The 142,555-nt window shown below is 45.9% G+C and overlaps 3 protein-coding genes and 1 long non-coding RNA gene across 4 annotated transcripts; 1 reads left to right on the top strand and 3 right to left on the bottom strand.

Moving 5' to 3' along the window:
- Positions 1-25,586: 25,586 nt before the first annotated feature.
- Positions 25,587-64,472, top strand: LOC149333123 (arylsulfatase B-like). Its single transcript, XM_089557649.1, has 10 exons — positions 25,587-25,600; positions 26,546-26,654; positions 28,721-28,880; positions 35,254-35,366; positions 51,144-51,254; positions 55,003-55,128; positions 55,273-55,399; positions 56,335-56,628; positions 62,068-62,501; positions 64,308-64,472. The coding sequence occupies exons 1-10, from the start codon at positions 25,587-25,589 to the stop codon at positions 64,470-64,472; spliced, it is 1,653 nt and encodes a 550-aa protein (XP_089413775.1).
- Positions 64,473-76,544: 12,072 nt separating this feature from the next.
- LOC149333122 (uncharacterized) lies at positions 76,545-89,342 on the bottom strand. Its single transcript, XM_089556190.1, has 4 exons — positions 89,305-89,342; positions 81,672-81,754; positions 80,549-80,638; positions 76,545-76,690 (listed from the first exon to the last, which is right to left on the bottom strand). Exons 1-4 carry the CDS (start codon positions 89,340-89,342, stop codon positions 76,545-76,547), a joined length of 357 nt encoding a protein of 118 aa, XP_089412316.1.
- A 19,173-nt stretch (positions 89,343-108,515) lies between these two features.
- LOC149333121 (BPTI/Kunitz domain-containing protein-like) lies at positions 108,516-127,670 on the bottom strand. The gene is made up of 4 exons (XM_089557648.1): positions 127,628-127,670; positions 121,162-121,212; positions 119,134-119,307; positions 108,516-108,718 (listed from the first exon to the last, which is right to left on the bottom strand). The coding sequence occupies exons 1-4, from the start codon at positions 127,668-127,670 to the stop codon at positions 108,516-108,518; spliced, it is 471 nt and encodes a 156-aa protein (XP_089413774.1).
- A 12,163-nt stretch (positions 127,671-139,833) lies between these two features.
- LOC149333120 (uncharacterized) lies at positions 139,834-142,085 on the bottom strand. Its single transcript, XR_016285288.1, has 3 exons — positions 142,037-142,085; positions 141,157-141,330; positions 139,834-139,866 (listed from the first exon to the last, which is right to left on the bottom strand). It is a non-coding gene; the product is annotated as an uncharacterized LOC149333120 (long non-coding RNA).
- Between the last annotated feature and the right edge of the window lie 470 nt (positions 142,086-142,555).

Below are 142,555 nucleotides of genomic sequence, written 5' to 3'. Positions count from 1 at the left end.
AAAATCTTGATCATATGAATATCAAATTATTTAACCAATCGCTACCAATTGGTCGCACTAATGAGCAGCAATCAGGTTGCCTTCCAGTCGGCTCAGGCGTGCCCCAAGGAAGTGTGCTGGGGCCATTATTATTTTTATTTTATATCAATAACATTACCACTGAACTTGATCCGAATGTACAAATCAGGCTGTTTGCGGATGATTGTGTGCTATTTCATGAAATAACTTCAATTGACGACCAAATCTATCTTAACTCCTCTCTTGCTAAGATTTTTGAATGGTGTGAAACGTGGGACATGAAACTTAACACTGACAAGACCGTCTTTCTTCGCTTCTCTCGCAAAAAAGCTCCGCTTTCTTTTAACTACAGGCTAGGTTCGTCGCCTTTGCTGGAAGAGACTAAATATAAGTATTTGGGTGTCACTCTTACTAACACTTTATCATGGAATTTACATATAGATAACATCTGATCTTCCGCACTCCGCAAACTATACTTCTTAAGACACAAGCTTAAAACTTCTCCCCCTAGTGTAAAATTACTTGCTTACAATTCACTAATTAGACTGAAACTCGAATACGCGTGCGTTGTCTGGGACCCGTTTACTAAACACAATGTCACACGCCTAGAAAAGGTACAGAGAAAAGCTGTAAGGTTTATTTACTCTAAATATTTCCCGTATGACTCACCCTCTGAAATAATGCAGGTTAATGGTATTCTATGTCTTGCACAACGAAGAAAAAATTTACGTTTGGAATTTCTTTACTTGCTTTTGAAACAAGAATTAGCTATTAATCCTGTCCCATATCTGTCGCTTTCAACGTCGAGGTATACACGCGACCATCATCCTAATTCTCTGACGCCGTATTTTGCACTAACAGATTTATTCAAGTTTTCATTTTTTCCTCGCACAGTAACCGACTGGAATGAATCTTTATTGACTTTCGCCACGCTTTGGTGTTTACTTTGTTATTATTGTTTTGTTTGCCATTACCCACCCTGCTTGGACCTGTATAAGGTATGCAGTATTGAATAAAGAAAGAAAGAAAATAAGAAAGAAAGGAACAAAGAATGAAAGAAGGAAAGAAAGAAAGAAAGAAAGAAAGAAAGAAAGGAAGAAGGAAAGAAATAAAGGAAGAAGGAAAGAAAGGAAGACAGAAAGAATGAAAGAAAGAAAGAAGGAAAGAAAGAAACGAAAGAAAAAAAAAGTGTTTAACTGTTGGTTTTGACCTAGTAGTGTTGAGAGCCAAAAGAAATGATAGGCGGCGAGAGCGATAAGGACGCACATGCGGGAAGCGTAATCATGACAGCAGATGGCGCCGTGGTAGTTGTCGCCGCTCTCGTGCAGCACGGCAGCTCGTGTAATCCATTTTATTTTCTGGTTGGTGATGCAATCCTTTCAAGTTCCTTTTAAAGGCTCCTCCGCTGTTAAGGGAACTCGACAAGCTGACTTTAAGAACGATGATTACCTAGGTTCGAAAACGTAGTAACAGGATGGTTTCAGGCAACCAAGCTCCTAGCAAGAAATCCTTCACAGTACCGCATTAGCAGCGTATGTTGACATTTATTTACAACATGGTGAACCGTCCCCTCTCGGCACTAGCGTCTAGTCCTAGCATGCGTTCGCGACACTCATTTGCAGCACAAAATTTTGTAGTTGTCTTAGCACGCTGGCAGAGAGTTCCTGCCCAAATGTAAAAAAAGGGGTTTATTATACCGCATCTACGCGCCCGCAGCACTGAGATTCTTGTGGGCATGCTGTTAACTTGCTTTCTCAGGTGCCCTTAGTATTTACCTCAGATTTCTTGTCCGCGATGCTTAAGAGATTGCAAATAATAAAAGTGCCTGTCATTTCATCTATCTGCCGCAAATTGCATGAGAGAGAGATTGGAGAAGATGCACAGGGCAGCTTGAAATACCCCCCACCCCCGGGTACGCAACATGGCATTGGCAAACAGACATACACTATTTCCGGGCAGAAAGTATTTAACACAAAAAATATTCACAGAATAAAACCATAACAAATTTCACAAGGCACAAAAAAGACGAAAAAGCTAACGAAAATGTGCTGAAATACATAAACGATATTATGCAATGGAAGTAACGAAAGAGTTACAAAGAAAAACACTGCAGACAGCAATCTCTCAAAAATAATATAATCATTGACAGAAAAGGATAACTAATGATGCAACCACAATTTTTTTTTTCAGAAAATTTTTTTTAACGTACATTATAGATAATCGTGATACGTCAATATTTTCTGCGTCAAGTTGTTCAGAGGGCATGGTGATGTATTCGATATGCATCGTAAGCCATACTTTTTGTTCTGAACGTTCGAAAGTTTCATAGTTCAGGTTTTCGATTACAGTAGACTAGTGCGTTGTGTACGAAATTGCGCTAGCTTTAGCAGCTTTTTTTGGAAACGTAAACTTTCTACACCAATCTTCTAAGAAAACAAACTAATTATACTAAGCCTTCGCGGCACTTTTTTCAGTCATGCTGACGATCTCAATTTTGCCACTTGTTGGTTAATAAGCTATTAGTTGGTTATAATAAGATATCACAAATAAGTCAGTAGGCCTGCTGATAGATTTTATTTTTTGCTAAGCAAACATGTTAGATTCGAAAACACTATTTTTAGACTTTCGATAGACCATTGCTTATTGCACCTTTGCTAAACTAACATGGAACTGTTCCCTCACAAATTGTGTCGCGTTGAATATCAATCATATATGCTAATCATAGGAAATGCGTAGTGCGTCTGGGCATAACCAAAGTCGCTTCTATTTGTTATAATTTTTAGTTATAACTTTTGGCAACCAGTTTTTCGGGTGCACGCTCGAAAACAGGCCGGCCTATGCAATAAGGTGCAGGGAAGGCACAAGGTACACGGCAGTATGAAGCACGCAGACACACTCGTCCCGTGCATCAGTGAGGTTATTTACCGAATACCGAATACCCCTCTCATGTGGCAAAAGCTACATTGGACAAACTGGACGTTGTAAAAACGTCTAACTTCAGAAGCACCAAGGAGGAGTAGGCGCATTGGCGGGGTTCGGCGGCCGACCATCGTCGCCACTGTCGTGGTTGCACGCCTTGGTTCCGCGAAGCTGCAATCTTAAAAAATTTCGCGTCTAAACTAAGTAGAGATGTGTACGAAGGTTAATGCATTAAGAAGGAATCGGGCTCTCTTGTCAGCAAAACCTCGGTTAACTTATCTGATAAAGAGTTCGCACATCCGGATAATATGCTGTCCCACGCACGTCAGCGCACCAGTGTTATATGATGGTCGTTTGTTAGGTTAGTGTGTGATTGCGTTGAGTGTATAAATATGACGCACCTGTGTAATAAACTCAGTTTAGTTTCACGCTTTCTCTTGTTGGTTTCTTCTTCGTCCCTTGTCTTTTTGCGCGGTTTCAAGATGCATTCTTCGGTTCCTGCGTGAAAACACCTTACGCGATTTCCTTAAGTGTACAAAGAACCCAAATGATGCGTTCATGGCAAGTCTGCGAAAAAAAATATGGTGCAACACCGCCTCAAGCCAAGCGCATGAACGACACGGCAGGAACAGCGCCCGTCTATTGCCGCCGCGGGTTGCTCGCATGGTTCTGACGCCGATGGCTCTCACGCGTCGGGAGCGGAACGGCGGACCGCGCCGGCTACGCGGTGTGGACGGGAATATCAGCCAAGAAGAGGCACTAGGAGTGTAAACTATGTTGTGCGATGGCAGCACCGTTGACAGTGATGGCAAAAACCAAGCAACATCGAAAGACCTTGCTGGGGATTTTCACATCATTATAGTGTTCTCGCTTTATATGTCACTACCAGAGGGTATCTATAAATCAACAAACAACCTTGTAGCAATTCAGACGGCTCAGTAAACAATAGACCTACGCGATGTCATTAAATATCGACCAATGCTGCGGCAGAAAACGAAGCAAATGAAAACTGGAAAATAACTGGCAAGCATGCACTTTCTAGTCGTAATTCACTCAAATGAATGAACCTAATTGTTTGCAACCAAGAAAGGGGATGCTGTGCCTATAATTGCTTTTTTACAACATGACGAAACAAGGATCAAAGGTTTCTTTCCAGTTGACCGCCAGCCTGTGCCAACAACTTCACTTGTTTCAAAAAGCGCACAGGAGAATCAATCATTGCTTTGAATCGGCCACGTGAGGCCAGGTGTTACGTGAGGCCCACGGTGTTAAAGGTGCACTGAAGAGGAATCTGAACTCGTCTTTCTACCGCCGGAACTCTGTCTACACGTTCTGAGCGTTCTTAGAAACTTAGGAGCGTTCTTAGGAGGAATTTGCCCTGTGCTGCCGATTTCCATAATTTATATCGGATTAAAAGTCCCAGCTCCCGCCTTTTTTTGAACTCAACTACAGATGGTAGGAGGAGTCAGCCAACTTTTCAACCTGTCCCGCGGCGGCTTGCCGCTCGCACATCGGCGGAGTGATACGTAGAGATCAGTGAAAGCAGAGTTCACGCGTATTGTTGCCACAGCAACACTCCGACAGCCAAAGCGAGACCTCTGGTGGCCGCCGTCGCGCCGTAGCTACCCTGACCTTGAGCCGCCGCCGCGGTAGAGTGTACAGTCAGGGACAAAAGTCTCCGGACCACGTGTTCCTCTAAAGAAGCCGATAGCTCTGCTATTAGTCGGCGGCTGGAGACCACACTTGTGGAGGTAAAAGTTAAATTTTTGTTCTTTCATCTCCATAAGTGCGGTCTCCAGCCGCTGTCTGATAGTAGAGCTATAAGCTTAGTTTGAGGAACACGTGGTACGGAGACTTTTGTCCCCAACTGTACTAGAAAGGTCTAGCCGCGGATAGCAGATGGCGCGCCGTTGCCCAGCAACGCGACAGCGCCCCCTCGCTAATTCCCTTCGCCGTCGTCTAGCAGCGCGATAGAGGGCGCTAGCTCCTTCCTCTCGCCTGCGCTCGCTCCGGGAGAGGAGGTGCTGCCTCGGGTATGTACCGGTGCGCTTCGGCTCGGCTGAACAGTCTCGTTATTAGAGAGTTTTAGACTTGGGGACCCAAGACTCTGGGCCCCCAAGCCGCGTTGCGTTGTTGCTTTTGGGTTTAGAGCAGCAGCAGAGTTTGAGAATTGGGTCATACGCAGACAGCATTGGGTCCCGCGCTCGTTACGCTGCAGTGGGGAAAATAAAAAAGCGCGTAAAAGCAACAAAAAGAAAAGCTTTTCTTGCACGTGAAAATGAACAGAATGCAGTTTTGAGCAAGAAGAGCGAGCAATTAAATCTCATATACGTAATCGTTTTGTTAGTACTACGAATTAAGTGAAGTTTTTTAGGTCAAGCAAGGCCAATCGCAGCCACGTGCTCTTAAATTGTGTTTTTTTTTTTGGGGGGGGGGGCGATTCGCTCCAAAACTGCGAGTTCACCTGCGTAATCTACAGTAGAAAGTGCCGATTGTACACCTAGAGCCACCGAAAAGCGGCAATTTGGAACAGGCAGCGCTAAACCTTGCAAACCACGAGGGGCAGCGGGAACGCCGTCGACTCTGTACGGTCCACATCATCAGAGCAGATCGGCTGAGTGAGAGCGATCGATGTTCAGATGTGTCAGAATTTTTTTTGTGTGTGTAATAAAGTTGTTTCCATCTATCCAACCACCTGCGTAAAATGGCAAAAAGCAGTCGAAGGACAGCAAGTTTGATCTGCGATTATCCGCTTTGCACTGATTTGAGTTGGGCTGACATCGAAGATCTATTCCTGCCGCTGCCAGAAGCGATTTACCGACGACATGGCCGGTGGCAGTATACGTCTCGCAAAGGATGGCTCAACGTCGGAAGCATTGAAGACGACGTCTTTCGGAGAATGTTCCGTTTTGAGAAGGAAAACACTGATGAATTGTCATCTGCTCACTTAATTCTCTCTCCTGGTTATCTCCGGATTTCTCGTCACTCGCGAGGGTGACCCAAGACGGCTTGGGGGCCCACGCTAGTTTTCGATTTTTGGGTCTTGGGTTAACGCGAACGCAAGAGCCCAAGACTGGCTGGGTTCTGCGCATGCGCACTTGCGGCCGGCAATTCTCTTGGGGCCCCAAGCCGCTTGGGCCCCCAATTATAAAACTCTCTATTGATAAAGCTGAGGAGAGAGCAAGACAGACGGCGGCGAGGAAGAAGCATCGTGGTTTCGCATTCCTTTAGGTGAACCATAGTTAAACCACAAGCAATTTTTTTTATTTCCGTGGGCCTAATTTGCAGCTATGTAGCCTTTGACTGGATCGTTTTGTTCATGGAAACCTAAAAAAAAAATAAAAGTGCAAGCGACGCTGCCACGCGACTGCCTGAAAGGCACTCCACGCGTTGGATGACTCCTCCTGCAGTCTCCTGCGCGTTCAACAATGGCGGGAGCCGGGACGTTTAATCCGATTTATATAAAAATCGGCCGCACCGGACAATAGTTTGAAGATTCTAAGAACGCTCGCAACGTGTAGATCTATTTCCCGCGGTAGAAACACGAGTTCATCTCCTCTTCAGTACACCTTTAAGAGAGGCCCAGGGTTTCCCAGAGGCCACCAGATGGGACAGATTGTAAGCACCAGGTTGGAAAGCCGGCGCCGTAGCTTTGTTGGTAGAGCACCGGACGTGAAATTTGGAGGTTATGGTTCGTATTGCACCTGCGGCATGTGGCAGTTTTTTTTCCTGCTTTTATTAATCACCCATTGATGGAAAACTACAAATAAAAAAACACATCCCGTACGCTCCTCGGTTTCGTTGGCTGTTTGCTTCCGTAGTGTTGGCAAAGTTACGCGCGAAGTGTTTCACGCATTGTATAGCCTCAGAGCATGTTTAAGCGATTGAAAGGCGTTGTGCCCTTGTCGGATACATCCGAAAGGGACGTCCTGCTCCCAGCTACCCTCCAAAGTGGCTGTCGAATTCGAAACACCTGCGTGGGCAAGGGGCAACCTATCAAGAAGTAAACGACTTAAGTCGGTTTTAGCGCAGGTAAGCGCGGCAGGTCAAGGAAGCGCCTGCGGTTAAGCGCAGGCAACGGTTTTACAGATTTCGCTAGGGATTTTCTGAACAGCTATGGGGAGCACCTTTTGTGACCTCTTTCCCCGCCCTCCAAATAAACAACAAAGATAAAATATGGCGCATTCCACCAGACGGGGCGCATTTTGTTGCCGGGCCGACAGGACGCCCAGAAGACAGTCGCTGCGTCCAATATATTTACACGCCCCTTTGCGATAACATATATGCACAATCAAGTTGTTGGGTACACTTAGGCACCGTCTTAAGGATATTACACTGTAGCGTTAAAGGTGCACTGAAGAGGAATCTGAACTCGTCTTTTTGCCGCGAGAACTCAATCTGCACGTTCTGAGCATTCTTAGAAACTTCGATTTATTGCCCTGTGTGGCTGATTTTCCTAATTAAATCGAATTAAGGTCCGGCTCCCGCCTTCATTTTTTTTTAATTCTCCCTCGTACGGTGGGCGGAGTCGACCAACGCGTGGAGTGCCTTGCAGCCAGCTCCGTGGAGGCTTTGCTTTCGCTTTATTTTGTTTTTTAGGTTTCCGTGAATAAATAGTTTCATTCGCAGATAATATAGCCGCAAAATAAGCCCGCAGAAATAAAAAATCTCTGCCTCTCCCGTAAACGAGAGTAGAGTAAGCATGAAATGTTTACGGGCCTAATGTCATCTCGGTGGACACCCGAACCGCACCGTACAGGAAGGGAGGAACGCCACCACCCGTTCAGCGCGATGCCTTGCCATTTGAACGCAAGGTTTTTTGAGGAAAGGAAATGGCGCAGTAATTCTCTGCCATCTCGGTGGACACCCGAACCGCACCGTAAAGGAAGGGAGGAACGCCACCACCCGTTCGGCGCGATGCCTTGCCCTTTGAACGCAGCGCTTCTCCCCCGGGCCCCTGTGCGCCTGCGCGGCTTTGCTTCAATGCGCGAAGCCCCTAAGAGATCACGTATGAGAACGAAGTGTAACGTGGCACTTATGTGCTTTCTGCACGCGTTATTCTGAAATCGGAAATTATAATTCCGTGCATTATCAAACCCCCAGCTCCACTGATATCTTGATAAACATTGAGAAGGCACTGGCAGCAGTTATTTTTTGCCTCGTTTGGAGACCAACCGGCGCTTGCATGCCGGTCGCGTAGGAGGGCTTAGAGAGTCTCGTTAAATCTCGTTAAGTCTCGTACGGTGCCCGGATGTTCTCGTTTCAGAGCCCGGATGAGTGGATTTCAGTGCCCGGATGAGTGGATTTCAGTGCCCGGATGACTGGAATTCTGTGCCCGGATGAGTGGATTTCAGTGCCCGGATGATGGCTCTCGGTCTCGGCGTGACGTCACCACACTGCCGACAACGGGGGCTAAAAGCATTCCATGCTTAAAAATACGTGCGGACTATTTGCTTCTACGGACTACTACGTATTACTCCGCCGATGGCAGAGCGGCAAGCCGCCGCGGGACTGGCTGAAAGGCACTCTACGCGTAGGTCGACACCGCCCACCGTTCGAGGGAGAATTAAAAAAAAGAAAAGGCTGGAGCTTACGTTAATTCGATTTAATTAGGAAAATCAGTCACACAGGGCCATAAATCGAAGTTTCTAAGAATGCTCGGAACGTGCAGATTGAGTTCCCGCGCCAAAAAGACGAGTTCAGATTCCTCCTCAGTGCACCTTTAATGAGTGGATGCTCGTATATACGTAATTAGACAGTGTCGAGTTTACAGCCAATGTGCCCGGGAGTCTTTATATCACTCCTTGCACAGTGCTGCAGCATTTAAAGATGCACTAAACAGGAATCTAAGCTCGCCTTTTACCGCAGAAAATAGATCTACAATCTACGAGCATTCTTAGAAGCTTAAAAATTATTTTGCTACGCGGCCGATTTCTGTATTAAATTGGATTAAACGTTCAGGCCCCAGACTTTATTTTTTAACTCCCATCAGAGAATAGGTGGAGTCAACCGGCGCGTGGAGTTCCTTTAAGTCAGTGGCGTGCGGTTTCGCTTGCGCTTTTATTTTGTTTTTAGGTTTCCCTGAATAAACAGTTTCAGTCTCAGAAAACATATCCGCGAATTAGGTGCACGGAAATAAAAGTAGGCCTGGACTCTTTGCTGTATGCATCACACCGCCGATGACAGACAGGCACGCTGCCACGCGACTGGCTGAAAGGCACTCCACGGGTTGGCTGACTCCTACTACTCTCGAATCTCAGTTAAAACAAAAAGCCTAGAGCTGAGACGTTTTAAGGCAAAATTTTAAATGCCTCATTGTTGTCGACAGAAGATTGTCAGCAGAGGTGTCGCGCTTTTTCTAGTATGACCGAAAAAAAAAACATTGCGCAGGATGGGATTCAAACCACCATCCTTCCGTTCCGCAGCCAATCGTGCTCATGGTTACGCTACCTTATTTTTTTCTTTCTTTCATGGTATTTATTTACATGGTTTTGTACAGAAAGGATGTATATACATATGTGTGTGTGTGTATACACACACAAAAAAATTTTAACTCATGGTCACGATGTTTTGAAGCGAGTGCGTAAAATACCAATTTCTCCTTGCACCAAAACATTTTTCTGTAAATTACACACCGAAACTCTACCGGTCAACACGTGCCTTGATAGGAAAAACATTTCTGTGTCTTCTGTAAACTATCGCTTGTGCAATGTGCCTTAAACAATTGAACACTGTTTTATAGACTGCAAAGAGGCGATTTTGTATTGGGATGTGTTGCAGAGGATACTACAGAAAGATTTTCTCCTAAATTTCTACAGTGTGCGCTACCTTGTTGTTGCCCAACCTGACTCTAAACCCTATGATATCATTTTTCTGATTGGTTTGGTTTGGTTTTATGGGGTTTAACGTCTCAAAGCGACTAAGGCTATGAGAGACGCCGTAGTGGAGGGCTCCGGAAATTTCGACCACCTGGGGTTCTTTAACGTGCACTGACATCGCACAGTACACGGGCCTCTAGAATTTCTCCTCCAAAGAAATTCAACCGCCGCAGCCGAGATCGAACCCGCGTCTTTTGGGTCAGCAGCCGAGCACCATAACCACTGAGCCACCGCGGCGGCTTCTTCTGATTGGCTACGCTACTTCATGCCAACGCATATGTAGTTCTCCTTGTCTAGGACGCTGGAGAGAGTTTGCAGAAAGGCGTCGAATCAGACGGATGCCTTCAAAACGCCCTCCAACATTTAGGGTTCACAAATAATTGTGTGCCTAATTAACATCTTAACCACACATCAGTGAGACAAGCAGCAACATCACGCTAAACGCTTTCGCCTCACCGCACTTTTGGTCAAGAAAGTGCCCCCTGAATTTTTATTCGGTTTAATAGCTAAATTGGCCACACTGGACAATAATTCTTCGTTTCTGAGAATGCTCGGAGCGTGTAGATAGAGTTCCCGAAGTAAAAAGACGAGCTCAGAATCCTCTTTAGTGCACCCCGCGATGGCAGCTGCTGCCACTGGTAGGTCTTGTGCGACCAAAGTTGCCATTCCCGAGCAACCTCTTGTGCTCAAACATTAATTTAAATGCCACCTGCTGCGGTGCTTAGTTTGGTTTGGTTTATTGGGGTTCAACGTCCCAAAGCAACTCGGGCTATGAGGGACGCCGTAGTGAAGGGCTCCGGAAATTTCGGCCACCTGGGGTTCTTTAACGTGCACTGTTTGCTCACAGTCCGGTGGATAGGTTTGAAGACCCCAGAAGGTCACGTGACCTAGCTTGCCACCTACGTTGCTCCTCCGGGGGTGACTGCCTAAGCTACACTACGCCACTCTATTTATCGCTCACAACGCCAATAACGACGATGCCGCCAACGCCGGCACCGGACTTTCTGCGGAACGGGGTCTGCGTAACTCCATAGTCTTAAAACAACGCCCAAGTAAGCATCCTGTCGGCACTGCTACCTGCTAGCTTACTATAGAGAGGCCTTTTCTGTCCATGCCAAACTACGTCACCCAGCAGCAGCTCTTGAAGATAGGTTCATTGGAACAATGAGGCAGCCAATAGCGTTGTAGGGGGATGAACATTATGTCAACGAACGGAACACAGCTTTACAAACTAGCCACCGCGGTGGCACTATGGTTATGGCGCTCGACTGCTGACCAGAAAGACGCGGGTTCGATCCGGGCCGCGGAGGTGGAATTTCGATGGAGGCGAAATTCTAGAGGCCCGTGTACTGTGCGATGTCAGTGCACGTTAAAGAACCTCAGGTGGTCGAAATTTCCGGAGTCCTTCACTAGGGCGTCCCTCATAGCCTGAGTCGCTTTGGGACGTTACACCGCACAAACCAAACCAAACCAAACCAAACCAAACGAAACAGCTGTGACAAACGAGAGCGACAGAGCAGTACTGCGGACGTACAGTGGCGGTGAACTGCATAGCAGTTCTTGAATGAAATCAGATGGCCCCACTGAGTCGCAACGACCGTAATGAGCTGGCTATAACGGAATACTTCAGTAGTAGCTTTGGAAACGGCCAAGACTGAAGGCGGCGAAGAAACTGCATCACGAGTAAGCGTTATGCGTCCATGCGTCTTGTGTCATGCGCCCCAGCATTCAAGTTGTCGATTTAGTATGCGTCCAAGGCTAAAAAAAAAAAAACACCGGCTAAGAAAAAGCCGAAGAATACAAACCGCAGGGTTCATAGCATCCATTTTAGGTACACGTCTTGTTGCTCTCAGTTCCTTCTCTTTATCGGGCTAGCAGTTATACTAAATTCAAACTTTCCATCCTTCTGTACTCCTGCTAGCACCTCGCGCTCTGGAACTGCTCGCTAACGAGGAATGCCTTGTCGGTGGATTTTACCGATAGGTTAAAGTATGTTATTTCAGTAAGGTACACTGTCTCTTTTACACTATATAATATGCCAGATTTGTTTTGGCGTTTGCTTTTATAACTCCTGATGTACACTGTGAAGAAAAATTTTCAGGATGCGAGTTCACAGAAAGTTCCGTTCCTCGCAGTCACGCAAGCCACATTTGTTACCAGACTCTAAACTTGGTATCACGTTCATGCCCTAATCGCAGTAGCGAATACCCGCTCAGAGGTCAGTGAGTCATTGAAGTATTACTTTTTCTCATCGAATCCTTATCCACACCGTGTTTCTCCCTGACTCTAGTTGCCAGTGATGAGCGCTGCTCTCTCTTGTTTATGAATTCACTGTTCCCTTAGTTGCTTCGGATATTAGAATATATTAGAGATTAGTCGTTCAGGGTAGACATATTTGGAGAATGAGATCAAACATTAGCGTTCGGTAAACATTTACGATAGCTACGCAGACCGCAACTGACTAACTGGACATTTTGAAAGCTTATTTGAAATTCTTCTGTCCCGCGAAAACGAACCAGTTAATAAAACTTGAAGTTCTCATACTGGCGAAGAAGAAATGAACGGCGGCGCAACAAGGACACTAACAAGAAAGGGACACCACATGCGCACTTAGTGTCCTTGTTGCGCCGCCATTCATTTCATCATGCGCCAACTCGACCCTCAGACAATTCTTCTCATTATGGCCTCGGTGGAATATGGACCGAAAATTTTTGCGGTCATGGTGCGTCGAATGTGGCGAAGTTTCCAAGAGTAATTAATTGGGAACAGTGTTCAGATACTACGATGGTAGTTATATAGATGAAAATAACTCAGTGTAAGGTAACAAAAGTGCAGATCAGGTAAAGGAAGCATTAGAATAAATTTTATAACCGGCATTCCTAACAAATCGATAATCGGCAAAAGCAATAATGTTCTCAAGACAATTGCAACACACCTAGAACGACTGTCAAAGTTCTTTTCTTCCCACTCGATCAACTGAGTACGTCATAGTACATACCTGAAATTTCTGGAAAAACCACCTTTAAACCAGAAATAATTTATGAACGCGTTTTTTATATATTGAGACATTTCGCTACAACAATCAGTATATCTCGAGATATCATGTCGATAGGCTTGCATTTTTTAGCTATTAGCATTCTTGCTACTGTTGTAAACGCTTCCCTTTGGTGTCCTATGGCAGGTTAAACTACTTCATGCGAGCGACTGAAAAACAAAAAGTAGATATGCTTGGCACCAGAAGAATAGAGTGTTATCAACAATATCTTTTCATAACTGTACCTTATAATGTTCCAATATTCAAAGTTTTTGCCAAGGATGTTGGACATGGCCGCCGCGGTGGTTCAGCTGTTATGCTGCTCGGCTGCTGACCCGAAAGACGCGGGTTCGATCCCGGCCGCGGCGGCTGGAATTTCTTTGGAGGAGAAGTTCTATAGGCCCGCGTACTGTGCGATGTCAGTGCACGTTAAAGAACCCCAGGTGGTCGAAATTTCCGGAGCCCTTCACTACGGCGTCTCTCATAGCATTAGTCGCTTTGGGACGTTAAACCCCATAAACCAAACCATGTTGGACATGAACAATGACTATCTGCGGGAAAGCAAAGGCTTAATAAGACCTACATTTGTTTCATCGCTTACAGAATTGTAAAAGACGTTTGGGGCCACAATTATCTTTTTGTCGCTGGAGAAAAACACGATCACTTCTTTATTTAATTTAGGTTTGCGTGCTTAGAACAGTTCGAGATTCATGTTTCTGGCATTACTTGGAGAAAATGGTTTAAGTAAACCTCGGCCATGAACTTTAGTACTTAACTCAGATATCAAAATCTCGTACAGAACGTCGTAAAAATTCGAAGACTGAAGGCGAGAGTTCAGTCAAAATTTAGGAGCTGTAAATGTGTAACTTTGACAAGTGCCTAAGAAGACATCTATTGGCTCTGTAGTTTTTAACATGGGATTAAAGAACACGCTTACCGTGAAAGAAATTCCTCACTCAAGCTCTTAGAACCCCATCAATGTCCTTACTCGCATCAATGTCCTTACAGCCCTGGGATTACACAACACCTTTGAGGAGCTACGAGAGGCGCAGTTTGAGTCGCAAAAACTCAGGTTGTTGCAAACAACGACAGGAAGAGCGCTCCTGCAGAGGCTCGGATACCGCGAGCAGATGCGAGAAATGTCGAGGACGGCAACAATCCCCGACGAGCTTCGCAAGACCCTCAAGGTAGCGCCAATACCAAAAAACATGGATCCCAACCTCCATCGAGGCAGAAGAGAAGCGAGGGCCGAATTCATCGAGAAAACATACGCTCCTCAAGCCACGACCGTGTATACAGACGCGTCTTGGAGAGGAGGAGATACCAAAATCGCTGTAGCGGCGGAGGTCGATTCGTCTTTACGCGAAATGACCAGCGCGTCTCTCCGAGGCTGCACAGCTGCAGAGTCCGAGGAAGTAGCTGTTGCTCTATCGTTGGCGGAGGGCTATAGAACCGGGCGGTCACTAACAATACTTACGGACTCTCAAACAGCCTGCCGAAATTACATGAATGACAGGATAGGTCGTCACGCGCTCCGTATACTCCTCGCAGCGAGTGACAGAATTAAAAACCGGGAAGAACAAAAGGACAAGATCCGACACAAAATTGTGTGGGTACCGGGGCACACGGGGGTGGCAGGGAACCGAGAGGCCGACAGGATAGCTCGAGGATACATTACTTTCCGAGCTTCCGACGAGACCGCGGAACTTGCGCCAGCACCCAGGGAATACTCGGCCATACTACAAAACTATAGAGGCAGAAGAATGCGATATCCCCCACCGCTCAAATCTCTCAGCAGAGAGGAAGCTGTCACTTGGAGACAATTACAAACAGGCTCTTTCCCAAACCTACATATACTAAACAAAATGCACCCTACGATATACACGAACAAATGTCCCTGGTGCGACGAAAAACCTACACTATACCACATCACATGGGCCTGCCAAAACATAGACGTGGTCCCCAAAATACAAAACCCGAGTGCGGAGCAGTGGGAGACTCTGCTGTCCAGCGACCGCTGCGAAGACCAACAAGGTCTGGTACAGCGAGCTCAACGGGCGGCAGTGGCCAGCGGAGCCCTGGACTGAGGGCAACCGACCACTGATTAGAGGCGGACGACTTCGACAGAGAAGGCTCCGGGGGGTAGAACCAAGACGTCTCTGAAGATGCCCCCAAACCGCAGGAAAAACCATTAGTGTAAATAAAGTTTTCCCTTCCTTCCTATCTGCGGTGCGTTGCATCATTAGCGCAAATAGACAATTTTTTCACTTTTTATACAAGCCTGGCGTAGATTATTTGTAGAATCAGTAGCTGTTTTCCAGACGTTTGAGATTATATACAGGGAGATATCTTTTAATCAATGCAGATTTTCACTGTACGAACTGTGTATGCACGTGGCGTATGCACCGAAACAGAAAATGTACTGCAAATAGTTAAAAAAAGTTGAATGCTTAACTCTTTTGGAGTTTTTACTTTTAGGGCAGGAGAACATTCTGCAAAATTCAAGGTGGTAAACTTCAAAGGCAAATCTATTTTTTAATGTTCTGAATCGGCATGGTCATTCTAAGTATCGACGGCGACAAATGCGCCTCTCTCAAGGACGTTAAATTGGCTCCCCCGAGATCTCCAGTCAATAAAAAGAGTTGCTCGAATTTGGGGCGCAGCAAACATTGACGCACTTTTAAGTATTTTATGATTTGTAAGTCTTTACGGTGATTTCGGTTGTGATACCACGCGCAGCGACGCGGAAAAACAAAGAAGTAACGCCAAAAAGAGCTCGACTAGCTTTCAAGATTGTTTATTTGAAGCATATTTTTCTAACCACAGTGAATAACAACAAATTTTAAACCTGGGCTCGTCTTCGATGTCGACGAGCTTGAACTTAGCGATATAATTTCAAGCTTTAAGATCAAAATGAAAAGTTGTTGACTTATTGTCATTTAAAAAATCATGTTTTAATGAAGTCCATGATGTACTTAGAGAACGTCCGCCCTGCAGTGCAGTACACCTGCCCAAACCGTACCGGCGCACATCTTACAGTTTTCAAACAAAAATTTGCACAGATCAGCAGATATTATTAGGTATATCAAACTAGTAATTCCTTTCAGAAGCCATGTTCGCGGTACTTACGACCTGATATATTTAATAACTATCATATCAAATGGTTCTAAGAGCTCGAGAAAGCATCAGTCTCGAGTTTGAGCTTAATTTGCAGCTGGTTACTATCAATCGAAATTACCTTCTCGCTCATCAACCATTTTCATTCGAGGACGCTGACTGACTGGCCACCTCGTTGTGCTGGCCATGAAAAGCGCGCCCACAGGATATTTCATTGTGAATTTCGAGAGCGATTATTTGCATCTTTCAGCTGTTAAGTGCACCGAGGCTCACGTAACAGTCACTGACCCAAGAATAAATGAAGGTTCGGTCCAATGTAGGATAACTGTGTTTAATTTTTAGGTTGTTGACGCCTGGCAGGAACAGACTACGAAGCAGTTTCGATACATTTGCATACTGGTGTTCTTACTAAGAACCAAACTCGCTCATTTCATTTTTTTTTATACGGTACACCAGTCTTGCATATGTGTATAGAGAACAAAGCTTTGCGTTTACTTTAAGCCACTAGTATAGAACTGTTTGAGCTGGTAGGCTGAGCAAAACTTCTGCGACTGAAACGGGCTTTCCATAGATGTACATGAAAAAGGTGACGTCACTGAGGAAACTGCAGCCACTTGCCCCAAAAATATTTTGCATATGCTGCCACTCTGCGTAGCGCATACGGTAAATGCCAGTGCAATTGCGAAATTTGTCCCTCTCAAGCATCTTTTTACTAATTGTGGTCGGGCCGAAGAGTCAATCAAGTTCCTGCTATCTCTGTGGTTGAACTTTAGCTGCCCGGCAGGTGCACTGAACTAAGTGCAACGTAAAAAGGACGCAATGAACTACAAACTGCAATTATCTGCACAGTTTCTTTGACTCTTCAGAAAACATCCGCAATAAAAACCTCTGCCGTTGACTGCAATGTTGTCGCTATCAATGCAATTCCCTATACGGACAAATTTTACAATACTCATCAGGAAAGCATTGTTGACTCTCTGCGAACAATGGTGTTCGCTCTTTACGACACTGGTCAAAGTGTTAATAATTATAGTATCTTTTAGAACCACTTTCTGACTCCTATTCCGAATGGCTTATTGCTTATTGCTTGCAGCAGAAATCTGTTTGCGTTCCCGAATGCTCCTTCATTCGTGTGTAAATCGTGTGCTCCTTCATTCGTGTGAAAATTGTAAAGCAAAAACAGATTTGTTCCCCCAAAGGAAGAAAAGACGATGCCTATATTAAACGCAAGCAGTCATAAATACGATAATAAGCGGTTAAGCAAACCATCAAGACTTTTTTGTAGGTCCCGTGACAGTCGCTTGACTTTGGGACACTCGCCTGTATACTGAATTTATGTAACCGATTTGTACACAATAAATACGTATCTTATCTTAAAAAAATTTACGAGAACTTTAGCGGCTAAACTGGTGAAAGGCGAAAGCCTGAGTGCTGCATTCTGCTACGCGGTTGGTCACTTCCCATTTTGTTGGTGCATTAATTAACTGCTCATTAATGACGCTTAAGCTTCGCCTTTAGGAGTGGAACGCGACAGAGTGTTGCAGCGCTGCCGGAGTCCACAGAACGCCACCATTCGTTCGACGCGATGCCTTGCCCTTTGATCGCAACGCTTTTTGAGGAAAGGAAATGGCGCTGTACTTCTCTCTCATCTCGGTGGACACCTGAGCCGCACCATACAAGAAGGGAGGAAGTGTGAGTGAAAGTAGAAAGAGGGGCCGTAGTGAAGAAAATGAAAATTGTGTTTGAGGAAAGGAAATTACGCATTAACTGTCTCACATATCTCAGTGGACACTAGTCGAAAATTGTATTTGAGGAAAGGAAGTTGTGCAGTAACTGTCTCACATATTTCGATGGACACCCGTCAAAATTCGCGCGTGGTGACGTCACGACAATTTGGACCAATCTGAAAAGCGGACAAATACGCCTTGCTCGTCGGTAAATTGGTTTTTGAGGAAAGGAAATGTATCTGTCTCGCATATCTCGGTGGACACCTAAACCTCGCCGTAACGGGAAGGGAGGAAGATGGGAGTGAACGAAGACACCGTATTCACTAGACGCACCTTTGTTCATTCCAAACCATCGAGCTGGCATGGCGGAGTGGTAGCGTGCTCGACTCGCATTCCGGAGACCGGGGTTCGAGTCCCAAGCTCGGCCAGTTTCTTACTTGGTTTTATTTATTTATCTGGTCTGACTAGAAAGGTTAGTTGGACTGATTGGTTAAGTAAGCAATTAACTAAACTCAGTCAAACTTACTTGGAGCATCACTATACGATCCTTTTAATTGGTTGCATTGTTAGTAGCCAAAGTACAATTGGCCCCGTTTGAAATTCGCGCACTGTGCTGTCACGACCGTTTCGACCAATTGAAAAGCGTGACATTTCTGTCGACAACTCCTGCTTACAACGATAAGGCATTAAAGGCTTCCGCCTTAAAAACAGTACGCCCGCACTGTCACAACAAATGCATTCAAAGGCCCTGCTGCGTGTCTTGATTGAAGCAACGCTGTTTCGCTGAATTGCTGTCCTTTCTGCTTACTGACGCTTATTTTCCTTTCTCGCCTGTGTTCGTTGTATTTCCCCCGCTACAAAAGAAAAAGAACGGCACTCAAGCTCCGCTTTGAAGATATGACGTAACGCGATAGAGCTAATCAATTAATGCTCATATATGCGGAATGATCGCACGATGCAAGAACGTTCCCGCTCTGGTTCGGGTTATGAGACCGCCTGTTGGGATTATGAGACCAAGTTTGTTCTTTCCGAACAATCTCACATGATCAATCATTATTTTAACTGCCAGCGGCCGCGGTGGGCAGTTTCCAATAATCACTTTGGCAGGTTCACACCTGCCACAGTGGCACGTTATGATGATATCACAAGGTCACATGTCAGGTGGCAGGTGAACCACCTGCTTTTAACTCACAACGCTGCCAGCGAGGTCAGATCTGTGCAGAACTGGAGCCACCACCCCTTCAGGTTGGGATATCATCACGCGGTTTTAACGTGATAACATTCAAGTCCCCGTTCCCAAGAAAATCGGATGTCGGCGTTGCCGTTGTCAGCGTCGGCGTTACGAAGAGAAAATCATGGGCGTGGTCCTGGCAGGCGGTCCCTAGAAAGCAACCGAGGAGGCAGGTGGATCATCTAAGAGCAGTGACCTTGCGGCGTGATCACAGCCTGGCCACCGGATAGTGAGCAAACTGCCTGCGACGACAATTGGCAGTTACATTAATGATTGGTTGCTCGCGAAGAGCAACCTGGGCAAGGCACACCGCTAGGAGCACCTGCAACCGCTGGGCAGTGGAGCACTGCTAAACCGTTGCACCACTGCGCCAGAAGGAGTACGAGGACTCGCAGGGGTGTATTAATGTAAAGCATCGAATTACCTTCTGCATATGTGGCGTCTAACCCATTACGCTATAGCCCCATACCCTTAAGGCGGAGCTTAAATGACCCCTGCAATTTTTCTTTCCTGCCTCAAGCCTTTGGCTTCGTATATCATCACGTCAATTTTGTCATTTGTTTTTTGGGGGTTGGGGAGGGGGGACATTAAGCTTTAGGAGCTAACAAAACATGATAACACTGACCGGGGGCTTCATCTTCATCATCATCAGCCTGACTACGCCCACTGCAGGGCAAAGGCCCCTCCCATGTCTCTCAAATTAACCCTGTCCTTCGCCAGCTGAGGCCACCATATTGCCGCAATGGACTTACACGGTCTAAAATCACGTTTATGGCAGATTGCCGATCAACACGTAAATGACTGCGTAGACGATAACTGTGCTGCTTCTGTCGAGCGTATGCGCATGAATACTGAAGCTTCAAACCCTGGGACCACTATAGATGCGATGGGATACACGTAGAGGCGGACAAATTGGGGATAAAAAAAAATCAGAAGTCATGTTTTCCTACTCTCAGAGCATGAAGCTAATGTCAAGAATGAATTTCCCTGTTAAAATACCTGACTCCCTGATGTACACCTCCAGGCTTCTAAGAACTCTCGTCGACAGCGCAGCATTAGCGACTATCGTCCCATTGAAGCAGAAAGAGGCCGTTTGACGCAGCCACAGGCCTTCTAACGTACGGATACTGCTCTCGCGGCAGCCAACTGTTGACAGTGCGAGTTGATAGTTTGGGAGAACAGCTGAAAGGTTTTGAGAAAGAGATCACATGCGGTGGCGCATGGGCAGAGCTGTTACGAGCATGCTTCAGGGGGAAACATCAAACAAAGTGGGAAGAATTGGTAATCGTGAAAGCAGTCCATATTTTCAACGGACAAAGCTAGAGCCCTGTTTTGAATAAGTTTCCAGATGGCAGGCACATGACGCGGAGCAGCAATTTTGTTCGCATGACCGTTCTTTTTTTCATTTTTACCTACTTTTGCAGTTTTTATTTGTCTCCTCTAAGCAGCCGAGCCGGGTAAGTGGTTTTAATGATGAAGCACTGCTAGTCCCATTACGAGAAAAGCCGGATGTGTGCGGGTGCTTGCTTGTGTGGGCACGTGTGTGTCTGTGAGCGCGCGTGCGTGCGTGCGCGCACGCGCGCATGTGTGTGTGTGTACGCGTTCGTGCGAGCGTGAGCGTGCGGAACTGATCTTTCACTCACAGTCGAAGACCTCAGCCTGAAACAAACTTAGTACGCAAACCGGCACCAAATGTCGACGTGCTGCGTCCATGACATGCAATCTCGGCCATGCTCATCACCGTGCAGCGAGAGGGTCCGAACGTTGGCGGTCTGGTACAAAAACACAAAACTCGTAGAAAAAAACTTTACTGGACGTACCAATATTACGAGTAACCAATGTACTCAGGGACAGAAATGCTTTCGCGTTCTCTAACGCAAACAGTCTTAAGTGCCTCCACCGAATTTTTTTCTGTCGACAATGCCTTCCCTTCGTTTTGCTTTTATTCCTCCAATAGGCTGTTATTTCGTGCTATCTGAACAGTCGGTCCACCTCGTATTCGAATTTTCTTTTTCCGTTAGTCACTGTTTCAAGAATAAGAAGACCGTGGACTCTTCCTTTACCGCGGCTGCTTAAATCGTTCAGTTACAGTGATGCAGCAAAATGCCCAATTCTGGGCAAATCAGGCCACCTGGGGACAAGCAACGGCATTCAGTATGTTCCAAACGAGCAGTATTTTGATTTCGTAATCGATTTTTTTACAGCCGCATGGTAAGGGGGGGGGGGGTTATTTTTGAAATTTTCACGAATCCTGTCAACACGGAGTGACGGCGCAACCAAAGCGACCATACTAACGTCTTCTTTCCGCATTCACCATCCTTTGCAGCGACGGTGGTCTTGCGACTATGCAGCATCGACACTTGACATTGCATGTGCAAGCGACAGCTTTGAGCATAAGGCGACGTTTAATCGTGTTATTATAGTTCGGATAAATTTGATTGCGTCTGCCAGCCAGGTTTATTAATAGGCGACAGTTTGAATTTTTTTTTCTGGAAACGAATTGAAGCAGTAATTATATCACACCTCGGCGGACACCAGAACCGCGCCGTAAGGAAGGGGAGGGGGATGCCAGGAGTCAAAGCACAAAGTCAGCAATAGGTGCCGTAGTGGAGGGCTCCGGAATAATTTCAACACCTGGGCATCTTTAACGTTAACTGAGATAGCACCGCACACGGACGCCTTTGCGTTTAGTTTCCATCGAAATGCGACCGCCGCGGCCGGGTTTGCACACTGGAACTCCGGCTCAGTGTCCGAGCGCCCCTTCCACTGAGGCACCGCGGCGGGTCATTTCCAACTTCGTTTTGCTCTTTTGCCTAGGTGATTCGCTGCTTTCAGGGCCCTTCTGAAGATACCGTCAGTGTTCGCAATTATTCCGTACCGCCAGCAGGGTAGCTATCTGGAAGACGGCCCTGGGGTTCCCCTTTGCACTGCACTGCGGAACAGCCGAACGCGCTGCGCGCTATCAGATTATTTTTGCTTGCTGAGTTCTGTAACTTAGCGGAGTAATTTTTCTCAGTGTAAGGCAAAAGTCGTATGTACTAGACAATTTAACCTGCTGTTATCCGACTGACTTTTTTTTATTCTTTTGACTTTTTCTGGGAGTCACGAATATTGCCAATCTATTTCCTTCTTTCGTAAGCAACCTATACACTGTTTTTTTTTTCTTTGCATAACTGAAAATATCTATTAGCTACACTATAATGCGCTGCCATGAAGGAAAAAAACTTTTAATTAATGGCGGAAAAAATTTATGCATACCGCCTCAAAATTGCCAGTTTTCCTTCTGTAATTAAGGCACAAGTTAATCGCGCCAAGGAAGAGCAGGCGAGAGAGATTAATTTTAGGAAAGAAGTAGAACCCGTAGACTTTCATTTGTGTGCATACAGAGCTCTGATAATATTCCGATCCAATCTTGATCGAATAATAATTTTTTTAATAGTATTTATCGCAACTATTTCCAGGTTATTGTTTCGCTTTCTTTCAAACACGAGCTGCACTTTGTGTTGCGTACGGACCGGGTATATGCACGGTAGGAGAGAGTATTAGTCGCGTATTAACGTGTACGCCACTTTTGATAAGCAAACGCGACCACAAAGCCAGCCATGTGAGGAACAAGGCATGAGTAGTTTTTCTTGAAATACAGTGTATGCTTTCACCCCGCTTCCGTTGTCATGCGCCGGACCATTCCCACTTTCTACGGCTCCGTATAGCCTTTGGAAAAAAATGAAGTTTATTCGATAGATTTTATAGCTGGGGCTGTATCATTTCCGTTAGCGGGTCAAAAACCGAACATACTCAAGCTTAGCAAGTGCAGAAGTAATGACGCAGAGAGCGGTTTAAAAGCAATTCTGGTCTTGAGCCAGAACATGGAAGCAGAAATTTCCTGCCAATTTAAAACATCTGGAAAAATATATCGAAGTAATAAATATCGCGTCATTTTCCACAAGGGTTTAGCTAGCTTTTACTCACACTGCCGTAGTCGTTCATGCGCCCAAGAGCTCAACGTAGTCAAGCCGAAAGGCACGTATCGCTGCTAGCACATGTTCAGGTGAGTTCAGAACTAGGTTAGGCGATGCACATAGTTAAGATGCATCTGTGCACATTCTATTGTCACACTGAGTCGCGCAAACATATTGTTCCTTCAGTGATTTCCTAAAGGACAGCCGGCTCGTAGTCTGTGTAGTTGAATTATTGCATATTTGCAACGACTCTGAAATCAAAGTGGTCCGCTGTAGCTTGAAGCAAAAAATGCGATTATGCTTGTCAAAACGTTATTTTTCATTTTCATGTGTCGAAGAACAATAAATTCTTTCTTTGCCTTGCCAGCTAGACTATGAGAAAAAGCGCTGAACACTTATCTGTAACAGTACTGGAAAGAGGATCATGATATTCATTCGTGCAGACCGGACTAAGGATCTAGTGATAGGGTAAAACGAAATTTCGCTAAAGTGAAATGAGGGATAATCGAAGTCGAGTGGTTGGCTGTCGGAAAATCATCCTTAACGCAGAGAAAAGTCATTTTACTAACCCGCTAGTGATCACCGACATTTTGCATTCCTGATCAGTACTATGATACGTTACGTTAGGTGTTCCACAGGGGTACATATCGGGCTGGTTGTAATTGTTTTGCGTTCCAATGATGCTATAAACGTGCTAATAACGACGTACGTATTCATACAGGACGATGATATAACAAATTTTTTTCCAGCTGAAAAGTTTTGTTTTTCACCAAAAAGTTGTTTATTGTTCAATTAACGTAAACCAATCCCTTCAAATACATTATAAACACTAAGAAGACGAAATAGCATTTTTGCCTCCTGAACAGCGTATTAATTGTAATAAAATACTAAAAATTCTAGCTGATTTCTTGCAATGTGGAACTTAAGGAAATACATTTTTTCGGTGTTTCCTGTCAAGCAAACTTAATCTGGCGCAGTCAAGTTCACGATGAGATAAATAAAAACTACACAAGATTCATCGGGATTACTGCTGTTTTAGGACATCTATTGCCTCCTCGATAAAAGAAATAGTTCCAATATATAGTCGAATATATCTACATATTCAGTGCTGTTTATCTATTAGGGCAACAGTGCTGCAAATATATTACCAATAGAAGCTAATAAACGGATTAAGAACAATAGCTTTAAAACAGCACATCGAGCTTAACGAACGCGCCTTTCTGGCAAAATACATTCCGAAAGAACACAGATACCACGCAGTGTAGTGAAGTTATCAGAATTCAAGAGACGACTATAGTGTGGCGTACAAGAACAATAATTATATATTGCCCATTTCTAAAAGGCCAACGTGCCATATTTGTTATCGTAAACGAAGCGCCATGGTTGCGAATCTTTAAAATAAAAGTGACGTACTTGGTTGAAAGAGACGTACTACGCCCGCCGCTATTGAAGATGGTGGCTCTGGAACGCACGCTTAAGCTTAGGTTATACGGAACAAAAAAGCCACCGAAAGTCTAAGATTGGAGAGCCGCCACCGTATCTGTGTTGGCAGAATACTAGATGTGAAATTCGAAGGCCATTTGTTGGTTCCCACCAGTGTTATGTGGTTTTCTTATACTTCCTAATCAATTATCTTCTTATATTATTTACAAAAAGAATGTTTTTTTTTTTGGAAAAGAAATGGCACAGTAACTATCTCACATATCTCGGTGGACACCTTAACCGCACCGTAAGGGAAAGAATGAAGGAGGGACTGAAAGAAAGTGGTGCGGTTGTGGAGGGCTCCAGAATAATTTCGACCACCTGGGGATCTTAAACGTGCACTCACATCGCACAGCACACGGGCGCCTTTTGCGTTTCGCCTCCATCTAAATGCTGCCGGGGCAGTCGGGTTCAAACTCGCGTACCCCAGCTCAGTACAATTATCCTATTATTATTAGATCACTCCGATCATGAATGTTTTGCTGGCACTGCATTTTGATTTGATTAGAGATGCTAAAGAAGCGCCCACGTAGTGCATTGCTCGCTGCTAGCTCCTTTCTTATAACTAGAAAGTATGCATTGCTACTTGATTTATGGTCATGACCACCCCACATCAAATTCTAATAAGTTATAAATACTTTGCAAACGGCCGCATGCATTCTTCATCTTCAAGTGCACGTCGTGCGACGAGACGCTTTAGTTTAACATCGGTATTGTCAAAGCCTAGTTCCTGTGCCCCCTGAGAGATTAAAAAACGTAAATTTGTACTTCAGTTGAGATCTTCCCAGTGAAATGCAGTGCTTTATCAGTTCGTGCAATGCTGGTTAAAATGTTCTACTGCTCCAAGCTGATATTAGCGACAACATAGGCAACGGCTCTGGATTTTTTTTTATGTTTAATGCTCTATGTTCTTCAACATTCACTCACATCGCACGACATGAGCCTTGGTGTTTCACTTGGATTTGAATGCGCCCTCCACAGCTTGCATTCGAACCAGCATTGCTCGCCAGGTTTCTTGAGTGCCTTATTTAATAAGCCATAAGAAAGTATCCACATGTCCTGGAAACTTCTATCCCCTTGGGCATATGTGCTACCTTTTAGGCTAGTTCTATATGGCAAATACCTTTTCGCTTGACCACTGGAAGCAGGGGAAGGCAGTGCAAATAGCATACCAACTATTATAATGTGCATACCGTCAGGCCTACACGTTCGTCCCGCACAATGTCGTACACATGGTGAGGAGGAGGAGGTAGAAGAGGAAAGGCAGGGAGGTTAACCGGAAAAATAATCGGTTTGCTACCCTACACGGGGGGAAAGGAGTGAGGGGATAAAAAAAGAAAGAGGAAGGAGAGGAGCAGAAAATTGACGTCTCTCTAAAAAGTCACTGTTCGTTGAAGTCACAGCCGATCATGCAGACCAGAAGTTCGCAAGAAGCGGAGCAGTGTCTTGGAGGCCTTCACCGCCGATGATCGCCGCGGCCAGTGGCCGAGAATCTTCACTTCCTTCAGTGGGCGTCGATCTAAACGCGCCAGCGCACGGCTGAGAGAGTGCCTTTCGGCGCTGTAGGCAGGGCAGTCACAAACAATGTGGGTTATAGTCTCGTCATGCCCGCAGGTGGCACATGCAGGGCCATCAGCCATACCGATTAAGAATCAGTATTGGCTGGTGAAAGCTACACCGAGGCAGAGGCGACACAGCAAAGTTTCTTCACGTCGTGGTAGGCCTGATGGAAGCCGGAGCTTCAGATCTGGGTCCAAGGATTTTAGACTTGGACTTGGTGCCTTGGTGAACTACATCAAAGCTACGGGCTGGAACCGGCACGTGGACGATGCAATGTTTGTTACATGTACACTGCAGTCAGTAATATAATGGACAACACACGGTACGTTGCAGTGGTTTGTGGCATAAATAAATAAATAATATTTTATTTATTGCATAAGTTGAATTCGGGCTCTTGCTGATGTCCTTCCTGATAATCTAAGGCCTCGGAGGTAGGTCTGCGCAAACGGCGTAACTGAAGAAATACACATTTTTTTTCTATACAGCAGTGTGCTAATTATTTTTATTGCCTCAAAGTACTTTTAAGAAGGGGATAAAAACACGCTGGGCTGTACTGAAGGTTGAAATCATGAATAGCGCTGTAGTTCTAAAACATTTGTGCATTTCCTTTCTTTTTTCAGGTACCCAGAAATCGCCAGTTATTTCCTGACCGTCCTCTATTTATTTACTCTGGCTGTTACGTGCACCAAAGCGCCGCCTAACATAATATTCTTGCTCGCCGACGACTTGGTACGTACTCCCTCCTTTTTATGCACCCTTATTATTGTTCTCTCTCTTGGCACAAGCGAACGCCTAACATGATAAATTTTGTGTATCGAAGTTAAAGGTCAATCCCGGAGGCACACGTCGCAAAAGGCCTGTTACATGTCTTCAAAATAACAGCCTAACATGATAAATTTTGTGTATCAAAGTTAAAGGTGAATCCCGGAGGCACACGTTGCAAAAGGCCTGTTACATGTCTTGAAAAATCCCAGCCCTGAGGAGGGTAGCGCCAGCAATTATTCTTACACAGTGCAACGAACCCCACATCGGAAACACAATACTGTCCGGTAGTGTAACCGTGAGCGCCAAATACTGCGTTGCAGTTCAAAACGTGCTGCAGTATTTTCATCTGCTGGCATATGCATGGTTCTTCAAATGCTTCATTTCTCAGACGCGTCGTCCGAGGACAAAGTTTTTAACATTTCCTCGTACATGTTATAACCGCTCGTTTCCACTACTTTTAATTTTAGTTATTAAATACCTGCAAGTTATTTTAATCGACAAAACAAAGTGAAAATAAACAACCAATTGGCTAAACTAAGCAGCGGCTTAAGTAAACAATCGACGTGACCGACGAGGTGGTACAAGAGGCTGGACAAGACGTTGTCAGGATCGGCTCCGCAATGGTTTCCATTTTGGCGATATTTTTAACACGCAACGAATTATCAATCACCTGTGTGCTGTTAAAAAGCACACCATTAGCCCACCTCTCGATGTTAACTGTGTTACTTTCAAGTTGAATGTGCCCTGTTTCACCTACATTTCTTTTCAACTTGTATTGCCTGTTTCTGTGAGCTTGTGTCCATGGTTGCGTTTCTGGCTTGCACTATGTATTTTAGTGCGAGTGGCCACCTAAATAGTCTTCCGGAGTTACTACATTATACGTCCTCTGGCCTTCTGACTCATTAAACCTTGGTCCTCCGCGGCAGTTGAAACTCGCTACGTCGTGGTGAGCTGCGGCAATCCAAAAGCATTTAGCCGCAGCTGGAGAGGAAGAGACCAGATGCGAATGAACTACCTTTTTATTGAGTGAGCACTATTCCCAAGGGTGCCATCCCCCGAGCAAAATCATCCGTTGTCTGTTCCCTTGTCTGTTCGCAGCTGCCGTAGCGCAAGCGCTCCGTCCCGCGGCTCTGCCCGCTCATTACCGTCTTCTACGTGTCACTAATCCGGTCGCTCTTATCAGAACAAAATAGTCTCTTAGTGACCGCAGCTGGCCTTGTTCGAGAGCTCCATCTCGTGGAGCAGGCGTCACTCATATTCACAGACTCTCAAGCTATCTGTAGAGCGTACACAAGAGGTCGTGTCCGACGACAGGCTCTATGCATCCTGGTACACACTATCCATGAAGAACGCGTAATAACCTGGGTCCCCGGCCCGGACGGTCGCGACGGCACTGTCATACTCATCATTCTCTTCGAGCGGAGTCATGCCCTCGTGCCGTATACCCCCATCCTCATACTTTGCCACCCGGCTCGAAACTGAACGCCGTAATACAAGCCTTTACCCTCTTCCTCATCCCTCACTCTCCTCTTAAGACTCCTGCCTGCTACGGCGTCTTCGAACAAACACCTATACGAACCTGCACCACTTATATCGCCTACACGAAACAATATGTCACGAGAAATGTCCGTGGTGCCGTGACTCGCCAACCCTAGCACATATCACATGGGCCTGTCACCAGAAACCCCACCATCTAAAGCCGCGTAATGCGGCCTCGGAGCGTTGAGAGGTGGAGCATACCAGCCTACGCCTCGACGACCAGTCAGTGCTCCTTCTCATCGCAGAAGGTTGGAAGATGCTTCCGGAGACTTGAAGTGAGGGCCCACCCACAGAGTTCCAGCTACGTCCTCTTCAAAAAGCGTTTACTCACTCACTCAATCTCTCCGTCCCATTGGACTGCCTGCTCATCTTCGTCTTCTACGCAGCACAAATCCCTGCTTTCGTACTGGTTCAAATGCAGTGAACATTCTCTTTACTTTCTCTCCCGACACATCGACTACGTCTTTTTGTCTTGTTTTCGTGATGCGCAGGGATGGTACGACGTGAGTTTTCACGGCTCCTCTCAGATCCCCACGCCCAACTTGGATGCTCTGGCGGCAGATGGCATAATCCTAAACAGTCATTACGTACAGTCCTCATGCGTGCCTTCGAGAGCAGCACTTTTAACAGGCCTGTATCCAATACGCACAGGTAAGCACAACGTCCATTCAAGCAGAAGCCTATGCGTGGGCGCAGAATGTGCTAGTAAGGCAGGCGTTTACATGTTAACTGTTGATTTTGACAATAACAAATTTAGTTAAAAGGATATTAAACCCGTTTCTCCTGCATTCGGCGGGCTAAATACGCCGAAATACCTTTCTGGCTTCCGCTTTCTGATTTTGGGTTTGAATCGAGTTAGGCCAAACATATTTGGTAGCTGGGTGAAGTGTACATCTTTTTTGCGGTAACAGTCCGGCTAAACCAGCAAGTATAGGCACTGAAATCCGTAGAAGCAAGAAATGCTGTAACACTAATAAGACTGTGGATGGAATAAGGTTTGAAAATAAGCACTCTCGAAATATAGCTATTGCTTACCTCGCAGCGTACAACATAAATAAGAGTTCTATATTGTGCAAGTTGTCCCAGCCAAAGGGGACCAAACTTTAAAAATACGGAAAGCCCGAGCAGATTGATGTCAACTTATGGCATTTAGAGCCTTATGGCCTAATCTGCAAAATTGTTTCGTTTTCCGAGCCTATTACTAGCAGATGCTAATTATATATTCTTAATTATTTGTATCAGGAATGGATTGGGATTTCAGAAGTTCTAGATCGTGTTGAAAATAGCTCGCTGAAATGATTGCGTGCAGGTACCGTTGACCCAACTTTATTTTTCGGACGATCAGACAGCTGATGCCACGGCTCTGCCTAAGCTGTTGGATTTACGTTCGGTGACACTTTGGTGCTTTTAATCTAACCCAACGCTTCACTCGTAGACAGAATTGTTCTGAAGGGGGAAGTTGGCCAATGGCAGGTGGCTGGGTGGTGTGTGCACTTCTGGATGGAGGACATGGTTTGGAGAAGGGGGTCGAGGGATGCGGTGAGTGGGTGGGGAGCCCTGAATTTAGGGACGCGTGTTGACGAGGTGCCTGCTGCATCTGAAGGGCAGTTGGCATCCCCACTACGTTGCTGAATTGGATTTCGCCATGCTTTTTGCGTTCCGCTGCTTTGTGGACTTCAAGCGTGTGGAGACATTGTGAAGGTTGGAGGTAGATGGGTTGGTGGCGGGAAGCGCACTAAGAGGGTAGAGCTGGTTAAGCAGTGGATTGTGCCTCCTTATGTGAAAATGGGGGGACATGTAAATATTCTTCGCACAATTTGTTTATGGTTTATTGGCATTCAACGCCCCCAAGCGACTCAGGCTGCGAGGGACGCCGTAGTAAAGGGTTCCGGAAATTTCGACCACCTCGGGTTCCTTAACGTGCACTAACACCGCGCAGTGCACGGGCCTCTATAACTTCGCCTCCATCGAAATTCGACCACCGCGGCCAGGATGGAATGAGAAAATTTGTGTGCGCCCTAGTACTCATCGCACCCAGTATCCTGGCCGCTTTTTCTCGATGTCATATGAATACTAAAGTGTAAGCGGCCGAGGATAAAAGTTGAATGTTAACAACAAAACGCACAATATCATTTAAATAAATTAAAAATGAGAGTCGCGAAAACTCTTCCTTGGGGGACTCATGGTCTGTTGTTTTGTACTGAAGAAAATGTAATTTTAAAATCATTAGTGAGAGAAGAAACATTACAGAAGCTGTTGAGCTTTTGCGCGGACACCATACTTTTATAATTGGTGTGCCAGAATACTGTTATTTCTCATATAAAAAAAAACCTTCCCAAAATCAATGTATATGCCTGCAACCATCTCAATCTTTTCAAAGTTCTCTATTATCACTCTTTTTTATTGAATACTGTTGTTTCTGTGGGCCGATTCTTTTCAAAACTGGGCTGAAAGTAATGAAGCAGATTAGGTTTGTTAAAAAATCATTATACTAAAGCATGCTTTGTATTTCTCTGTACCTTTTCAGAACACCATTCAAATAGATATTGGGCTCTAGTTATTAATCAGTTTTCTGTCGCCCCTTTTGAATAACAGTAACCCTCAAGCAAATCGCAATGCCTTTCGACCTATAGAAGCAGATGATGTCGAGTTTATATCTGGCAATTATAAGGAATATTAAGTGAAAAACGTGTTTATTAGCCACTTTTTGAAGACCACTTGCATTTACTGACTTGCTATTTTTAATAGTGTCAATGCGTGAGAAAACTTATGCACAGTTGATGGGAGGAAAGAAGAGTGATGATGGGCTGGTTCTTCCCTGCAAGAATTCAGTGTAATTTCGGCTACTGTTTGCATGTCTTTAACAAGCCTGTCCAGCGAAAGAGTTCTTATAGGCATCTGATGCTTATAACAACGTAAATATCGCTCTATCTCATTTTCAAAGTCAGCAATAACATCAAGGATACTTCATCAGAGTAACGAAATCCATTCCTGCCCAGTATTACCAGATCGCTATTTATTGCGACTCCATAAACATATGCAAAGCTTGAGCTGTGTTCAATTTTAATGTATGACTATTTCTGTACTTTTTGAACTGACGAAGCAATTTTTCCCCTCTTCATTTTCGAAACTGTCCGTACAAGCCAATTTTATCCTTAATGATTTTGAGCAAATGAGACGCCATTTATGCCTTCCCCGCCGCAGGTGGCGTGGCCACATTTTTGGCTTACCGCACCTCAAAAGAATTCAAGATTTTGTTAGCATTAGCATGTGTTTATATTACGCGCCTCTTATTCTTAACATGTCCAGGCTAATCAAATAACTGAACAATTTCCAAATGATCACTAATTTTGGTTGCTGCAATATCTGTGGTTATTTCTTTGTTGTCAACATTTGTTATGAATACATCTAGAAAGGATGCGCTTTTTGATTTCACTTCCGTTAGCTCTAACATTGCGCTGAAGCAGTCATTCGCGCCAAATGGCTGTCAATTTTTTTATATTTTGTATCCGAATGCATATTTATGAAGATATCGCCGCCTAGAATCATGTCAAAAAATTGCTCAGATGCTTTGCTAAAATATTTTTAAGAAATGCGAAAAAGCGACTAATGTTACCCGATGAACACAGAAATGTTTCTTAGAACTCCATTGGTTGAGTACTTCGTAATCAGCATTTGTTGGAATGTAATCTGCAACCACTGCACAAGAATTCCTTTCCAACTTTCTTTCAACATTCTTTCAAAAGCGAGACGCTGTCTCATTGTTTACTTTTGCGGTTTTGATAAAAAAACACTTATAACCAGGATGTGAAACTCAATATATTCCAGTGTGTACAACCGCCCACAGACTTAACACGAATGACGAAACGCGTGGCTGCCGTCCGCGCCATGAAGCGATAGTCATCGGGTGCGAGATAATCCTCTTGGTGGCTGACGATAGCTGGTGTGCAGCTTACCAGCGGCAGCTTAGCGCGCAATTCCTGGTTCCCGCGATAAGAAAACTGCAAAGAGCGTTGCCGGGGCCGTGGAGGCCGATTGGCGAGCAAAAAGCGCAGAAACGCCCCTGCGACGAACGCGCTGTGCACGCTGCGATCAGGCACAAGCGGAAAAGCAGTCAAAGCGAGCTGCGCACCAGCTATTGTCAACCGCCGTAAACATACAGAGAGCACTATCTCGCACCGATGAATATCGCTTCGTGGCGCTGACGGCAGTCCAGACCACGCTTTCCGTCATTCGTGTTAAGTCTGTGGGCGGCTGTACCATGTTTTGGTTAACATTACTGCTTTAGGTGACACTTTGGAAGTATCAGGTACAGGTGCTAATCCATCGCCTTTATTTGTTACGAACTGCATGGGCAAATTTTTTCGGTTCCATTACATAACCCATACCACGAAAAGAAAACAGCCTAGATGCTTGCAGGTACAACCACAGAAATTTATGCAAATAATTAAGTCGGGTGATTGCAACTACTGTTGAGGTTTCTGATTGGCGCACATGTTTCTCCCATTTCGAGTAGATGCATATCTTTCCGCTCATAGTCTTTAATTTTCGATTTTGTCGCTGCAAGGCGTTGGCGAGGGCTCCTGTGCTCATTATTAAAAAATTCTCTGCCTCTCCCGTAACCGAGAGTAGAGTAAGCATGAAATGTTTGCGGGCCTAATGTCATCTCGGTGGACACCCGAACCGCACCGTACAGGAAGGGAGGAACGCCACCACCCGTTCAGCGCGATGCCTTGTCATATGAACGCAAGGTTTTTTGAGGAAAGGAAATGGCGCAGTAATTCTCTGCCATCTCGGTGGACACCCGAACCGCACCGTAAAGGAAGGGAGGAACGCCACCACCCGTTCGGCACGATGCCTTGCCCTTTGAACGCAGCGCTTCTCCCCCGGATCACGTACGACAACGAAGTGCAACATGCAATTTATGTGGTTTTTGCACGCGTTATTAGAAATCGGAAATTATAATTCCGCGCGTTATCAAACCCACAGCTCCACTGATATCTTGATAAACATTGAGAAGGCACTGGCAGCAGTTATTTTTTGTCTCGTTTGGAGACCAACCAGCGCTTGCATGCCGGTCGCGTAGGAGGGCTTACGGAGTCTCGTTAAATCTCGCTAAGTCTCGTACGGTGCCCGGATGTTCTCGTTTCAGAGCCCGGATGACTGGAATTCAGTGCCCGGATGACTCGATTTCAGTGCCCGGATGACTCGATTTCAGTGCCCGGATGACTCGATTTCAGTGCCCGGATGACTCGATTTCAGTGCCCGGATGACTCGATTTCAGTGCCCGGATGAGTGGATTTCAATGCCCGGATGAGTGGATTTCAATGCCCGGATGAGTGGATCTCGGTCTCGGCGTGACGTCACCACACTGCCGACAACGGGGGCTAAAAGCATTTCATGCTTAATATTGTTGCCTTCGGTTCAAGTTCATGGGTCATCTGACTTTATGCTCCGCTTTCGAGCCTTCTTGAAGAAGGCATCGCGAACTTGTCTGTTAGAAAGCTTTACCATTATATTTGGGACGTTTCTCCTTCCTGTTGGAATTAGTGACAAACTCCGATGTGTTATGTGACCAAGGGAATCTGGATGGCCTTCACTGTCTTATTTGTAACCTCCATGATAACCTAATCTTGTGTCTTCGGAACATCCTTCACTTCGACGTTGTAACATTGCTTAGGTTGTTCGTTTTGTAGAATTCTTATTTCCTGTTCTTTAAGCTACGCTCGCAAATCGTGCCGCCTCTTCTCCAGTTTGAGTGCGAAAGTACAACTTCACGTGGTCAAACCCAACCAATCTTCTTGTGGAGTTTTCTCAGATACCTGCCGAGATAGAATTAATATTGCCGCGTCTAGAGTTCCGAATCAGTGCAGACGCGAAAATTCCAGCTTCGCTGGCCACTGCACGAGTGCCCTATGCTATCGCTGCAGCCGATCACGCCTCGTGTTGATCTGGCACTCTCTCGTTGTTGTTGTTGTTGTAGCCTACGACAGAATGGCACATACCCACTCTGGGGGATCGGCCAAGAATCGGGTGGTAAAGGTTGGTATTCACCTGTACGTAGTAAAGGCAAAAGGAAAGCACACGGGAGAGGAACACCGGGGAAGTCTACCACAAGAAGGGCACGGAGAGGAACACTCTCTCGCTGTGCATTGCACGTCGTCGTCTTCTTCAACTTCCATTTGTGCGCAAAAGTAAGGAAAGGAAACGCGCGTAGCTGGCTACAAGGGTCAATTACGACATAGTACGCCTCTTTTGAACTATATTTTATTCTTGATAATGCTAAACCGACAGAAACGTTTCTCCACGGAAGGCCTCAGCTCCCCATTCTCCAATTCAGCTGGCGTGTTCATTTCTTCATAGCTCTCATTTATGAACGCTAGTCTGTTTTTTTACCTCGAGGATATCCTTTCTGACTTCCTCTTCTAAACTTTGACGTACTACATTGAACTGTTCATTAACTTCTCGTTTCCGTTCGTGAAACTGTTCAACAATCTCCTTTGACGTTGACCAATGCTGCCAAGGGAAAAGACGACGCTTTCTACGTGGTGCCGCTGCGGTAGCTCAGTGGTTATGGTACTGCGCTGCTGACCCGAAAGACGCGGGTTCGGCCGTTACGGTTGAATTCCTTTGGAGGAGAAATTCTAGAGGCCCGTGTGCTGTGCGATGTCAGTGCACGTTAAAGAACCCCAGGTGGTCGAAATTTCCGGAGCCCTTCACTACGGCGTCTCTCATAACCTCAGTCGAATTGGGACGTTAAACCCCATAAAACAAACCAAACCTTACTTCGTGGTCTTTTAAGCTGTGAGCTAGGGATCCGCGCAACGCAGTGAGCGGTGCCTAAAAAGCACGTGGTTCGTTGACGCTGTCCTTGTCCTGCGGCCGCCGAGATTACGGTGGTCGCTGATATGTGCTGGCCCCGTAAACTGAATGTATAACAAGGTGCTTATAAAATCCTGCGATTGCCGTGTCCACTGCTGACAAGTATAATTTTCAATGTTCATTTTTTTTCGCATGTCTCAAGGAATGCAAGGAATCCTGGATGGATATACTGGTCATTGGGGATTGCCACTCGACGTGCCTATTCTGCCTCAATACCTTAAGAAACTTGGCTACGAGACTCACTTGGTTGGAAAGGTATGTTTTGCTCGATGGGGTTCCCTTATTTCGCTGAAGGATACAAAATTTCTTACTTCACCGAAGCACGTTCTTTATGCCACAAATGAGGGCCGTCTTAAGTTATTTTAGCCATCGTCCTGTACGCTTTCCAATCAAAAGAGTAACAGGTGAGTGCAAGTTGATCAGATTAAAACACCCACGAGCGGAACGGCATTCACATAACCCTAAAGTGATGCTTCTGCAGCCGACAAAACAAATATTCAGTGGAACTGGTTTAGTTTGGTTTATTGGGTTTTAACGTCCCAAAGCAAATAAGGCTATGAGGGACGCCGTAGTGATGGGCTCCAGAAATTTCGACCACCTGGGGTTCTTTAACGTGCACTGACATCGCACAGCACACGGGCCTCTAGAATTTCGCCTCCATCGAAATTCAGCCGCCGCGGCCAGGATCGAACCCGCGTCTTTCGGGCCAGCAGCCGAGCGCAGTAACCACTGAGCCACTGCGGCGGGTTCAGTGGAACTGCTACAGCTAGGCGGCATTGCAATTCTAAAAAAAAACTAATAAATTGAACGCGTTTGTCACGAGCTTTTGTGATTTCGAAATGCGTTTATAAACAGCATGTCCAAACACAACTTGAAGCTGCCGGGCGGCCGGTTGAAAAAATGCGCGGATAATCGTATTATTGGAGTTTGAGCAGTAGGATTGATTTGCACTTTATTGCCTAGTCAAGCTGAAAGCCTACAACGCAAGTTTGGATACGTAACTCGGAGCTTTCGCTCAGTCACTATGCGTCTGGATACTGAGCCCGAGCACACAGGCTCGAATTCGAGCCATGGTTTCTACATTGCGAAGAAGGTGATATGCAATAACGTCCATGTGCTGTTCACTGGGAGTACGCCTGGTGGTCTGAATTATTGCGGAGCTTACCCCTACGCCGTTTCTCAGGCTATGTGCCACTTTTGAAAGTTGAAATGCACAAAGAGAATTGAAATGTGCACCCGCAAGAAGCGCGCTGAAGTGGATTTTGAGAAGCGAAGTACACAGGTGTCGTTTGCTGAGCACTCCACAACACTGAAGGCAGTGTTTGGTTTCACCATCGTCATAAAAGTGGTAGTTGATTAAAAAAAGCTATAAGTTTTAGCCTGTTCAAAAATCCAGGTGTGTTCGCCTGTAACATTCGACGAAAGCTGCCATTACCCACAGTTATATGCGCTTCCTGTAGTCGCCAGGTAATAAATCGGTTCTTGGATACTTGGACACTGCGTCTGTTACAGCTGCTTCGTTCACGATTTCTCTCAATAGCCAAGTTCTCCTGTCTTGTGCCTTTTGCTTGGCGAAAACCACATGTAGACGTCGCCATTGATTATTGACATGTTCGTGAGGATGCAATTTTCGACTCACACAAAGGCATAAAGTAGATCAGCCTCTCCGCTTTCCAGGTTCAAAATAAAGCGTCTTGAACCATGTATCACCTGCAAAAGCCGCGGTCTGCGCATGGCAGCAGCGAAATACTCCTCACAAGAAAATGTGCGTCAAAGTTTTCGTAAGTACGGTGAACCGTCTGCAATGCTTGCAACGCACTCTGTTGGTCTTCGGAAGTGTCACGGATTCGGTGACTACGCGACATCATCACCGAGTCCGGACAATGAGGGGGTGGCCGTTTTATGCCCGGCGTAGCCGGTAAGCAAACGTAGTGACTGAGACCGAGGCGTGTTAAGAGGTGACAACAGCAAAATAACGTTTACAGTTTCGATTGAACAGTGCGGCAGCTTTCACAGATACATAATTTACATTATATAAAACAATTGCGGAAAGAACATAGCAGTAAACACACTGAATTAAGTTATACATTGAATATTTCTACACAGGTCAAAACACAAGTGAGAGGCCAAATAGATACATTCGATCAAAAGTCGGATGGTGAACAAACATACAGTCAACCGGGAAGCGCGGCTGCAGTCCACCCACAAACACGCAGTCAGTGCGGCCCCCGAAGGCGACGTCCGTCCAGGGCAGCTTGCGGTTTCGAGGATGCGGTGCGGCGGCTCGGAGACCCGGGAGTTCGCGGCGGCAGCGTTTCCACCGACGAGCGGACTGAAGTTCGTTTCCATACGGCCCCCTGTTAAAGCCCTCGAGCGCTAGCGGGCGAGCACTCGCGGCGCCACAGCGTCGGCGTCGAAAAAAACAAAACACCAAAAAGCGCAACAAGCGCACGTAGGCACCTACACTTTGACTCTGCATGGCCGCCATCTTGGAGGAGGAAAAAATTAACGCACAACTAAAAAGAAGCCCTAGGCTTCGACTCTCGATTCGGTGACCTTGGAAACGCAAAATGTAAAACCCAACCAAAAAGGCAATCACCTACGCCGCAACTTCTTTCCTGCTAATGGTCAGCTCAAGACATCGGCAGTATCGGGGTCGACCTTGAGTCGCGTCCGCATTCGAAATGCGAAGGGGTTGTCTAAATAACTGGAAGAAGCGTGCATGCATTCTTGCCCTTCCCGAGACACATACAAAGAAACGCGGACGCATCAGTTTTATACGAACAAAAGTCATTTAAAGGCTGCCGCCACTTCTGTGACAGGAAGTTACCATCATGATATGTGCGATGCTAGCTTAACTGCCACTTCGAGCCATGTTACTCACCGGAGGTTCACAAGGAGAAAGAAATCTCATACTATACGTTTGTAGGCTGAGCACAGCATAGTCATATGCTATAGTAAGCTGTGCTATGCATCGCCTAGCGTAAAGTTTCATAACATAATCCTTTACCCATTTCCTGGGAGCCCTCCAGCTGAAGGGTTTATTTTAAACTAGTTATGTGAGTTTCTTAACGCTCACTGACATCGCATCACACAAGAGAGCCTTTCTAGCGAACCCGTTGAGAAATGAAGGCGCCTCCTTTCGGCATTCGCAGCCACTACCATGAGCTTAGCAAGCGGGAGTAAAAAATAACAGGTTATCGCGGCAGAAAAAATGTGCCCAATGAACACATGCTACGTGAAAACAAGAAGAGCCATCTGAAGAAACTCTACTTGCAGTGATCTTCCAACTCAGTCAACTAAATAGATAGGGACGATCAGTTTGGATTAATGAGGACGAGCTGACATAGCATTCTTCTTTCACCTGCCAACCAGTTTTGATTCTCTTCGAATTCTGGCTACACAAAATGTGTCACATTATTAGGTCGCGGCAAGTCTTCATGCCACTACCGACACAGAGGCGCAGTGGTTAAGCGACCAGTTAGTGGAACGGCAGGTGGCTATTCTATACACAGCCACCGGTAGGGCTTGTGAGATCAAGGTTGCTATTCGCGACCAATGCAAGAAGGAATAGCACACGCAAGCATAATTTTTGGTGACAGAGGTTTTCGGGAGACTGTATATTTTGCACGCAGACCTGCAGTCGCCTGAGTCAATTGTTCTGAGTCATTATTGTTTTTGTTAAATCATTCTTCGCCCGTGTCTTTGTCATAATATTGTTGGCGGCTTGGTGATGGGTTGGCGCCGAAATTATAATTAATCCGGCCAACCTGTACACCGCTACACTCTCCATAAGTTTGGAGGGGGTGGAGCGACAAATGTCTCCACCCCGCGTGAAAAGCAGGAGATTAGGAATGCTGAACGGCTATACGAGCCATGCCTGGTTAGCCATTGACCGGAAGCATAAGCAGTGGACAGATTCAGTGAAAAACCCTTTACTTCAGGAAAGAACCAGCAGCAAAATATCATAGAAACACAGAGCCTAACAAAATACTCTCAGTTGGTCAGGCGTGACACAATCTACAACACAACAATGCCAACAAACGCATTTATATCAGGAAAGAAGCACAATGGTAATAACTATGAAACAATGCTACGGAATTTAAAAGAATATTATACAGAAGGTTTCAACGAGAAGCAGAGCGAGCGATTAGATGTATAAAAGAGTTGTAGAGAGTGGCGAGAAATGATGGCTTTGCTGCGGAGTCGCAAAATTCGATCGCAGGAAGCGTCGTGCTGTGGATGCTTATTGCGGGCCTAATGATGTGTCGCGGATACAGATCAGCTTGGGCCACGCGTCTTCGTAGCCGTCGTCATCCAGCTGTATGTGTGAGACCCCCGCCTAGGCTCACTTGCCGACTCCCTGGCTGACCTCGCGCACATCCGCACGACCCGATATCTCCAACTCAACTCCTCGGTTCACGGTTTTTCCGCCGCCGCGTCTGCGTGGCAAACGAAAACTCTTGAGGCGCCGCGCACAGACTAGACGCAGATATTGAAAGAAAAAACACAAAGAAACGGCGAAGGAACGCGGGAAAAAGCCCCGGTCCTAACGAGGAGCGTATGCGAAGGTGCCCTCGCACACAATCCGAATCGCCCATTACTTGAACGAGCCGCCATTGTTGGGCCGCATGTGGGGCCACTTCAAACCGCGTGAAGCTGTACCAGCCACAAGGCAATAATACGAAGAGGGGCGGAATGGGCGTGAGTGACCTCTAACTCCTACCATCCACGTGTGAGGTAGAAATAGTCGCCGCCGCGCCCAGGCGTGTCGAAAAATTCAGGGGGCACTTTGACTGTCTAAAGTGGGTAGAGGCGGAAGCGTTTTCCGCACCACCTTCGCTGTTTCTGTGGCACCGGTGGCGTCACATATAATTGAGTACTAATTACTAAGTTATGACAAATCACTAATTAATTGTTAATTACTGATTAACGCCTGAATACTAATTAACTGCTAATTAATGACGCTTAAGCTCTGCCTTTAGGAGTGGAACGCGACAGTGCGTTGTAGCGCTGCCAGGGAGTCCACGGAACGCCACCACCCATTCGGCGCGATGCCTTGCCCTTTCAACGCAACGCTTTTTGAGGAAAGGAAATGGCGCAGTAATTCTCTGTCATCTCGGTGGACACCTGAACCGCACCGTAGAGGAAGGGAGGAAGTGGGAGTGAAAGAAGATAGATAAAGAGGAGCCGTAATGAAGAAAATGGAAATTGTATTTGAGGAAAGGAAATTACGCAGTAACTGTCTCACATATCTCGGTGGACACCCGTCAAAATTCAGGGGGGCACTTTTTTGGCCTAAAGTGTGGTCACTGATGTGTGGTTAAGATGTTAAGCTTCGCCCCTAAGAGTGGAACGCGACAGCGTCTTGCAACGCTGCCAAGGAGTCTATAGAACGCCATCGCCCATTCGGTTCTACGCCTCGCTCGTCGGTAAATTGGTTTTTGAGGAAAGGAAATGTATCTGTCTCTCATTTGTCGGTGGACACCTAAACCTCGCCGGAAGGGAATGAAGGAGGATGAGAGTGAGTGAAGACACCGTATTCACTAGACGCGCCTTTGTTCATTCCAAACCATCGAGCTGGCATGGCGGAGTGGATAGCATGCTCGTCTCTCACGCCGAAGACCGGGGTTCGATTCCTGAGCCCGACCAATTTCTTAATCGGTTTTATTTATTTATATGGCCTGACTAGTAAAGCTAATTAGGCTAATTGGGTAGTTAAGCAATTAACTAAGCTCAGTCCCACTTACTTGGAGCATCGCTATACCATCCCTTTAATTTTTGCATGGTTACTAGCCAAAGTGCAATTGGCCCCGTTTGAAATTAGCGCACTTTGACGTCACGACCGTTTCCACCAATTGAAAAGCGTGACATTTTCTGTCGACAACTGCTGCTTACAACGATGAGACATTAAAGGCTTCCGCCTTAATACCTCTGTTACCTCGGCCACGAAAGTGAACAGAAGGTCAGGGTGGGAACGAACTTTGTGACAGTCTCCTTCCTCTTCCCTAGAAGTGGAGAGAACGATGGGGGCCGGAGGAGAACGAGACGGTTGACAGGTAGCAGGTGGTGACAAGCAAAACCCTCAAACACCACTTAGCAGTTCGAAGCTTTGCACAGACGCCAACATTACCAACGCCGCTGGACAGTTTTCGCCTTTATGGCCTTCCCAGTGCTGCCGCTTAAACAGGAAACTGATTTCGGCGTGTATACAAAAAATCCACCATGCGGGCTGGAGAAAAAAGGAAAACAAGAAGAAGTTATCATTAAATACACCCGTGAACACAAACTTCACATGAAAAATTTGGCAATTCTAGGGATAAAGGGTGTAAAAGTGCCTCCGATATACCTGTTTAGGCTATAAACGATTTCGATGCGCTAGCACGTTCGCCCTCGTTCAGCTCTTTATAAGCTTGGAAGTGAGTGAGTTGTACCCAAATGCTGTCGCAGTCGTTCCTCGACTTTCCTCTTGCCATAGGCTAAATGAGCTGCTCATGGCGATTCGAGTCCCCGTTCCTTCTGCTCGGTCGTTGCAGAAGCTACTACTTGTACACGCCGATCGACTGCAGGTTACACCGGTTACTTCATCACTCGCCTCTTCTTTCTCACTGTTCATCACGTTCCTTGCTCTTCACCCATTCCCTCAGCCGTTTAGAGAGGTTATGCTGCCTTCGCCACTCGGCTTCTGCTTGCTACCTCGCTACATATCCACTGAATCGGTTGACTCACATTGGCGCTCTTTTCTTTTACGTTGCTTCTCAACTCGGCGTGCACGTCGTTCGGCTTCATCCATCAATGACCATTTGCTGCCCCTCCAAGTTCTTCGTCGACATCACCCTTTGCCCATTCTTTTTGTTGTTGTCCTCAATTGCCCCCTTTTTTTTGTTGAATCTGATGTGCGTGCGACCGCATTTCTCGCCATTCAACCTCTTCGTAGAGCGAGATGTAGCAGGCAGAAAGCCTAGCTCCTCGCATTGGCTGCAACTGGCGTGATGCTACCCCGAGCTTATCGAGTTACAGCGAGGCTGCACGCCCCAGACAGTACGGCGTTTTCTCTAGCGAGCCATTGCACAAGTAACCAATTACTAATGACCTGCGTAGAAAAGGCGGAACAACGAAAATTCCATCGTAAGCTTGTCCCTGACGGGCAGCTCTCGCAGCCGCTGCTAACAAACACTGTCTTTTTCTAGTGGTGGCGACCTGGAACTCAATCACATGCAGTTTTCTGATTCTCGCCCTGCTCTGTTTGCTTGAGCACGGGCAGGACTTATTCAGAAGGATTGAAAAGAGAATCGTGGTGCATTTTTCCCGGCACACATAAAGTCAGTATCCTAGGTCGGCGTTGTTCAACAGCCTGATGGTGTCCTGTGCCACCGGCCATGTAAGATCGTAACGTATATTGCATGGCGCAAAACGAACGAATGTGGCCTGAGTGCTTAGGGAAATAAGGTCTTTAGAAGGATCCATGGACTCATTTCTTGCGATTATAAAACGAAATTCATTGCTGCTGTGACCCCTGAATCCTTGCAACACTAGGCCTGCTCTCCTATGTTCTCAGCTGCTAACCCCTCTGAGAATAAGAGTTTCTTGTAAACACGGCCTCGGTTTTTGTGAACCACACTCCATCGCGTTTACCATAGGAAATCACAGTAAAGGTAGAAACTTGTCACGTTCTGACTTTGGAGGCTACCGACACGTGACCAACAAAAGATCCGTTTTGTATATGAGCTCGCCACCAGTATTCAGCTGGCCGTACTGAAAGGCGCGTTGCAACTCCGTCTCGCGCTACGTCAGTGTTCGACGAAGTTTCTGGACGATTTCTGTAGCAACTTGCAGAAGATAATGCAAGGTGCGAGTGTATCGGCGGACTGCCTTCAGGACAGCAATATGCATTGTTGTTCAACCGAAACGCAACCCCTGAGCCTAAATGCGTTCTCGAGTGTGTTACAGTTTTTATAGCGCAAGCGAATAGCAAAACCTCGAGAAATGGCACGGAAAAAAAACATTGGTAGATATTCGTGAGGTCGCTCCTATGGGGTACAAGAGAATAAGTGGAAGCGAAGCGTGATTCAAGCTACCAATCCTAGCCCCCGCGTTGCACAACTAGACTTTACTAGGCGTGATGTACAATGTTGATATAAAAAGGGGTTCAATGTCCTTATTGCTACCCTGCTTGCATCGCAGAGAGGTGGATTTCAGCTTTCTGGCATTTTCAAGTGCTTGAATTTCGGTCTGGAGTGCAGTAAAGACAAGCAATTGTTGAAAACCTTGCGAGCGTTTGCAAACATTGCAAATTTTTCTGCAAACATCATCAGATACGTACTGAACATCGCACGAGTCGATGAATATCGTATTCCTCTGCAAGAAGGCTGTTCACAAAAAGCACCTTAGATGCATGGTTTCAATTTAGAGAGGGCTAGTTTGACGCCTGCATCGAAGTGGCGAGCTGCTGCACGTGGAAGTAATTTATCCGAGCAAAAGCTATTTCCTTTATAAAGCGCTTTGTCTTGCGAAGAAACGGGGCGGTCTGATGATGTGCATTGACAATCGTTGCCTTACTAATATTACTAAAGATGAAGCGGGGGGGGGGGGGGGGGATTAGCCCACGGAGCACCCCTGGAGCTCTATTTTACGTTTCGACGCTCGAAGGTTCCTTTGTTCCACTTAAATGGCGGCTACTGGAAGACTGTGTTGAAAAAATTATAGGTGGTCAATACGACTGATGCGGAAGAGCAACAGGAAAATTGGTATTTTTCCGGACGGATGACCCCCTGGCGCTGACCGTTTCAGACCATGCGAGCGGGTGGCGTGATCCAGTTCGTCAATAGCCGTGTGATTGTCGTCGTATGAAACGCTGTACCCCCGCTCCTGTCCAGCATTCTCCACGTGGCATGCCGTACCCCCAACCGCACTGCCTGCTACCGTCTCTTCGTCTTCTCTCTTCTATTTTCGTTCTTCCTCTTCTCTCCATGACCGGCATGCAACCGGCTGACCGCGACTTCAGACGGATGCACGAATTTTTACAACATTGTGGTTCTAATGCTTACACATTAAAAAGAAAAGTGGCATACTAGATGGCCAGTTAGATTGGAAGATACTGCCTTTCGGAAGCGAAAATGTGGCGGCCACTTTGTACACTGTCATTAATACTCAGCAGATGTAAGGTGAGTTGGGCGAACACAAATATTCTCTCCGCATTCGCAGAGCGCATCGTTGCACTGCTCTGTTCTGATGGTGCGGGATGACTTTCTGCAACATGTAAACACCGTTGTGCCGCAGCTTTATGAGACGGGCATGGCGGTATCGTCGGGCAATTAGGTTGTTGTGGCTTGGATAATGTTCAGAGCGAAACGCTTCCGCAGACTGTGTGATGCGGGAAAGCAAGGCGAAATTGCGTTCCAGGCCTCAAAGGATGCTAAATGCGAAGCTTAGTCTCTCGCCTAGCCATGTCCTGACATACAATGCTGGTCATCTAGGGAAGGCTTGCGAGACACCGGTAGGAACTTCCCTGCCGCAAATCACTGAGTGAGTTGAGTTCGCCAGGGATTATTTCACGGCAGTGGATGACGTTTAAAGGAAGAGAGAGGGGGTGTAGTTGCCAGGGCCTTAGTGCGCTGTGAATATGGGCTTTAAGGCTCTAAAGAGTCAGTTACCAAATCAGCACGGATTATTGTCCATTACCAACTTGTTTATCTGACCGGCGCCACACCGAACGCTGCACAGCTCACTCAATGGGCACTCACGCTCCAATGCTATTATTCTCGCCTGTCGCATAAAAATACAGGGGGTTACACACGTGCCCGCAGGCACGTCTTTTTGTGCGACTGAGGAGATCCCAGTTTTAGTTCATTAGCGTTTACGAGTTCAGTGTCCCGAAGTGCACATGTGTGTTGGACAGACAGCGGCCAAGCAGCGGGGAGAGGGAACTCATGTTGTCATCCACCTGTGGGCATTATATCCGCTGCGTAGCCAAGGGCTCCCATTGAGTTTTCAGGTTCATACATATCAGGGGTGAGCCCACAGGAATGTGCAAAGAGGCATAAAAAATAATTGCTTTACTGAAGAGCCACGTTATAAAGGGGGGCGTGCACTTTTTTTTCGTTTCTTGCAGCAAACATAATTTCGCGGATTCTGCGCATAATGGCGCTAACTCGCAGCAGCTTTCCTGCGTGAGCCTCTCTTTTGGAACAAGAGCGAAGCTGCCGTTAGAGGCAGTAATAGAGGGGGGGGGGGGGGGTACTAGAGAATCGCTAGCCGGCACTTGGACCTCTGAGGAGCCGCCTGCGGCTCGCGAGCAGCACTTTGGCCACGCTTGAAATTATATCTTTGTGTGCCGCTGGCGTGTGAATTATATTAAGGCGGAAGCTTTTAATGTCTCATCGTTGTAAGCAGCAGTTGTCGACAGAAAATGTCACGCTTTTCAATTGGTGGAAACGTTCGTGACGTCACAGTGCGCGAATTTCAAACGGGGCCAATTGCACTTTGGCTAGTAACCATACAACCAATAGAAGGGATCGTATAGTGATGCTCCAAGTAAGTGGTACTGAGCTTAGTTAATTGCTTAATTACCCAATTAACCTAATTAGCTTTACTAGTCAGGCCATATAAATAAATAAAACCGATTAAGAAATTGGTCGAGCTCAGGAATCGAACCCCGGTCTTCGGCGTTAGAGACGAGCACGCTATCCACTCCGCCATGCCAGCTCGACGGCTTGGTATGAACAAAGGCGCGTCTAGTGAATACGGTGTCTTCACTCACTCTCATCCTCCTCCATTCCCTTCCGGCGAGGTTTAGGTGTCCACCGACAAATGAGAGAAAGATACATTTCCTTTCCTCAAAAACCAATTTACCGACGAGCGAGGCGTAGAACCGAATGGGCGATGGCGTTCTATGGACTCCTTGGCAGCGTTGCAAGACGCTGTCGCGTTCCACTCTTAGGGGCGAAGCTTAACATCTTAACCACACATCAGTGACACAAGCAGACAACTAATGGACGCGTCATTCGCTGGCAGCACTTCAAGCATCATTCACAACCACATTCGTGGCAGAATGCTGTACTCAGGCTTTCGCCTTGCACCACTTTAGTCGCCAAAGTGTCTCCTAATTTTTTTTTAAGCATGAAATGCTTTTAGCTCCCGTTGTCGGCAGTGTGGTGACGTCACGCCGAGTCCGAGAGCCATCATCCGGGCACTGAAATCCACTCATCCGGGCACTGAATTCCCGTCATCCGGGCACTGAATTCCAGTCATCCGGGCTCTAAAACGAGAACATCCGGGCACCGTACGAGACTTAACGAGATTTAACGACTCTCTAAGCCCTCCTACGCGACCGGCATGCAATCGCCGGTTGGTCTCCAAACGAGACAAAAAATAACTGCTGCCAGTGCCTTCTCAATGTTTATCAAGATATCAGTGGAGCTGTGGGTTTGATAATGCACGGAATTATAATTTCCGATTTCTAATAAGGCGTGCAAAAAGCACATAAATGCCACGTTACACTTCGTTGTCATACGTGATCCGGAGGAGAAGCGCTGCGTTCAAAGGGCAAGGCATCGCGCCGAACGGGTGGTGGCGTTCCTCCCTTCCTTTACGGTGCGGTTCGGGTGTCCACCGAGATGGCAGAGAATTACTGCGCCATTTCCTTTCCTCAAAAAACCTTGCGTTCAAATGGCAAGGCATCTCGCTGAACGGGTGGTGGCGTTCCTCCCTTCCTGTACGGTGCGGTTCGGGTGTCCACCGAGATGACATTAGGCCCGTAAACATTTCATGCTTACTCTACTCTCGGTTACGGGAGAGACAGAGATTTTTTTCATTCACCTGTCCATCATTCCCCTATTTTTACGATATCAGGCGCTCTTCAGGTTGTGGATGTCGTTGAACGTAAACGTCGCTGCAAGTTCAAGCAACGCGTTATTGTCAGCAGGCAGCTGGAGTGTAGGTACGGGATTGATCGCGTACGCGCGTACGCGAGATAATGGAGGCGTACCGTATTAGGAAATGTCGGAATCTTTGTATCAGTGAGCCCTGTGTTAACTTGGCAGACTGTGAAATCGATTTCTTAGCCTCAGCGTTGCACTGACTTCCTTTTTTGATAAAGGTTGTTTAACTCAGCTTCCACAGCGATGAGTGGCGCCTGATGGTTCAATTCCATTTTGTTTTCCCTTTGACTTGGTCTTTAGAGGAGGGACTGGTTATGGTTGTTTTTGTTTTTATCTTTTTAAAGTGACTACCTTATATTGCGTGTGTCAGCAATAAACCTCAGTTGCGAGTTAACACTTGTCTGCGTAGGTTCCTTGCCGTCCCTTGTGTTCCTTGTGCGCTGTTTTTACATAACCCCGCCATATCACCTCGCGTCCCATAGTGCGTCAGAAACGATGAAACGATTGCTGCTAAAGCAGGTCATGGACCGCGATCGCACTCGCGTGCGTTCGCTTTAGGAGTGCAATGATAGATTTCTTGTCGCCTGCAAAAATACACCAAGTAGTGTGACGGTACAAAGATCTGCGCAGTTGTTTAAAGCGTCAACCGCGTACAAAGCTTTTATTGATCAAACCCATCATTGTCGGTGATATGCAACAAAAAGAAGTTGACATGAAAGAAAAGCGTGATATTCGCGTGGTGCTGAGCGGGCGTCTCGCGAAGGTGATCACGTGTATGTGAAGACAGTGCGCGGTGAACATGCCTCTTGAAGGTGTGGTGCAGCAAGTTGTGAGTGCTGTGTCGTACAGGCGCGGCCATAAGTAAACGGAGCACGCTTTTGCGTTCGAAGTGCAATCACGCTTTCTCCATTGGTAATGAAGAAGCGTTGTTTGTCTACAAGAAAGCCCACCAACCACCGCTACCAGCATTCACGCACCACTGCTGAAAATTTCAATTAGGTGACGCGTGAAAAATATTCGAAGACAGTTGCGTGCTCCATTTACTTTTGTCCGCGCCTGTACGTTGTGATAGTGCAGGGGCGTCTTCGATTCACCCACGCTGACATCTGCAGCCACAGTACGCTGATCCTGCGGGAACCTCACCGCCACCATGTGCAAGAGAAGCACCAAATGGACTGTCTTCACTAAGCGGTACCCTGCGTAATGAGGGGGCCCAATCAGCGCAGGTGTCAGAAGAAAGGAATCTGACAACCCCTCAACCTCCGCTAGTGGATGGAGAAATGCCAACTAGTGCACTGCACGGGCTCGGGCCGGCCCAAAAGCCCGGGCCCGGCCCGGCCCGCGGGCCGGGCCGGGCCGGAACATGATTTGTTTTGCCGGGCCTGGGCCGGGCCCGGGCCTGAAGTTGCGGGCCCGGGCCGGGCTCGGGCTTAAAGCTGCGGAGGCGAGTGGGGCTTGGGTCCGTACAGAAACGGCTGGTGTCCGACTATTCATTCACTATTGCAGAGTGAAGTACACAACTGCGACATTGGAGCAGCGACACGGATGAGCTATGGGTTAGAGTACGCGCTGAGAAAAAAACTAAACTTTATTCATTGACTTATTTATTTCCTTATTTCCCCGCCGTGGTGGCTTAGTGGTCAAGGCGCTTGATTACTGAGCCGGGGAACTAGGGATTGCTTCTATCCTCAGCGGCTGCATTTCTTTTTAGGCTGCAAGCATGACAGCCATGTACTTTGTAGTATCATTGCTCGTTGAGGAAACCCAGGTGGTCGAAATGATCCGGAGCCCTTTGCTTCGGTATCTCTCACAGCCTGACTCCCCTTGGGCCCTTATGCCCCAAAAACATAGCTTTAATTTTATAGCTGTATTTTTCTCATGTGAGAAAATTCGCAAACTAAAGCTGGTTTGGTTTTCTTTTTGATGAGCTGACCGGCACGTCTCGTAAATGAAATAGACACAAAAGCTCGCGAGAGTTTGTAAATCTCATCGAATAAGCACATCTATCTCTCCTCGCTTCTTCAGCCTGGTTGTCATGACAAGGGTTTTGCCCTGTTATGACGTCGTTCGCACGTCATCTTCTGCTCCACCAGTAAGAGAAAAATTCAACCGTTCTTAATTGGCCATTGATCATTCGTCATCCCAAAGTTTAGGACGCTTATAGTCTTCAAAACACACACCATGAATACTCAGGTCTTTTAGCTTTTCGTTTCTGCTGAAAGGCGACCAGTTCGGCTACGATTTCAACCTGTGAGATCGCGTTCACTAAAAAAATGTCATCCCACTGCTTGCTAAGCAGCTTTAATGTTTATTCTTCCGGGCGGCAAAATATAACTGATTAAAATCATGGGGAAAAGCAAAGTAGTCTATTACGCGCGTATGCAGCCCTTTTTATTTCGCTTTCGGAACTTCCGAGTTTATCTTTGCGCACCTACACGAGATCACTGTCCGAAAGAGGGCCTGGCGAGCACTACTCTTAATCACTTCCTTCTGGGTCAAAAAGAAACAATTTTCTGCAAGCCAAACTGTGGTTTCAGAACCTTTGTCGTCCAGTTCCTCATCGGTCTAGTAGCAGTCTACTTGCTCAGAGTGAGCAGTGTACCTCAAGCGTTACTGTGAAACTTGCCGGGCCGGGCCCGGGCTGGGCTTCGCTGCGGGATTCACGGGCCGGGCCGAGCTCGCTGGAGCGATAATTTAGCGGGCCTGGGCCGGGCCCGGGCTTGAAGCTGCGGGCCTGGGCCGGGCTCGGGCTTCAGGTCTTGGGCCCGGGCCGGGCTCGGGCCCCAGATTGAGGCCCGTGCAGGGCTCTAATGCCAACCTCTGCTACTGCCGACTTGTCACAGCAGCAAAGGCCAGGGCAGCTGCCAGCACCGGAGCCGATGCCACCTACTGCGGGGGAAGAACCACCGCTTCGTAGGAGCGCTCGTTTGCCCAGGAAACCGGACTGGTTCAGGCACGAGAAGTTTAAGCAGACCCCGTGGGGGAAAAGAAAATGCAATAGCACGACGCTGGTTGTGACGTCATGGCGTTTTTGCCGACCATGATTCCGTGCGGCGTTCTCCCGACGCTCGAGCCTATATGTTGCTGCGCGCTTTTCAATAAACGCTCTTCGTTCGTAGTCCACGTCTGGCGTCATATCACATACGATGAGTTCGAAGGGACTGACTGCAACACTTTTAGCTCATCTCGATCAATTTTTTATTGTGCCTGCTTTTAATATGTACAGATAAGCATGCTTCGTTTCTGAGATTGTGGCGTCCGTTTTCTTTCGTTCTCAGTGCGAGGGAAGACACTCATGGGAGGATGGCTGGAAGCTAGCTAGTCATTTCGCCTTCCTTTTGACCACTCCCGAGTGTATTTTTAGTTGTTATTATTTCGCGCGGAAGAAAGAAAAGGCCGCTTCACTGATAAACCATTTGAGTGGCTGCTTCAGACTCCTTACAGACACCGGGCCTCATGGATGCCCGAGCTTGGTGGCCGGCTCAGAACCTCGGAGCAGCCTGCGTAAACTACGAAGATACAATTATCAGGGCAAGAGAGCGCCAATGCAAGACAAAGACGTACTGTCCGGGACAAAAGTTTCCGGGAGGCGTCATCGCGAACCGAAGCTTATAGCCCTTTATTAGCCGCTGGCTGGAGAAAAACCCTCGTCGAGGTGGAAAGTAGGACTAATATGTTATCATGTGTGCTGGTGACAGCAGGTGATTGCTGACAAACATAGCAGATATCATCCACAATCGTTTGTAGAGCGTCCTTGAGAATTTTCTCCCCCATAATACATGCTGCGGACATCGAGGCAGAGTAGTGCGTTGTGTAAAATAGATGTAAGGTCCGTTCCCTGTGCAGACGCTGAGGTCAATGCGGTGTCAACAGTGACCAAACGATGAAGGCGTAAGCGGAAGCGTGAGAGGAAAGCAAACTCCAACGGAGCAACGGAGGTGTTTACTAGGATATCCAGGGAGGAGTCATTTAGGTACAGTTGTTCAATGCGATGGCACTAGAATTAAGGTTACAGGCGGTGACCGTACTGTGAGAAATTTTTTTTATATATTGCCTCATATCTCTAAATGTATATAAATGCCGTATTAATTGTTAATTTTAATGTCCCGCCTGTTTTCAGAGTACTAATCGGGGAATTATTTCCTACACACAGTGGGACCTTGGATATTACATGAAGAACTTCACTCCAACTTTTCGGGGCTTCGACAGCTTTTACGGGTTCTACAATCCCGATGAGGACTACTACAGCCACACCATCCCATTAGTGAGTAAAGCTATCCGATTCAGCGTCGCTGCATTGGTCCTCTGCACAGTGCATTTTGTTCATGTTTTAAATATGCACAGGCAATGCACAAAATAAGAAATGCGTTCTTTCAGCGCCACTTAAAGGAACAATGGGCACAAACTGAAGTTTGCCTCTGTTGAAAGACTACGGCTTTTTAACAACTCAGCCACTCTGGCCTAGAGCGGACCGTTTATTAGCTAGGGAAGACGAAAACGCGCAATGAAGCCGCGGCCATCGCTGGCAGTTTTGACCAGTGAATTTCGCTAGCCATCAGCGCTTTTATTTATTTATTTATCTATCTATTTATTTAAAAATATCGTTATCCTCAATTTGGATTGTGGCAGGAGGGCTTAGTAAGGTTAACAGAACCCGGTCAAGCGTAATCGAAACATTTATCTGGTACGCATGTTAAGAAAAACAACAAACGATAGAGCGAAAATACAACAGAGCTCTGACGGAAACAATCAAGTAGCACATAAAATAAGGCGAATGTCGGTAGTATCATACAAAGAATAACAAAATGTGGAAACAATGCTAGTTATAATATGCAGACAACAAGTGAACAGTAAATATTATAAGCGTACACTCGAAAGGCATTAACATCGTGTGGGTATTTAGTTTATGTAACGCTGCATAGTTTGACTGAATGGCTTCAACATAAAAAAAAACAAATAACCATGGGAATAGTAATAAGAGAAAAGAAGCAACCAGGAATGACTAGCTAACAACATGACATATTCTCAAGTGCAAGATTAAATTTTGTCAATGATGAACTGTTAGTAATGGATGGATCAAGGCTGTTCTTTTCTCGAATTGCTAGTAGGAAAAAGGAATACTTGAAGCAGTCACTATAGAAATACTACTCACTTCACGTATATGAATGTTTATGACGCGTTGATCTTGCTTCGAAAAGGGAAATATATTGAGCAGTGTCCAGTTCTAGATGTCGATTATATCTTGATTAGTATAAGGAAACCAAACAACGTTAGCATATTCGAGATCAGATCTAACCAAAACATTGAAGGCTAAAAGCTTAGTTTGAAAAAGGGGTAATTCGAGGCGTCGTCTAAGAAAAAAGAGCCGTTTCAAAGCTGTTGCGGTGATTTTGTCCACGTGAGCGTTCCACCTTAGGTCATGGGTTATTAGTACGCCAAGATACTTATGATTCGTTCCTGCAGTAAGTGGTGTGTCATTTACAGTATACCGAAAGTTGGACTTATGTTTCTTCCTAGAAATTGTCATAACAGCAGATTTAGTTGCGTCAAGTGTCATCTGCAAGTCAGTGCACCATTTTGCTATAGAATGTAATGCATTGTTAAGAGCTTCATGATCCTCTATTCTATTAATTTCGCGATAAATTACACAGTCATCGGCGAACAGTCGTATATTAACGTTGAGATTAGTCGCCAGATCGTTTCCAAAAATCAAGAAACGAACAGGTGACGCGGATCTCACAGGGTATACTAATAAGAACGGTAAACTGGGCTAGTTGGTAGTAATTCATACTGGAAACTGCGCAAAAAACGAAGACAGAACGAGAAGGCACGACACGGCCGCAGACTATCAACTGAATTTTTATTCACATGAAGAGGCCTATATAAGTATCTTCTACCCACAGTGAGACAAGCACAAAAACACAAGAACCGCGATAATCAACCCAAAGCACAATCACCCACTATCCCTTCGCGTGCATCGTGATGCAACCGTCAATTACACTTCCATAAAACTGCGCACAAACAAAATCACGACAACCTTAACGGTCACGCTGATATCACGCTAAAGGCCCATATCGCCTGCTCGCCTTAAGAAATCTGGCCAAAAAGGTTATATCCCTGTCAAGCAAGGCCACAGATGGTGATGCCACACAGGAATCCGAGTCTTTCTTGATTAGGTAAGGCTCCACCATCTCCCTGCATACCTGATCGCTATCTTTGAACAAGACGCTGGTCCTGTTCAAATGAGGGTAGCATTTTTCGCAACCCTTGCAATGCACGGCGAGATTGAAGGAAGCCGCGCCCTTCAACGACCTACGATGCTCCGCCATCCGCTCGTTTACACAACGACCCGTCTGGCCGATGTACTTTTTTCCGCACGAGAGCGGCACTTCGTAAACAACTCCAGTGTTACACTCTGTGAACCTAGTTTCCTTCCTGTGCGCTACGAAACAACCAGTTCCAGCACGACTTCCCTCAGACTTTAGCTTTTTACGCACAGCACTACAAATCCGCGAAAGCTTATTTTTGGCCGTGAAAATCACGTCCACTCCGTACCTCGCCCCCACTTTCTTGAGCCGGTGTGAAATTCCATGTACCTACGGAATTCCCACCACACGTCTGGCCAAGAAGGGGAGTAGTGGTTCCAAAAACAAGCAGGACGAGGGACGGAGACGTGTGGTGGGACTGCCCCTGCTGCTGCCACGAATTAGCGCTTCACCATATGATATAGGAGCGCCCAGAAATCACAGCCCTCCCACCCATACAAAACGCGATCGCAGAGCAGTGGGAAGCAGCGCTGCCGAGCCCGCCTCTTCACACCTAGCTTCAGTTCGTGCCTTGAGCGGAGACATAATCTTTTTTTTTATGTGGGTAGGGGGGAGGGGGTGGCTAGTAAACAGCCTCATTCTCTCTCACTCACTAGGTCCAGTAAAAAATCCTCCTTTTTATTCACTTACACCGTCAGCAATAGTTCTTTCAAGCATATTTATCAATGAACCTTACAGCTAAGGAGGTAATATGAACGTATTTTGGCAAGCGAGACAACGGCGCATGAGTCTAGCGATGGTTGGAGTTGCATTAAAGTTCTTCAGGTTAAAAGAGGCGTAGAAAATCTATTAACGTCTCATTAGCCAGGGTTGCAAATCTGGACGCTGAAGGTAATTTATTTATTGCCCTTCAAAATACACCCACCGTCGAAATCTGTTTTCGCATTGTAAGATGATTTTGGAAAATTTCGGGACTCATAATTCGGGAATAATAATTAGCGGCTGAATCGAAGGTGATATACTCGTGGCAAATGAACATAAGCTATGCCTTGTCAGAACCGAGTGTTTGTGGATTCAGTTCGCAGGAAAAAAAATATTGAAATCAACAGAACAGAACTAAGGTAATGACAAATAGATGTCGATTGTTTAAACGAAAAGTAGAGAAGTATAGCCTCTGTGTCTTTTACCGGTAGTGAGTTTAATGCAATTTTTCTGAAGCAAGGGCGGGTTGCTGCTGTGCAATTCATAAACAGGCTATACTCCTATCTCAGAGTTCTGCATCACACTGGCTGGAGTAAACGCAGTCCCATTCTGTCAACCAGATGTGTGGGCACAGGCTTGCGGATGTTACCGGGTAGCGCGTAGGTAGAGACTTCTCAAACACATGTTAACGTAGTTGGACCATTGCTGGACCCGCCACATGGCTCCGGTCTCTGACCTCCAGGCTACGGGGGCACTTTAGAGGTGTTTCGAAGCGTCTGGGGCATCTCACAACCACGCGACCGACCCGACAACCGCAAATATTGTATGATGCGAAAGACGGGGTGCATCATGCAGGTTATGGTCACGTACACAAGGTCCTACCCCCAATTTCTTTGCGTACTTCAAGACATTTATTAGCATACTACTGGAGATGTTCTCTAGATGGAATACTGGCTTCGGATATGGCTCCGCATACTAAAAAATTCCTTTTTGCTATGTGCGATAACAGCTTCGGTTTGTGGGCCCAAATTTTTCTCTTTGCAGGGAAACAGCAGTTGTCTCGATTTTTGGTTTAACACAGATCCTGTGCGTTCGGAAAATGGATCCTATTCTACTACACTTTTTAACCAAAGGGCCCAAGATGTTATTCGGCACAGAGATAAGTCCAAGGTAATGACACTATTTTATTTATTAGAGTTTTTTACATTAGAACACATTCAAACAAAAGAAATCAAAGGCAGTGTCCTGTGATGTTTCCGTACCATTGATCACAATTTGTGTCGGATGAGATTATGACCTTCTCCCAACTTGCAGCCGTTATTTCTTTTGCTGAGCTACCAAGCAGTACACGGAGCACCCGGTACACCTCAGCTTGAGGCGCCCCTGAAAAATATCGTCAAGTTTCCTTACATCCAAGAAAAAGAACGAACAATATTTGCGGGTAAGTGGCACGTGGGAGTAGAACGAATTTCCGCAGGATATATTTGATGCTCGCCACGGTGACCAGCTTGTTTTTGTCGAGCAGCATTCAAGGCACTTCCGGAAATGTTCCATGCCTAAGAGACAACAACTGATGCAGGCGTGCTTATCACGAAAGCACGGAATTGTTTTTTCTATGCATGTGATGTTGCACGGGGAAATTTCTTCGTACCTTACTGCTGGGAGCGAAACACTCAATTAAGAGAATTTGTGATTTCTCTATAATTTGTTGACGACACGTATCGACCGAATAAGGTTGTGGCATTACAAAATAACAATGACGCTGAGACTGAGCTGAATAACAAAAAGGACACATTGACGCGCGATCAAACCTTCCTTTCTCAATGCACCTACGCTTGCCGAAGGTTGATTTCCCGAGTACAAATATTGCACTTCCTTGTAAGCCTTCTGTACTATGATGACTGAGAGGGGCACAATTTTATACCCAAAATTCCAGTCGTCAACGCATAGCATCAGTGAGAGCTTGAACAATATTTCTTTCCTCCACAACCGAGCACCAACAAAACCATCAATAAAAGTAAAAACAAAACTTGTCCCGAAAAGAAGCGACAGATCTGTTGTGGCGTTACCAGCAATTATAAATTTAACATCGGTCCTCAGCTCGGAATCATTTTTTTAACCGTTCTGTATTCTTTTCACTTTGCATAACAAGCAAACACTGCGTACCACGTTTTTGAAGTACGCCGTTCATGCGCCAGTGAAATAAAAGAACAACTGGAATTAGAATCTTTTGATGGTATTTTAGACATATAATTAGAGTGAGGATGTCTTTCGAACTTGTGGTTCAGTCAGTACTAATAATATGTACTGAGAACACTGTACAGTGTACGATATACACAGAGTACAGTACCTGCCATTACACACTGTCTTCTGCAGGAATGCTGGATTCGATGGACCAGTCTGTAGGCCACGTGTTTCAGACCCTGCACGAAAACAGGATGCTAGAGAACACAGTGATTGTGTTCACCAGCGACAATGGCGGCATCCCGGGGGGCCCGCACGGTTCCCGTAGCATCAACTGGCCACTGCGTGGGGCTAAAAGTACACTCTGGGAAGGCAGCACGCGGTCAGCCGCTTTCATCTGGAGTCCCCTCCTCGCCCGCAAACGCACCGTCTCCAACCAACTAATGCACATCACTGATTGGGTGCCCACGCTCTACTCACTAGCAGGTGGGTCTCGTCTTTTCTGCCAAGTGCACTTGTAAGGTAAATGATGAACTCACGAGGTGGCCGCTTTCTTTGATAGCTAAGGCAAGAGGCGTGTCGTAGATTTTTGTTGCTGTCAGTTGATTTAACGCCGCCAAGGGGCACAATTTATGTTTTTAGCTTTAGAGAGCTGCTCTTTGGTGCCCGGTTCTGGGTTGGGCGTTTCTCGCCGTCGGCGTAACCAAGCGCGGGGGGCTGCGGAGCGAAGAGAGCTCGAAGTAGAAAGCGGAAGAGGAGGGCACGGTGGTAGCGTGAAGGAAGGTTGCGTGGCGGCGCCCGGGGCGCCACAGTAGCGCGCATAGTCTTCAGCTCAACGATGACGTCATCGGTAAGGGATGCGTCGCTCGCCAAAGCTGCGCGCACTGTAAGCGTGTTGGCCGTTCACCTCATGCGAAGCTGATCGGATACAGAATGCTGTGCGCGCTGCATCGCGAGGTCAAATACCACTCATATCATCTGAGTGAGCGAGTGAGTGAAAACTTTATTAGCTCTAGATTCGGTTGTATTCGGCGGTTTTGAGATGGCTTCGTCCATCTTGCTCAAAGGTCGGTTGCCCTTAGTCCAGGGCTCCGCTGGATGCTGCTGCCAGTTTTGCTCGCCGAATCAGACCTTCTTGGTCGACCCGGCGATCGCTGGAGAGCACTCCCTCCCATTGTTCCGCACTCGGGTTTGTTATCACTGGTACCACGCTTATTCTCTGGCATGCCCACGTTATGTGGTACAGCGTGGGGGGTTCTTGGCACCAAGGGCAATTGTCATTGTATTGTGTTGGATACATTTTGTTGAGTACGTGTAGGTTCGGGTACGAGCCCGTCTGCAGCTGCCTCCACGCGACAGAGTCCTCTCTGCTAAGGGAGTTGTCCGGTGGTGGATCCCGCTTTCTGCAGCCCTTGTAATCTGAGTCCTGGGCCCGCATTCTAAGGAATGCCCACCTTAGACCCAAGTTGCTGAGCCGAAGAGCCACATTGGTTGCATGGCTAGAGGTGGCATTCTGTGTAACGCCCATCTTGTGGTCCTATATGTTGCAAACGACTGTGGCACATTTGCATAGCCTAACGGCTGCTGGCGCATTTTAAGGCGGAAGCCTTTAATGCCTCATCGTTGTAAGCAGGAGCTGTCGACAGCAATGTCATGCTTTTCAGTTGGTCGAAACGGTCGTGACGTCACAGTGCGCGAATTTCAAACGGGGCCAATTGTACTTTGGCTACTAACCATGCAACCAATTCAAGGGATCGTATACTGATGCTCCAAGTGCGACTGAGTTTAATTAATTGCTTAATTATCCAATTAGCCCAATTAACTTTTCTAGTCAGGCCATATAAATAAATAAAACCGAGTAGGAAATTGGTCGAACTTGGGAATCGAAACCCGGTCTCCGGAGTACGAGTCGAGCACGCCACCACTCCGCCATGCCAGCTCGATGGTTTGGAATGAACAAAGGTGCGTCTAGTGAATACGGTGTCTTCGTTCACTCCCATCTTCCTCCCTTCCCGTTACGGCGAGGTTTAGGTGTCCACCGAGATATAAGAGACAGATACATTTCCTTTCCTCAAAAACCAATTTACCGACGAGCAAGGCGTATTTGTCCGCGTTTCAGATTGGTCAAAATTGTCGTGACGTCACCACGCGCGAATTTTGACGGGCGTCCACCGATATATGTGAGACAGTTACTGCGCAACTTCCTTTCCTCAAATACAATTTTCGACTAGTGTCTACTGAGATATGTGAGACAGTTAATGCCTAATTTCCTTTCCTCAAATACAATTTTCATTTTCTTCACTACGGCCTCTCTTTCTTCTTTCACTCACACTTCCTCCCTTCCTGTACAGTGCGGCTCAGGTGTCCACCGAGCCGACAGAGAATTACAGCGCCATTTCCTTTCCTCAAAAAGCGTCGCGTTCAAAGGGCTAAGATCGCGCCGAACGGGTGGTGGCGTTCCGTGGACTGCCTGGCAGCGCTACAACACGCTGTCGCGTTCCACACCTGAAGGCGAAGCTTAAGCGTCATTAATTGGCAGTTAATTAATGCACCAACAAAAATAGCTGAGGCTTAGCTTAGGTTAAGCCTAGTCAGATGCGAAGCATATTGTCGCCGAGTTGCATATCGAGCACGCCGCTTGGCTAGACGTTCTTCACGCTCTTCATCAGTCTCTGTAGCACGCCGCAACTTTTGCTTCTCATTGCAACGAGCAGCCCTGTGTCCAGGAGGCATCTCTATCCCGTGTACGCCTAGCAGAGGCAGGCGCACCCCCGTGTATACCGCCGCTCCAGCATCACGTGTTCACTACAGCGCACCTAGCGGCAGAAGCAGGAAACACATTGGTCGCGACGCCTCGCGCGACGGCGCCAGCTGGGCCCCCTTTTCTCATCTGCTGTGACGTCACGCACCACGTGGTCATCCTTGGTCACGACGCCTCGCTCGACGGCGCGAGTTGGGCCCCGTTTTTCATCTGCTGTGACGTCACGCATCACGTGGTATGACATGGAGGTCACGAAAGGTCAATGGTAACGACACCGCCGTGCTCGAGGAGCTGGGTTGGGCTATTTTAGTATGCTTCGCATAAAATGTGGTGGTGGTGGTGGTGAAACTTTATTTCCAGCGGATGTAGAGGAGCGACACGAAGTCGCCCCCCGCTTAAACGGCGGCCGCTATCCCTTGGGCAGCGGCGGCCTCTTCAGCCAGCTGGAGAAGCTTGATCTGTGTCCCCGGGTCCGGGCTGAGCAATAAAGCCTCCCAATGAGCAGAGTCGGTAATGAACTGACTCGCGGGTAGGGACTGAGGGCAGTTCCAGATCATATGATTTAGATCGGCTTTGCTATCACAATTTTTGCATTTGTCTGAGTAGAGTCCTTCCGAATAGAAGCTACACAATTGGGGATTTGGATAGGTTTTAGTTTGAAGTTTACGCCAGGCTTTGGCCTGTTGCTTGGAAAGCGTTTTATCTGCTGGGGGAAATCTGAGTCTTGCAAGCCTGTAGTGCTGCAGGATTTCTCTGTAAGAAAACAACCTGTCCTTGCCGGAGTATAGGGCGGGTGGACTGCACGACCCAGCTCGGCGGGACAGTTCTCGAGCTAGGTTATGAGCCGCCTCATTACCAGCAAGGGAGGCATGAGCAGGTGTCCAGATTAGGCGAATGCGCCGCGTGGGCTGATAATTTAGCAGAATCCGTGCTGCTTGTGGAGAGATTCTTCCAAACGTGTAGTTACGTATTGCCAATTTTGAGTCGCTGATAATGGTTTCTGCCGAGGATCCCGCAATGGCTAGAGCAATGGCTGTTTCTTCTCCAACATGTGTGTGCTGAGTGCGTATAGTGCCCCCAGTTACGAATGTACCACATTCCGTGATGACCACAGCTACCATCTTGTCAGCCGAAGAATAATATACCACAGAGGTATCATTAAGGAAGCGTTTGCCTAATGATTTGGCTCTCTCTGCACGACGTTCAGCGTGGAAATCGGGGTGCATGTGAAGTGAACAATCGCGTAGCAGAATGCAGCACTCAGGCTTTCGCCTTTCCCCACTTTTGCCGCTAAAGTTCCTCGTAATTTTTTGACCGCCCACTTGCTCTCTATCATGGGTAATGCTTACATTGAACGCAACGGTGCACGAGGCACATTCTAAGCAATCGCCACATTTTGGTGCACATCTCAAAACACTAAGGACCCCATGGCTTGGATATCTAAATAATGCATGTTCTAAGCAACAACCACGTTTCTGTCCACGTGGCTAACGGCTAAGGCCCTCTTGGATTGTAAACTAGAGGTCGGGCATTCAAAAAAACGACCCCCTTGAGGTCCTTTAGACTAAAAGCTACGTGTACGGAAGGACTTGAGGTGTTATATGGGATGTAACACGGAGTTTTCGGTCGGTGTGTCCCTAAAGGCTAAGCTATTCCTGGATAGCATCTTTCTTGGCCAGCAGGCATATGGGACAGTTCCCGCTCGAAGTGTACTTCGCCTAGGCTTTTTCTTTTAGAGGAAATTCTGCGTCTATGTGCAGCTGCAAATTATTTCTCCGTTCAAAGCGGGAGGCGGTTAGTGCTAACCAAATACAGTACACGACAACAGACAATTGAGAAAACAACTATGCTGAACCGCTGATTCGAATTCTTCGGTTAAACTGAGGGTTTACATTAATTAATATATGAGAAAGCTAAGGATTTATCCGGATGCGTCCGGGTGTCCAAGAAGAATGGGCCCGAGAATTTTTCTGTAGCTCTGTCTTGCTCTAGCGACGACTGGGTATTTCTATAGGTAGCAGTAGGTTCGTGTTCATAAATTGAGGATACCTGCCAATACACTCCAGCCGTTTCGTATTAACGTCATTGGTGCCGTCCCTTGATATGTGTCTGCATAACCTACTTCACCTGAATAGAATTTTATCTGAGAATTTAGAATACCTCACTACCTGTTCAGGATTCTCATTTCTGATCAAGAAATTTAGACGTCAGTGCTTTACTGCATGAGTGGTATAGTTCTATTTCGCCAACCTGTTGTCTGTTTAAAGCCTCCACTTTCCGCGAACGCTATGGTGTTCATAGATCCGGGCAACCACCGGCAAAAACACGTATCACACCGACAATTTTTAACCGGCCACCCACCTACCTTCACCTTCCAGCAGGCCTTCACGTACCTTCCGCTAACACAACTCCAATGTCCACAACAATCTACCTATATCAAGTCAAGAAAAAAGCAAAATAAAATGACGCAGTTGGAGCGCAATCAATATAAAAGCGAAACTTACAAACCAATAGTCCTACTCACATTTGTTGCATCACATGGTCGGATAACCTCTGAATTTTTTCCTTGAACTTATAGCGTCTCTGTGTACCGTATGTTTGGGACCTCAATGTACGACTACATTTCGTTACTCAACGACAAAATGAATTGTTTTCAGGCAGTTACAGCTTTTAAAGAGTTTCTATCTATTCGTACACTGTAATGAAATCCATTTGTTTAAAAGAAGCTCATAAGAATGATGATAATTACAGCGGAGATCTGTGTCAAGTCGTTAGCGGGTCTACCTGGACCGGTTTCCTCTAATCCACATTTTCTTGTAGACGTCTCAACTATATTTTTTTTGAGCGGGTGATTAACACGTCATTTATTCTACAGGAGCAGGGTTGTGTGCACTTAACCCTCCTGGTTCATTCGTTGACTGCTCGTACTAAACATGTTCTTTAAAGGGCTTATTTCATCAAGCTTGAACACAAAAGTGAACTTCATAAATTAATCACAGACACTTTTCTCGCTTCAAAAGCAAACCTTTCTGACTTTTATGTAGGCACGTTTTCAGTGTGGCATCATTTCAGGCATCGCGTTCGAGCCCGTGAAGCTGCTTATTTAGAAGCGGTGCTGCTTGTCTCCTTTCTTCTCAACACTGATGCCCGTCGTCCGCTTTCAGGAGGCAATGCATCTGAGCTCGACGCACTGGACGGGATTGATATGTGGCCACACTTGAAGCAGGGATTCCCGTCACCTCGCGTGGAGTTCCTATACGATATTGACCAGCTGATAACGTACGCCCGCGGAGTACGCTACAGAAGATTCAAGCTGGTTCTGGACGATTCCGGGTTATATAATGATCGGTACCAACCCCCGCCGGGCCGGGCTCCGTACCAAGCCCTGGATGATCTTCTCTGGAAGTCCATGGTCGCGAATGTTCTGAAGAATTTGTACGGAGAGGATGATCTGAAGCTACCAAAGAACTGGAGGCGAAAAGCAACACTGCGATGCAAAAATAACAGAGAAAACTTTTCCACGAACCAGACGCTCTACCTTTTTGACATCGAGGCTGACCCGTGTGAGCTGCACAACATAGCGAGCTCGCGGCCAGACGTAAGTGCTGATAAAAATTTTTCTTTCTGAAACCATGGCAGGGCCACGTCACAGAAAGTAGGCTCTTTAGTTGTCATGCGGTTCACCTGGTAAATGCGTTGGGAAAGGCATTTACCCGGGTTTGAATTCCGACAAACCTTGACAAACCTTGACCCAGGTTTGAATTCCGAGTCAAGAGCTCGCAGTTCGATGGATGCACGCTGCAAATTTTCCCGTCTGTTCTGTGCGTCACTGCAGGTTAATATGGCACTCTTCGAGAATAAATTTTTCAACACAGATAAAGCAGAAAACAAATTGACTGTTTCAAGTAGGACGTTTTATCCTAATCAAAATCTCACAGGAAAGTACAAAAATTCATAGTATTTTCAATTTTTCAAGCTGCTCAATATTCATCTGACGGCAGCAGTCAAAACTTTAACTTTGCTCATCTCAACAGAAACTGCTTTCGCGGTTGCACACACATAGGCAGGAGATGTGAAATCAATGAAAATTATTATGATACCATTGGTTGTAAATTCGAAGCAGAAATGCATCATAAAAACAAAACAATTTGCGCGATTTTATTTTTTCTTGCCAGTAAAAATATTGTAAAAAAAATGTAAAGTGGATAATGAGCTTTACAGGTTGCGCTGAACAGTCACAGCTACAAACTAGTCACGAACACTGAGGTGTGAGTATAAAAAACGGCACACGCACCGCTCATCACATTCTTTGTATCTTCTTGCTTCACCCCGTGTAAACTGTTCCCAGTGCATCAATGCTGATGGAATGCACAAATGAAGCTTTTCTCGTGAATAGAAGCTGCTTTTAATTTATATCAGCCCAAATTATGCCTGGTCAGCCGCTTCTGGATGTCCGTCGCATAATAGTGCAATCAGTGACTAGTATAAATTTACCTGAGGCTCCAGTAATATGTGCATACGTAAACAACCAGGAGGAAGGGGAGATTTTTATGAATACACGAGAGTTCTGTCTGGTTGTTACCCTGGCGTGCTAGTCTAGGTTAACAATCAGAGTACAGTAGCGGATTACTGAGAATTCAGCAAGAATTCTATAGTTATTTATTTTAAGAAAAAAGATTTACTTTCGGCGCCTGAGTCCAAAATTTGTAAATTTTTACCCTTCTTGCATTCCCTTCATCACTTAAACTCTAAGAATAATCAAAAGAAAATTCAGCGCGCGCAATATAGGAACCTCTCATGGCCCCATTAAGCCACGGCAGCCTCGTTCATTTGAGAACGATCTCGTAATGTTCTTATACTCGATGAGATTAAGCAAAAAAATCTAGTTGAGCGGAATGCTCACAGCAAACTGGGAACACCATCTGAGTATCTGCGGTAAAGTAACTCGTCGCCATGCCATGTCAGCAGATTTTGATGCGACAAATGTTATTACGATATTTGCTGGCATGCGAATCCCCTAGCAACGCAGATCTCCATTACTTCTAAATAAGTGGAATAAATTTCATTAGGGATTTGAACAAAGCGGGATGATCGCGACGATGAAAAGGATCGGCGGTAGGCGGCTGCAAAATCAAACCAACGGATGTATGCCAAAATATTTGCAAATATATAGAGTGTTTTTGAACACATCTTAAAAACATTTACTCAGACAATGATTGCTGCACCAGCCGAAGTCTTTACATGTCTTGTTCAAGTGGTTTCGGTTAACATGCTTTGTCAGCAAGTTTTGAGGGCAGTACAAATGACTTACATGCATTCCAATCGTGATGTAGAACATTATTCTTTTTATCATGACAAGAAATCATTTGTTTTGACCTTTTGACCTCTTCTCAATTTTTCATAGGTTGTGGCGTTTATGAAGAAGCGTCTAAGCGCTTACGAAGCCGCTGCTGCAACCCCGCTTAACCAGCGCAACCATACAACCGTTCCTTTTACAATACAAGACGGGCTTTGTGCGCCTTGGGTTACCCAAGACGAACTCGAACACTCGTCTTTTACTACATCTTAAATAGTAACTGCTCTACCAAGGCCTTGATTACGTGGCTATGTTGTTTCTTGTGTGAGTGCAATAAAGGGTGCGACTTCCCTCCCATGAACGTGGGCTCTCTGCTATGATAAAGTCTACGCTAGACAGTTAACAATGTCGTGCAACTTAAGCTTCTGTGATCGGCTGCTGCGAAGAAAACGTCAAGTTTAAACGGTGCGGCGCAATTAGGCCCTCGGACTACACCCATTTATCCATATATTCCAGAGAGGCTATTCTGGGGAGTAAGAAAGAACTGTGAGAGGTTGGTTCGGATGATTCTGTTCTTTGATGCGCGGTCGTGCGTTGAAGCGATAACACCTTTCACACCACATTATCCCATTATGCGTGTAGATCATGTACTACAGATGTCATATTTCTCAGATGTTCTGGCCGGCCCCGCCCTGTCCGCACGAAATCGTAGGAGCATAATCCGTGTTATGTTTGACTACCCCACTGCAGGAATGCATGCGTGCTGTTCAGTGTTTTCATCCGCCGCTATTGCTTAGTGGTTAAGGCGCACTTTCGAGGCAGAATACGAACGTGTTCTGAAACACAACACAGACATTCACAAGGGTAGAAGTTAGTGCGAATTGGTTGTTCATGGTAACTGGAGTCACAACGCATTCAGAAGAGCACGAACATAAGAAATGGGCACTAACAGTGATATGTGTGGGCGGTTCTTCTGTTCATGCTGTCCATTTTCCACTGTGACTACCCTTATCATGAACAAGAGAGAACGCATCCCAAAGAAACATGCATCGTATGTCAACATCGTGAAAAGATCTGAGGGTTTCAAGAAGTCTTTTCTTGGCCATTTCGAAATGATAATTAGCATTCACAGGTGCATAGCATTTATTTCTTCTGGGCTGTGCTTATGTAAATTTTGGCTTTCCTTTCTCTTCTTCGTTGCGTGCGAAATTAGAGACTGTTTTAGCAGTGCTCTTGTTGTCAGTAGCGCACTAAATGCGAGCTAAATATTACTTGAGCAAGAGCACTTTGCAAGCGCTTTTACGGCCTGCATGCCAGTTCACAGGGAGCGGTTATATGGGCCATCTATTGCTGTGGCTGGTGCGAAGAGCTTATTGTTTCACTGCTTCCTTTCCCGTCTATTTATTCCAGCTTAATTCTTCATTCAGATAGTTATTTCCTCGCAGTTTTTGTGCTGTGGATGGACAAAAATCGACAAAGTCAGGTGGAAACATCGTCCTTGCATTACAATAATGTGGGAACTCTCATTCGTAACATGAGAAGTGGTCGTGCTGGGTCTACTGTTCTGAAGACCTAAAGGTGGCTCGTGTGGCGGTCTGCTTTTTAAAGAATAGTTAGTTTAAAAATTCTGCAAGTATCGTAACTCTTAGCTCCAAGCTTAGTGCCCCCTAGGTGTCTCTCACAAGCCATGATGGGTCTATTCATCCAAAAGGCACCCTTCGCATCTTGTCTGTTTTTCTTACTTTGAGGTTCTCGAATGCCAGTCTGCTTTGAAGAACGGGTACAATTGTGCCTCCGCTCAATGTCCTCCTTATGTCTATCATCTCTCAAATATCACTGAGTAGCAAAGCTGATGCATGGTGTGCCCATCGACAGGTTAGCCATGAACTGTTTGACGGCGAAACCTGTTGCCGGGGCCGAAGTTTCTTAAGGACAGTTATGGGTCTGTCAGCCCGACTAGTATGAGTGATGGAAAGTATTCTTCGGGGTTACCATGAAACGTTTAGCCGTGGACGAGGGAATGCCACTGTATTGTATCCTAGGAGATTAAATGTTTGTAATATAGCAACGCTAAATACATTTGTGTTATTTTCTCTTTGATCACATTTCTCTCGAGTTTGCGGCCTGCTCATGTTAGGCTTTCGGGCGAAATTCCATTCGCCGCGAGCAAGGGGTAAGGATTTAGAATGGTGATGTCAATAGGGTGATCAGGTTAGAGTACCTACCTTCTGTAGATACCACTGAGGAGGTATTGTAAGCATGAACATTAAGCCTTCGCTTTTCTGTTCACACGTTGGGTCAGGTCTATAACGTGTGTTACAATGAATGACAGCGTGTATAGTGACGTACCCATTGGGCTAATTGTTTATTAACAGCGCTTTGCACGCTGTAGATGTGTTGCACCAGATCAGCGATAAGTATGTTGGCGGAGGGATATTCTGCGGTTGCTAGCAGATGATCCACCAGATCAGAAAAGAAGTGATAACTTCGCCCGCACTTCTTAACTCAAATATTAACTGAAATATGCATAGCATTCACCGTCATGATTACAATGACGTTTCCTGCTGATTGAGCAAGTTGCTAGCTCTTTTTCAAACACGCAATAATATTCTCATCGTATCAAATGCACCATGCCTTTTTGTTGATTACAAGAAATACGGCTCTTTAAACTTTTTTCAAAGTCCCTGAAAAAGCCATGCCCTCTACTGAATGTGCTTAGTTTCCAACTGTAAAATTTATTATTTTCCATATCACGGTCTTGTAGCAATGAGAACAACGTGAAGGCATGAAATAATGAAGGCGTTCTGTGGACAACATCGTGACCAACGTGAAGGTTACCAACGGTATCTGTTCTGATACTGTTTTCAGCGGCAGTGCCAATCTAAGCCAGAATGGTGCCGTCCTCGATTCCTTTCACGGTGTTCCTGATTTCTTTGCTTTCGCTCATGGACGGGTTTTACGCCTTCAGAGGTCCACGATCCCTTGAGTGTGGCTGGTGAAACTTAATCCTACGTTGTGCGCCTAACAGCGTAATCCTTACCTGGTGCGAAGCTTGCGAACTGCTAGGACTAACCACTGCGATGACGCTGGTTTTGAGAGCCACCAATGTGGAGCTGTCGACTTCGTGGTTGTGATAAAAAAGGTTAACGACGCTGAAGTAGAAGGTGATATTCATGAACTTCACCATAGAGTCCATATGTTGTACGTGTCGACACACTAACAAGATGACAGCCAACCCTCCACATCAGGGCCGTTTTCGGAGCGAAGTTGGCTATATCACGCTGGCGCTCACTGTAGGAGCCCATGACCGCAAAGGGAAGCTGTGTGCAAGGCTTGGAAGCTGTTTCACTCACTGCGAGCTGTTTCACTACATCGCATGTAGTAATGATTACCCAGCTGGGCGCCCCGTTACTGTTGTTGGTATAAGGTTGGTACCGGTGGTGGCTCAGGTCACCAAAGCATGCATGAGCGTCGTGCCAGTTGTCATTAACCTGATCCTTTAGCGCTGACCGCTTGTTCTTCCACGCTGACTGAGTTCCGTAGAATTATCCCATATCGTAAACTCTTCGTGTTGAAACATAGGCGTTTGCTGACCGTCTTCTGGTGAAGGGAGTAGAAAACCAAAAGAGAGCAGCAAGAGTCCATAAACAGACTATCAAGAGAGAGGAGAGGCTGATTTGAGGTGGTGTTGATAGTATACTTTTATAAGGTGTATGGGGGTATGGAGTGTTTATTTTCGGAGACATGTTCGTTGCCTGCGTCACCTTAAACGATATACTCTGGTGAGACCACACGTTAATTATAATTCACGTCTGCTCATCGCGGAGTTATGCTTTTCTGTTTGCCTCAGTGGCACTAGGAATCAGCAGCCTGAGTGGTTCAGTGGCTATGGTGCTCGGCTGCGAATCCGAAAAACGAGGGTTCCATTTAGTCAGCGGAGGTCGCATTTCGATGAAGTCGAAATGCTAGAGGCCCATGCACTGTCCTCCGATTACAGTGCACGTTAAATAGAGCCCCTGCTGGGGAAATTATCCGGACCCTTGCGAACATAGAGAGCACAGAGCACAAAAAAATGTCAATCGGGAGGGAACGGTTGAACCTGCGGTGGTAATAAAATTTTTCGGACTTTCATAGCAACACCGTGGCTTGAAAAATATACTGATGCGTGTGGACGACGACGACAAAGAGCGATGGCACGAGTGGGAAGAGTAGAAGACGACAACGAAGTTCGGACTGTGTTCTCAGTGCCGCTCGCAGCTGTTCTTGTCTATTTGTAAATATCTGTAAATATATTCTTTCCCGCAACATATTTGGTGGAGGTGCGGATTTCCCCTACGTCTACCGACGACGGAGCTCCGCAACGGCCGCCAGTTGCCTTCACTCATCATGACCCAAGACGCCGCCCAGCACACCTCAGCCCCGGCCATGACATCACTCGTTCTTTCTCCCCCTCGTGACCCTGGGACATTTTCTGGTACCGACAACACTGACGTCGACGACTGGATCAACATGTACGAGCAAGTGAGTACCTACAACCGCTGGGAACCGACCCTCATGCTCGCAAATGTAATATTCTATATAAAAGACACCGCCCGGGTCTGGTGTGAGACGCACGAAGACCATCTGACCAGCTGGGACGTGTGCAAAGAGAAACTCCGCGAATTGTTTGGACGGCCGCTCGGCCGAACGCTTGCCGCTAAGAAGGGCCTCGCCTCCCGAGCTCAAACATCTACGGAGTCCTATGTGTCGAACATTCAAGATGTGCTGGCCCTCTGTCACAAAGTTGACGCCAACATGCCCGAGTCTGACAAAGTCGGCCACGTGTTAAAGGGAATCGCCGACGATGCCTTCAACTTGCTCGTATACAAGAACTGCACTACAGTCGACGGAATTATTAAGGAATGTCGACGCTTCGAGGAAGCCAAAAGCAGGCGTATTAGCCAGCCGTACGCACGCCTCCCCAACACGGCTGCAACTTCTTCATGTGAAGACCTGCGACACCGGGAAACTCCAGCGCCCCCAGAAAATGTGACCCGCATCATCCGACGCGAGCTCGAAGCTATGTCCCCAGCCCCCCTGCATCTACATGATGGCGACAACCGCTTGCCTACCATCTCTCTGGTACAAGCTGTCGTCCGCCAAGAGCTTGCAAACCTTGGTTTCCAGCCCGTCAGCCCTGTACGGTCTTCACCACCACCCGAAATCACTGCGATTGCTCCTGGACGACCTTCGTACTTCTCTCCACGTCGCCGAAACCCCAACGATTGCCGGACAACCGACGACAGGCCATTTGTTTCCATTGCCACCGCACTGGCCACATCTCCCGCCACTGTCGAAATTATTGGTCCCGTTGCAGCACATACCGTCCTCTCAGCTCCCACCGCGACGACGAACAGCCCAGCCACTACACGCCCCCTCCAGCCCAGCACAGTGCTACAGTCGACGGCCAGATTCCCCGCTCCAGCCGCTCCCCGTCCCCCCTGCGTCGACAGTCTCGTTCGCCCCAACGCCGTCGCTCCTCTCCTGGCCCCTACGGACGCTCGCAAGCGGAAAACTAGATGCTGCAGTGTCTGGAGGTGATGCTGCAGTACAGCCCCAGTCCCAAAATCCTCGATTAGCCCATCGCGCACACCATAATTTGCTCGCCATTCATTTCGATGAAGTGCCTGTGCGAGCCCTGATCGATACAGGCGCGCACGTATCCGTCATGAGTTCAGCCCTACGACGCCGCCTCCGAAAAGTACTGACCCCTGCACCCAAAGCCGTTCTCCGCGTTGCCGACGGCGGAACGCCTCATGTTGTTGGACTATGCACAGCCCGTGTGACCATATCCGGCCGCCATACATCCGTTCTGTTCTCTGTTCTGGACCAGTGCCCTCATGAAGTCATTCTTGGCCTCGACTTCCTGTCTGAGGATTCAGCCCTCATTGACTGCGCCACTAATGTTGTTCAGCTTGACCTTCCTCTTTCTGCTGAGTCGCCGTCCCCAGTTATACACCGTCTTTGTGCTGTCGACTTTGTCCGTCTAGCGCCCCAAGCCGCAACTTACATTTCTTTCTCATCTGTTCCCCCTGTACCTGATGGTCACTACGTAGTCACTCCGGAACTTGACGTCGCCCTGACACGCAGCATTGCGCTTCCACACAATGTATTTACAATGTCGGCCAACCGAGCGTACCTTCCGGTCCTGAACTTTGGTTCATCCATCCAACCGCTCCCGCAAGGCATCTCACTCGCCACGCTGTGCCCTGCTGCCGAATGTGTGATATCAGTGGTGGACAGCTGCTTACCTTCCACTCAGCAATGCCGGCTGCCTGCGGCCCCATCAACAGTGAACCCAACGGACGACTACGCCGACATGATCGCTTCTCACCTACCGCCGATGCAAGCTCGCGATCTTAGGTGCCTCTTATCATCTTTCCGCGACATCTTCGACTTTGATAGCCGTGTTTTGGCTCGGACCTCTGTGGTGACGCATCACATAAACACCGGTGATTCCGCTCCTCTCCGCAGACATCCGTACCGAGTGTCCAGCGCCGAACGCACCGTCATAAATCAAGAGGTGGACAAGATGCTCGCAAAAGACATCATCGAGCTCTCGTCAAGTCCTTGGGCTTCACCAGTCGTCCTGCAGGTGAAAAAGAAGGACGGCAGCTGGCGCTTCTGCGTTGATTATCGGCACCTCAACCGCATCACAAAAAAGACGTATATCCACTCCCAAGGATCTATGATGCATTAGATTGCCTCCATGGCGCCAAATATTTCTCTTCAATTGATCTTCGATCGGGGTACTGGCAAATTGCCGTTGATGAAAAGGACCGCGAGAAGACCGCCTTCGTGACGCCTGATGGCTTATACCAGTTTAAAGTCATGCCGTTCGGCCTCTGTAACGCCCCGGCTACCTTCGAACGAATGATGGGCTCCCTTCTTCGTGGCTTTAAATAGTCCACTTGCCTCTGTTACCTAGACGATGTTGTGGTTTTGTCGCCTACTTTTGCCACGCACCTCGAGCGCCTCTCCAATATTCTGACAGTGTTTCGTAACGCCGGACTTCAGCTGAACTCATCAAAATGCAAGTTCAGTCGTCGCCAACTCACTATTCTCGGACACCTCGTTGACGCTTCTGGTGTACGCCCAGATCCCATCAAAATTCAAGCTGTGAAGGACTTTCCTCTTCCAAGGTCGTCGAAAGATGTGCGCAGCTTTGTCGGCTTGTGTTCGTATTTTCGCCGTTTTATCAAAGATTTCGCCGGCATCGCTCGTCCCCTCACCGATCTTCTGAAGAACGACACCCCCTTTACCTGGGGCCCTGCTCAAGAGAACTCATTTTCATCCCTCGTCCATTTGCTGACCACTCCGCCCATCTTAGCACATTTTGACCCGTCGTCTCCCACAGAGGTTCGCACGGACGCCTCCGGATATGGCATCGGCGCCGTCCTAGCCCAACGTCAACAGGGTCAAGATCTAGTCATCGCTTATGCCAGCCGCCTACTTTCAGCCGCAGAGTAAAATTACACCATTACTGAGCGCGAGTGTCTTGCCCTCGTCTGGGCAGTAGCTAAATTCAGACCCTACCTGTTCGGCCGTTCATCCGCTGTTGTCACTGATCACCACGCTCTCTGTTGGCTGTCTTCACTAAAAGATCCCACCGGTCGCCTTGGTTGCTGGGCATTGCGCCTCCAAGAATACTCATACTCCGTCGTGTACAAGTCAGGGCGCCATCACCAGGACGCTGACTGTTTATCCCGATACCCTCTGGAACCACCTGACCTAGAGGACGCTGAGACCCTGCCCTGCCTCTTAGCTATCTCCGATCTTGCCGATATTTCCAACGAACAGCGCCACGACTCATCTTTACGTCCTATCTTTGATGGCATCCGTTCTGCAAACCGATCTCCGTCTCTGAACATTTATGTGCTCCAGAACAGCATTTTGTATCGCCGAAACCTACGCTCCGATGGCCCTCCGCTCCTGCTCGTGATACCCCAACGTCTACGCTCTTCTGTCCTTGAAGAACTGCACGATCTGCCGACAGCCGGTCACCTTGGTATGTCCCGCACGTACGCTCGGGTGCGGCATCGCTTCTTTTGGCCTGGTCTCTATCGTTCCGTCAAGCGTTACGTGGCCGCTTGCGACCTGTGTCAACGTCGGAAAAGGCCCTCCACTTTGCCTGCCGGTCTTCTGCAACCCATCGACATCCCTCCGGAACCTTTTCACCGTGTTGGCCTCGACCTTCTTGGTCCTTTTCCGACGTCCCTCTCCGGCAACAAGTGGATCGCTGTCGCAACTGATTATACGACTCGGTACGCCATCACGCGTGCTTTGCCGTCCAGCTGCGCTACCGATGTTGCCGATTTTCTTCTGCAAGACGTCATCCTTCACCACAGCGCCCCTCGTCAACTGCTCACCGACCGCGGTCGTTATTTTCTATCCAGAGTAGTTCACGACATTCTTCGTTCGTGTGACACGCAGCACCAGCTCGCGACAGCTTACCACCCACAAACCAATGGGCTTACGGAAAGTTTCAACCGCACGCTCACCGACATGTTAGCCATGTACGTATCGGCAGACCACCGAGATAGGGACGCAGCCTTGCCTTATGTGACATTTGCATATAACTCTTCCCTTCATGACAGAACAGGCTATTCTCCTTTCTACCTTTTGTTTGGTAGGCATCCCACCTTGCCTTTGGACGCACTCTTGCCGCCTTCTTCAGCCCCCACCACTGCTTACGCTCGGGACGCCATCTCCCAGGCCGCGCTGGTGCGCCAAATAGAACGTAGTAGGCTCCAAGCCTCTCAAGTTTCCCAGAAGTCAGCCTACGACCGCCGTCACCAGGCCGTCGAATTTACCCCAGGATCACTCGTCCTTCTCTGGACGCCCTCTCGCAGCGTCGGTCTCTCCGAGAAGCTCCTTTCGCACTACCGTGGCCCTTACCGTGTCGTGCGCCGTGTTACCGACGTGAACTATGAAATTGCTCCCCTTGAAACCTCGCCATCGCCCTCTGGCGCCACCACCGACATCGTCCACGTCTGTCGCCTTAAACCTTATCACGACGCTCATACGTCGCCGCCCTAACGCCGAGACGGCGTTTCAGCAGCCGGGGGTCCTGATGCGGGTGGACGACGACGACAAAGAGCGATGGCACGAGTGGGAAGAGTAGAAGACGACAACGAAGTTCGGACTGTGTTCTCGGTGCCGCTCGCAGCTGTTCTTGTCTATTTATAAATGTCTGTAAATATATTCTTTCCCGCAACAATACTTTCAGTAAAACTGACAAACGAAACTATTTGCTCCTCTCTGAAGAAAAAGTTAAAATAAGGTAAGATTCAAGTAAACAACTCAGATGGTTCAGGTTTCGATATTCAAACCGGAACGTCGTTAGCGGTCGTTTAGTGCGTAGATGTTTATGCTTATTTCGTATTTAACAGCATGAGTAGCTGTGAACAGCTGATTGAAATTCGTGAGGTTTTATAAACACGCGCAATGCAGCCAAAGTTAGGTGAGATTCATGGCAAGATTAAATCGGCCTTTCGAAATACTACTATTCATATTGTCACGTTGTAGTGACGGCAGTCCAGCGGTCAGGAAGACACCAACCAGTCTTGGAAACGAAGCTCTTTATTTGGGCTGACTTGCGCCCTCAAAAGAACTGAATCACTCGGCGGCGGCGTAAGCAACAAACGTGCTCCTCGGTCGTCGAACTACGAATGTCCGCCGCTCGCGGCATCGCTCAATTTAAAGGCGGCAAGGAAACTTCCAGATAACAGGACAAGATCATCTACAGTAATCTAGAAAAACCTAGATGCAGCCTTTCATGGCTGCGATCAATCGAGATTAGTCTGGTCGCTTTTTGGCGTCACGAACAAAAGTGATAACAACCCTTTCCTACAGCCTTGAGCGTGAACGAACAAACACTACAATGATACGTGGCATTACCCCCCCTTCCAAAGAAGCATCGTCTCGATGCTTTATAATGAAATTAAACACGGAGAATGCTTCGAGAACTTAGAGTCCTTTAGCGTTCCTAATAAGGTGTAAGGGCAGCGGTAAAAGCTTCAAGTCTGGTCGTGTCGTCGTCGTCGTCGTCGGTGTTGTCGTCGGTGTTGTCGTCGTATTTGTCTTCGTAGTAGTCGTCGTCGACGTAGGGATCGTCGTCGTCGTAGGGATCGTCGTCGTAGGGGTCGTCGTCGTCTTCGTAGGGGTCGTCGTCGTCTTCGTAGGGGTCGTCGTCGTCTTCGTAGGGGTCGTCGTCGTCTTCGTAGGGGTCGTCGTCGTCTTCGTAGGGGTCGTCGTCGTCTTCGTAGGGGTCGTCGTCGTCTTCGTAGGGGTCGTCGTCGTCTTCGTAGGGGTCGTCGTTGTCGTAGGGTTCGTCGTCGTCGTAGGGTTCGTCGTCGTCGTAGGGTTCGTCGTCGTCGTAGGGGGCATGGTCTTCTGTTTTCGTCGATGGAGGATCTTAGTTCTTGCGCTCAGAAGCAACCTCACCTCCAGAGGCTGCTTTATTCAGTTTAACCTTCGGGGGCTGGGGAAGCGTCCACGCACTGCGTAGCCTCGGCTAGGAGATACTCAGCGCGGTGACGATGGCGACGGAGAATGCGATAGGCGGCTCGGCGACGGCGATGAGTATCCTTCCCGACGCAAAAAATCCTCGATTTCGGCTGGTCGCTGGCCGGGTCGGGGTCGTGGGGCGTCGTAAGGGAACCCTCGGATGCCCATTCTCCTGTATGGGCAGTACCGGAGAATGTGACCGGCTTCTCCGCAGTGGAAGCATTGTGGGCGGCGCTGGTCGGGTGTTCTCCACTAGACGCATTTCCTCGGCCGTGTACGACGCTCGTAGGACGGGCGAGTTGGGGCGAGAGGGCGGCGCTCCAGCGCAGCTGGCTAAGGGCGATAGGGGCTTGGGTCCCGTCGTCGAGGTACAGGACGGCGCACTGCTGCGGAGTAAGTCATGGCTGGAGGCTCCCGAGGCTGCGTGGTAAACTGGAGTCAGGTCTTCCGGCGAATAACTCAAAGGGCGGGCGTCACGACTTGCAGGGGTTGTCCGGTACCTGGAAGGCTACCCAGCACCTCCACCAGATGTCACGTTGTAGTGACGGCAGTCCAGCGGTCAGGAAGACACCAACCAGTCTTGGAAACGAAGCTCTTTATTTGGGCTGACTTGCGCCCTCAAAAGAACTGAATCACTCGGCGGCGGCGTAAGCAACAAACGTGCTCCTCGGTCGTCGAACTACGAATGTCCGCCGCTCGCGGCATCGCTCAATTTAAAGGCGGCAAGGAAACTTCCAGATAACAGGACAAGATCATCTACAGTAATCTAGAAAAACCTAGATGCAGCCTTTCATGGCTGCGATCAATCGAGATTAGTCTGGTCGCTTTTTGGCGTCACGAACAAAAGTGATAACAACCCTTTCCTACAGCCTTGAGCGTGAACGAACAAACACTACAATGATACGTGGCAATATGGCTGTTATTAACGGCCAGCCATAAGTACGTCACTGGCCACCGGATACCGGTCAGTTAAAAATTAACTAATTATGAAGAAGCTTACCGCCGTGCTAATTAGCATGACCCCTTTGCTTCCTGACATCCGCCGACATAATAAAAAAAAATTGCCTTTATTACTCGGAAAGCCTATTTTAGAAATTGCTGCCCGGGTTCGTTGAAACAACCGGTATGCGTTGTAATCTACCCAAATAGCTCCAATGAGAAAAAATTTATATCTATAAACACACTGAAACATTTACTACATGAAAAGCTAATTTCACCCCGAGAATGTTTCTTAAAGAGCTGTTAGGAACGCCATAGAACCCTATCAAAGATCAAGTTCAGACTCCCTCGCACACTCAGCTGGTAGTTTGTGCTGTAGTCAAGAGGAAAGATAGAATTTTATTTCAACCACGGAGTGCTCAAATCACGTTCCCAATCTCAGCGCACGTTGAATTTCTGGGGCTTTTTTTTTTTTGAGCACCACACGTCTTAAGAGCGCCGCAAGAAGTACAAAGGCATCATTGACATTTGTAATTTTTCCTGGAAACGTGCTGATGAAATTTTCGCGCGTGTACAGTGCTTAAAAAGGGGGTTACGAAGTCTAAAAGTGGGAAGTCAGGGTAAAATCTTCTCCAGCGCAATGGCAATAATATGCTTTTAATTTTTCTCCATTACCTTTTGGGTACTTGTTCCACCGCTGGAACATCGTTTCAGTATTTGGTTCAAAGAAAGTTCCAGTGCCTAATCGCCGTGTAATCACTAGGTGAAGCAAGATTAATTTCACAGGCATCGAAAAAGCAACAGTCGTTATTCATGGTTTATTATTTTTGTAAACTATTGCAGCAAAATTTCCTACCTTTAACGAGCACGGTATCGAAGAAGGTTTTTGCAGCGTGGAGAGTAAGGATAAATAACGTTTCCTGGGCAGCTAATTCGGTACACATGCTGGCAATGGGGTGGAATTGGCCCATCAACCGTGCTACTGCTCTGCAGGAGCTGGCAAGCTGCAGAAAGAGAGAAATAAAACTGCTCTTATTAGCAAAGAAAAGTTGACCTCCCATACTGAAAAACTAAAGCAAACGTAGTCCGAAATCAGCACCGGCCCAAAAACAGAACATAAAACAAAACTTATCCGAAACATTCTCAAACGGTTCATAACACTAGGATTAAGCAAAAACCTAAGCCACGATGCTGACTGAAGCCAGAGCTGACGCAGAGCAGCTTCGTAATCATGACGCATGAGAACATTCGTAAATCGTCGCATTGTTTTCAGCTACGTGTCATAGCACTTCCTAGCCGCTCACTAGTTTCTTAGTTAGTTTAAACCCTTTCATTCTGCGCTTCTTAATGCTTGGCGTCGGTAACACAGAAGTCTTGCGCGTTCACAGGAACAGGGCAAGCCAAGAGATAGAAAGGCTGGCATATACCACCAGAAGGAGCCGTTTGCAGCCGCGAACAATGTTTTCAAGCCCGCGAAAGCAGCTGAACGCGTCGCTAAGACCGAGGGAAAGTGGGCCAACGCGTAAAGCTGTAGAAGCAGCGAAGGCCTGCTCATAAACCATCGAAAGTGCCAAAGGAAGCCTACTGCGCTTTTCAGTTCTGAAACGCGGCAAATGGTGGTGGCTCCTCATGCAAGGAAAGCAGCTTGAGGAGACAATTACCTTTGGCCACATCGAAGAGCAGAAAGCAGTGTAGGCAGCGGCGTATTTTAACGCGTTACTGTTAAGGCCCCGTAGTGCAGAAAATTCGGCATCCTCGTCGTTGTTGTGAACGAAAAACCCTCGAAGAGACATAGATGGGCAACCTAGGTTTCGTCACTATGTGGCCTCATCGCAACCTGCCCGCCGGATGGTGGGTGAACTGAGCACCTTTGCAGGTGTAAATTAAGTTAATGATTATTGAGAGAAGTGGCCCAGAAGGAGCAAACTGGGTCGCACAAGTCCCGCCGATAGCGTCACCTGTCATCGCAGGGCCATCGCTTAACCGCTGGACCACTGCGCCAAGAGTGGTATGAGGACTCCCTAAGATCTACGAATTTAAAGTTGAGAATTGCCAATTCCGTATAGGTGGGGGTTAACCCAGCAAAGCTGTCGCCTCGCACCCTTAAGGCGGAGCTGAAGTGTCTTCTCCAAATTTTGTTCACCTTTTCTGTATTTCAGTAAATATTGTATATACTATGCAAACCCATGGTGCGGCGGTTAAGTGATACGCCAGTGCTCTGCGATGGAAGATTCTCTCAGCGGTGGGCCTTGTGCGACCAAGGTTGCTCTATCGGAGGGACTAATCATTAATTTAAATGCCACCTGCAATGGTGGGTAGTTTACGAACTATCCGGTGGACAGTCAGAGATTGAGCCGAAAGGTTACAGCCCCTAAGTGGCCCCCTGCGTCCTATGTTGCTCTTTTGGTAACACCTGCCAGAGTCATACCCGTGATTTTTCGCTCGCAACGCCAACGTTGAAAACAAGGACATCGCACACTCCGCACTACGGGGCCTTTAATGCTATCGAATTACTATAGAAGGTAATAAAAGAAAAGGTACTCCAGCAAAGGCAACTTGGGATATAAAGAGCTCTCACTCTCCGCCGTGCTCTATGAACGAATAGCGCTCAAAGGGACAGCTGTGGAGCTGTGGGAAAGGAGCCAGGGAGCCAGCTCCATGGCTCCTTTCCCAACAGAGCACTCAGTACAAGGGATGCATTGGCCCCTGCCCACGTGGGTGTCCGGAGTTTAGAAGGCACAGAGAGGAGAGGTGTAGGGTTGGGGCCACAGGAAAATATTTTCAGTAGTCAGAAGGGAAGCACATAAGGTTTTAAGTGATGAAATGTGATGGTGAAGCCGATTGAGTTTACCTGCATAGACTTCTCTGTTGGGGCCCTGATATAAATTCTACAGAGGTCCTACCTGGACCGTATTGAACACACACGTTCACAGATGACAGCAGATATAAAGCGATGAAAGATGGTCTTTTTTATGCGAACAGTACATGCACCCACACCCTTTGTGATGTTTAGAGCTTAGGCTGCTTGCCTTCTGGACCTCGCCGTACGGCTCTTTATACGCCCCCAGAGTTCTAAATCTTTTGAAAATTAGGGGAACTCTGCTCCTCTGCCCTCTCAAGGTTAGTACTTGTGCGTGTGCTATAACATTCACAGTAGGCAGCTTATAAGCAACCGTCTCTGGGGTTTCAATGTTTGGTAAAGGCTGTTTATGTTTTCCTTCTGCTTTCGCCGCCACAAGCAGTTTCAAAGTGGGTATGACATATTTCCTCAAGCAATCATCCTGATGATCTCCAGCGCCATTACTGAGCAGATTCCACAGCTCCGCTGCGTTCTTCGCACATGCACCATGAAATAAACTCTGAACGCGCTGACTCTGCGAGTCCTCACGTGCCAAGTGCTATTCTGCCAAGCGTAACAACGGTGCCAAGTGTACCTTGAGCACTGTCACGCAGAGTCTTCTCGCCGTGACCGATGCAAGAGCCATCCATCAGAAGCAGCTTGAAACGGGTGGCTACGTGCCAGCGTCAAAGCAACGTGTAGTGAGATTATGGACATTTTGGAGACAGCCGCAGTCCGCGCACCCACACGCATCGCACCTTTCGTGCGAGCGACGCCAGCGCCACTCGTAGGACGCGGTGTTAATGGAGTGAAGTCACGCAACCTGGTTCACGTGATAGCTATGACAGAATCGATGCTTTCGCGGGAGACGACACAGAAACGTCACATGCGGAATTAATACTGAAAAGGAATTCGCCCATGCTTATGTAGGAAGTGTTCTATTCATATTGCATTTTTCCATATTTCAGACCTTAAAATTGGGGTGACGTTCTGTTTATCCAAATTAGGGTACCGATCTGCATATTGCGCTAAAAATACCTACGTTTTTATACACAAGACAAAATGCGTAATATGAAGGCTATTTTTTCTCATAAAATCGTAAATCCTATTCCTCCGCTATTACACACTGTTTTGTCACGAAGATTATCATCCCCTGCACAACACTTCCGCTTCCTTGCAAGACGTTCCTGCACTGGTGCAGTGCGAAAGCATTGTTTCAACCTCTTAGTCATCATTCTAATTACACAAGAGCCTAAGAGCTCAACATCGTTGCTATGGGTAGGGCTTACGGCAATAACGCAGATATGACGTCTGGTAAATACCCGTTTTGGGGCCGTCACTTTGAGAACGTTCTCTTTCAACTCCTCACAAACTTAAACTGCGCGATGAATAGCAATAGTTAAAGGTGTTTAAATTCGCCAGTGAAAGAAAAACAGCCCTTTCTGATAGGCACAAGGAATCGATCGATTCTCGTGTGGCGTCTTCAGCTATGTGCATTGGAAAACTGCATCGTGTAACAGGCGTATTTTTGAAGAGAAATGTAGTGAATTTTAGGAATGCTTTCCGGGGTGCAAGAATAGGGAAGGAGGGGGGGGGGATGTGGACAGGACGGCTAGTTCATGAGCTTAGTATGCATAAGTTTAGAACGTAGTCCTTTTTAATAAAATTGTTCCTCAGACCTGTAATCATACCTGGACCGGTTTTAGTAGAAAACAGGAAAGAAAACATTACACGCATGGTATCCGTGTTACAAGATATCGAAGAATGTACAAATAAATGCAATTAACAAACCACTCCATTTTCGTCAAAAGGAACATACAAAACCCCGAAAATACTAAAAAGAAAAACACAGACACAGGTGAAGAACTTAGAAGATACCACAAATATCTGCTGTTTCGGCGTCCATTGTCATTTTCCGCAGCTTTTTCCCAAGGTATACCAAAAAGCTTAAATTCCGGTATTGATCCCAAGGATTTTTTCATGTTCCTACAAGCAGGCACAACATAAAAGGTAAGGAACTGACCTCTCTGACCACTGGCCAGGTTGCGCACCATGATAATGCATCCTCTTATTCGGTCGACGAACATGAGCTTGAAACGAACGATTGGTCCTCCTAAAGAAACCATAATCTTTCATCAGTTGAGAGGAATTCAGCACTACCTTATCGTTATGTTTTGTACAGGGACGGTAGCAGCTCTGGCTGTATTTCAGACCCCGCATTACAGTGCAGTGGGCTCCAAGTTATCGGATAATAATTCCTCCAGCTAACAGCATATTTTGATTGAGTGAAAACACTTTTTTAATCCTTAGCGTTCGCCTAATAGAGTCCTAGTCTTTGCGCTTAGATTATAGTGATAGAGTTTGCAATCTGCTAGTTCAGTATCACCTAGCTCTACACAACGCATTCATAGTTTCCAGCAATGCTTACCAAACAATTCATAGCGGCCCGGATTAAATCTGTTATTTCAGTACCATTCGGCACTATTGAATGCATTCACTGTTTCGAGCAATACTTGCCGAAAAATTTATAGTGGCCTGGATGCTGTTCTGCGAAGTGATATTTCCACCAGGCTAGCAGAGATTTCTAGCAGCTAAGCCTTTTTGGACGTGTAATAACTATAAATGTCTACCCGCTAGTCACAAGACGTTTGCTTTCTCTTTTGTTTCCTCGCCTAATAGAGACAAGCCGTCCGGAGCCCGCACAGTAAGCGAGAAATGCGCTGGAAGAACATTCACGGTCAATTCTTTTTCGAGGAGCGCTGTCTGCATTTGAAGAGTACAACACTTTAAAAACAAAAATCAAAATTTTCGTATGGCTGAAACACTAGAAAACGGAAAATATCAAAAAAGAACTCTCAGATCTGTATGAGATCATCCCTTCCAATATTGAAAGCTGGGTGAAAATTTTCTGCGGAATCAAAAATTCCATATCTCTGAGAGTTTTTGCAAAATTGCAATTCACTTTTAATACTAGCAGTAGCGAGACGCACTCGTAACAGAAACACTCGCCAAGACGCGGATTACAAAACTACTTCCAGGACTGAACAAAAGATATGCACTGCCGTCACGCATTCACTTACACACGCTCTATGCACGTGATCACGTCCGACTTCGCTGTTTATAGGAGTTTTTAATTGAGTGCGTACCTTGCATGGGGTGAAAATCTAAAGCGTTGTCCAGAGCGCGCTGGCCAGTTCTTGCTGGCATTACCATTGTTTCAGTGGTATCCCTGCAAAAGATCGTAAGAAAGACGCTTTTATAGTTTAACTGCTTATCGCGGAATTCATTTCTAAGCTTGAACTCAAAGAAGAGTGCGACTATTTTGAATTTCAAAATTTTCTACGCACTGCTATAACCTGTCGCAGGTAAAGTGGAATTCACACAGCTTTTATTTTTGGTCTTTTCCGTGATAGATGTGACATAAAGGCATGCAATTTCGTTACCGTTCTTGGTTTTTGTTAATCTCGAAAGGACACAAAACGATAGCATAAGTCGAGCTAGATTTTAAAATTGGCTTCAAGAGAGAGCAAATATCTCAATTTTATCGAGAGGAGAGCGTTAATAGGCCAGGAAATTAAGCAAAATACTTGCCCGCCCCTGTGAAGAATTTTAGTGACTTTGCTTTCTCAATATCTCAGTGAAAATGCGTAGACACCATCGAAAGCAGGAAAGCAACGCGGCAATTGTTTTCGAAAATGCGAAGAGCTTTTCAAGACTGTAGCAGCGTCAATCCGTTTAAGGCCGAAGACTACCAACTGCACTAATGCCCTGTTTAGTTTCTTTGACCAGCCGTTCAAGCGGATTACTTCTTGTTCCAACCATCGAATTGGCTGCATTGCTCGTGCACGTTTTTGGGGATCTTCAATAAACAAATTTCTTTTTTTTACTAGGTGCATACAGTGGTGAAAGATGAAGGTTTCGCTACTGAAGAAAAAACTGTTTGTAGCTTGAGTATCCTAGATTTGAGAGGCGGAGGCTGGCTGGTGCGGAGTTTCACCGAACGTGATGAGCGACTCGTCTTGATGTGCGAGTTGGTCGCGATAACGCTCGGCGTTGCCGCGACAGTGAGTGTGTATAGCATGCAAGATTCCATGCAGGGCCATTTGTGAAACATATAAATTATATGCCATGAGCTTTCATTCGGTCTTCGAAAACAACTACATCTTCGTCATCGACGGCCAGTGAAATTATAAAGGCTGCTTCATAGCACAACGTTATTCGCTCAACGTTTCACTAAAGCTGACAACAAGCAGAAAAGGGATAAGCGTGACAATGAACGATATTGGGGGTTCCTTTGTTCTCTCTGTCGTTACAGTGGAGCTGAGCACTAGTGCACGACATCGACTAGCATCACAGCCCACCAATCAGAACTCTGCTCACTGCTTTCCAACAGAAGTGAGACAAACAAAAATGAATGACGAAAGCAGAGAGGTAAAGAACACATTTAAAGCACTCCTTTACTTTTCGCACGTGTCGCGCACAGGGATGAGTTAAATAACCACCCATATGTCACGAACAGCAATTCCATACATGTTACGAATGTCCAGCACTCGGCAAATGGAAAAGCCCGACGCTCGGCATTGCACTTAAGAGCAAGGTTAAAAGTATCACAAGCTGTTTTCGGAAGCGAGAAGCTCGACGAGCGACATACACACACGGTCAATAGACATCAAAGATTTCCCAATGACGGCAATCTGTCGATTAATCTTTTTTCTCGCATTCACGATGGGTTATGCCGGAGACCTGCAGCTGGACGTCGGCGCCTACGACGACACTAGGAAGAGGAAAGGCTTGGGTATTCAAAAGCGATGCGGTTACCGCACGGGGTCTTAATACTCAGTCATCGCTGACAGCGGCGGAAAAGGAGTAGGAAATTAAGCATTAATTATGCATGACTCAAGGACGGAAGAATAAAGAGCTTTAAACTACTGGTTGAAACGCAGAAGGTAAGAACTTAATTAATTCATTGGAAAAGGAGCAGACTATAGAACAATATGGAAATAGGAAAAGGGAGATCAGGAAGGAATCGTTCGATCATAACTCAAGAGGCAGTGCCCTGCTCACTGAAGCTAGAGCAGGATGTCTTAGAACGCGACGATAGAAAAACAAATTTAACCAAGAAGATGTCACATCTGCATTGTGTGCTAAATCTGTACAAACAACTTTATTGTTTTACTAGGAGTTAAACATCTCGAAACAACTCAGGCTATGAGGGACGCTATAGTGAAGGGCTCCGGAAATTTCGACTACCTGGGGTTTTTTAACGTGCACTGACATCGCACAGCACACACGCCTCTAGAATTTCGTCATAATCGAAATTCGGCCGCCGCGGCCGGGATCGAACCCGCGTCTTTCGGGTCCGCAGCCGAGCTCCGCAACCACTGAGCCACAGCGGCGTCTGTAGAAACGACTGAACACCTTATACTCTAATGTGGTGGCATCCATCCGGATGTCGAGGCGGGCGCAGTTACTCTCTCTGAGCCCCTAGGGTTTAGAGGTAGCAATGGTCTATTAGAAATCTACAACGGCTCAAGGATACTGGTTGCCACACACGAGCCTTGCGGTCCATCCCTCATCACCCACTTTTCTTTCCTTTACCTTGTCTTCACAAGCGACAAGGCACCGGGTTTTCTTTTAAGCTTTTATGCATGGCGACTTGCACCCGCCACTGCCTAAGAATAGGGGATGGTGTCAGCATGGGCTGAACAGAATGCTGGGACATTCGCCACGATGGACGCCGCCGTCACCGGCTCCACCTACCACCGCGTGGAACAACCACAAATTTCAGCTGGTTATTGGCTGCGCCGAATGATAGCGCCACGGGACCTGTGTTCTGTGGCCGCTCCGCCGGGGAGGTGATTATGGCCCAACGAAGCGCCCACAAAACACAAGTCCCATGGTGCCATCAATCAGCACGGCCAGTAACCAAATCTCATTTGCTTTGTTGGACTTGGTGGTCAGTGGAGGCGGTGACGGCGCTGTCCAGTGACGCAGTCCTATGTCCTAGCTTATCAAGTCTCACCAGGACTGTGCTTAAGCCTATCGGGGCCACCACTAGACCACGAAGACGCTGTTGTTGACGCATGAGTTGCTCCGGCGGCAGCACAGTACGTTGCATCAGGATGAATGAAAGCTTGGGCAAAGTTGAAGATCGCTTCCGTGTTCTCCGCTCTGGCGCCAAGGTCACCCACGGCGCGCAGACAAATATATCTATAAGCTTTCCGTTCTTAAAAACTGAATAAAGTGAGCGTACGCACGCGATGTAACCCAGCTGGCCGCCGTCCATCGTTGGTGTTTACTTCGGCGCCCTTCAGCGCTCCTCTAAATGAGCATCCTGATTTCCATGATGTAAAGAGACAGCGTTTCGGCAACAGCCAAGTTAAAAATTTGACATCTTGTTTTCCGGGCGAAATTCATAAACGAGAACATTCATTCATTGTTGTAGTACAACGCAGGCACCTTATCGCGGACATAAAACACGTCTGAAGTCCTGAGCAGTGTGTTTAGGTTTACTTACTATCCCCATTAGTGTCCCCTTGAAACTATTAAGAGATAAAGTTCTGACGCTAAGGCGCGAGAGCAGAAATTCGTGCGTTCGACTACGGACTCCAGTGCCAGCACGCACTTCCATTGCGACAAAATGTGACGACTAAATTTCCGAACTTATATCGACGTAGAACTACGATGAGATTGAGTTGAAAGGGCCCTCGGAAGAGGAAAAACGGCAAAATACAGAAAAAACCCACTTCCTTTCTGAACCGCTGGAAAATTTTCCTCGCCGCTGAAAGTTGTAAATGTTAATGTCATACCTTTTTAACGGTCTAGTGGCAGTAATTTGCATTACAAATGGAATATAACGAATAGACTTGGAGGGTGAAAACGTAGATCATGTATTTACATATGTCACATGAAATGCCACATGAAATGTTCATTATTTCAAAAATATTTCGGTCAAGATTACCGTTCAACTTGTCATCCTCCCTACAAGTTAATATACACAGGATGTGTGCTGTACACGCAAATTTTGCGTATCCGCAGCAGCAATCCTCGACGCAGAAAAATAAATGTGACTGGAATGCTTGCGAAGATTGCAGATTTGTCTCTAATTTAATATTTACTTTTTGCTCGTGTGATGAACAGCGCGTGGCATGAACATGAATTAGTACGAAGTGCAGAACACTGACCTGGGTGTGGTTGACGGTGCAAACAATTCGAATCTCCCATTTCTGCGTGCTTTCCTCTTGCTGCGTTGCATCAAAGCTGAGCTCTCACGGGCCGTTTCCAGAGCTTTTATATCACCTTACCTAAATGGGGCGACGTCTCACTATGGTGCCATTCTCACTGCTTTTTAGAACATCGAAAACTAGCGTGCTTGTCCTCTGCGTACTTTGCTCGCCCAACAAGGCGCGCAGTGGATGGCCAGCGCCGTCATGTATTTAAGTTTTTTTCTATTAGATGCAATATACTTAACTAGATCAGCAACAGTAGAATACCGTAGACAGCATCCGTTTCTGTAAGTGGCGAACATGACATGCAGCTGTCTTTGGCTACATGCGAGCTTTGAAACTAATTCCCGCCCCAAAATGAAATCAAACAAAGTAATTTATTAAATGTGGACGTCGCATTGGAATCATTACGAATCCTGATTGAAAATTGTTTGTGCGTTGCTTCGTGCTAGTCGGAAAACTAAACACGCGAAGCACACTAAACGCGACTTGATATTAATTGGGGAGTGAAAAGATTGCGCACTTGTGAAAGTCTCGCAAACTTTTACGCTCATAAGCGAAGGTCTTACTCCCCTACGCATCTTGCAAAAAGGCCAGGAAAAATTCTTACTCACATCCGGTTGGGAAACTGTGGGGTCGACGCATACATTACATATATGTAACTGTTGCCGTCAAGGCGGAGCCTCTTTTTATAAGCTTGGCAGCGCAAAAGAGTGAGGTGGCCGAAGTTTCTGACTTTCACAAATAATATCTCATTCATATCCAGCACCTTAAAGAAATGAATATCACATCAAGCATCGAAAGTGCGGATGAGACGATAATTTTAATATATGGCTGTTATCGGGTGACGACAAAAAACGCTGACAGATTGGTCAGCTGGCAAGTGAATTTCAATTCAAAACTTTTCTATGCATATATATTAGTGACGTTCTTCAGTAATGTGCCATCTGTGCTTTCTTTTTTTTATCGCGAGCGCTGTTCTGTGCATGATGAACTGCGTGTCACATTTCGATGTGGGAGGCAGTGTGCAGGTCCTCCCTCGACCCAGGGATATTCATTCGCCCCCAGGCAAGTTTCGTAATTTCTCATGCACCCTTAAGAACTTATTTCAGCTGAGTCGCACCTGCATATTCAACAACTGTGCACGTGTGTGGCTGTATGCATACGGAATCAGTTTATTTAAAACGCCTCGGTTTAGAAACGGGTCTTCAAGACACGACTCTGTTAATGAGTCTGTAAAGACGTCAAATGACTTGTCAGAGATGCGGTTATATAAATTTAGCTCAGTGGACCCAATCCTTCTCGAGGTACGGCTCCCAATACATTGACTGCAGTCCTACAACTTGCAGCCGCGTCTTAAATGTTACTAAATACCATTAATGTTTTCAGGGCGCTGCGCCCGTAGTTCAGGATCATTGTAAGTGTAGAGACACACTAGGATTTAAGTGTGTTTTCTAATTAAAGGCATTAAACAACACAATGAGCGACTAAGGAAGGAAATATAAGCGCGCTTGTATTATCTCTCTTCTTCTGTCGTGTTCTTATTGGCGCTCTCTAGCTGTCAATATCTACCGATTTGCCCAGCTCATCACGATAGGAAAAAGTGCATTCCATTCCAAAGAGCTGCAGATGCTATGCTTCTCAGTAGATTTAAGAGGTTCTTCGCCGTCGAAGCACACTGGCTGGTTGTACAATGTTTGCGCGATCACTGTTGCCCTCTCGCTTGTGAAAGACAAACATGTTTAACTTAGTTTGAGGAGCTCGCATTTACTATTCGACGGTATGCGCTGAGAATACTCACTTGAATATTGAATTTGTGCGTGTGGTTTGGCTTGCTTTACTGGGGTTTAACGTCCTGAAGCAATTAGGCTATGAGGGACACCGTAGTGTAGGGTTCCATAAATTTTGTCCACCTGGAGCTCTTTAACGTGCACTGACATCGCACAGTACACGGGCCTCTAGAATCTCGCCTTCATCGAAATTCAGCCGCTGCAGCCGGGATCGAACCCGCGTCTTTCGGGTCAGCAGCCGAGCGCCGTAACCATTGAGCCACCGCGGCGGGTTAATTGGTGCGTGTGGAGTGAGCAAAAAAAAAAACAGCATGTAGAAAATTGTGATTTTGTTTAACGTGCTCCCCCTCCCCCCCTCCCCCCTTTTAAGTTTTTGAAGATACACATGCGCTGAAAAGAGAGCTCCTACAGATGCATTTGTATAGAGGTTGATCGCATGATCTCATATAGGTGCTGATTTTGACTCTTATGGCTGGTTATTTAGAACCAATGCTCCAAGAACACAAAAATGGCAAACGTGATGAGTACTGGATGCCGAATATCTTCTGGTCTAAGTGACAAAACGCAAATTATCTGTCAGACTTGTAGATTATGCATATAAGCGTCAAGTCCAAAATGTCTCTGAGTTGTAGGCAGCAGTTCTCAAAGTTTCCTTCTTCAAAGCTAACAATCATTAAAAATGTGATCTACGGAGCCCTAGGTACTCACTGCGAACCAAAAATATAATACGGCCCCGTCGCTGTTTGAAATAACTTGACAAACACAGGCAAGTCGACCAAATCTCACTTTTATGCACTCCCATTTTCCTCAGTCCAAAATTTTTAACATCAGTTTGAATTAACAACGCCAACCAGTGAGGAGTAAATACTCTGCTCCTTCAAATGAACTAAATCGTGTTTCGCTGTCACAAGCAGCGGGGCTAAAATAAGTGGCATCTCAAACGTTGTCGGTAGCGCTGTTGTTTCTTTCTTGGAAGAAACGAGCTTTCTGCATCGCAACACGCCTCTTCAGTGCCCTTCTGCTTGAATCTATTTACATCTGAGACCGAGACTGAGACACCTGGTGGTTCACCCTACTGCTGGCCAGCTCCAAACTGGTGGCATACGCTGCAATGGCAGTTGCCAGGTGCCGACAGTCATAGTGAGCGCCGAACATGTGGCTTTTTTCTCTTTCCGCTCGAATTTCGATGGCGGTGAAATTCTAGAGGCCCGTGTACTGTCCGATGTCAGTGCACGTTAAAGAACCCCAGGTGATCGAAATTTCCAGAGCCCCCCACTACGGCGTCCCTCTTAGCCTGAGTCGCTTTGGGACATTAAAACCCAATAACCCAATAAATGAACCTCTCAGCTCGTATGATGCTCTTAACTGCTCGGTATCACCACCTAATCATTTTAACAAAATTTACGCTTGCAGTGCGCTCCGAACGAACTTTTACGATCCACACACGGTCACTTTTTCGACGCTCAAAAATATTTTTCATCAAGGCAGTGGTTTTATCGGACATGGTCCTATTTTAAGTTCTCATGTCGTATTTAGACTTTAGCGCTGTTCGGAATGCGTTTTCCGCGGTGAAAGGACAAGAAATGAAAATTAATTTAAAATAAGGAACTTGTTTCTAGACGGGCCTTGCATTCTAAACAAGATAAATAGTGAGAGTGCAAAAGCATTTGCGTGGCGTTGGGGTAGGAGCATCACTTTAGTAGCACCAATAGCAGTCTACGCGCGGAACGATGCATATTTTGTGCAATAGCAAAAAGACTCACATCAGCGGCGTGTTGCCTCGAATGATGGCGTGGATCATCTTCGTAGAAGACCGCAGCTACACAAGTAATAATAGCCCAAGCGCAAATAATACGGGTAATCTTAGCTTTCATTCTTGGTTCCTGATGAAACAAAGATTACACATTTCATAGAAAGAATGAAGTCATTATGGCCAAGATAGCTCATGCCTGGCTCTGACATTCCCTCGAGTTTCGATGACCATTAGAGCCTCATGGCTGTTATCAGATATGCGGGTGTTATGCTGTATTCCTTCTTGCTCCTGTTTCAATAAAGGCCTGTCATTTGTTGAGTGTCCTAATTAGACTTTCATTTTGTGAATGGCTAAGAAGTGGATTATTTCGCGAAAAGAGAAATTATCATTTTTATGGCTCCCTGTTTGCTTAATCTTGCTGTGGGATATGTTTGCATGTGTTAAAGAATTATATAAAATCTCTCTCAAAATGCCAGCGCGCAGAAATCTGACTGTTTTTATTTTGGTGGCTTCTTCAACTGACATCAATAATTTATCATTTTCGCAGTACAACAACCTCCAAATGAATTCAAAGGGAGCGCCGCCAACATATGAAGGAAAATGCGTGCACTGGAATTAGCGCATGCCAATGCTGTTCTTCGCGAGAAACGAAATCCAGTATCGCATTGAAAGTACATGAAGAAATTCCGGTAGATTGTGTCTAGGAGAGGGAAATCAGATTTTAAAGCTTCCCCTGCATTACGTCTTTTTGCAAGTGCAAACAGCCCGAAATTTGGCGCTCTGTGGTCGAGTTGCATTTCCAGAGTCAGCGCAAAATGTCAGAAAGTCGTCTGCTACCCGCAGTTCCACTTCCAACTTTATCCCCCTGCTCTCACCCTTCATGCCCCTCGCTGTGTTAATACTGTCTATACTATTAATTCATTTCTGCTATAATCACGCTACTATTCTGCAAAACGACGTAGCTACTATACTAAATAGCTATCACATGGCTCATGGAACTCAATACTAAATAAAGGAGATTCATGCACACGGGCAGAGCAGATAAAGCTCCGCCGCCTTACTACCTTTTTTCGCAAATACCTTTAAGAGTATGTTTCAAAGAATTCTCCCTGGGCTATTTACATTAATTATGCGATCAATATTGCCAATCACATGTCAATCTCCGGCGTCAGTTTTCCAGTCCTCCATCCTCGCCTAAACTGTTCTTCTTAATGACAGCAATACAGCTAGAACATGAGTACTCGACAAATAATAAATAATTCTCCAGAAAGGCATTTTTCAACGGGAAACTTCGTAGTGTAGGACGTTCGTAGTGGGGTTGTTAATGCAGGGTGCCGAGATCTTGTGTAACGATAGAATGTATGAAGTAAGCATGGGCGGGAAACGACATTTAATGCAAAACTTCTGCATTGACTGACATTAGTGACAGTGTTTGCTAATGCGCTGCCGAATTTGAATTTTCGTCCAAACTGCGCACGGCGTATTTTCAGATAAAGCACTCAGGGAGAAATTCAGCTTTTGTTTTTTCAACAAGAGAGCAGGAACCGAGTCTTTCCAGAAAACGAGAGTGACCACCACATGCGCCCAGAGTTTTGGTTATACGGCTACTTGTGCTCCGGGATTCTGAAAGTAAACAAGAACAGCTGTGTTTTTCTGGTTCGCGGTGCAGTGATAACCACTGGTTTAAAATTTACGAGAAACATTACGAGCCGCATACAGCTCTACGATCATTGTTCTGCATCTAGTGACGCTGTCGCCACAGCCGAGTCGAAGTGGTCGCACAACCACTCACAAGAACCTGGAAAATGTTTTCCACACTTTTGACGCCTTATTTTCTCCTTGGCACTCAGAGCGGGCGCCTCTCTGCGGCGAAGCCGTGAAGATAGTGGGTCTGCAGTACATATAAATTGGCTTCGCCACAACAATCGCACATAATACTTGTGGCTGATGCTTAAATACTTTGCTTTTATTCTCTACATTCCGCTTTGTTAGAGGACTTCTTCTTGGAGGGAGTTTCGTGTGAGCCGCAGAAGATCTTTCGACCGCGAAACTAAACCTCTACGGAGGAGAAATCGAGCTTCATATTCCGAACCTGAATTGCTGCAATCCACGCTGCTGTAGTAGCCAATAATTTGTGGAAAACGTTTCGAGGAAACGGAAGTAGATTGAAGAAGCGTAGCTTGTTGGGCCAGTTGAAGAACATCGCCAGTTTGAATGTGGTGTTTAGTGTGCCCTTACATCTTGCACCAAGGTCTTCCTTGCAAAGTACCATAAACTTCTCGTGGTAGAACGCTTCTTTGCAACCATAGCTCATTTTCCACTGGGCTCCGCATAATATTCACGTTTCTTAGCGCGCTGCCTTCGCTCCCGCAGTGTTTACATATTTGCAACTTTAGCTGGTTTGAATTTCTATCTTTTCAAAGCTTTTGAGAGAACATATTGCCGCATCTACAACAATAGCCGCTCGGCGGCTGTTCGGCACGCAGCTCGTGCGCCACGTTGTTCGCTGCTGAAGAAGACGAAACTGGACGTTCCATCCTGGCCGTCTCGGTGTGCTCTGGCATCATCTCGGTGTTGGCGTTCCTCTGCCGTCTGGACGCGGCGCTACCTGTACCAACTGCTACGTGACACTGGTGGAGGTTGCGGGCTCGACGTCCCATGTCCAACACCTCTTCAGACAGCCGCTCATCGAGTCCCGACCAGCTACCCCTTGTCTGCACGCCCGTTCACCGCAGCAGCCACCGCCTCCTGGGACTGGTCCCAGAGTTTGGTCTCCTCCCAAAAGAGGCACGCACTCATCGACCTGGTGAGCATACCACCATGGCGCAGGCTAGCGCTTCACACTTGACGCTCCAGCAACCCCGCGTGCCAGCCAGCTTCCATGGCGTCACTTTCGAAAACGTTGAAGACTGGCTTGACCAGTTTGAGCGGGTTGCCGATTTCAACCAATGGAGCCCCGCGCAGAAGCTGCGGAACGTGTATTTCGCCCTCGAAGACGGAGCCAAGATTTGGTTCGAGAACAGGGAGGCCGATCTCCAAACCTGGGATACCTTTGGCCAGCAGGTCCGGGACACCTTTGCTAGCACGGACCGCCGGGATCGTGCGCGGCGCCTCCTGGACGCTCGCGTCCAAAAGCCTAATGAGAGCGTTGCCATGTTCGCCGAGGACGTGACCCGTCTTTGTCGGCGCGCTGACCCAGATATGGCGGAATCCACGAAGCTCCGCCACCTGATGCAAGGTATGAAGGACCAACTCTTCGCTGGTTTGGTCCGCAATCCCCCGCAGACGGTAGCCGACTTCATCAAAGAGGCGACCGCCATTGAGCGGGCCTTGCATCAGCGCTGCCGCCGAAATGACTCCTTGTGCGGTGAGCCAAGCGCCAGTGCGGCTTCTTTGAGCGTGTCCAGCGACAATGCGTCGCTGCGTGAGCTCATACGCGCGGTGGTCCGTGAAGAGCTGCAGAACCTGACCCTTGCCTCGTCTGATCCGACGGCTGCGGCTTTTACCGAGGTTGTGCGCGGCGAGATTCGCCAAGCATTTTCACCGCCTCCTCCAGTCATGCCGGAGCCATGCCCCATGAGCTACGCCGCGGCTCTCCGTTCCGAGTTGCCACCTGTGCAACGCTTGCCGTACCACCCGCCGCCGCCAACGGCTCCGCCACCGTCATTCTACCAGCGGCCTCAGCGAGGACCTGAAATGCGTCCACCGGCCCGGAAGGCGGCTGTTTGGCGCACTTCTGATCAGCAGCCGCTCTGTTACCACTGCGGGGAAGCCGGCCACCTGTATCACCGTTGCCCCTACCGTGAAATCGGCCTCCGGGGTTTCCCACGTGACGCTCCCTGTCCCCGTTTCGGTGAGCGACCCCACGAAATAGAGGAGTATCTTGCTGCCCATGACACCACCTCTACGCGCCGACCCCGATCTCCGTCTCCCGCACGCATCACGTCGCCCAGCCGCCAGGCTTTCTCAGATGGACTGCGGGGCCGGTCTCCAAGCCCGCGCCGGGGAAACTGAAAGCGGCGACCTCAGGGGGGAAGGTTGCTGACAGCGGATATAACGAAGACCCCCGAACGCCGCCGGAGCGCGATGCAGAGATCCCGATGCCGCCGCAGCCCGATTCTGTGAACCCGAGTTTCCCTGACACCGATGCAGTTAGCGCCGACCTCCGCATTCACGTTGGCGGGCACCCAGTGACTGCTTTAGTCGATACAGGCGCGGACTTTTCGATAATAAGCAAGCACCTCGCGGATCGCCTCAGCAAGGTAAAGACAGCATGGGATGGACCTCAACTTAAAAAGTCCCTGCGCACTGTTTTAAGTTGAAAAATGAACCAACTGGCCCCGCTACTTCCCATGATGGACCTCAAATTCGTACTGCTGGCGGTCACCTCATGACGCCTGTCGGAAGATGCACTGCTCGAGTCACCATTGCCAATTCTGCTTTTGTTGGCACTTTTGTTGTTCTGCCGCACTGCTGCAAAGACCTGATCCTCGGAATGGATTTCTTGCGTGAGCATGGTGCCATCATAAACCTTCCTGATCGTCTGGTAACATTTTCGACCCCTGGAACAATTTCAGCCGACACCGAACCACGCAGAGTGGCCCTGCGCATAATCGACGCCGATGTGACCGTGCCTCCGCGATCCTGTGCCCTCGTTACCGTCATTTGTGACGACCGGTGCAGTGCTGACGGCGTAGCAGAACAGAACACTGCGCTTGTGCTCTCTCATGGGGTCTGCATCGCGAGGGGTATCGTCACGCTACGGAACGGCCTGGCAGATGTCCTTCTAACGAATTTCGGGACCGAACGGCAACACATCGCCAAGGGCACTGCGGTCGCATACTTCGAAGGCATCGCCAAAATTAACGACTGCCTTGCCCTCCAGAGCGAAACGTGCAATTCTTGCACACCTCAGCTGATCCTCGACGTGAACACAGACTTACCCCCAGCCGATAGGGACAGCCTAGTCGGCCTACTGCATCAGTTCCAAGACTGTTTCTCGTCTACGTCGGCAGTCAAACAGACGCCTCTCGCTAAGCACCACATCATTACGGACTACAGTACCCGACCAATTCGACAAAACCCATACCGTGTCTCACTGAGGGAGCGTGAAGCCATAGCTGAACAAGTCAAACAGATGCTGGAGGATGGTGTTATTCAGCCGTCGAGCAGCCCGTGGGCTTCGCCTGTGGTTTTGGTTAAGAAGGATGGTAGTCTGCGATTTTGCGTTGACTACCGGAAGCTTAACCAGGTTACCAAGAAAGACGTCTACCCGTTACCACGCATTGACGACTCTCTTGACCGGCTGCGGCACGCGCGCTACTTTTCTTCGCTGGACTTAAAAAGTGGTTACTGGCAGATCGAAGTTGACGAGCGGGATCGCGAGAAGACAGCGTTCTTGACGCCGGATGGCCTTTATGAGTTCAAGGTCCTTCCTTTCGGTTTGTGTTCAGCTCAGGCAACATTTCAGAGAATGATGGACGCTGTTTTGTCGGGCCTGAAATGGCAGACGTGCTTGGTATACCTGGACGACGTTGTTGTATTTTCGCCAACGTTCGAAGAACACCTCCAGCGCCTCTTGACTGTGCTACAGCGTATAAGATCTGCCGGCCTGACGTTGAAGCCCGAGAAATTCCACTTTGGTTATGAGGAGCTCCTTTTCCTGGGCCATGTCGTCAGCCATCGTCGAGTCCGGCCGGATCCTGCTAAAACAGCTGCCGTCGCCAACATTCCCACTCCTTCGGACAAGAAAACGGTCCGGCGTTTTTTGGGCCTTTGCGCGTATTACCGGTGGTTCATTGCCCACTTTTCCCGACTTGCTGCACCGTTGACGCATCTTACAAGAGAGGACGACCCATTCGCGTGGACAGAACAGCAGCAGCAGGCATTTGATGAATTACGGCGACGCTTGCAAACCACGCCTGTCCTTGGTAATTTCGATTCTCGTGCGGAGACTCTCGTCCACACAGATGCCAGCAACGTGGGTCTCGGTGCTGTACTCGTCCAGTGGCAGGACGGCGCTGAGAGTGTAATAGCATACGCCAGCCGCACTCTGTCTCATGCTGAATTTAATTATTCCACGACCGAAAAAAAATGCCTTGCCGTGGTATGGGCTGTGACAAAATTTCGACCTTACTTCTACGGCCGGCATTTTCAAGTTGTAACCGACCACCACTCTCTCTGCTGGTTGACGAACTTACGGGATCCCTCTGGCCGCCTTGCGCGTTGGAGCTTACGCCTTCAGGAGTTTGACATGTCCATCGTGTTTAAATCAGGGCGCCAGCACAACGATGCCGACTGCTTGTCCAGATATCCAGTCGAAGCTGCGCGCGACGACGACGAACCGGACTTTCCTCTCATCGCAGCCGTAGACGCAGCGACTATTTCCAGTCAGCAACGTGAGGACCCGGCGTTGAAACCTCTCATCGACTTCCTGGAAGCACGTACCGAGGAGGTTCCCCAGACCTTCGCAAGAACCCAGTCCTCCTTTTGTCTGCGCAACAACGTGCTGTACAAATCCAACTTTTCTCCAACCGGAAGCGACTACCTCCTCGTCGTTCCAGCGAATCTCCGTGAAGAAATCTTGCAGGCGTGTCACGACGAGCCCACCGCAGGTCACCTCGGCTACGCCCGCACTCTGGCTCGGATCAAAAAGAGCTATTACTGGCCTAATCTTCCGGCGACTCTACGACACTATGTGCGCACGTGCCGTAATTGTAAACGAAGAAAAACACCCCCTGTCAAGCCAGCTGGACTTTTGCATCCCGTTCAAGTGCCCAGACTCCCGTTTGAGCAAGTTGGCATGGACCTTCTCGGCCCTTTTCCAACATCATCTTCGGGAAACCGGTGGATTATCGTTGCCACTGATTACCTTACGCGCTACGCTGAAACCAAGGCCCTCCAGCGCGGCACAGCAGCCGAGGCTGCGAAATTTTTCGTGGAACGCATCGTCCTCCGCCATGGCGCTCCAGCACTAATTATCACGAATAGAGGCACCGCTTTCACTGCCAAACTCTTGGAATCCCTCATGCGGCTGAGTGGCACTACTCACAGGAAAACAACCGCCTACCATCCCCAGGCGAATGGTCTGACCGAGCGCCTCAACAAAACTCTCGTCGACATGCTGTCCATGTATGTTGACGTTGAGCATCGATCTTGGGACGATATCCTGCCATATATTACTTTCGCGTATAACACGGCTCAACAGGAAACAACGCGGAGGACGCCCTTCTGTCTGTTGTACGGCCGCGAAGTGTCGACAATGTTGGAAGCAATGCTGCCCCATGATGGCCGCGACCCCGACGTTGGCGCCGAGGAGTTCACGCTTCGCGCAGAAGAAGCTCGACAACTTGCAAGAGCGCGCATCCTGAACCAACAAGACCGTGACGCCCGATGTTACAACCGCCGCCACAGACTGATGACGTTCGCCCCGGACGACAAAGTGTGGGTATGGACCCCCATTAGACGCCGTGGTCTTTCCGAAAAACTGCTCAAGCAGTATTTCGGCCCCTACCGAGTTCTCCGTCAGCTAAGTGACGTAACCTATGAAGTTCTCCCGGATGGGGCTTCCCGGACTGCTCGCCGTCAGCAGAGACCAGAGATTGTTCATGTAGTGCGGATGAAGCCCTAGTTTTTGCGAGACATTCAGTGACTAAGTGTTGCGTGTTACTCAGTTTTTTTTTTGTTTCTTTCTCCCTATTTTCTTGTTAAAGCATCGGGCCGATGCTCTTTCCGAGAGGGAGGGTAATGCCGCGTCTACAACAATAGCCGCTCGGCGGCTGTTGGCACGCAGCTCGTGCGCCACGTTGTTCGCTGCTGAAGAAGACGAAACTGGACGTTCCATCCTGGCCGTCTCGGTGTGCGCTGGCATCATCTCGGTGTTGGCGTTCCTCTGCCGTCTGGACGCAGCGCTACCTGTACCAACTGCTACGTGACAATATGAAACAACACCACCGCGTCTTCTTGAAATAGAAGCTAGCTCAACGTGCATATAGTACTGATATCTCTTAGCAGCCTCCTTTTTGAAACAGCAAAAAATACTGAAGCAATTCACAATTGCCGTGTTTTATTATTTTTACAGATTCGCCGGGAAAATAATTTTCAGGTTGCACTTTGCTTACAAACTTTATTAAAGAATCACGTTTCCTGCGTGTAACGCATCACAGCACCAAGTTCACAAAACCTAGTCCCCGCCCCGTCGTCTACATTTATATTTGCACAAACCTTCACCACACATGACACATATAGAGAAGTTCACAGGCCACATGTAAGCGCTGTGTTGCTTAGAAAATTCAAAAGGGTCGTCGTTGGATCAGGCACAAAGCGAAACCTAATGTAAGCTCTCGAAATACTGCGAGTTTTTATTTTGTTTTGGTTTGACCTGCCCCGTGTTTTACGTTACCACAGATATGGTGGACACGATCAATGGCAAACGTTGTTTCTTCTCAGTGCTTCACTAGCTTCTAGCTTCACTAGCTTCCAGCTTCACTAGGACAATGTTTTGTCTTCAAGGTGCAGCCAATGCCGACGCCAACAAATTGCAAATCGACATGCACAGCTGGCTGGAATTCCGACACCTCCAGTAGGCGTAGGCGTTAATTGGTGTTCTTCATTGCATGCTAAAAAGTTAAGAAATGCATGCGTACGTTTTTCGTATGCCCCGAGTGCTACCGTCGTCGATTGAGTAATGTGCAACTGCAGAGCTCCTCTTATGAAACCGATATTTATACTTATCCTGGTTCCACTCAAAAGCCCCAGCTTCAAACGATGCCTCAAGTGCAAACAAATCATTTTTCAAGTGTTCATGATACAAGTTGCTAACGCGATGAATACGAAAAGTTATATGTCTGTCCAAGTTAAAAAGCTTCATTAACAGAATCATACGACCTTAGGCAGTTGAGAACAGCTCTTCTAACACTGACAAAAAGGGAGAGCGCTCGTTCGAGATAATTCTCGGATAAGTCGGCAACGACCTTAAAACAGTGTTCAGCGGCCTACTTGGCATGTTCTGGTAGCTGTGGGTCTGTACAAACGAACTCCTCTTAATACAGTCCGCCCCTTCTTGAATATATCGGTTGCTGAATCTTAAATCATCGTGCAGCGTGGCGGGGTTCTCTTAAGCCCCATAATTGCGTTTAAGACAAGCAGCAAATCTCTTTCACTTCTCATCACTCAACGTCAAAGACATGGCAGTTAGCGAGTACTTATAATCGCGCCATGCCACGCCATATAAAAACTTGCTGAATTCGGGAAACCTTCATCTTTCTGTTTGCAGTGACGTAAAAGGAGGCTTCACACTCTAAGCAAGTGTTCTATGCACATTTTTGCATAATAGTGCCCTTGAACTTGGCACGGCGACTGAGCGTGTTACGCGGATACATCAGACGAGGGATTGCTATAAGGCGGCTTTGCCGTAACGGTTTTTATCCTCCCTCATTAGAAGTATTTTCTAGAAACTGGATACGCTTACCTCTGACATAGATTGAAGTGAGCTGCGACGTCCCTGTGATGCAGGTTAAGAAGCTTCTCCTCATTTATTTAGAACTGATTCAAGGGATAGTGGAATAGCATTTTTATTGGTTAAGCCCTACGCTCATAGGTACCAACCGCGAGCAAAATGGTCCGTTGTCTCATTGTCTGTTGGCCTAGCGCGAGCGCTTTATCGGTTGATTGGCCTCAAATAAAATGGTACATACCCACTACGGGAGCGCTTTGTTTCGCGGAACTGCCTGCTCTTCGTCTTCTTCTAAGCAGCAAAAATCCGTGTTTCCGCACTGATTTGAATGTAGTAAACATTCTATGCCGCTTTTTTAGAGCGAAAATCTGTTCTATCCGCATGCAAAGCTCAAGGTCAAAACCGCTTGGCAATGACGTTTAACCAGGAAGAGAGGTGAAGGTGTTGTTGTGACGTCCGATCACGTGCCTGTTTCGTCGGCGCCCCACAGCTGCGTTCCTCCTGGCCGCTGCCTCCGTCGCCTTGAGCTACCGTTCGCCGAATGACGAGTTCAGAGTGGAGAGAGACAAAATAAATAAAGAATGTTTCGCAAAGCCTCGCTGCAGAACATCAAGTGAACAGCGTGCCGGGTCCTGGCGGTCAACGATTTTCAATCGAAGGCAAACAGATTCGGATCACCCGGCTGATGTAGCTCGAAGACAAGCTGCGTTACAGCGAAAACGTGGGCCGTACGATACAGAGACGGATGAAGAACGAGTGCAGAGGCTAAAGAAAAGTTGTTTAAAAGTGCGTAAACGTAAAGAGAGAAAGTGCTTAGCCAAGGCCGCTGCCTCTGCATCGCTTACAGCGAAGCCGAGGTAAAACCGCAGCAAAACCGCACCTAACCTTGCTTAACCAGGCGTAGCCGAGCTTTTCGCTCGTCTTACTAAGTTTAGCCGGGTTTAACCGCCACCAGTTTATTTCTGAAACTTAGCTATCCTGAAAAATTGGTCGCAGTCCTCCATTTGGTTGCGAAAAGCAAAGGGATGCTTTACAGCGTGACCGGTGTAGAATGCAGTCGCAGTATGCTGGCAAGAGTTTCTGACCTCCATGGTTCTTCAGCTTAAAACTTTACTGGCCCCACCATAGCAAGTGCTTTAAAACTCTTGTTGTCAGCCATGGACAGCCGCCTTTAGCGCTGGGAAACTTTTGCCGAAAATATTCCTGATGTTCATAGGTCCCGCAAAACAAGTGCCTCTCTTGAATATCCGACCATAGCACGCCCAAAAAGCCTGTTTACTCCCGTTTAATTTTGATTCCGTAAAAAATATTTTTCCCCGTTTCGTGTAGAATTACTCTTGATGTAACCTGTTACGCAGGCCACATGCATGGAATCAAGAGATAAAGACGGTAAAACAAAGTAATGCCTTTATTGGTGCCCTATGCGGGGCATGACACTGGAGGCCGGCAGTAAAAGCTGCCATAAATGACAGCTTGACAGAGCCGCAAGTCCCCATGCACTAGACAGCGGTACAGTGACAATGCTCATATCTAAAAAAAGTAAGATACAATAAAATGTACTACTCAAAGTACCCTGATCAATGAAATTCCATTGTTCGAGAGTCGATAGAACATAGGATTAGCATGTTATAAGGCATGAAAAATGATGAAACAAATCGACTGCATGAAATTATTTCTCTATTTCATAAAAAATATGAGCAATGCTTAATTGTCACATTCCCTCCATCGAGGGGTGGCATTCTGCCGCTCCGTCACAGTCCCTCACTTCATTACGTGTCTCGCTCCACCGGCACGTGGAAATTTCAGAACACGAACACACGGCAGGAAAGAGAAACCAGATAGGCGGTTGCTTTTGAGGACTATACGAGGGGGTACCCAAAAGAAACCGGGCTTATTTTTGTTTGAACTTATTTGTTCACATTTTAAGCACAGACCTTCAATCTGCTTCAAAGTACTCTCCACTTGCAATGATACGCTTGTCGAATCTTTCATTCAATTTTTCAAAACATTGTTTAAATTCATCTTTTGCGATGCTTGACAGTTCCTCCGTCGTTTCTTTCTTAACCTCAGCAACATCAGCGAAACGCTTTCCATTCACCTATTTTTTCATTCTAGGAAACAAAGAAAGTAGCACGGAGCAAGGTCGGGAGAGTATGAGGGTTGAGGAATAGGGGTCATGCCATTTTTGGTGCAAAATTGTCGTGGAGACAGGGCTGTGTGAAAAGGGGCATTGCCATGATGGAAAAACCAGTCACACGACCGCCAAAAATCTGGCCGCTTCCACCGCACACTGTTGCCCAATCTTTTCAAAACATCCAAGTAGAAAGCCTGGCTAACTGTCTGACCCTGCGGAACAAATTCTCAATGGACGACTCCTCTCACGTCGAAAAAACAAATCAGCATTGTTTTGAGGTTTGGTTTCACCTGACGAGCTTTCTTGAGGCGAGGTGAATTTGAAGTTTTCCATTGGCATGATTGTTGCTTTGATTCAGGATTCGATTCAGGAACACTTGAGTTGTCCCCATAAAATCGTCCTTGTACGTCTTTCTTAATATTTCAAGAGTTTCCATTCAACTTTTTCCGAGCAAAAATCTGAATTTCACCGGCGCACGCTGTTCACGAAAATCAGCCATTGCAAAAACGACATTCACACAAAACAGCCGTCACTCTAAAACTCTGCCTAAACTAGTCTGACCTCCTTCAACGACGGCACTCGGCTTACGGACTCTGGAATGTTCGTTCTATGCGCTCCTAGTGGCAAAACGAGGTACCACAGAAGCTTTGCCGACCAAAAAATTTAGTCCGGTTTCTTTTGGGTACCCCCTCGTACGTATTTTACACTTCGGCAACAGGTGAACTTACCGAGGACGAGCAACTTTGTTGAAGAGGGCTTGTCCAGGACCGCTTTTCGCTACACTCTTAAGTAGACAACTCTTACGTACAATTAACAGTCCCGCAGCGCAGTCAAATCGTGCGGAAGTCTGAGAGTGTTTCACCACAAGCAAAATTTACATACAGCAGAATGTGATAGCAATTCTTACCCTATCAGTCGGCTATGTCCTAAAGAACACAGAGACACAAGAAAACTGAAAACATTGATTAGCGCCCTCTGGATGTCAAGACGCAGCAATCTACTGGCCATGGTACAAAAGTCCTCTTAGCGTTGAGTCATGCTAGACGGGTGATGCCAGCTTTGGTGGCAGACTGAATGCACATTTGAGAAGCGCGGTCGATATAGTGCTGCCAAGAAACATTACCTACTGCTAAATCTTAAAAAGCTACTGAAAAAGAGTCCCTTTCAAAACATTTCTCTCCCTATACTCAACAGGCGGTATACATGCTGTGTGAGCAGACACACTTCGAGGGAATAAAGAAGCTCAAAAGCTACCTCACGCCATGTCCCATCGGCTCAAATATATACTGTAGAAAAGTTGGTACTGCCACAAATCACCCATAACTTTAAAGGAGCAAAACGCTGGTGAAGAACTAAGTGCCGATGGTGTGTTCGACCAAGCTGTAGAGAAATAGAAAAAAATACTTGACGGATGCCATCCCTTTCATAGCTCCACTTGTCGCTAATTTCCCTGTTGCAAAGTATTCGTCGCACAAAGCAGCACTTGTATAACAGACAGATGGCTGACAGATGGCCTTTGTATCGATAACTGAGTGTGGCCCACACTAACGGCAGCTGATTGCGACGTGCCCAGCCATATAGTGGAGGAACGTCTGTTTTGAGAACACTTGCAAAACCTGGTAGGCAGCATTTCCTAGGAACTTCGGCGTTGCTGAGCAATTGTTTCATGGGGTAGGCTTTAACCCTACACTTAGTACATACACAAAGTGCCGTTCGCTAATGTGGATATCAGAACTACATGCAAGCTTCAACCACTGCTAAATAGCACGCCAGTGGAACGAAAGACTAACTGCGCGCTTGAAGAATGTGCCGGCTGCATTCAATCGTACGTTTTTTTTAGCTAATCGCAGCTCAATAGGCACAAATTTCGACTAGTTAGAAAAGCAACCTTTAAGCCGGTTTCCACTGAAAGGCTATTTGAATAGCGCTCACTTTAGAAATAACTTTTTTTACCGAGCAGGTTTGGAAACATCGATACACTGAGAATAAGTACATGACTCCGATGGGATTTATCTTATTTTCAGGTACAAGCGAATAACAAAGATGAACACTTAGTTTTAACAAGCAGACGACTGAGCGGATATTTCTCAACATCCCAGCTGTGGCGACAGCCTCTTTTTATCTATAAGTGTCTCGGGCATCGATGTGATAAAGAGCTTCAAGAGCCCCGTGGTGCTTTTGATGTTGCTGAGTAGATATTCTCTTATGATTGCCGTCCGGCGATATATCCGCTGCCTAGCGTGTGAGAAGAGCTTCGCTACAATACTGTGGGAGCGCGTTAATGCTCAGCGTTCTATGATCTCAGGTTTCAAAAAGACTAAGAGGCGAGTTTAGACACCCGACTGCTTGCAGCAACAACTGTTTGTGTTTCAGAAATGTTTAGTGCAAATGCGTTTCAACTGCCCGAGTGCGGAGTAGACCACACGGCGCTCGAACAGACCTGAATACCGTGCCATGCATTCGGAACTTTTTGAGATTACTTGAACAACATATCTTCCCAAGGCCCATTTTTTTCTGCATGAAGCGCATATAGAGCAAAATGCGCCTTATTTATACCCGAGCTGCCAAACTATGAATAACGTTCACTTTCCCTATTATTACTTCTTTTAATGATACGATCTTTGAGGTTATTCGATGAAAAAGGCAGGAATGAATCTCGAAGGTGTAATGGCACAACGAATGGCGTAATATACTATGATTTACATTGTCAAACGCCTTACAGGCCTCCAGGAGCACAGAGCATGCAAATTCATTTTTTAGAATTTGGTATGTGCACATCACATCACAAAGTTCATATAAAACCAGCTGAGTTCCTCTCCCTCGAATAAAGCCAAACTGAAGGTATATAGTAAAATGTAAATATTTTTCTCTAAGATAGCAACTATAGTTTAAAGGATCAATATACCTCGATAGTTTCCCACGTTGCTCACAGCACCATTTTTATACGTTGCAGTAATTGAATCGGAATCGACCCGAAACAACTAGCGCAACAATCATTTTATTTATAATGCATAACAAAACACCTTTTAAAGAAACTAAGTTTCTGCAGGGCATTTTAAGAGGCAATCAGTCTAGTCCACGTCATTTGTGTCTTTTAAGGGTAAACAGAATAGATAGAGGTTCATCTTAAGCACTTTCATGCAAAGCTGCAGAATTGAGGGTCGAAGAGTTGTTCATTGCAACACACTATAAACAGGAGCACTGTATCTCGCAGCCGCAAAAGCTACGTTAAATTCGTTAACTAAAGTGATCGATAGTGGGGAGAAATTTTTAGAGTTTATATCTATTGGTATCTTGGAAGTACAACCTCTCAATTAATTTATGAGATCCTCCATAGGCTGGTACTCGATTCTTCAAACCACCGTTGGATGTATTGTCGCTTTTCCCATTGGTTTATTGCATTCCCACTGTTCACGTACGAATCTGCTTTTTTGGCTGCGCCGTTTGTGGCGTAACTTTGTGGCGCGCGCTTCTGATTGGCTCCTCCATGTCGCATATGTGCCCCTACTCCTTCTCTCCCTTTGGGCGCTCGCAATGTCAAATCGGCTGCAGACGTCAGTTTTTTGCGACAATGCGGCTAGTAGTGCTACATCTCTGAAAAGCTACATGTCTTGCTTTGACTCTCCCTCAGTTCAAGAGTAATTTGCCGAGGACGAGGACAGTCATGCAGTGATTGAAATTCTCTGTGAAAAAAGTAAGATTTTCGGTCGATAGCTTATCTTATACTAATGTCTTCACGGAAAACTGAGTGCCTCTATTATGACGGGCACCAAACACATACTGGCACATAAAAACGCTGATTATCAGGCTACTAAGGGGTGATCTCGGTTCAATAGCGGGGGTGGACAAAAATGAATAGAAACCTGAAAAAGACAAAAGGATAACTATGTGCTGTCATAAGAAGTCATGGCGGTGTGCTATGGCTGATCTTGCTTTTTCCTGTCGGTCGGTGATGCATTTAATCTCTCGTCAGTGATCACATCGTCATTTGGCTGCTTTCTTCTGCCGCAATGTCTGCTACCTATATGTGAAGTCATTTATTGCTCCAATAATTTATGTCCATTGCGCACAAACCGGTCTTATAAGGTCACGTGACGTGCTCTCATTATCAATCTATTTTTCCTATTTCAGACGGTAATACAAAAGATTAAAAAATTTGAACATTCGAGCGCAACTAATTTTTTTTCTTCCAAGCCTATTTTATTCTTGAAATTATACCATTGTGCAATATTTATTAGCGAAACCGCATTTACGCCCCTTTCTCAAGACGTCTGCGCATTCGCGAGGTAAGTTCCGCGCGTCATGAACGGGGTAACTGAGATGATTTCCTTCGAAATGAAAGGCGCCTGTTTAAAAATTAAAACAAGGGGCAGAAACAAGTTAGGGAGCGTCAATGCTTAACCAGATCATAGGGCTGAACCTAATAACAACGTAGCTAAAAGCGAGCCGCGATATCTTCGTGATAGCCGGTGCTTTTTCATAGCCGCAGCTGACTTTGCATGAACCTGTAGCATGCGAATATTCTTATGTTCCACCGTGTAGACCAAGCAGACCCGAGCTAGCGTTCACTAATCGACGTGGAAAGGAAACATTCACCAAGAGCACCGACGGGGCTGAATAAAGGCGCGCAAAGCGAAGATATCAGCAATTTTGTCCACACTCCGCGTTAACTTCAGCCCCTTGAAGCCACAGTTTGAATAATGATGTGATAGCTAAGAGGGAGCGACGAATTTAGAGTATTTAGCTTAGTTTTCTAGCCCGTGAACATGTTACTGGCTCCTATGCAAGGGGAGAGGCGGTGGCCATTTCAATGCCTCCGTTGTTTCGGCTGGCTCCGCGTAAAGCTGCACTTCGTACACCAGTGTCTTAAAAAGGGATTTCAAATGCTTCGAAGGGAAGGGATATCTGCTTTTTTGTAGTTCCTTTCACGCCAAGACCAATGGCGGTGTCATCGCTTCTTTGTTGCCGAGCATTGTGGATAGCTACTCACAGGTACGTCAGAGTCGTTCGCTACCTATTTTCGTAAACGGAATTTGTCCAAAGGTTGAATCATGCCATGACTGTCAGTTATCTCGGCCTCGTGAAACCATCTCAGTGAATTCACTTCCAAATGGCCATTCCACCTCGTAAACCACTTCTCGTAAACGGCAGGTTTTCGAGGAGGCACTTAAGCACCAAGGCACCTAAGCAGCACAGCACCCTCGAAGCGCTGTATCAGCAGGGTGTCTGGAAGAGGAGAGAATTTCAATAGCCTAACCTTGGAAAGTCTACAAAAGCAGCTAAAACACCCGACGCGCGTACCCGATGCCGCCGAATGCCATAAAGACACACACTACGGGGGCCTCGCTCGAGGCCGAAAACCTTTAAGCTCGTTTACTGCTATGCTCGAGAAATTGGGTTATGCGACCTAATTTCTCTTCGCCATGCTGAATAAGTGCCCAAATGTCGAGCGCGTTACAATTCCATGCGTTCAATACAAGGATGGCCAACGGAAGTCGCTCATGGTCCGATATATCCATTTGCAGGAAATAATAGGAAAAACCCAAATATTGAACAAATCTGCTTATATCGTAGCATCCAAGCGGAACAGTGATTCCTCTACTGTGGACGAGAATTCAGAGCTGTTCTCGAGCGCACCCATATTCTGCCGACTGCCGCGCCGCGGTGCGGGCGTTTCTTTAGGGACTGTGGCGTTGCATAGATGCGCCACCGCACCTGTATAAAGGCTCTGGTTTACTGGACCTCGGGCTAAAAGACATTTCCGAGCGTGCTTCTACAGGTAGGTTGTGCTGCTGCAAGTTTTTTGCCTAATCGAAGAGCTAAAATTGATGCGTTAATCTTGATATTTAGGTTTACGATCATATTAATTGTGCCGGCCCTTAGAACGCGGTTGCTCTTGGTGCTCCATCAGAGAGAATGCTATTTTAGTCATTATAAAAACATTAGGTCCGTGGCTAGCATGCTGTTCTAATTGCAATGCACTCTTAATCCTTCCTGCCGTTATAAAGTATCCCCTCAAACAGGGTTCTGTTGTGGCCTGCGTTGTGGTGCGCCAGTCACATCAACAAATTATCGTTGTGAGCTCCACTGAACCGCTGGGCTAACAGAAGACAAGTTTTGTATAGCTTTAAGCTGGCTGGCGAATAACAACGCATGTTTGCTCTATGTTTCGTTTAACATATCTTTAATAACTATTAGCAAAGTAGCTAGCTTTCGCGAACACAGCGACCCGAAGCTGCCTCTATTTTATTCGGAAGCACTTACCGCGTGGAACAGCGTCGCGTCGCGTCGCCGTTTAGCCCAGTGTCATTAACTGTAACGAAATCTTGTTTAGTTTGCTGTCATTCTCGCAGATACCAGCAGCAAAGAGACTCTGCGGTCAGCCCTTTATTCCGCGCATTAGTCTGGCATAGAGAAATAGCAACGTAAATCAGTACTGGTTGTAATTACATTCCCGTACAAGAAACGTGTTTAATGCGAAGAATAGGAATCTCAGCGCATGGATGCCGAAGGTGATCTCGCGGTGACAGAAAAAACGTGTTTCGCCGGGAGGGCGTTCAGTACGCACATAGGCGATTGGATTACCTTTTGTACATCGCTACAGTATCGAGTCATATCAGTAAATCTACATTCCGATAAATGAAAATAGTTATTTACAACTATATGAATAAGAATAATATAAACATCATTAATAATAATAATATGAATAAAATAATAGCATAAATAATGACAACGTACGTAATAGACAGCAACAGAGGACACGCCTGTGCTGAAATCTGCTTTTAAGTAGCGGTTTCAAGTCCATACCTTATCTGGTCAACTACTCTCGAATGTCACCTTAGTAAGTAACAATGCGCGTGAGATAACCGTTGTATTATCTGATAGAGAGAAAATGTGAGCTGTGATGCGCAGCCCACAGCCAGCTACGTTCAGTGGTGGAGCGCATCAACGACGGAAGCGACGAACTTGTCCACACAAACATGCATTCTATGTTCGGCGCCAGCGCGACTCACATTTCATCGGGCCGCGTGCGCCGACAGATGGCGCCTGGTGCCGAGAGAACGAGGGCGCCGGCACCCTGCGTTCGAGGGTGAAAAAATCTCGTATATATACATTATTTCCTTATTAAGTGTTTCGTCACACCGAGTTCCGCATTTATTGAGAATGGCAACGGGCGTGTATGTTAAATGGAAGTCGAAAGGCCAACGGCCAAACTTTATGAATTATTTCTTTACAAGAAATATGCAGTGGACCATTCCTCATTTATGGTTAGCTGATATGAAGCGTCATCAGACTTTTGTATTTCAAACTCCATTATTGACAGTTCTACTCTAGTGAGCCTAATTCTTGAACGTTCCGTTGTAACTTGAGGAGTCGAGAACTTAGGATTCTATACTTGGCAATAGCTTTATTCACAAGCTTCATTTTATTTCCAAATTTGTACAAATTGCTCAGTCGTGAGGATAGCATTCAAAGCTCGCTGTTTCAAGGTTAATCTTTCGCCTAAATGTTGCCGCGCCAATTCGAGCTTTATTAATACAGTGGTAGTGAGAATATATAAATTTCTGTATTTTCTAACACTGGTAGGCTAATTTAAACAGCGTTAGGCTGATGAACACGGTAACTCTTTCCTTTAGGCGCGGGGCAGCACGTTCCAGATCGTCTTGCATTTCTTCTGGCAGACAGCGGCAGTGCGGAAGTTGTTCGCGTTGCCACCGCATCCGCCAAAGGTGAAAACTTCGCACCTCTTGGTGAGCGTGTTGTAGAAGAAGCGTTGCTCGTAAGCAATGCAGGGTCCTGTCTCAGCAGGGTAGGTGCAGTCTTCAGGAGGTGACACTGCACGGAAACGTGACCAAACAATACCACGTTTTCTCGGCCACAAAAGTTGCCGACGAAATGGAGGGTAAATAATAGGAAAAAGAGTAAAAAAAATTAACTGCACGCTTCAAACCTCTCGGATCCCACACTCACAACAAATATAACGCCTCATACGGGGAGTCCGTTAAAAAAAAACTTAAAACACAAACGGGCCTTCTTAAATGGTGTTTTTAATGCCATAATGTTGCCGATAAGAATGTTCTGCCTTATGTTTTGAATTATACGACGCGCAGTGATAATGTGCGTTCGCTTGGTAAATTAAGAGCGCATATTTTATTCTTTTTTTTTGCGCTTTTTAAGATATGTGTAAGAAATGCACAGATTAATATGTAATTTGCTACTCGCAATATTTCTTTCCTTTCTTGCTCTCTACATCTTTATGTTTTAATCTGCTTTTCTATATAAGACTGACAATGCATTGCTGTGCAAGTCGATGATATTGACAGCATGCCTACTTGAATTTTTTGACGCGTCTGTAACATTGTTTCAGGTCATACATACATCTGTATTAATACGAAAGAATTATGTATCCCATAGCACCAAAGCCGGTGTCCGCTGTATATGGTACGAAATTCGGAGAATTACAGAACGCCGATGTACGAAGTCACAGCACATGTAAACGAACATGTGTAGACATGAATGACGAAACGTAACTTACTATAACCTATGAAAGCCATGACTCATAGTTTATAGTCATGACACATTCATTCTGCATCATTCATGAATGAGCATTTTACACGTAATTGAATGCAAGAGATATAGAGTGGATACAAAGTGTGCGCGGTCATGACGCGTAGACAGAGTCATGACTCATAATCACTGTGAAACGTAGCACGACCTAGTACAATACTTATGCAACGTAGCATGGTTCAGCACTCACAAATGACGTAACGTAAGGTGTGCAGAGTTTATACAAAGTGTACGTGGTCATTACTCATAATCAGTCTGCAATTTAGCATGACTGCACTTTACTTCCGCAACCTAGCAAGACACAGCAGTTTACATGTAACGTAATGTAGGGTGTATAGAGTTTGTGCAAACCTTATGCTTAGCGTTGACTTGATGCTTTGGTGTAGCGATGCTTTGATATACTTGGAGATTATTGACAATGTCTCCTCTGCTTTACATGCGCTACTCCAGCCAACTCTTTTTCTTATCACCATTATTTGCTCCGAATACGAAGCGATTTTTTCATCTTCTTCTTCAAAGCTTATTCTGAATTTATCAATATAAATTAGGTTTTTAGTGAGTCTCAAAATTTCAGAACAAGTGAGTTCTCATAACTTAAACCCTTACAAAAAAAATGTAAGGCTTAGAAAGCGGTAGCTGAAGACAAAATAAAAGAACATATGTTGAATGAGCGTAAAATATTGTGCTACAAACCTATCTTTCTCTTATACATGAGGCATCATCACCTTTAACGCTCCGGAATAAGAATTCACTGCGAATGCGTAAGACAATACGTAATAACAATATGGCTGAATGTTAATTAAGCCTATAGAGAGACAGTGCAGGGACTTCGAACCGCCGCGAGCAAATAGAAGTAGCACAGCCTTTCCGATGCTATTTAGTGTATCTTTACAGGATGTACCTAAACAGTTGAATTCAGAAGGGCTATGTATTGCAAAGCGAAGGCCATTAGCAAAACTGCAGTTGCTGTGGTTGTTCACATGATATGAAACAGACGAGAGGACTGGAGTCACAGGGGACAGTAGAGGCACTGAAAACTATATGTAGGATATAACTTAACGTGAATGTCGAAAAATAAAGTAATGCACACCAGTTGGACCAAAGAACAAGTGTTCGAGAACATCATAGAGGTCTGGGAAGCGGTAAAAGAGTACATCGACTGTCGCGAAGAAATGACCGCACGTTGTTCCAGAAGCCATAAGGGATGGAACGACGTGTTTTGTGTCTCCGAGCCCTCCCAGGTCATGAATAGCAGATACAGGAAGACAATAATAGACTAGAAGACAGCAGCGTGAGTTAACGTTGCCTTGGATGGGGTCAAGAGGAGAAAAAGAACACGTTCTGACTGCTGCGGTGAGCTGGTTCTTTATGCTACGTCACCGAAGGAGAGTGGTTGTGATAGTAGGGGACTCTATCTGGGGATAACAGATAATACTATCGGAAAGTGTGTATAATAATGTTTGGGTAAGGAGTAGCGGAAGCTCGTACAGGTTACGTGTTTTTCATGGAGAATGAGAGACCTTTTTTGCGCGTTTAAGGTAATATAATGATGTCAAGGAGAGGATTTTTCGCAGGGCACACCAAATATTCTCTTGTTCAATGACATCAGCTTCATTGCTGGCGTGTCTTGAGAAGGCCTGTCAAATGAAGTCGTGCCTGTCAAGTAAAGTCTAAGTCATTCAATTATCCTCGCCAGTCCTCAGCAAGGATATCTTGCCGCTTGTTGGCACCGCGAGGTATGCGCCCTTAGAGCTTCCAGTAGCTCACTGTCTCAGGTATAAAAATGTGGCAAAAAAATGATAAAATTAGAGTTCAAACTTTTCTTTCTTTAAATATAAATGTTTAGACCGGCCAAATGTGCTGCTTACAGCATGTTGCTGGCGTGGCGAGCGAACATCGCGACGCCATTCGATTACTTCCACTGCAGGGCAAGTGCACCTGTCGATGCTCACGCGGTCAACATTTCCTCTTCGAACCACGGCGGCCCTTCTTATTTTAGCATGTGCGCCATCGAAGTGTACTTACATGGCCACCATGGTAGTTCAAATGCCTCTGCGTCATTGGCTGCGGATCGACTCAGAATCCCTGCACAGAAACAACAGTTCGTCACTTGTGATCGTTCTACCAAGCCCTCCAAGACGATTTTGATCGCGCGTACAGAGTGAAATGATTTTATCTTTATTCAACATCAAGTGATATCAGAACAAAGGCAAAAGGAAAAAACGGCTTGATTAGGGCAATGGACAAAGTCATTGTAGCAATGATTTAACAGTATTGAAATGTACTGTCAGTACAAAAGTCTCCATGATGCGTGTGCCGCATCCGAGAGCGGAATAGTGGCAGCTTTAGACCACCCTTATCGAAGAGGAAGTTTTGAGTGAGGTAATGTGTGCCAGTGAAATAAGGTGACCATTTGGAGAGCTGGCTTGTATGCGTTTAGAGAGTTTGTTGCAGCTTCGGTGGAGTTTTGTCCTATAATCAATAAGAGGACCCTACTTACAGTGAAATACAAAAGTAACAGTTGTTGCTGGGCTAATCGGTGCATAGTTCTTGGTAAGTTAGCGCAAAGCACAAGACAGTCACAAGAAAGATGGGCAGGACAACGAGCTTGATGTGCCTGCCACGGTAGGCTGCCCATGATATGCAGGTGACGATGGTTGACACTTATGAAGAAGGTGATGAAACACTCAGAAGCTACTACTAGTGGAAATTGAGCGCTCATATTTACAGCGCACCCCAAGCCGAAGGATAGATTAACGGTCTTCGTCGGTCTTATCTTCCCCTATTTTTCGCAAAAGAACCATTTTTTACTGGGAAAGGAAAAAGGAGAGGTAAAGTTTTATTTTCTAGCGTCACTAGCCATCAGATAATTGCAGTCTGTTTAACTAGGTTAATGACGGAATATCGTACTGTCACACTTTCTTTTTTAGATGGTTATGCTTGTGTCTCAAAGATTACACATTGGCGCCAAAGTTTTCAAGTCACGCTGATGTCAATGTCTGTGAAATGCAGAGCACGAAGACCCGAATTGGTTTTCCAAAAACTCACGGATGAAGCGTTTCCTCGCTGCAGCATTTTCATCCACGCGTTCTTCTGGTTTTTACTCCCGGTAAGCCGCCATCGCGTCCAATCGGTTTCTTGTTAACGTCTTCTCCGCACATGCTGCCAGTGTGGTTCCAATTCATGGTGTCCCTTATATCCGCGACATCTACCTCCATTGATTCTCATTTTGCCCTTTGTTGTTCCCGTCATTGCCCACGGCGATACTCTTCGACAGACAACCTGGGCGGCACCAGTTTAGCCTCCGTGCCTACCAGAGAAGCAGAGCCACGGTAGAACGTGTCCAAACACGCCTAGCTCGAATGCAAAGCGAGGCGAAGTTGTTCGTGTTCTTCTGTTGCTTTGGGATATTGCATAGTTCTCCTCGGTCCTATCGGGGCAGTTTTGGCGGTGACATCCTGTATGGCGCGCGCCTCTGATTCGCTCATCTGCGCCACAGCTGTGCCCTTCCCCTCCCCTGTCGGTCGGCTTCAGACACCGGATTTTTGCAAGAATGTGGGTAGTAGTGCTACTGCGCTACTATTACAACAGGCATCGGTTCTACTAGATCTCTCTTCCCAACACATGCGAAATTGACTACTTAAGATGCTGTCCTATTACCACTCCTATTCAGCATAGTCATGGCTATACCAGGTATGCATCTATGCGCATGAAATTACCCTCTGGTGAACTCGAGGATCCCTCGCTGCCGAAAAGCAAGCCGAAACAAACAGCCATCACTATGGTCGAGAATTTTTTCCAGGTCAGCGGTAAGCAATGCGCACCGGGCAAATAAGAAATCATCCCTATTCCCCCCCCCCTCGTTCTCCCGCCTAATTATGCTCCAAATTCCCGACCACCCTAAAGAGGAAAAAAATCACTCACCCGAGTGCTTGCCCTCAAGTTCTAATATTATGGCAAGCGCACCCACCGTCAGACCTACACTAGTGGTCGTGTCCCGCCCAATGCTCTCCGTGTTCTAGGCCGTCAACTCCAGCATGATAATCCCACCACCTAAATCCCAGGAGATGCAGGTTTCGGGGGCTGACGCCGTAGCTCGAGACAATACTTATAGAGCGGAGCACACGAGCTCTACCCTCAAGCCCTCTCAACCAATTTTTCCACCCGCCTAGAGACCTTCCGCCTAAATCGGCGTCTCTACCCCCCGCCACATAAGCAACTTTTCCCGGTGGACCCCTACCACCTAAGACGCATCAAAACACACTGTGCCCAATCTCCACTACCTATACCGCATACACCGAACAATACATGTCCATGATGTGGTGATCTTCCCGCATTTACAGACGTTACACGGACTGCTAAACACAACCACACAATGCCACCGAACACGATGGTGGAGAAGTTGGAGATAGCTGTTTCCTTCACATCGACAGCAAAGCGTCATCGTCCGTGCCACTGGCTATCTGCGCATCGCATCGAGCGACGAGAAGAAACCTATAAAGCCAAGCCGTCACCGCCCCCAGCTTCACATGGCAGTGGCGACGACGTGAATTCACATCGGCTAAACCCCGCTCTTCTGCCCTGTTGCAGGTTAGTGCTTACAGCGTACTGCTGCTGTTTGATTAATTATCTACGTCGTCCCCACTGCCAAGTTGAAAACAAGTTGAAATCTGTTGTTGTTCAAAGATGTCGAAAGAGCTGGCTAAAGTGAAAGATGATTTGCGAGCAGAATTTGTCAAGCTTAAAGAGGAGCTCCGACAAGAAATGAAGACGATGAAAGAATCAGTTGAGCGGAGTCTAAGGAATGAAATTCGGGAAATACGAGCTGAGCAAATCGAGACAAACAAAGCCCTTACATATGCGAACGAAACACTCGAGGAGCTCCAGAAAAAACTGGACAATGAAATTGAAAAAAACTCTAAGCTAGAAGAAGAGAATGAAATGCTTCGTTCCAAATGTGGGACCCTCGAGCTAAACACTGTAGAACTAGAGAAACGCCTTGTTCGTCTAGAGATGTACTCGCGAAAGGCAAACATTGAAATACAGGGTGTAGAACAGAAAGAGAGTGAAAGTGTTCTGGAGATAGTTTCCGAACTTGGGAAGGCTATCAGTGAGCCTATTTCTGAAGCTGACATAGAGAGTTGTCATCGTTTACCCGCCCGACAAGGAAAAACACCAAACATTCTAGTCCAGTTCAAATCACGAGCGAAACGCGATGAAACGCTCAGAAAAGCAAAGAAAATGCGCCTCACAAACACCGATGTAGGACTTGAAGGAAGTGACCCTATATATGTGAATGAACACCTTTGCCCAGTTTTGAAACGTTTGCTTGGCCTGGCTGCCAAAAGGAAACGGGAGCATCAATGGAAGTCGGTCTGGTCGGTTAATGGAAAGATTTTCGCAAAGCGGGCAGACGGCACTGATGCTGTGCAAATAGAAAATGAAAAGGACCTTGAAAAGATCTGCTAGGCTACGTTTAGAGGAGAGCAACGATACCGCGTCTATCGAAAATGCGCTATCACGAGTTTGCGGTGCCACAAAACATAAAACTTGACCTATCCATACAAAACCCTGTTTTACATATCAATACGCGTTCTGCTTGTAACAAGGATGAGTACATTAGTAGTTTTCTAGATGAATTTAATTTCAAGTTTAAGATAATAATGTTGACAGAAACTTGGTACTATGAGCACTGTAATATGCTTTGCCTGGAAGGTTATAGAAACTTTTTTATCAATCGGTTTGGTAAACGCGGCGGTGGCGTTGCTATATATGTTGATTCTGCCCATGACTACGAGATAGTTCCAGAGTTTTCAAAGTCATGCAATGATTTTGAAATATTAACTTTGAAATGTAAGCAGGAAGCGGTTACAGTTGTGTACCGGCCCCCGGACGGCAATGTTTCGAATTTTCTTTCCTTCTTTGACATACTTCTTGACTACATGCTTGTTAATGACCTGAGACTAATTTGCGGGGGTGATTTTAATATTAACATTTCTCAACATAATACTACTGCAAATGACCTTATCACAACGCTTCATAGCTCTGGTTTCACAAATGTAATTGAAACACCAACTCGCGTCACGACATCTAGTACGTCTGTACTTGATTTACTGATAACGAACATAGAGACGGTCATTTCCGACGCTGGTACTATTACATCAGATATTAGTGACCACTGTCCGGTCTTTATGGTCTACAACTCAGAAACAAGAGCTAAAACTGAGGCTTCTTGCCCGATTGCATTCCAGTACATAACAGACCTGGCTTTGCAGTCATTCAAACATGATGTCGCCATTTATGATTGGTCGTTCATACTTCACATTAGAGATCCAAGTGTTGCCTATACCGCATTCATTGAAATCTTCGTGCAGATATACATAAAACACTTTCCATTTAGGAGCTTTAAGCGACCAAAAAAGATAAGGAAACCGTGGGTCACAAGGGCTCACCTAGGCGCGATCACAAAGAAGAATGCTCTTTATCATGCTTTTCTGCGTACGCGCTCACCTGCCGACCTAGACAGTTTTAAAGCAGCCAGAAACAGGTTGAATGCCGAATTGAGGCGGGCCAAGAAAGTGTACTTCCAGGAATTATTCACTGATATCGCGCGAAAAAGCCCGAATATCGTTTGGAAAGTAGTAAACAAGGTATTAGGTCGCGGAACGAAGAACACAGAGCCAAACAGATTAACTTTTAACAACTCCGAATTGACTGGAAAGGCACTCGCGGAACATTTTAATGAACATTTTATCAAATCTGTGCCAAGAGAAAATAACCCAGTAAGTTTGGATATGGCTATTCATAGTGTTCCTGAAAGTTTGTTTTTGCACCCAACTAATGAATCAGAGGTCTACACAAAATTTATGCATTTGAACAACAGTGCAGCATTAGATGTAGACAATATCCAAGTAAAGCCTGTTAAATATGTTTTGGAGCATATTCTTCCTGTTCTAACTCATATCTATAACTTGGTCCTTGAAACGGGCATATTTCCAATTGCCATGAAGAAAGCTAGATTAACTGCAGTTCATAAAGGAGGCGATAAAAATTTGGTTTCAAATTACAGGCCAATATCTGTCCTCCCAATATTTTCAAAGGGGCTAGAGAAATTAATCTATGATCGAGTAATTCTTTTTCTAGATAAGCATAATGTGCTAACCAATGCTCAACATGGATTTCGGAAAAATAGATCAACCGAGACAGCCTTATTGACTCTGAAAGAAAATATACTAGAAAATATAGAAAATAACAATTATACTTTAGGTTTATTTATTGACTTCACGAAAGCTTTTGATTGTCTTAATCATGATATACTACTGCATAAGCTTTCACTCTACGGAATTCGGGGCATACCACTGGAACTGTTTCGATCATATCTCAGTGGTAGAAAACAGTGCGTATGCATCGATAGAGAACAGTCAAGCTTTTTAACAGTTACTCATGGCGTACCACAAGGAAGTGTTTTGGGGCCTTTATTATTTAATTTATATATAAATGATATTGTTACACTGGACCAAACGGCGAAGTTCATAATATATGCAGATGACAGCACAGTGTTATTTTCTGGCCAAAGTGTACCCAAATTAGTATTAAAATGCAATGATATGCTTGACAAGCTCTTGCTCTGGTCGCAGAGCAACAAGATAAATATTAATGCAGCAAAAACAAAAGCAATTATCTTCCGGGCAAAAAATAAACCACTTAAAATTCAACACGCAATTAGATATGCTGATAATGAGATTGAAATTGTGCATGAGCATAAAATTCTGGGAGTAGTTTTCTCAGCTAATCTTAGCTGGGATACGCAGGTTTATAACATCTGTAAAAAGCTCGCTGCGACAACAGGAGCACTGTCACGATGCCGCACGCTGCTACCCTCAAAGGTTAAGCGACAAATTTATTATGCACTCTTCGAATCTCATATTAATTATTGCAGTTTAATATGGGCAACCACTACGAAAGCAAATATCGCGATGATTCTGCGCCTCCAAAAGAAAGCCCTTCGTCACATCGCGAATGTACACTACTTATCCTCAACAAACATTCTCTTTCCATTATATCACATCATCAGCATTGACCACATGTACGACTTCCGGATGTTACGTTTGTTTTATTTTTCTAATAGTTCTTACAAGGCCTTTATTACAGAAACAGCGTCCTTAAAAACTAAACATACCTCAGCTAATACCCGCAGCACGGATACTTGGTTTGTTCCTCATTTTAGGACTAATTATAAACTACAAACACTGCAACACAATCTTCCGCATGTACTTAACAAATATAAACATACCACAGATTTCAGATTCAAAAAATTGCGACGGTATTTTGTTGATATGTGATGTTTTTGTTTTCTTGCACTTATTATGTATTTCTGATTCTCTAGATGCACTATGTTCTAAAATATTTGATCATTTTATACAACTTGATGTGTGTACTCTGCTTTAATGTATGTATAGTTCATTGTAAGTGTATTTTATTGTTTGTATTCAAATAGTGTGTACTTTTGTTCTCCTTTTGTTGTATCTTGTTTATGTTTATTTCAATCACCTTAAAAGTCTAAGCCACTGTATGTAACGGTTTTCCGGGCCCAGTCAAGCTGCGAAAGCAGCTTTTTGCCTGGAAATCCTTCCAGATGTTCTGGAAAAATAAATTCAATTCAATTCAATTCAATTCAATTCAACGCTGGCCAGCGGCACATTGGGAGACAAGGAGGCACTATTGTCTCCATCGCGAAACCATCGATGGAAGCTACTGCAGTCCTGGACTGAGGACTCCGCCGACAATCCGTTTCGGTTTCCTTTTTCGCAATAAAAGCTTGTTCGCTCACTTCACTAAAAGAAGTCAGTTCATGCACCTGGATTTATTAATTTATTCATACTCCTCAGCCAGCAGCGGTGCTGCCAATGGCTTCAAACACCGGACATCGTCACGTATTACCGTTCGCCGAGCTCCTTAGGTTATTTCAGATTTTATTATCAGTCTTGTTTTGGGAAAGCACCTCTGTTATCAATAGGCACAAATTTTGGAAGGCTCCAATTGCAGATTGGATAGGTGGCTTTCTCAAATGGGCGGCTTACAGTGCGCAACCCAACCCCTGCAAGTGCTCCCGCCCTCTGTTATCGCTAGGGAATCAAGCTTCATTAACTCATTGGCTGTTAAAAGGTTACCATGGAAATACCTGCCGAAGGGCAGCGGAGCAGGAGACCATGACTGCGGCGGTGACTTTGTTGTCACCACTTAAAATGACCCGCTCGCTTGCTGAGCGTACTCTGAATGCTATTGTGTTGTTCTTGTTTTTCTCGTATTGGCTGCTCTTTCTCAATTGCTGAAAAGCCTTGGCATTCAATAAAGCACTCTGCAAGACTAGATTGTGCACGGATGTTTTAAAACATAGAACCACAGCATTTCAAAGGACGAACACAGAACAAAGCCGGCAAGAATGGGGGTGCTTGATCCTTTTTATAAATAACATTGCAACGATGATCACTTGCAGCTAAAAAGTTAATGATCTTCGAGATCAACTCGAATGAGGAACCGAAACACGTACACCAATGAATAGGGCGTCACGCCAAATGCTGTACTTTATGAGCATTGTATTAGAGTTGGATTTAGGCCTTGACAGTGCTCTGCAATTCCCTATGGTAAGTTATTCTCGACCAAAAACAAAAGAATGTCCTTACCGTAGCATGCTGTCTCACACTGGGCGAGCGTATGGAAGTTGTTGTCATTGCCTTTACAGCCTCCGTAGATGAACTTTTCGCAAGTCTTAGCTGTGATGTTGTAAAAATAGCGCTCAAGGTAGCCCACGCAAGGTCCTGGAACCACGGGTTGGCGGCACTCCGGATGCATCCAGGCTGCAAGCGCAATATGCATGCGTGTTGTCGTGGGGTGTAGCATAGGGGTCATTCAAAAAACGGTTGTCAGTTCGTATAAAGCCTGTTGTACGTATGTGGTGCAGGCAGGGACTTATTATGTTTATTTCCTTTTCGGTTGCCCCAACGTATTCTTTGTCAGTTCGTATAGATCCGTTCTTCTTGAGGCGCCGTTACAAGTACAGGCGCTGTAATATATGAAAATGTAGCTTCGGGCACTACTAAATGTTTCGGTCAGGGAGATTTTACTTGTGGAAGTAATGAAGTCGGCTGGGACTCACGTCGTAATTGGGGGCTTCTGATTTATTTTCACGTCTTTGGTTTTCTCAGTGTATTCTGAAATATCAGTGCTTGGGTGCTTTTGCCGCAGAGGCCACTGAAGAGAAATAACCTGGCCAATATCGATGCATTGCCGCTTTAGAATGGCTCCTATATTACTTTAGTTCACAGAAAGCGAAGCTGATGTATATGCGTGAAAGATCTCAGAAATGTGACAGGGGTACTGCCGGCAATAGACCGCAATGAAAAAAAAACTGTCACGACGTCAGAATTTTTTTTGGGGGGGCGCGGATGTCTGAGACTAATCTACGCAATCACTGGCTTCCAAAAACTGAGAAACCGTTGTTTAAATTATTTAAATGACGCCATTCGTTTGAATGGAATTGCGCCAAAGAAATGTTTTTTTTTTGCACGCCTAAGTTTCATCAGTAAATGCGCATTTCACTACTGAAGAGCTATAAACACAGCTAAAATAAATCTTTACTGAGATCAAATCATGAATGTAGATGTCCTCGGCGTCTTAAATTATCATCGAAACAAGGCTGCAACGGCCTGAATGGACCCCTTTCATAATTCGTTAAGAGGCCTTCCCAACCCTGCATGTTGCCCTAGTCATGGCATCACTGGCCATCAGTTATGTGAAGATGAATGTTAAACTTGCATATTATTAGGTACCTTTCCTAAGGGCCATTGCCAGCTTTATAAAGGGATGATATCACTCTAAAGCTACATTGTTAATTCCTTCGCCATGAAATTTCAGCTCATTGTGAACAAAATGCATGGGACATTATATATGCCTATACGTGATTTAATGAGAAAGGCAAGGTAGTTATACAAAAGGACTTGCGAACGAACTTCACTCAAGACTTTCCAAAAGCTAAAAAACCGGTGTGTTACATTTTAATTTTGTACAAAGAGTTGAAAATAACGTGAAGTTAATTCGCTAGGCAGTTTACACGGGAAAGTTCATTCATTTCGATATGCAAAATCACAACGGCATACTAACGAAATTTCGTTGGAGTGAGATAGGAGGCAAGTTTTAAATGGGATATAACAGACATGATATAATGTAACCACGACACCAAAAGCTTTGTCCAACTGGAAGTGGCCTATGCTAGGTTTAAGGTTGAAGGACAGGTGATTATAGCACCTTCTGCTTTCAAGCAGCATCAGCTTAAATAATTGCTTTAAAAGGATTTTATCTCTACCTAATATTTAATGCTAGCACGTTTTTGTAGTGTCTAATTCTTACGAAAGAAATATTATGGTAATCATATATCACGATAAAGAAATTGTGTTTTTCAGAAAAGAAATGTATTACGTACTCCCAAAAGTTTCTCAAGCCATTTTTGGTGCGGATTGCGGAAATGCAAGAGCTCTCTATGTTAACATTGCTTAGTTTTCACTGAATGTGCAGGGTAAGCAACTGCAAATCTTGAAAATAAAAATTTCACAGCTAATTCTGCCAGGCGCGCAGTATATTTAAGATGAGTTCTTTCTTTCGCAGCCGGCATATGCTACACATTTCTCGGCATTCGTTACGGGCAGATCACTCACGAGGGTTTGAAGCAGCCGCAGATGCGATCCGGGCGGAAAGACCCATGTCCTCTGCAACAAGAAGGAAAAATGTGGAGCAGAATTGAGTTGACATGCTAGGACGCTGGTGCCGATGGAAAGTTGCAAAAGAAAAGGCATACTGTTCTCACGCTACGAAATCAGCACATTAGTTTCCTGGAAGTGTATAGTAGTGATATAGGGATGTTGTGGTATAGTGATATAGTTATAGCAGATGCACAGATTTACATGACTGATCTGTAGATGATAATGCATTCAAAATTGAAATAGAAGTATGGAGCTAAATTTTCTAGCATCGTCTTAAACAATGTTTTAAAGCCTTTAAATACACTGGTAACACTTGGCGACAAGATGTGACGACTTTCCAGCGTTACAACGAAGGCAGACACAGGACTTCTACTATTATGGATCTAAACCAGGTCGTATGTGACATATGCGTGATGGGCCCGAGGACCAACAAGAACATGCGCCAAAATGACGAACGCATCATCATGGCCTTGACCTTCGTTACGCCTCTCTAATGCTTAAACGAAAGGCCCAATACGCCAAGTTACGAGAGCGCAATGTGGATGTGTCGGCACCGGCATCATGTTGTCCTGTTTGCCGCATCAACTCACAAGTTACAGTAGGCCTTCTTGGGAATTTGTTGGAGTACTAATAAAATCTTGCGACCGGTTTCGATTCCTTCGAGACCAGTCCCCATCACGATGCATCAATAACTTCTCAGCACAACATATTTTTATGAGTGCATCTGTTGTAACCACGTACCATTGTCAACTCCAATATTCTGCCTTTCATATCCTTCTCAAAAGCACATCTCGACTGTTACTTCTATACGGACCTCTAAAAACTATAACACAGTGCAAAGTTGCCGCTGTTGCTAGCAGAAAACATGGGATGTGGGCCTCGGGCAATATTTATAAGCAATATTACGTTTTTTAAGAGGCCATATAAAATAATCGAATTAGCCTCTTGACAGGTTGTAATGGTTCTCAGCTGGTCGCTTCGTTTGTCGTTTACTGAGTTCAGGCTACGTTAACTTCCTTTACCAGCCTTATTAAATTTGCTCCTCGAGGCAAGGCGCTGTTGTGAGAGTAAGCATCGGTTTTGTTGCAGTTGACATAGGGCATAAGTATAATGGAACTGCATTGCATTCTGTTAAAACGGCGTTATTCGTGCCCGAGTGTCAAAACGTAGCGTTGGGAAAAATAGACTAAATCCTTCCGTGCGCATGTCTCCCTAAAAATTTTAGCGCATATGTGAAGGATGTTCGTTCCATCCGAAAAACAGGAAGGTTTGGGGGCACCGAGCTACAAATCAAGATCCTTCCGCGTATGAGGTAGATGCTCTACCCCTTGAGCACCTTCAGCTTCACTTCGGGTTCAGCCATGCGAATGGTTCAGCCATAGACGTTTATGTGTTTCTCCCCTTAGGGGCCTCGCCAACCGAGGCGGCTAGTTAGGCACCTTATAAAGACTTAAAAAAACAAGACGACTTTCTAGGAGTTACAATACGAACAGGCGGTGTCTGGAGTCATTACAATAGAAATTCTATTGAGTGTTGACGCCAAAGTTCCATTTCACCATAGTCGTTGAGAAGTAGTGTACATTGGTCATGGAACTCGTAGTTGAGCTGGCAAATACATTTCAAACTGTTTGGACACAATTCCTCTATCATTAGTGGTCATTATAGATGGCTTAGCACGATAGTTTTCTTGTAGCTGGGGCACAGAACACGCGCGCGTCCTGTGTCTTCTTTTTCTTTGTGCCTGGTTTAGTTTGCGCCAACGTATTTCCATCATGAACGGCCTCTAGCTAGCCCAAATTTTGATTTCATTCACTATTGCAGTTCTTTCCAACACAGAACAGTTCTTTCGTGCACTCATCATGTGACGAACTTGTTTTTGATGCGAAATCACTAATTCGAAGGTTCAGAGCCTAGCAAAATCGTTGCCTACTTGACTGGCCGGGAGCGTAATCCTAGCGCCTACGCACTTCGTGGCTTTGCAAGCAACAGATTCGCGGCCTCACAAGCAATAGAGCCATACTACTGCGCAGCCTCAGCGTTGCGTCATATCGAAGAGCGTTTTCAAAGATGGTGTTAAACGCCGATGAACTAAGCTGTAAGTGAAAAACATTCATGTTCCTGCGCGAGTTTTGGTGCGCATGGACATGCGGTGCCGAGAGGAAATGCATTCACGTTTTGTGGCTATTTACTTGTGCTGACCTCTGGACGTAATAACATTCATTGCTCCCTAATACGAGAGCCCCGGCTAGGGCGCTCTTTCTCGCACGTACATTGTTTTTAATGATGCCGAAGTAACTTGCAGCGTGGCATTTAACGTTCATCATGCACTAATTGCACGAAAATTATTGTCTTACTCGACAACTCCTGCATCAATTCATTCCTCTCTGCTTGATCACTGCCTAAAGCTAAGCCAAATTTTTAGCCATTTTTTCTCGCAATTTTCTTGCGTGTGTATTATTTTTCCTTTCCTTTTTTTCGTTTGCTGCCCACAACCATGTTCGTTACCGTTTCTAGGACTGAAGCGAACGCGCTTCTCGCCACAACTTACGTAGTCTCTTTCACAAACAAATACCGCTAAAGTAGTCAGGAACCATGACTATTTTCTGCTAATTATAGGCTTAAAAAGTGTTACTTTTTCCAAACATTACTGCTTTTCGAAAAATTGGTATCGTGCTTTCAGGGCTAAAAAGTTCTGTTCTTCGTCTCTAAAAAATACAACTTATTACCTCTAAAAGCAATACATTTCTTTTCTCGGTGTGTTTTCTACGTCTCCATTTTCTCACCTGGTTTGCAGAGTCGTTCCCTTGTGAAAAGCAGTACTAAGAAAAAAGATAGCGTCTTGCAAATCTTCCTTCTAACTGGCTCCTTTTTATTTGTATTTTCCAAATATATTCGCACTACTTCTCAATCAAGGATGCCCTCTTTTCCTTAGGCAGGTGCAGTGTACAGAGAAAATGCTTCCTCATAATAATAGAAACAACTGTCGGTTCTCGAATAAACGTGGGCACTTCTAGCTGAATTTATGGGAAGGAGTAGCTCTTTTTTTTTATTGGCACTTCTTGGTAAAGTAAGAAGAGTTATTCACAAACCTTGGAGCTGAATACGTGGAGAACCTGTCGGTCCAAACTTGCCGAGCTCGCTCATCGGGAGAGAACCTTCAATGTGACAGCAGCGATGAAAATGAATCAAATAACAAGACGCCTGTTTACGCAAGATGTAAAGTGCGCACTGCTACTGGAATCGAATATTTGCGAATGTCAGGAAAACCGGAATTAACGCGACAAAAAGATATGGACATCAAGCTTATGCATTGACAAATCACTGTTTAATATTCGCAACTTCTACAGAGCTATTATAGCAATGATATAATGCGATCCGAAACTTGATGCGCACAGCCGCATGCAAAACATTATAACAATGTGCTGTTCTTCCCCGCAGTACGGGATATATATTCTAATGAAGCTCTGCAATTGCAGATGCCAATACGAATGTCATCGCCAGACATAGTTTACTAAAGGCAACATGCACATTTTTAACGAAATTGAAGGTACCACGGAAAAAGTTGTGTGTAATCCAGCATGGAAATTTTTTCCCAAATATCAAGTTTTGTTGAGGTAAAACTTCCCACGTAATGTAAAACGTTGAGGTGGAGGCGAAAAGATTGCTTTTTTATTTTTTATTCTAGGCCTGAAAGTATTATGAAAGTATTCAAGCCATAAAAGCAAAAATAGGCTGCCGTTGCTTCAAATTCCTTTGCTGTGAGTACATGTCGCTTTTATAACATTTATCCACTGATATTCCTGATTAGAGAGTACCGTTTGCAGGGCGCGGAAGTTTGTAGATATGTCTACATTCTTCCCTAAGCTAATGAAACAACAATCATTGAGAACTTTGCTCTAAAAGACCAGCCAGCTATATTTTATGGCTATCAATTCATTAACTAAGCTTTTTGCCGCCGCCATTTACTGCATCGCTCAGCCGATTAGCCTCTTTACCTCGGTAATACTAAATAGTTACAAAAACTGTGTTCCTGTAATGCTGCCCATTGCAGTGCAGATAGTTCGGCGCCTCCAAAACAGGACAGTTCAGTATGCGACTACCTTTTGTTGTTGACTGCGTTAGCGCTCTTAGAAGGGTGTAACAAGGGCAGGCTACTTCGCTGACCTGGCGAGAGGATTAATTTTAGCCACATAATGTTCTCAATACGCGTTATTAACTTTTTTACACCAAGAGCGACGAACAGGTTTGTAGAACAGATAAAATTGTAGGAATTTACCAGACGTTCTTTAATTTATTTAACTAAACTATCTAGCCGTTCTAGCTTCCTTGAGACTCGCGTTCTACTGCTGTTAATTTTTTTTGTCCCCATTTGTACCCTTTTTTAGGGCCGTATGCGAGCTCTGTTCAATGGCTGTGCGTCGTTAAGTCGGGAGATGATTTTGCATGTTAGGTTTTATCTTATGTTTGGTCGGTGTGTTTCACAATGCTGAAAGTCTGTTCGACATGCATTTCATTTTGTGGTAATAATGGCCATGCCATACATGGAAATATGCCCGCACCTTGTATTTAGTAAATACCTGAGTGGAGAGCCTTATTGCTAGTCAGCGATTTTTGTTGCCCGAAAAATTTTAATTCACACTAATTTTAGTAGACTGAAATTTTTACTGTGCTTGTAAACTATTGTATCTGAGTTTAGTTTTTACCATACGTTTGGACAGTCTACGCTGCGTTATTGTATCGTCGGCTTTCCAAGTACCTCATCGTCCTACAATCCGTCATTTCAAGCTCCCTTTCTCTATTCTGATAAATAAGCAAACATGGTGACATAAAAGAAAACACGAAAGAAGGAAAGAATGCCAGTAGAATAAAGAGAAGCCATGAAATTATAAACAAATCAAGGCAAAAAAAGAGACCACATACCTTCAATTCTAAGACGAGGGGAACCCGTTGGGCCGAATTTAGCGCCCTCAGTCACCACACCACAAACTTTTCCGAAACCTGCATTTGTACATCTTAAACTAAATTACTAAGTGTAAATAGCCTACTGATAGCACGTAAATATTCATAAGCGTCTCTAAAGGAAATGGCACTTCTTAGCGAGCACTTATATATTTCGCTGCACGTGAAATTGATTCCATTGACTATAGATCAACACTAATCATGTCTAATTTTCAAAAGGAACTTATTAACCTACTAATCTAGAACTGGAAAATAGTTTCTCCCCCATCCTTCTAGATATCTTCTCGCCTTCTTGTTGAGTTAAATAACTCTCACTCTTTGTTACTGACACAGATTCTGGCAACGAAATCGAGAGAATAAGGGTAACGAAAGACCCTTGGCCTTGTTACAGCGTCCGGGAGCTGGAACTGTCCGCACTGGCCAGCAAATTATCATCCTCCGCTGTGTATATAATTGTCCTAGTGAAGTAATTTTCTGAAGTATAGACGATTCATCGTGCATTCAGCGTGTACAGTGCATGCGAGGGCATAGACGCACAGCGTAAATGAAAACAGTGCTCCTGCTTTGAGAAAATGAACCAAAGAACACTGAAACGCACTCAAAAGCTCTTTCGATTGAAACTTTTCTGGTGTCATTAACCATTGCACCATCTTTGCCCCGCAAAGATGTCACCAGAAGCTGGTGCCTTCTAACTTGGTAGGCTGAATAAAAAAATTTTCCTACCTGTGCAATAGTATCCGCCCGAGAGTTTTCCAATTTCCTGAGATCAGCTGGTCCGACTCCTTGTCTTAATCCTAATCTCCTTTGATAAAAATATTTCAGGACCATTTTCCTGTGCAAAATCTATCGCCGCAGTACGAGTTTACTGCAAAAGCTAAAGGAAGCTGCCATCCATTACGATGGTCATGGAATTCACGTAGCTCTGGATGCGCTGGATATCCGTTAAACCTGCGTACTCCGTCTTTTGTCAGTAGCTTAATGTGCATCACGCTGTCCTCGCTTAACTATTCAAAAAGAAAAAGAGCTAACTTCATTCAAGAACATTTTGGATCACCTAAGCAAGACTTCACTTTGCCAGCTCTTGCTTCATGCGATTCTCAACCGTTGGCTTTGTGGATGGCATGCGACACTCCATGCTTCATATCTTCAGTTGTAGAGTTCGTTTGTTTTCCTGGAGGTAGTGCATTTTAGAGATTTCTCTAACAGGATACAGCACTGATATTCACCCATTATTTTTAGGTCTATTTTGTGAGTTTCTGATTCTATGATTTCAGTGATGAATATGGCGAGTTCCGCAATCCATCGTCGTCATCCTATCTGTCAACGTTTTTTCCACAAGCCGGATTCAAACTAATAAATTCGCATCTCGCTGTCATGGCGGTTTTGAGATAGAGGCCGAGGCAGTTTTTTTGTCTGCCCAATTCCTAATTTGTTCCAGTGCAAGAAAGGAGAGACGACTCACCGAATATGGCGCCCAAAAGCACCAGAAGGATGAAAGTCTTCATTGCGTCTTTGAATATCCAACGAAATGCCACACTACAACCAAAGAAGCGGTAATTTCACAGCTGCACGGCACTCAATGGAGACTCCACTGGCAAAAATGCTGTATTGCTATTGTCAAGAAGCTTAAGATAGGCTATCTTTAAGAGGAAGAAGAAAAGGTTGACGGATGCTGGCTGGAACAACTGTTATTGGAGGGTCAGAGCACGCGACTGCTTGATCGGCTGGGAAGATAGGCAGCATCATCTGTAGGCGCGGATCCTCTAAGAATTGTTGTGACTGTTAGGCTTCAAATGCTCTAAATGCTCGGCACGCAGCACTAGACTGCATGTGATAAATTGTGTCATTCTATTTCGCGCTAACCAAAGTAATCTGATTGTATTCTTTAGAAACCATACTTCCTTAGCACAGGATGCATTCTAGTGGGATATATATTGATCTAGAATGTAGTGCGCCAACGTTATCGACACATATACGGAAATTCAGGTAAAAATACGTAGGTAACTGAGTTTTCTCAGCAAACTCATTTAGTCTGTTATTAAAATAACACGCGTGTTGCTTCCTTGCGTTCGTGGTATCAAAGAATGACCGCTTTACATTATTTACGCACATACGGTTTATGTCCCCCTTATATGTCCTCCCGCTGAACACCTGGAACCGACACATGCGATAGGCCCCACCTCCCAAGCCTGTGCAAGTGGGTGCTTGAGAACATTTCAGGACGAGCTAATTTTCCCTCTCTGACGGTGATGTACATAAGGAACACTACACATAAATAATAAACAACTGCTAGCCATTTATAACGTACGGCAGCTCTATGGCAGCGTGCCTTCCCTGATGATGCTTCCTTCGCTTTGCAAGCGCGCCGCGAAAGCACGTGTTCGAGTGCACAGGCGGAGAACCGCGATTCAGCAAAGGCCGTCGGTGGAAGGCTTGCTGCTGAGGGGCATTATTTTTCTTTGAGTGCCGCTCTCAAGGGTCACTGTAAGCTGCTATAAGTGGTGTGTGTACAAGCACACGAACTACGAGAACCAACGACTGTCAGGGCAAAGGAAAAGCATGATACTCCTGGAAGAATAATTAAGTTCTCGAAATACATATATATATATATATATATATATATACTGAAAGACAAGAAAATAAAAAGAAAAAATAGGAAATGCTTGGAAATTATTCCTAAAAGAAAATGTTGCTTTTAGAACTTGCCTTTACGGAAAAACCCGAAGCAAGCGTGAAATACGTGCAGGCTGACCTCTTTGGACACATAGCTCTTATGTGTTCCTCAAGTGCTGAACACTTTTTGTTTGCGGCTGCAAGAATATAGCATAAATGAGTGGCATGGCCTGAACCTGAAAAATGAGAAACCTGAAAAATCTTATGTATTATTTCATTCGAGGTTTCCTTCGCTCAAGATCCGCCTGTATTTATCAACTACGCAGAATTCCAAAATATTTGCCACTTTTTCACGCAGGAAAAAGAAAGTTAACATATTCCTGCAATGCGCAGAGCGTATGTGGGACGAGTTTAAGGTGACAATAGAATTCAGCAGTTAGCATTTCATGAGAAAAAAAAAAACGAAGTGTAAAATGACTTTGCGAATATGCTTTCCAATAATGCACGTGATCAGCGCAGCTGTTGCATGCTTTTCCGATGTGTGCTTTCCTTCAGTAGGGGCGCTCAGAGTTCAGCGAGTCAGATCCGTCGAGTAGACACGTGATCGGGAAACTGGCTAGGGGGTTAGCGTGCTCACTGCGACGTCACGCTGCAGGAACACCTAGATGGCGCTGGCCACGTGATAGGCTTATGGATCTTTTTCGGACGCCTCACCGTTTCTCGTAAAATCACGTGACTAGGAGATGATTGCGTGATGCGTGCGCCACTATCTAACGCTTTTCAAACCAGGAACAGCCGCTTAACACCTGTGCTCTGAGAACATTATTACGCTAGTGGCATTTAAGGTCAAGCAGCGTTCCGTAGCCCCCGAATTTCTTTTATTGCGTTAACAATACAGGTGCCAATCTCTCAAAACGGCAGCTCCGCCGCGTGTAGTCTCGACGACATCAGGCGCAATGGTGAAAATTAGATTGCTGATGGAGGCAATCGCGTGATCTTACATTATTATATATCCTGTACGAAGAACTTTGAGTATGAAACTTCCCCTGAGATATAATTCTTTCTTTATTCTCACTGACGTCTTGATCTGCGAGCGTGAAGATAAATAAAAGCGTGCTTCATTTGGACTCCCAGTATTTATTATTCACGAAGAAAGTAGGTGGCCTCAGACCTTATCGGCAGTTTTTCTTTTTTGTGGGAGTACAGTGAATAATACAAAAGGATATTTTTAGGTACGCCCCCCGAACTAGATACACTGTTCAATCCAAGACCATTACAGCTAATAATACCACTGCCAAAAACTCAATGCCGGACTTAAGCCTGCGCACCTCTAAGAATATAGATGTCAAGTGCAACTTTCCCGGTAATAAAACACCGCACTTTCTTTGAACATCATATGATAAGTCTATTTGGCCAGTTTCTCAGGTGATAGCGAAACTAGAAGTTGAATATGCCATGAGTTCATCTCTTAATGAGGCCAGCTAAAACTATGGATGATCCGACGATATCGTTTTCAGGGTGTGACCCGGTGACTTCGCGTTAATTGACTGCTATGTAAAATTCGCGCAGTTTTGAAGGAACCTACTTCTACACAAATACCAAGAACTTGGAAGCGCATTGTGTGCTGTGACATCTCTGCTCCTTCTGTGACAGCGCACAATAGAGCTATGTTTAAAGCGTGTGCACAGCTGGAGTCAGAGAGCCTATTTACATTGTAACTTCTTTTCAATTTCGCCTATTTTCATCACGTTTTTGAAATACTTAAACAACGGACACCAAAAATGGAAGAAAAAAAAGGATTGCTCTGTGCTGCGTGAAGAAAACTATCTGCTTGTTTTGTTTTCTGTGCCAAGACATGAGCTTACACCAAAAACATCTCTCTCCTTTCAGTTTTTCATTGTAATACTTTGGCAGAGGCGCAGGTATCGATGTATTTTTACGAAGACTTAAGCTAGGCCTTCTTCCGACTGTGCATAGCGTATTGTTTGGAAATAAATGGACACCCCTAAACACCAAACACCACTTCGCAGCCAGAACAGGAAGGATTTAAATGCTACGCCCTTTTTCTGGTCGTAGTTATTGCATTGTTTATTTATTTATTTATTCAAAATACCCCCAAAGGCCCTCATTTGAGGGTATTACATGGGGGGGGGGGGTAAGTACAAAGCATTGTTATAAGGTTAAAAATATTGCTCTAAAATAAAAAAGAAATCACAAAATATTAATCATAAATAGGCATTCACAGAAAGGGTCGCAACAATGCACATAACAGCAGAATTTGAGCATAAATAACAGCACCGCTAGAAAAAGAAAAAGACGACACTGGAAAAGGTGCGCTGAAGTACAAAACAAAAAATGTAAAATAAAAAGAAGAGACGGCGGAAGAAAGAACGTTCGAAAAAATACCTTTTTAGTTGTTGAAACATGAGTGCATAAGATGTTGGAATTTATTTAGATCAGATTCTGTGGCAATTTCTGATGGCAAAACGTTCCATTCGGTTATTGTGCGTGGTAAAAAAGAATAGGCATAATGGAATGACTGGCAGTTAATGCGTTTAACTTTGCAAGGATGATCGCGACGTGGAAAGATAACTGGCGGTGGCTGAAAGAACTCATCATGAAGGGAAGGATGGTGATAAAGCTTGTGGAAGAGTGATAGACGGGAAATTTTTCGGCGCAGTGCTAAGTTATCTAACTCGGCTTTAGTCTTCAATGAGGTGACGCTGGTGTAACATGAATAATCAGAAAAGATGAATCGCGCAGCACGGTTTTGCAGGGCTTCGATGTTACTGATGATATAATTCTGATGAGGATCCCAAATGGCAGACGCGTATTCGAGTTTCGGACGGATTAATGTGGTGTACGCTAGTTTTTTTACATGTGTCGCGGCCTCTTTTAAATTATGTTTGAGAAGTCCGAAAGTACGGTTAGCGGAGGCAAGAGTGAGATTAATATGATGATTCCATGATAAGTCGGATTGAAGGTTAATGCCAAGATACTTGTAACTTGTGGTGAATTCTACACTATTGTTATCAAGAAAGTAGGCGGTAGGAATACGTGGCTTGTTGGTGAAAGACATGAGCTTAGTTTTGGAAAGATTTAAAGGCATTAACCAATTAGAACACCATGTGCTTATCGCTTCAAGATCAGACTGCAGTGGCTGGCTGTCAGTGTTACAGGTTATACGTCGATAAAGCACACAATCGTCCGCAAATAGTCTGATTCTGGACGTATCAGTAGAGAATCAGTAGAGGTGAAACTCTGCCAGCAGACGGAAGGTTATTCTCGCAGCATTTGTGATTTAAAAATCACAAGGGAGAAGTGCGATTGCTCGAGCCAGTGTGCTCAAATGCACAGTGAAAAAAAAGAAACAAAGACTAGCTACATTCAGATACTCGTGGCACGAATTAACATAAATGTCATTTTTTCGAAGCACAATGCTTCAAAAGTGAGAAAAGTTTTTGAACCAAAAGTGTTGCCTTTCGAGACTTCCGGTAACGACACTCGCTCATTTTCTTCCCTTGGAGCGCACGATTGGATCGTGTTTGTAACAAGTAACTACTTTGCGATGGCGCCATCGAAACTGTAAGATTGGAGAGCGGCGGGCGCTGCCGGAATTGTAAAATGGGAACGAATGCACGCTGCTCGCGCCACTAGATTGGACGCCATGAAGACGTCCTATGCAGCAGATTCGTAACAGCAAGCCAAGCGCGAGCTCTCCTCATGGTTTGCGCTCCTTTCGAACGTCAAGGCCACCAGATGTCAAAGCATGACCAATAATAAACAGCTTCATGGCGCCATATATGAGTAAAAACGCGAACAAAGGCCAGAATATCTGAATGGCAGGCTAATTGACTTAGTTTATGTGCGCTTTCTCCGTGGTTTTCGAAAAGATTACAGTTTTGCGGGTCAAAAAGTGATTCAGCATGGCCAACGTTCCATCAGTTCATATACGAGGGAGGTAGTAATGGGCTATTTGAGGATTATCTAGGCAACAGAGTCTCAATTTCGAGCAGAAAAGGGCATACACTGTTCCCGAAAATCATGAATCAGTTAAACTTTGTTTCCTAATATTTGTAATAATTAACTTTTCCTTCTGTCCTTCTATACTTGTTTGTGGTAAACTCCATGGACTGACATGTCCGTTAAAGTTGGTGCAGCTGTAAGCGAATCTCGTGCTGCAAATATTTGCAAACCGCTAGACACACAAATGCTTTCGGAACTCCATTTGACTGTTTGAAAGCACATTTAACCTTGTAGACCTGTTAGGTTATGTTTTAAGACCAAAATATTATTGCGCAGTGACATTTAATAAAGGTAGGAGGTGGAACAGCATATCACTGCTGTTGTGTGGCCACTGGTCGTGTATAGGAAAAATCAAAAGGTGTCTAGGCTGCCGCCGGCTTGTTAAAGTCGCTGCTTTGTGCGTATCATGATGAAGAATATCGAACCGACAAGCGCCTGCATTCCCCACTTCCTTGCCTACCAGTTTTTCCTTTTTCTACTGTGCCGGAAAGAGTTTTGCGAAAAGTGGGATCAGGTAGGTGCGACCTTGACAGCGCAGTGGTCCAACAGACCTTCTAAGATAAAAGATTTAGGTTGTCTGGAGAGCAGCACTGCATCATCAGCTAGTGCAGGTTTCCTTGCTGGGCCTTCGCTCTTGTTCTTGTTATTTACTAGACCCCCAAAAATGGGCTTGAAACAAATTTCATTGAGCAGTGCACGAAGAACTGAAATATAAGGCAGCTAATAAATCAACGAATGCGAGGGAAAAGATATAAATCAGTTAATATGGACAATCTGCATCAAACGATAAATTTACAAAATAAAGCTTTGGATATCAGCAATGACGGCTGCCTACTTGCACTATATTATTATCGGTGATGCGCACAGAATAAGCGACGGAAGGAAATAGAAAGCAAAAATGAGGAACACTCGAAACAAATCCAAATATAGGCAGCGGAAAAACTTCGTTCTGGTATTTCCCCTTCCTTTGACCCTAGAGATGACAACCGAAATCGTACAGTCATTGACACACCTGTGCGGAACGCTTGAACGGGGCATCAGGAAGTACATTTTTGTCATTTACGAGGCGCCTAAAGCTCTAAACCTGACTTGTAGTGTAGGCAAATTCCCATGCATTGCGTTTAACTCCTCGTGCCCTTGAAAGCGATATCAGGCTCACCAGACGCCGATGACTGCAATGAAGCAAAAGAGAGCTCACCGTTCGAGCGCCCTGCAAAGTGTGTGTCGACGACATTACCCACCCAATTCAGGACATTCTTTCTTTATTGCCCCTTTTTTGAACGATTTATTTGGGAAGTTGGTTGGTTCACGAGGTTTAGCGTTCCGAAGCGACTCAAGCTGTGGAGACGCCATAGTAGAGGCCTTTAGAAAACTTCAACCATCTTTGGTTTTTTTTTTTTTTGAAGTGTGACCACCGCGGCTGGAGTAGAACTCGCCTCTTTCGGAGCAGCAGCCAATCACCAAAACCATTGAGCCATGGCAGCGGCAGTATTATGAAGCAGTATACGTCATTATGCTATTCGATATTACGGCTATGGTAATGTCTGATAAGCACATTATTCGGTGTCTAATTTTTCTTTTTTTAACTTCTTTGTATTTTTCAATAGGTATTAATCTGCTTGAAGTAAGCTGTTGAAATCCGTAACATCTCTTTTCACTGAATCAAACTACTCGTACAAAACCCAATGCCACTTTTTGGGTAGTAGTTCGTCTAATAACCTGCACGTCACATGAAATACCTTGAGTGGTCTCCGCTTTTTGGTCTCCAGTATGTACAACGTCAATGCATAGCTCTCATTCCGGCTCTAAACTTTCGTTTGCACGGGGAGATACTCGGGGAACGTTTAGAGCCTGTGAGCTCCTTTTTTGTTTGTTCAGAGATCTGAGTTCATAGATTTACCAAGTACACGGTTCAAAGCTTCAGAATAGAAAATAGTACTGAAGGATGCGAAGTCCTACGGAATAATAGTTCCATAAAAATTGTACCCTGCATCGTACTACGGTTATCTGAATCCTTAGCTAGCTGTAGTTTAGCTACCTGCATCATATTACTGTAGTCTGAATATATAGCAACGATAAGTAGCTAAAAGTTCACACCACACTAATAAATGCGTTTCTACTCTCCGGCGAGCAGGGCTACTGCTGAACTCCAAGTTCAGCTCAATACCTGGCACATCTATAAACAGAAAATGTCGAGTGCAAATGCAAGTCAGAAATTGTTGTAGCTACCAAATATTATACCGCAAAAAGATTCTGGGATATACAGGGATGGGGCATGATAGAATGCAAGCTGTGCGTCGGCTTTTTGCAATCTGCGCCTTGGTGACTGAAGACCTTTGCATGTAGTGGATATGGCACCTGTAACTGCGGCCAGTAGTCTCTTTGGTTTCATTTGAACAGCGTGGGACCGCTTTATATTGGTTTATTGGAGTTTACGTCCCGAAGCGACTCAATCGATGAGGGACGCCGTAGTGAAGGGCTCCGGAAATATCAACCACCCAGGCTTCGTCAACATGCACTGACATCGCACAGCACACAGGCCTCTAGAATTTTGCCTCCATCGAAATTCAGCCGCCACGGCCAGGATCGAATCCGCGCCTTTCGGACCTGCAGCCGAGTGCCGTAACCACTGAACCACCCGCCGGGTTCTCTTGACTTGGTATCTTTCGGTTCATAAGCGCCACATCGATGCGTAAAGACCTTAACGAAAACAGAAGTTTTGTACACACTGCAACGAGCATGTACAATACACAAAGCGCTTGAGGAAATATAATTTCAATAGAAATCAGTAGCGTGACAGTTGATTGTAAAACATTACCGGACTGTTTTTACTGTCAGAAATATTAAGCATTGTTTCGGTCAATCCAGCACTTGTTTTGAAGTAGCACGAAAAACAAATTTATGCTCCTTGATGTTCTAGTGCTAGCAGCACGCAATTAACAAAAAACGTGCCTCCTTCCATCTGCCCAGAGAGATGCCTGCAACATTCGTCCAGATAAAAAAAATCTTACCCTCAAGATAAAATACTTATATTTATTTCTACTTTCGTCGTTTGCCGGTGATCCAGGCTGTAACTATTGACAAAAATTGGTTTTTGGTATAACGACGCGTACAAATTTAACGCATCGTGCAGAAAACGAAATCAGATAGGTTGTCTTAAATGGCGAGGCACAGCAGTTCCCTGTTTGCCTGAACCTGGAGCCAGCAAGAGGATAGCACTGAGGATTCCAGCAGTGCGAACTTCATCTTTAGTGGATGTTTGCCACCGTCAATTAAGATCAGACTCGGGCGGATGAAAATGTCACGCTGCCGATGCGACATATGATCAGAGAAACTTATGAAATGCATGTAAGGCGAACCGAGCCGCCGGGGATACGGTGGGAATGACGATTAAATTTTTTGTTCTTTTACCTGACTGTCGGTGTTTAAATTTGACTCTGAATCTTTTACTTACACTCACTAGTTGCTTCGATCGCCTCTGAGTAAAAATTACGATATCGGCATTCAAGACAGCGCGTGAGCATCGCATTTTTAAACGGCACTCATTTTTGAACCATAGAATAATTGCAAAAATTTAAACCCTCGCCTCCATTCCGTGGCCTTTGAACCACAGTACTGTGTTCCCTCTGTTACTGCGGCACTAATCAGCTTTGTTTTTTTTTATGTTTGTCGGCATTCAGTTCAAACACTGATAGGCATTGCGCACTGGAAGATGGACAGCCCTCCCTGTGTAGTGGGTACTCGGTATTTAGTACTGAAATCAGGCCGTTCACTGCCCTCTAAACCGCCTCGATCCCCGCCCTCTCACGAAGATAAAAGTCCATGAACGGCAAAGACATCATGGCTCAGCAGTGAATGCTTGCAAAGTGTTTCTTCGGTTCCTGGGGGCGTCGAGCGTGAGCTAGAAAAAAAAAGATGGAAAAATTTTACACCTTCAGTCCCACAGTACCCTCATACGCAGCTGAGATGAACAGAAAGGCTTTGGTATCCCGTGTAAAAGAAAATTTCAAACAGCAGGCAAGAGGGTGCCAACAGAAATCATTTTATTGTGTCAAACAGTGTGCGCTTTGATGCTTTCAAATGCTTCGTTCTGAGTACAGATATATTATAAGAGCGGAACACAGAAATCGGTGAAGTTGCGGTGTAAGGGGTTTTGCATTCAAATGCATAATAAAAGAGATGGGAGTTATGGTTCGCTTTTTCTACTGTCTTAAAATTAGCGAAAAAGTTACATGCTGCTCGATTTTAATACAATACCTATTTTGCACATATGCTTCTGGTCCTTCTGGCATTTCTATTGAAAAAGGCATAGAGAAATCCAGCATCCGTCAACCCCGATGAGTGTACTGGCGACAGATTCCAAAATTTCGTTTTCTTTCTGGCAAATTACACGTACTATTTTTACAGATGTGGCATCTCTCGGAACACTCATATTTCCACTGCCGACCTTTTATTCAAGCGCGAGGAAGCACGCCCAGGAACTTCTTGCACTTATTCTCGCACTGAGAGAAGGTGAGGAAATTGTTGGCATTCCCTCCACATCCTCCGTACACAAACTGCTCGCAGGACTTGGTCAGAGTGTTGTAGAAGAAACGCGGCATGTACGCCTTGCAAGGCCCACTCTCTGCCGGATACGTGCACTCTTGGGGTGTCGACACTGCGAAAGCAAAACGATTACTAGCTCAGTAGTTCGCACCACAGTACTAGGGCTGGTGTTTGCAAGCTGACTTTGGAGTAAAACATTGATATCATTGCATTAAAACCATGATATTTACTGGCTGGAGCATTGCCACAAGAAGCATGTTGGAACGTTGGAAGGTACTTGGTATTTCGGGGCAGCTGTGCTTAAAATCTGTACCTGTTCTTCGTGAGGACGTTATTCTTCTGCCTTTATTACCGAATCGTGTCTGGCTGAACGTGCAGATAAAAAAGGCTATTTCGAGTGTTAATGTGTTAATAAACTATGTCTCAGTATCTGAAAAATTGCTCACCCAACAGCCTCTCAGGGCAACAACAGCTCTTCGAAGAGCTCAGGTAAAATATTATACTAAATCCTGCGTTGCTGCTGATACGCCCATCTAGAAAGGTCGCATTGCTGGCATATAGCTCACATATAGACGAACGCAGACGCCCTTTTCGCCGGCATCATTTTTTCCTTTGTCCTGTTGCAAAACTTGCGAATAATGTCGGGAACATATTGAGGATTTTCTCTCATCTGACCAACAAGGATTTTTCGACAATCGAGAACATTTAATTTCCCTACCTGTTACTGCGAAAAATTACTTTCTGTAATTTACTTTCTGTAAAATTAGTTTCTGTAAACTAGAAATTACTTTCTGTAGTTATTATCAACATGAGATCATCATGAAATTCCTGACTGAATGCGAGCGTGAAAAAATTGTTTAGTTTTGTTGTAAACCAATGCTAAGTGTATGTGAACGCTTTCTGAAGCTTTCTGGCATGCTTAATTTCGGAATTGCCAGTCTGTATTTTCTCTGATGTGCTAATATAGAGCAACTCTTACTTGGTTGTATGCTTTGACCACAAATTCGACTAATAAAATCTTTAAACAGAAAGCGGAAAATTCCCACGAGTGCTCCCTGTGTTACGGTAACTAATAGCCAGTATGACGTGAAGTTCTGTAGCAATCTTAATCAGCTTTCCAAAGCAGCATAGAGCTCCTAACTCTCATCGATCAGAGACGTGTGCTGCCATGAAACCCTCCTTCGGGCCTCACATGATTAAGCTTGGCAGTTTTGGGAATTACTTGCGCTCACAAGACCATAAATAAATGATGGCTTACGACCGACAACCTGATATATAGTTATTTCTTTCGCAGAAACTTTTGCTTAAATGATTTAAGCTCAGGATAGTTGTCAAGCATGCGTATATTGACTGTTCCAGCTTATTCTTTGCGCGCTTCAAGAGCTTTACTCGCGTTCTTGGACCTTCAGTGTCGAAGACATTTGTTGCTATCGGCAGATCACACCAGACCCGAATAAGGTCCTGGCGCCAGAACACTCGTAGGCATGCGAGAAGACATTTTTTACTGTCGACAGTGAAAGGAAATCTCTTTGAGGTTACAGGTCAAACTGGAAAGTCGAGGCACGCGCAAGAATGGCACTTAGGTGCTTCTTTCCAAATTAGCCTATTCTGGCGTCAGACGTGTAATTTCAAATTCGTTGATAGTCAACGATAACATATAACTTCCGGGCGACTGTAGCAATCGGCGGCTTCTTGCAGGACTATCATCGCCACCTAGGTAATCCACTGACGTGGCCACTGCCGGTGTGGTTCAGTTTAGAGTATATAAATGCCGACGCCTTAAACGTTTTTAAACATTTTATGCGCGTTTTAAGCTTGTGGTAGCATTAAAGTCTTCATGCCGTTCAAATATTCTCTGCCTTCCCTACATAATATGCGACGAGCTTCCGCAGCAAAGCAAGCCAATATCGGCCGATGCAAATGAGCACGCTCCACCGTGCTTTCATTGTCTTGGCCACTTCGTTTGTGGGTATCGAGAGTAAATCTCACCGGAGCGACAGATAGGTTGCTGTTATCGCTGCGGGAAAGAGGGCGCGAATTTTACTTCGCCCCCTGTAAACGCACTCGGAGTGAAGGAGACTATAAAATCATTCGTCAAAGATCAATTCAAGGCAAGGCCAAATACTGCAGCTAGCATGTACTAATTCACTCCTCTTGACTCTGCTACCACGGACAGCACGTGTGAAAGGCATTCTCCCAGGCATAGGGCCTAAAAGAATACAACCTAGAAATTCGCAGGGTAAAAAACGTGAGACTAATACGAAAGCTACATTTGAAAACAGAGCGCAGCGAGTTACGAAAATAAACCGTCAACTCTTCTGAGTATGTTTTATGAGGAGATTACGCGGAACGCTGGCACCATTTCTTTAACGCATAAGTGAACATACCTGCCGGGACTGGAACCTTCTATTCTAAGAAAAAGTAGATGTTGTGCATCCTTTAGGAAAACATACTTACGAGGCCAGAACGGAACATCAAATGCCGCAGGAAGGTCCAAAGATTTCTGGCTCAAAGACGCTGCATAGAGAAATTCATAACATAAGGAACAATTTACTTTATTTGAATTTTATGCCCCTCGCAGGAAAGGCAACGTGAGTAAATAGAACACATAGCTACTGACGCATCGCAGTGATCAGCAGGCGATTAAAAACACCAGCACTTTCGGCACTAAGCTATGCAGGCTCACAGCTCTGAAGTTGTGAGCGTGTGGTCTTAATTCAACACCCATGCAGTCTTATTTTAATCTAAAAACGGGCTAAGTGCTAAAGCGAGAACACGTCATACAGAGGAGCCAATGTGACCTGACGATGCAATCTTATGATTCAAGTATTTTGTCTTCTGCTATCTAATCAATCATCTTTACGCTATAAAACGACAATTACACTATTATTATCACTATTATTAGTATATGTTGCCTCCGTCCATAAGTAGTCATAAGGACCCCTCCATTTCCTTCTCTTGTCGGCCCAAAAGCTTAACAACGGCCTTGGTTATGGTAGTCTCGATGCCACGGGTAGCATAACAGGGTTCTCGAACAGCTTCCGCCCTCTCATTCCGATCACTGCCACGTGACGCTGGCGGCAATACAGGACGTACGACGTACACCACTACGTAAAACGGAGGCGGTGTTGAACGGTCCTCAGGTTAGGTTACACGCAATATAAATATCTCCGAAAGCAGTAAGTTGGAAAGCCGACGCGGCAGCTTAGTTCCCAGAGCATCGGACGCGAAATTCCGAGATCTTAGCACGTATCCCACCAGCGGTATGTGGTTCTTTTCCTTATATTTACTAAGCAATCATTTATCAGCGATGAAATGCTGCACACATTTGGAAAAAAGATCATTTCTCAAAGCTGCTTCGTTCTGGTGACTGATGTTTTTCTTCATGTTATGTCATAATGAGCCCCTCATATCCCTTCCCATACCTGTTTTTTGTCGGTACGGTCATTTCATATTCACCGTTGTGCAATGAGTGCAGAAGAAGCTTTCCTCAAGGCCGTATAGACGGCAACGGTGTACTCGCCCCTGATTAAAACTTTTTCTTTGAACATGCTGGATCCAAGAAAATTCTAAGGATTGCCGACCTGTATGTTTTACACCTGATTGCTTGTACTCAAAGATATTGCTTCAGAGAAATAAAGCACCAGATTTTATGAAAAGCTTCAAATCTGCGCGAGTGCGTTTGGCGTGATCCAGGGAGCCATAGCAATATTTCTCAATTGGGGCCACAAGTTAATATTAACACTTTTAAGGCTGGCATTGAGCGGATGGTTTTCCTTTCAGTCCACAGCGACTTGTCGCACTCACCCCAGCAAGTATTCTTGCACTGTTCGAGCGTTTCGAAGTTGTTTGGATTGGGCGCGCAGCCGCCGAAGATGAATCGCTCGCAAGTCTTGGTTGTGCTGTTGAAGTAGTAGCGCGGGAAGTAGCCATCGCAAAGACCGACAAACTTGGGCTGGAGGCAGACGGGGTTAATAACAGCTGCGAGAGAAAAATTTACAACCGTCAGGTAGCCCTAAACTAAGAGTGCTATTTCTTTCGTCCACTATATATACGCTGTAACAGATTCAAGATAAATACTGCTCGTAATATGTTTTCGCTCTATTGTACATGGCGACAGGCAAAGTGCCAAAAGCGGCGAATTCCTCCGGTCTCGTTATCAAGCTGGAAGTGCAGCGCCTCACAGTGGCGGCTTCTCAAGCCCCGAAGGATGTGGCGTGGTTGGCCACCACACCATATGCCCTGCTCGAAGTACCGACACAGGTGACAGCGGTGGCGTGTTCAACCGCTAACTTACTGGGCCTATACTCGAGGGCGGCTGTTACCGTCCACGCGTCTCCACAGAAGGAATGCGCGCTTTCTGAAATGCATTTCATGCTTACACCTACGATCATCGACGCAACAGAGTGGCGATTTTTTCTTTTCACACTACGACACAGTACCAGATCTGGAGATACTGCCCCAGATTTGGCACCTGGTGGAATTTTCGCACTGCACAGCACAAGTAGCCTCTGTGGCAGACATGCCACTGCAGTACTTTTCCTAATAGAATGGGGAAGAGATAGAAGCGAGTGCTTTTTATGGTATTGATCAAACGTAATTACAGATTTAATCAATGTGATTGATTATAGGTGAAGCCACCCTCTGGCTGTTCGCACTAGCCTAGTAGAAGCAGCTTTCTACGTACCAGGCACTCTCGCCAGCTGGATTCCTGCATTGGCATACACAGGGCGTCCAACTCCTGAAAGAGAAATATATAGAAAACATCCATCTTTCCCCCGGTGTAATCGGGAGCGTTCTCAAGTAAGCAAAAAAGCAGTTGAAGAAGCACATCAATGCCGGCCTCCCAAAAGGCTGTAGAGAAGATAGCGATAGCTGCACTGCAGCCCTTTTCCTAGAGGAATGCACCAGGTTCCAGGAACACGTGGACGACCTCACCACATTTTGGGCATTGTCCGGAGCACCATCTCAATGCCTAAAATTCCCCGTTAAGATCAGACAAAGGATCAAAATTGAGTGCACAGATCACACCAATAGCTCTTTATGGAGCTGACGCAACCGTTAGGTGGGAGGGAGAAGTAATCGGAGTTGACCTTATTTTGAGCTAAGTATCACCCGCCACCGCCTCGCTTCAAGCGGTACGGTTTTATAATCCATGCATTCATCCATCCATGCCGTTTTATAATTCTTCCTTCGATCAGGCCGC

Source organism: Amblyomma mixtum, chromosome 8 (assembly GCF_055824585.1).
Source record: "Amblyomma mixtum isolate Tamu chromosome 8, ASM5582458v1, whole genome shotgun sequence".
Lineage (NCBI taxonomy): Eukaryota > Metazoa > Arthropoda > Arachnida > Ixodida > Ixodidae > Amblyomma > Amblyomma mixtum.
Note: the sequence above shows the minus strand (reverse complement) of the source record. Positions and strands in the feature narration are given on the sequence as shown.

Bases quoted from the DNA above. Each gene is read 5' to 3' on its own strand.
- LOC149333122 (XM_089556190.1), bottom strand. From the start codon at position 89,342: ATGATCCACGCCATCATTCGAGGCAACACGCCGCTGAT. The intron at 80,639-81,671 runs GTACGCACTCAA...TGGTTTCTTTAG, and splicing joins AGATTTTCACCCCATGCAAG to GAGGACCAATCGTTCGTTTC. The intron at 76,691-80,548 runs GTCAGTTCCTTA...CTCTTTCTGCAG, and splicing joins CCTGGCCAGTGGTCAGAGAG to CTTGCCAGCTCCTGCAGAGC.
- LOC149333121 (XM_089557648.1), bottom strand. From the start codon at position 127,670: ATGAAGACTTTCATCCTTCTGGTGCTTTTGGGCGCCATATTCG. The intron at 121,213-127,627 runs GTGAGTCGTCTC...TTCTTGTTGCAG, and splicing joins GCTTTTGGGCGCCATATTCG to AGGACATGGGTCTTTCCGCC. The intron at 119,308-121,161 runs GTGAGTGATCTG...TTGCGCTTGCAG, and splicing joins TGCGGCTGCTTCAAACCCTC to CCTGGATGCATCCGGAGTGC.
- LOC149333123 (XM_089557649.1), top strand. The intron at 35,367-51,143 runs GTATGTTTTGCT...TCCTACACACAG, and splicing joins AGACTCACTTGGTTGGAAAG to TGGGACCTTGGATATTACAT. The intron at 62,502-64,307 runs GTAAGTGCTGAT...AATTTTTCATAG, and splicing joins TAGCGAGCTCGCGGCCAGAC to GTTGTGGCGTTTATGAAGAA.